The 144,179-nt window shown below is 40.4% G+C and overlaps 1 protein-coding gene across 2 annotated transcripts; it reads left to right on the top strand.

The window, feature by feature from the left end:
• The first annotated feature begins 39,634 nt into the window (after window positions 1-39,634).
• SEPTIN7 (septin 7) lies at window positions 39,635-99,669 on the top strand. 2 transcript variants are annotated; one of them, XM_053943348.1, is made up of 13 exons: window positions 39,635-39,737; window positions 72,970-73,076; window positions 78,951-79,051; window positions 79,657-79,791; window positions 82,598-82,715; window positions 84,410-84,502; window positions 85,727-85,823; window positions 87,864-87,915; window positions 88,799-88,924; window positions 93,036-93,056; window positions 95,289-95,424; window positions 97,973-98,112; window positions 98,651-99,669. In XM_053943348.1, exons 1-13 carry the CDS (start codon window positions 39,728-39,730, stop codon window positions 98,688-98,690), a joined length of 1,176 nt encoding a protein of 391 aa, XP_053799323.1. In that variant the 5' UTR covers window positions 39,635-39,727; the 3' UTR covers window positions 98,691-99,669. The 2 variants fall into 2 exon arrangements, with proteins under 2 accessions (XP_053799323.1, XP_053799331.1); XM_053943356.1 differs by lacking the exon at window positions 93,036-93,056.
• The last annotated feature ends 44,510 nt before the right edge of the window (window positions 99,670-144,179 follow it).

A 144,179-nucleotide genomic window follows, 5' to 3' on the forward strand; every position in this document is an offset into this window, starting at 1 on the left:
GGGAAAGACCAATGCTGAAGAGTACCAGTATGGAAGCTAGTTCATTAAAGTCAAGTCAAGGTCAAGCCAAAAAAGAGTCTTAAGGAGGTTCTTAAGTCTTTGTTATGTGGAATAAGAGATACAGGAAGGTCTGGGAAATGAACCTGAGTGATATCTGTCTATCCTCACCCCCACTGCTGTGCTCTGACCAAAAAAACTTGCCTCCAGTGACTGTTTCGTCTCTCTCCTACTGACCTTAAATCATATTAGTCACTTTTATAGCCTTGCTTCTCATCATCTTCCTTTCCAGCCATAAAATTGATGAATATCCTCCAGATACCACCATTGGCTCTGTCCCCTTACTAGCTTTACCAGTCCCTTATTTTTTCTGTGTCTCCCATTCTGGATATTACCATCATGTGCACTTAATTTGCAGAACATTTTGCTGCCAGTCACTCAAACCTGACCCACGCTACAGCCCAAGGGATTCTCCCACTAACACTTAAGGGTGCTTTGGGCTCTCTTTGGTGCTTTTCTTTTCAAAAAAGTAGAAGCCTGGTTCTTTTCCTTTCCCTGAAGGCCCTTCATGAAATACAAGTTTCCTTCTCTGAGACAGTGAGTTACTGCATCCTGTACACCTGCAGATCCTGTTCCATTAGTGGGTCTCAGTTCTCAAGTAAGAGTGCTTCTCATTAACTCGTATGAATTCCCTCATAATTGTCATGATTGTGGATGGCCACCACATAAAATAGTCTGCTTTACTAAAACAAGGGGGCCATTTTTTAGGGTTCTGCATGTTGTTTAAGAGGAAGATGTTGTAAACACGGCTTCTCTTACATCCAAGAATTATGTTGGCTCATCCTCAGCTGGACCATCTCTCCAATAGCTTTTGTGTTTTGAGAAATTACTAGATATAAGGTAGTTAAGAGACAAGGGAGATAAATTAGCCTGCTTCTATTGAAGGAAGGTTTAGAATAGAATACATAATATTTGATATAGAATATATAGAAGATAGAATAGAATAGTTCAGCTGGATGGAACCTAAAATGATCATCTTGTCCAACTGCCTAACCACTTCAGGGCTGACCAAGTTAAAGCATTGTATTAAGGGCTTAGTCCAAATAAATGCCTCTTGAGCACTGACAACTGTGGCACATCAACCATCTCTCTAGAAAGCCTATTCCAGTGTTTGACCACCTTGGTAAAGAACTGCTTTCCAATGTCCAGACTAAACCTTCCCTGGTGCAACTTTGAACCATTCCCATGCATCCTATCACTGCATCCCAAGGAGAAGAGATAAGCAACTCAAAGGATATGCCTTCCTAAGGATCTTCAGATTGTTTTTAAGTTTTGGGGCCTAGAAATACACAATATACTCAAAATTAGGTTGCAGCAGCTCTATATAGTAGGATAGTTGTCCCTCTTGGCTGGTAGTTTGATGCACTCCAGGATAAGGTTTGCCCTCCTGGCTGCCAGGGCACACACTGCTGACTCCTTTTGAGCCTCCAGTCAATTGGCACCCCCAGGCCCCTTTCCATGGGGCTGCTCTCCAGCCACTCCTCTTCTAGTTTACACTTAGAAGTATTCCCTCCCAGGTGCAGAATCTGGTACTTCAGGTGGCTAAATTTCATCCCATTAATCATAACCCAATGTTCTTGTCTATCCATATCTCTCTTCAAGGCCACTTGTCCTTCAAAACAGTCAACAACACTTCCCAGTTCAGTATCATCAGCAAAATTGCTAAGGGTGCATTCAACCCCTGCACCCAAATAATTGATAAATATATGGAACATAACTGTTCCTAGGATTAAGCCCTGAGGAGCACTGATCTCTATCCAGACGTAGTCTCGTTCCCTACAACACTCTCAGTTCCACCCTCCAGTCAGTTAAAGCTTGAGTAAAAAAATATGCACCTTGCCATCTTTTTTAAAATAGCAAGCAATGATCTGCAATTTTTTCCCAGATTAATTTCTGCAGTAAATGTGTGTTCCTCACACTAGTCCTCTCAACTGATCTGAGTTTCATTTCAGTCAAGACAATTACATCATCCCTTTTGAGCCAAGTATCCCTGGAGTGGTAAGGAGGGAAATACAGTCATTAATGGGGCTAAACACTATCCTGCAGAAAGCCAAAAAGAAAAAGATCATTGTTCTGGTTTAAAGCAGCGACTGAATGGGGAATCACTAAGCTGCGGGGAGATACGTTCTGAGCTGTATGTTTTTGCCTTTGCAGCTCAAGAGATGCATAGCTGCACAGTGGACTGGCTAATGCTTCTGAACAGCTTTCTGGACATTTCAAAAGATAGAGCGTTCCCATCTTCCCTTTTAGACAAAGATACAGGGATAAATGCCCCAGCCCCAAGAAGCAGGTTCGATTAAGATGGAAGGTGTGTAAGATGGCTTCATGGGTGTTCAAACCCTTATCAGAATTAAGTATTACCTGGGTGCTGGTATTCTTGATACTCTCTTATATATAATCTCTCCTTAGCAACTGATGGAAGAAGGGGAAAGTCGTGATTTCCTTGAAGTGCTGTACCATCTGTCAGCTCTACTCATCTTTTCTTCAAACTTATTTTGAGATAGCTTCTTTTTTCCTTCTGACATTCTCTATTTCCAGGCTTGGCTATAGCTGGGTGATTGTTATGTTCAGTTACAGATTATGAGATACATACAGCTGTTCACTTTAGAAATCTGAGGTATCTCATCAAGCAACATCCCATTGACACAAATGTTGACAACCAGTTTTCCATGAGGGGATGTGAAGCAAGAAGATAACCAATATGATTCTCTCAGATATTTCTGCAGGGAGTGCAGATATAGCATGACGCCATTGATCCCAGATAGCTTCTGTAGAAAAGCAGCCGGATCTGAAGTTCATTTGTGTTGGGAGCTGATGCTCCCAATATTCCGCGATGGCCATAAACCATGCTAAGAAAGGTTTGCATTCCTGTGAAAGCTGCGAATTACTGAACCTGGCTTTTTCATATTTTTCTTGAACTTAATACAGTGATTATGCAACACAATAATTAGACTCTTTTATATTTAAATGTGATGCTTTCATTGAGTAACATCTGGATCATGTATGAGGGAAGAAATTATACATATTTTAAAACTTTGTATGTGTTCTGATAATTTCAACCTTGCAAAGACTGGTTTTTTGCTTTTAAATTTTCTTCTTGCTGTTAGTAGAACTTTATTTTAGGGTTTTAATTATTTTTACTTGCCCTCTGCAGTCTCTCCAACAGAGCATTAAGGCAGAAGAGGTTAAAATGACAAAAAAAGACACATCCTTATACAATCAGGATGCTAAATCCAGCTGAGCAAAGCAAGCAGAGTGCAGATGCAAGTCAGAAATAAAATATGCGGCAAACTCAGAAGTGAAAGAATAAAGTCAGTATGGCAGACAGTGAGAAACTAAGCAAACACTAAAAACACATCCCATGAAAGAAGCAAACATGCACCATGTATAATGAGGAAGGAAAAGTCAGGCTCAGGCCATCCCCACTCATTGGCAACACATGAAGAGAGTCAGCAAATGCAATCTGTATGGGTTTCTCTGAAAACAAAGGCTTGATTTTCAGAAATGGAATTTTCTTCTTCCCATGAAGCGGCATATCACTTTGTGAAAGTCAGTCCCTCCAAAAAGTCAATGTGAATACCAGAATGTGGTTTAGGGTTTTGTCTTCTGGGCAAATGTTTATCCACACTAACTGGGGGTAATTGGAAAGGAATCATTATAAATTATCTGTGGAACTTTGAAATTTATCTCTTGCATTGTGTCATGTTCTGGCAGTAAAGTGAAAGTAAGTTAATGCTGGCGGTTCAGGAAAAAAGCTGGAACAGGAAATATCAGGAAAAGTGAAGGCAGTGAGTATAAAAAGCATAATGTACAATGTGTGGATGTTACACATATACCTGGAGCAAGATGTGCACATGTACACTTTTGCCATGCAGACACTGAGGCAAGAGGCCAAAAGACTGAAGCAGAAAACAGCTTAAGTACTCTGAGCCCGTGTTCACATGTGTTAGACCTCTGTCCCAAGCCCACCCACACCGAGCCCTTTTTGTTCACTTTGCTAGTCTTGAAAAATGTGATGAAGAGCCCTGGCATGTGGGAAAAAGCTAGTGGTTTGCTAAAGCTCTTATGGGTTGGTCTGCTTTTTAAATCCTTTGTTAAATGTGACTGCAGCTCAGAATTCATCCTTTCTTATGTTTTGCAAATTGAATTAAAAATAAATAAATAGCTAAAAGTAGCTTGCTGGAAAATTTATTTTATCTCTGTGTTGTTATAATTCAGCTAGCAAACACCAAGCTTTTCACAGGAAAACATCCAGGGCTCATGGCTTCAAAGATCAAAAAGCAGAAACAAGGGAGCAAGGAGCTACATCCTTTGCTACCATCCCAGCATCCATTACTAAGATTTTTATTATTAAGTTATACAAAGGCAGCAGTGACAAATTATGAGCTCAGGAAGATCTCATATATCACATTGATGGAACTAACGAAATACTAAAATATGTGTAGTTTTAAAGGGTAATGAATAAAGATACTCCATACTCCAGAAATTAGCAGCTATTCAGAATGGGGAACGGAATAAACCTATCGTTTCATGTCACTTTCAGTTCTTCTACCATAATTTTCACAGCCAGAATAACTTAATGGGAAAGTGACACAGGTCACGGATGTAATAAAAAGCTGAATGTCAGATAGTGAGAAAAATTCCTCAGTGGTTTTAACAGTATCAAGAGTATCAGAGGCTTGCCCTTCCTGAAGCGAGGGCTATCTGCAACCAGCTCTCACAGCATTTGCACTGGGGAACTGCTGTTGCAAACCAGGCAAAGCAAAATGAAGTTCAAGTGAAGACCTATTTTCTGAAAGGTGGAAAGGTCTAAGCACAACAGATGCCTCAGCTTGACAATGTAAATTCTGTAAGGATTCAAACAGAAAGGGGCAATTACTGCCTTATGCTCAAGGTCTAATCTTAAATTATAGGATAGTTTCCTAATGAGGGGGAACATTGCCAGAGACAGCTGTGGTGGATGGAAGGTAACACTGCTGTAATTACAGATCCTTGCACATCAGTGACACAAGTTACTAAACTCCAAGGGAAAACACCTTCATAATGTTTGTTTTTACAGAATCAAATATCATTCTAAGTTTGCAGTGGAATGGAAACATTCAAGTATGGGAGCCTTAAAACTGGATTTCAGCCCTACATGATGCATGTTAGGAGCAGGACTAGATTGGCAGAGGTGAGTTAGTGTGCTGGGGTCTTAACTTGGGCTTGGATACGATAACAATGATCAACTAGAGAAATGCAAGACTTGTCAGTGGCACTGGAGAGAGAGAAAAAAAGAAAACCAGCAGACAAGTCTTAGGCAGAACATCTGATATGGCATAATCAGAACAAACTTGTTCCCTACTTTCAAGATGACTGGTAGCAGCAAGGGCGTTGAATATTTCATACGCTTTCTTATGACACAGAGCATGTTACTGGACAGACTGAAAAAATGATTCTTGTTTTAACACTTTTTTTTTTGCCTTTGTGAGCTATACAGTCATAGACAGCAGTCTAAAACATGTGGTCTGCAGACTCCCAGGGTTCCACAGATGACTTCCAAGGGCTGCAGCAGAAATAACTAAAGAACAAGCTGTTGTTTAGTCACTATTCAAGGATCTGCATATCTCAAATAAAGTTACAGGGGTCTACAGGTGAAGAAAGCTTAAAATCTTTGCATTTACACTATTACTATTACATGAGAAGAAATGGATGATATTTTTCCAATTGGTACTTCCATGGATGGCTCAGCTCCTACTAGATGATACAAAACTATATTTTCAGAGTATCTTTGCTTCAGCTAGTACACAGAACAAGACCTGATTGTGGAATTAGCAGCTCTTTAATGATTTCTGTTCTACTGGTTGTTTAGTGGGGCTTCAGACTTTACTTTGCTGTATTCTTTTGTAATGAAGGAAGGATTTTTTTGTTTCCAAAGATGCTTGCTTATTGGCATTTAACAGTATAAAATCTAAGTATTTCACAAATATTTTTTAAGAAAACCTGTGATGTGAGTGGATAAAAAAACGGGGGGAAAACAAAATAATCTTGGCAACCAATGTGAGGTATTAAAACCTGATCCTTTTAAGCACTTAATGTTTGGGATTTTTTTTTTCCACATACAAAAAACACAGCCCCCATTGACTTTGGTCACAGCTCTGAACACAGAACTTTCTCACTTTAGGAGTCACATTGACCACCAGGGAAATTAGGAGCTTCCAGGTAACCATATACAAAGTGCCTGGAATGCAAGGAGTTCTGAGCAGTGGGACAGAGTCCAAGGCAGCATTTAAACCCCAGGGCCATTTATCCATACTATATCTTCTCTTTGCCCTCTGCTGTAAGTCCTGTACTTCTGATTGATCCAGTCCTTACCTCCACTCTCCAACCAGTCCTAATCTTCTTGCACAGCAAAACCTAGACCTTAGTAAATCCAAGATTAATGGACCACAGGCATCAGTCCCATGCACAGCTTGTTTATTAGACCAGCACTGTTCCCCCTCTCCTTGTCTCAGCATCAGTGTTCCCATTGCCTTTCTCCCTTTCTCCTGTGTCAACTCAGCCAGGTTCAACCACAAGTTCTCTTTGTGGGTATTCCCAAGCTCTGATGGTCCCTTCCAGCTTCTGCCTTCCACTTTACTTTATCACCAGTGTTCTCCCCCTTCTCTGATTCTGGTTTAAAACTTTCATCCTTCCTCCTGCCACCTCCAGGATCACTTTCCACTATTCTGAGGCTTCTGCTGTGCAGCAGCTTCCCCTTTCCTCCATAGTGCTAGCCAGGGGAAGCTGGCTGAAAACCAGGCTGTGCCCCTCTCTCAGTTTAGATCTCAGCATTAGGTGTGACCTGCCACAGAGCCAGCCTTGTAACAACTGTACTGGGGGAAAAGTTATCTTAAATTTGGATTGGAGTGTGCTCAGGGAAGACAAGTCATCTGGGAGGTAAGCTGCTAAAACCATGAAGGTTTCTGTTGAACATTTGTGAGTGACAAGCCTTCAAGGGCCTCCCTCTGACTGAGCGAACTGTAGCTGCGTTTGCTGAAGGGGTGTAAAAGAGAGAGCTCTTTCAGCAAGACCACTTCTCCCTCCTCCCCCCAGCCCTCCTGACAGCAAAGGCCAAATCTCCACTCCAAACGCCTTTGACCTGACCAAGCCTTTTAGGCTGTGCCTGAAAATTACAGCCACACGTACGTAGGTGTACCTAGTAGAGCCAGACGGCTCTGAACAGCTCAATTCTGGGAGCTGAATTCAGAAGAAATTATAACTGGCTGTAAACAGGGCTTTGTGAGGTGTGCAGACAATTTTAATAATACCTGGAGCCACCAGACTCACCTACAATAACTGATTTCATTTGGAGAAATCTATACAAAAACTGTTTTGGTACAGCCTACAGTAAACAAGCTTTTGTTTTATCTTCCTCCTCCCCATGTTAATTGTGACAGATACAGCCTGACATCATTGCAATCTGGGAAACAGATAGTTAGGAAAGGAATTGCAGCCACACCAGCACCTAGCTTTCATCTGACTTCTTTCTGCTCTTTGATCTCTTAGCTGGCTAATTAAGAAGCTTGAATCAGCATCCTGCCAAAATAGGTTGTGCCTTTTTTCCATACCTGTGACCCTCAGAAAGAACAACCAGTGTACTCACGTTCAGTGAAAGAGGCATTGCTTATGAATCTTTCAGCTCTGTTCATTTAGATGACCATATAAATGTGTGCTGTGCTCTACTGTGTACCCTCCTCTTTCTGCATTTCCTATTCAAAGATGAATTGAGGGGGCAAAAAATACAAGCCTTGACATCATATTTTGCAAAGGAAGCAAATGTGCTCCTCCCTAAATCTAAATGAATGGCCTTTTAAGGTGACTGCTGAATTAAATTCCTGTATGATGAAATCAACAGGCATGAGAAAGTTCTTATTTCCAAAAAAGAAAAATGCGGCAGGGGAGAAAAAAAAATCAGCCAGTATGTGATTGCAGCGCTGAGAGCTGAATAGAAGCTGTTTACACTAACTCAATAAAGATACTTTACTCAGCTTTGGTAGTAAGGCAGCTTCACAGGCTGAAGGGAAATGGGGATATACATATTCTGAGCCTACTAAGCTTCTCTAATGTAAGACGTGCATTTCGCTGAAGTCCTGAAATACCTCACTTAGAAGAAAGATGATTGAAACCCCAAGCCCATCTTTCTGTTTACCGTACATTACATATTTCTGACGTACTTTGAGCAGTACAGTATGCAACCAACACCAGTCTTTATATATATATATATATATATATATATATATATATATATATATGCCTGTAAGGTATGCAGCTAAAACTTGACTTCTGTGAAGACCTAAAATACCCTTAAGACAGAGTAAAAATAATCTCATTAGGGGAATGGGGCACTTCTGGACATTCTCAGGATAGAAGCTCTACCCAAGCACAGCCTGTCACTTTACCCTTGCAGGGGGAAATCACAGGGAACCAAACCACCATGAAATGCAAAAATTAAACAGTCTCCCTGCAGTCTTGAAAAAAAGAGCCAGAGACCTCCATGAAGGCCATAAATTTTATAGAGCTCAGGAGGTCACTAATGGTTAATTAACACTACTGAAGCACTTTTCTCTCATTTTTCACAGTGATACTGCAGAAATATGAGAATACAATGGACATGAAAATGTGGCTCCAGGTTTTTACCTCTCCTTATACCTGCTTCCCAATGTAACCCTAAAACTTGGGTCCTTCCTCCATGTCTTCCATTGTTGGGACTTCTCCTGTGGCTGCATTGTTGATAGAAATAATAGCTTTAGGGCAGGAGAGGTCCTTTAAGGTGTTGGTATTTTTATTATTATTCTATCATCAGACTTGCATTAAGTAAGGTTAGACCAAACAGTGATAAACCACCGATGTCTTATCTTAACTATTCTCAGTGTTGCTACAGGCAATGATGCTACAGTAGAGATAACTGAATGTTAGGGGAGGGTGGCTATTTTAGACAAGCTTACATGTGCAGGAAGGAAGGGAATGTGACACCTCGTTAGGGATTTAGTTTTAAGATAAATGAAGCAGAAAGCAATTATTTTCCTTTTTCGAATGCAATTCCTCCTCCTATCACAGATTTACAGGCAGTAAATTAATCACTTGGGCAGTACAAATAAGGAATGGAGAAGGAGCTAAATGATGGATTGAAGACCTTTCAGAGGTGAGTGACTTCTGTCACAAAGCTACTTTCTGTGTCATAATCTGGAGCTAACCCTGAACTGGATGTCTCAGCAGAGGACGTGACACATTCTAATTTCTCCTGTCTTCTTTGCTCTCTGTCTACTAAAAGAATGAATTCTGAGTTTTGGACCCTACATATATCTTATCCATAGCAACAACAACACTTCCCTCAGATTTACTAAAATGCAAATCTTGAATTTAAATGAAAGAAGATGGATCTTCCCCTGATACTCTAATTCTGAGCTTGACTGAAATTTAGAAGTAAACATCTTTGTCAGCATCAGGGCTTCCTGATGGCCCTTCCCATCTTACAGCCTCCAGACTCTGGCTTAGCAACCCATGACCTTTGCTAGCAATCAGTGGGAAAGCGCTGAAGAAAAATTGCTGAGTGATGACTCACTCTACCAGAGCTTGGTTGCTCTATCATTTTCTAATGCTGCTGATGGGAAGATATTTTCTATTGTGAGAGGCTTGTTTTCCTGCTCCATAGGAACAATGATCCATAAGGATTTCCTGAGGAGTGACTTCTCCTTAGAGTAAGTCTTCTTGTCTTTTAGTCTCTGGAAGACTAACTGAATTACCCATTACCCAGTTACTTATAATTTTCCTGTTCCCCCTTGTGTTTTCAAGACCTGCTTTAATGTAGAGGACTTCTCACTGGACATAGGCAGTGGGGAACAGAGAACTAATGAAAAACTTTCATAAATCAGCAGAGGAGGTAGAAACATGTAGGACCCACAAGAGGATTCAGGGAATCTATGTGGAATACAGCATGGGGGATTGCACTTACAGTTGAGCAACACAGTCCTGGCAATGCTGGAGTGTAAACTCCAGTTTGGAACAGTTGACCCTGATGAGGGTCATGGCGGCAGACTTCTTTCTTCTCTGGTCAGAAATAGCACTTGGGGCTTCTTAAGACAGCAAAGGCACAACAGCAGTCAAAGTTTATCTGTTTGGGCAGAAGTCCCAAAGCCACTACATTCTTCCCCTTTTATTTACAGCCTTTGGTGATGACTCCTCTCCTCTGATGGCTGCAGACTGTAATGTTTCACTGCAAGCACAGCTGGCTGTTTGGGGTGGCTGACATGCAGAACTGCACCTGCTAGAATAGATGCTAAGAAAAGAGATGTGTTCTGAGAGATACAAAGGCATTGTCAGACTCATTATGGATTGCATGGGCAAAAGAGTTTGTTAAGACCATCCTGTGTGACCTCCTGCATTGACCATTTGCTGGCTCCTGGTTGGGTGACAGAAAGCCTTTCAAGATGCTACCAAACCTATAGAAATTACTCTGATTTGATGGTGAGTATGGGTAAATATGTGTGTGTGTGTGTGTGCGCCTTTAGATTGGAAGAGATGTCAGTCACACTGCATAGCTCACTATTGTCCCTTTTTCTACTCCCAGGAGGCTGGGAGAAGCAGCTGTACTGCAGAGATGCCAACCATCAGCAAAATACAGCAATTGTTTTATGAGTTTAATGCTATTAATCTTCTAATTTATTTACCACAGATACATGTAATGCTCAATGAAAGCCAGTTTGCTGAGGCGAAAAGTCTTAAAAACACCCTTCCATTTGCTAATGTATTTTTCTTATTAAATAGATTTTTTGTTTGTTTTAGAATGTTTAAGTATCATTTAAAAAAAAGGAAACAAGCAAGTGAGGGTAGAGAGTTCAAGCTGAGAGGAGATGGGAGCAGGCCATGGAAAGGAAATGTGAGAAAGTTGCTGGCTTGGTATTTGCCAGCACAGGTACTGCAATCTCCTCTGTGTTTACTACAGGTATTTGTAATGGCTGGGACTGCACTGCCAACCTCTTCACCAAGTGGAATTAATTGCAGGATAGAGTCCCACTGCGGAACAGATAAGAGAGATCTAGAAAAATGACGGAGGCCAGACAGCATGAGATAAATGGTGGTGAGAAGGCTTGCATTAATAGCAGTAATGTAGCTGTGTTTCCTGAAAAGAGAGCAAGAAATTCCCTAGTGTGGACACACTTCTTGTTGGCCAAAACATTCAGAATTCCTCAATAATCAGGCAGGAAGTGGTAAAATCTATCAGACAAAATGAACAATATGTTATTTTTTCCAACATTAAAAATACATTTTAGGTCATAACTATTACAGAACAAAACATTTTATGGCCAATCAGATTTATTTTTTCTGACACAATTTTTCAGTGATGTACAGCAAGTGGAATTTCTGTACACAAAGATGTAGTTTAGGACCTTTGTTTCCATCCAGATCAGTACTTTACCTAATAAGTGCATTATTCAAAAGTATTCACTGCTATTTCAAAAATTTGCTCAAAAAGAAATTATATTTTAGTAGCTTCCCAGTCAAGTAGCCAAAGAGAAAAGCAGAGGTATAACAGCCATGAGTTTTGTGCTTTGTGTAAACAGCTGGAGTTAGGTAACTTCTGATTTATTTTTGTCACTTTGTGTGATTTTGTCTAGTTTGCACCATGACTAAAGTCAGTGTTCACTCTGTACCACAACAGGTCTGCAGCCTTGTATCTACCTTGCCTTGGTTGGGTGTTCTGAGAGCCTCCTACCAAGATTTCCTGTTGCCTCCATTTTAGAGCAGTTCTGTCTTTTCTCCAATGAGTGGAAGATAGTAAGACCCAGCAGATGCTGCTGCCTGAGTTCAGTCAGCAGAGTAACACTGTGATTCCTTCCAGCTTCTTTGCTTGTACATCAAGAGGAAGAAGGATGCTAACTTTATAACTTCTCCCCATTGTGCCCCAGAGGTTAGGCACCTTGCCATATACAGATGTTATCAAAAATGGAATCATTTTATAAATAAACCATGAAATAACAACGGTCTACATAAATGTATGGTTTGGTTCAAGACTGATGTATTCCATTCTTTGAAACATTCTCTAAATAAACAGAATGTTTTCATTTTATACTTCGTTATGATTTATCACACTGTGGTTTGTTTAAGGCTTTCAATGTTCTCTCTGCCATTTGCTGAACTATAGATATGGGATTAAAATACGCTTGACTGCACAGTCTTCCTTTATATTCAAAGAAGAAGCTATCACAATGGATTAAGACATCCTACTTTAAAACCCTGTCACTTTTGCAACTGCATTTATGCAAGAAGACAACAGTAGCTAATGGGTCTATCTAAGACATTGAGTTGAATGGACAATTTTTTCAGAGCTGTGGTAATTATGAATACGCTGAAAAAGGCTGCTTTGCCAGTTGTAGCTCAAGAAAATCGAATACTGTTCTCTGCAAAAATGCTCTGCAAGTATTCAGCCATTTATTCCATTACATGCCATTACGAAAAACAGTGACTTGTTTATTCATTGGAAGTTAATGCACATACACTACATCTTTTGACAGTCCATAAATACTGCTTTAGCCTGCTTTCTGTCAGAGGCATGGGCTCAAGCTAAGAACTTTTCCAAAGGATTACTTCTCCATTACTTCTCACAATGGACAGACCATAGCACTAAGAGATGCTTGACCCCAAAATTAAGTGATCAGAATTCTTTCATACAGATTCCAACAGCCAGCTGTGCTATCTGAACTCAGGCACAACAGAGTTATGGGGTGATCCAGCCATCTGTAGAGAAAGCTTTTCTTTTGGGGGACATCCCCTAAAACATCAGGACCAAACATTCAAGTCTGTCCAAACCAACTCTTTCAAGAAGTACGGGTTTCCAGGAAAAAATAGTAATGGTGTTGAGGTATCTTCACAATAAACTCTTTCGGCTGTTACCAAACTGATTGACTTCCATTTGGTATTTAGTTATGCCTTAAGCCATTTATTTACTGTCTTGTAATGATTCATATAACTATATAGTGCTGCCAAGTGAATTCCATTACCATGGGGACATTTGCAGACATTTTAAATAGTTGAGATAAATAAAATAAACTAGAAAAAACACCAAGAAATAAGTTGATATTAACTAGGTGATCACTGGCTAATGAACTAGAATGAAATACACTGCATTTTTGAACAAGCTAGGCAACTCAACAGTAAATGCACAAGCTGCTTAATAATACACTACAGGTAGAACAATACGACATTCTTTCTGCAATAAAGAGCCAAAATACTTTTTTAAAGAAAGGTAATGTGAGCAAGTATTTGCTTCCTACACAACTGAACCCTCTTTCAATAACATTCAATTTTCCAGCTAGGTATTTCAAGGAAATAAAGAACACACAGGAACTGGCATGTAAGCATCAGTCCAATAGACTATTTCTATCACAATATCTTTGGTGAAAGTGAGTAATATCTGAAGACAGGCATGGCCATTACAAATAGTACTAAATTCATAAAACATGAAGTCATACATCTAAGCATTTCCTGTTGGTCTGTCTGTCTGTCTATCTATCTATCTATCTATCTATCTATCTATCTATCTATCATTTAGTATATTATATAACAGAGGTGTTCCCATGCACTACATGAGCACAAGATTAACTATCAAAAGGTGCTATCAGTGTAAAACCAAACAGTATATGCTTCTCATGTATTTGACCACAGTTTTTTTACCATGGTTTTTACGGGACTTTCGGCATTATATTGGACTGTTAGGGAAAAAAAAAAAGTGTTGGCAAGGCGTTTAGAAACATCCTGTGTAGGAAGAGTTCATGCTGCCAGTTTATCCAAGAAGGACACTTAATGAGCTCATGACACAGAAGTTGTTTCAAAAAATATATTTATGATATTATGCAAATAAGCCCAACCCTTATTTTTCCACACTTCCATGCAGATTATGTGTTTTGCATTTAAGTTTACACACTGTAAGGAGTGTGTCTGAAGTCTAGCTCTGTAACAAGCACATAATTTCTTCAAAAACTCTCTAACACTCTAACTTTCTGTTATTACAACAACACAAGAACTTTCCTTATCTGGAAGACTAGGGATAAGTTTTGGATTATGCTAATGGATCTACTTTGAAACAAACTCTTGAAATATTCTTGGCTTATATAGTGTATTCACCATCAAAAAGACCATTATCTCCCATTATGAATTCCAAATGTCTATGTAACTGATTTTTTCAGAACTGTGCTCTATTTCTAGTATTGCTCAGTCATCATAGCAAAATCACTAAGTATTTTTCTCCTTATGTAAAACAGAAGTTCAGAATGTTGCAATTCAGAATATAAACACAAAGAAGTAATCTGAATTAAGTTGCAGCATTTGCCTTATTCTATATTTCTAGGGCTTTTTCCCACATTATGCACCAATAATTTAACTAAGTGGATTGAACCATAATGTATTTAGAGTATTTCTATAGTGAAATATTTTCTATGAAAGTTATATTCATACTTTAGTAGTTTGTGGTTTTCTTACAAGATATAGTTTTGAGATTTTTTTCTGTTAATAGTGAGCTTTGACTATTCAACATTGAATAACCCTTAAATTGCAAAATTCCCACTATCACCAATGGCAGTAGCATTCAGTCAGACCTATGTGTAATCAGATGCCAACTGTCACACATGGTTTAAGTAAAAAATAAAAAATAGTTTGCTTTTTACTTACTGCTAAGTATTCTATATCACCTTCTGTTGCAAAAGACAAGTGAGTAGCTTTACTGGATTAACTAAAGCTGTATGCATAGGTGTGTTCACCTTAATGACTGCCACTAAATAAACTATCAGCAAAGCCCAAAAGACAGGGATAAATAAGTCATCCTCTGACAAAAGCAGGAGACAAAACCAAGCAGTGAACTATAAAAGCTTCTATTCATTGATTCTAGCCCAGGGGTTCAATATTTGGGTTTAGGCTGGAACCTAGAGATCATGTGCATAAGGAGTACCTGAAATTTGCAACTGAGTGTCTAAAAAGTGACTTTCAGGAAGTTTTGTAGGGTTGATGCTCTGGTGCCGAGACACCAATAAATTTGTTCATACAGAGCAGCTACTCAGAAAAACCGGGAAGGATTGTCTGACTACCTTGGACAAATTACATGTGTTTTTGTGTGGCAGATTAGACAGGAGTGGTGGTACAAGTCCTGTTCTGTGTGAAACCCTTTGCTCCTAAAGGTCGTGCCAAGCAATTAATTTTGCTTAATCAATTCATTTAAGTGCCAGGTGCAGCCTCCAAGGGCAGATCTGGGAGCCAAGTCACGTGCTGAGTAAGCACAGTGGCACAAGGGTAAGTACACTGTGGACTCAGGACCTGCCTACTCAGAGGGAACAGAGTCCAGGCTGGTCCAACCTGAGGCACAAATTGAGAGACTTGTCATGTTGGAATGAATTTGGAGAGGATTCCAGATTGTAGGCATGCCAGTAACTATAACAGAAATTACAGTCACATTTTTACAGGTAAAGGAAACAGAATGACAAAATGATTAAAATGCCAGTAAGTGGCACAATCTGCAACACTTGGCTTCAGTGTTCAGCATTTCTACCCAAGGCCTTGATGTGCATACTGCTACCTCAAGTCTAATGTCAAGTACTAGATGTACTGCTGCTTTAGTATGTGCGAAGACAAAGCCCAATTCAATGCTCCTAGGCTGATATAGATGTCTTTTAATCAAAATGGGACAACTGCAAAACACAAAGCCGGACTGCTGGGGCCACAGTGGCACAGGATACACAGTACTTGTTTCCCATCAGAACCTGTCATTCACTTTACTTTTTATAGAAACAATGTCCTGATATGAGTAAAGAGAATAAAGAGCTGACTACTGTACATACAGAACTGATGTTTTTATTAGTTCTGTAATATTTGATTTATTGTCTAATATTTTCTTTCTGGAATTAAAAAATAACCCACTGTCTAGCACTTATGCAGGAAATTAATTTTTAGCTCATTAATTAATTTTAAGGAAAAACACTTTTCTTTGGGAAAGCATAACTCCTTTCCTGAAATTAAAAGAAAAAAAAGACAATAAAATGTCACATTGCATTGCATGTTTAAGGATTTTTTTCTCCCTAACCTAATATGCAAAGTATGACAGCAGTACCTTATTGTAGGCTAGGAAGCACTTGCTAATGTAAATAGGCAGTGAGCCCAGCTGCCCAAAGGCCTGGCTCTTGCAGCAGTGGCAGCCTGAGCAGCCCCTTCTTGCCCTGCTCAGACACAGCGGCCCATCAGCCACGCACAGCTGCAGCACTGCTCATGAACGATTACACATCTGGCTATAGGGAAAGCCTCACAAGGATCTACCCAGACCTGCCCAACCCCAGTGGGGTTTACTTATTAACAAATAATCAGACGGAGAACTGGAATTACAGGACACGTGGCCTTGCTCCTGGTCATACCAGCAGTTGCTGCTACTGCCTGCAAGTGGAGAGGTGGAAGGGTGAGAGGGGCCTTTGCTCAAGGCTCTGATTCCCTGGTGTAGGAAATGTATTTTTCAATCTGTCAGCTCACCAGCTTGCATCTGTGATTCTTGTACAAACATTGCATCAGATGGTGCATTTTTCAAATAGCTTAACACCACTTGAAACCTCCTATGTCTCCCAAGACATGAGTCTTTCACATGGATGAAGGAAACTGCCATGAAGGCTGTATCTCACCTCACTTAAGGAAGTAATAGTTGTTGGTGTGAGTGCCAGGCTAAGGGTTAGGCTGCCTTCCTGCTTCTACTGAGCTATATTCCCTGCTACACCAATATAACTACACAAAGCAACCATTTTCTACCTTAAACAATAAGTGCATGTGTGTGCCTCTCACAAAGATCACATCATTGGGTCGTAATCTATCAAAGCCTCTTTCTTTAGATAATTGAAGTAATGGATGTATACCAGGACGATACAGTAAACACACTACAAAACAAGAGATGCTGTATTTTTCCTGTAGCAATTGTTCAATAGAAGCCTGTGTTCATAACTTTTACAGTGTTCACTTGCTGGTGAATGTGGCTCTTTCTCATTGCTGCAGAGCAATTTTTAAAAAAAGCAAATGGAAAAATTCAAAAGGGGGGAAGAGGTGAACATTTTATCTTGCTTCATTTGCATATCTGCAGAATAATCTTGTAGGTGGCAGCCAGAGACGACAGTCATGATGCAACAGTAATGATAGATAGGGAAGAATAATAGAATGGCCTGGGTTAGAAGACGTTTTTGAAGATCATCTAGTTCTAAACTGCCTGCCATGAGCGTAGACTGGGTTCCACTAGACTGGGTTGCTCAGAACCCCATCCAATCTGGCTTTGAACACTTCCAGGGATGGGGTGGCCACAACTTCCCTGGGCAGCTTGTTCCAGTACAGTACCTCACCACCCTCACAGAAAATATTTTTTTCCATATTATCTAATTTAAACCTACTTTCAGTTTGAAGCCATTCCCCCTTGTCCTGTCACTACATGCTCCAGTGAAAAGTCCATCTTCTTCCTTGCAGGTTCTTTTCAGGTATTGAAGGCTACAAACAAGTCACCCTGAAGCCTTCTCTTCTCTAGGCTGAAAAATACCAATTCTCTCAGCCTTTCCTCACAGGAGAGGTGCTCCATCCCTCTAGCTGGTTACTGTGCTGCTTGTGAGTTTGCAAGGGTTGTTTCATGACAGCCCTCCTCCTTTTAGAGCAGAAAAGTGCCATAAATACAGGCCTGACTCTGGAAACATTTATTCAGGCAAATGACCATACTGACTTGGTATGTCCCCAAAGGACAAGGTCGACAGACAAGACAGATGTGACACCTGATGCCTCACATTACTGTTAGCATTTGTATTACTGCTGTTTCTTGTGCTAGAGAATCAAGTAAAATGGCAGCATTTACAAAGAGATCATCCAACAACAGGTGTCAAGGGGCAACAGGTGTCCAAGAGGCAACGCAGTACAAGGACAAGAGACACGTCTGGTCAACATGACAAGCAGGGGTCAAAGAGTGGTCAAGATGCTGGTAGGCATTATTACAAATCTGAAATTTAAGGATGGGTTTGAAGGAGGATGCTGTGCTCACTATTCCCCACTGAGTATCCTCAGCCTCCTATCTCAGCAAGAGGTAGACTGTAGATAGGAGCAGGAATTTGGGACTTCACCCAGTTGATGTAAAAAAACTGTTGTTTCGGCAAGACATTGCTTGGTACACAGAGATCTGTCACACTTGCACAACAGCTCCAAAGGATGCTGCAAGCATGATTCAGTCTGGAGATGCACCATGTGCCCTACAAACCCAGGAGGGACTGGAGTTGCCATGCAGGAGCAAGTCAGGAGACTACAAGAGCAGTTATTCCACCACATCTCATGCTGGAGCTAATGCTGTGTGCAAATTCACCTAGTGAGTCACCTCTGCTTGCATTAAGAGAAATACAAAAACAAAATAGTCTTCCTATGTCTCAGTGGCAAGGAGAAACTGAAACTGGCTAGGCTGGTTGGGAACCAACCTGGAGGCAAGCCTACTTAGTAGATTTTCTAAATAAGGTGAGTGGTTCTTGTTTCTGTATCTGAAGACAAGAGGGACAGAGATGGGGGTTGTGTTATGGCAGGTAGTGTCCTGCATTTAATTTGCAAAGCTTTTTATTAATTTCACAAAAAGCAGTCACAAAATTGTATTTTCTAAATTTGAATCAAATAAATACAATATACAGAATCCTGAAATTTACTTATTGAGTTCAGTTTCTTAAAGTTCAATGACATATTTAATAAAGCTTTTGCTTTTGAAGAGGAGCAGCAGATCGCTACAGGAATGAAAAAATTTGGATTTATTATATTGTACACAGAACACAGTATTTTTCAAACCTCAGGGACCCATTTGCATTTGCTTTATTTCTCAAAATGAACACAATTTTACAGAATCTTGCAGAATTGCTGTATGAATAGAGACACCCCCCACACTGCTATTCACAACCCAGAAAAATGGGACATTAACCTCACATAAAACCCATTGGCTTGCATCTTGTTTCCTCATTAACCCTGTGCCAGTTTTGCAGTAAGTTTCAAAGGTGCAAGCTCACTTTTGTTTTTCCAACAATCAATCCACAAAGTAATGTTTTACTTAAAAGAAATTCCCCAAAATCATTATTTTTACGTGAAGATATCCCCATCAGTTACATGCTATTTTCTTAACATTACATATCTGAAAACCAAGACAAATGTTTTTAAGCAATGTGAAGCCCTTACTACAAGAGAGAAAACAAGTATTATTCATATTGTTTGTTTTCCCACAAGGTATTTTTATGGGAGAGCTGTGGGGACCATATTTTGCATTCAGTGAACAACTTCTGTGGTATAAAATATCTCTCTTTGGTATTTGAATAACCACAAGAGCAATGTAGCTCTATCTCATTGCCATGGACATTACCACCTAAACCAACCAGAATGAAAAAAAGGTTATTTCTTACCTCATCCATTGTGAAAGACACGGATTTATGAGATAACATTTGGCAGTCCTGTGACCAACGATAACAAAAATCTCTTTCCCTTGGGCACCCAAGAACCACAGTATATTGTAACATTTCCAGTTCTTAAAGAGGGCTGAATCACATTGTGAAGGGCTGCATACCTTTCTGAAAAGATTATGCATTTTCCTTGTCAAATGTTTGTCAAATGCACAAAAAAAAAAAAAAAAAAAAAAAAAAAAAAAAAAAACCAAACCAAAACAAAACAAAAGAACACTAGGCAGGAAAGAATTGGATGGAACTCTGTGAGAAACAAAGGCAGACTTTGTCTTCATTGTTGCTCCTGCCTGCCTGTCTATGACTGCCTACAGAAATACTGTATTATGGAAAAATTTTCTTTGGCTGCTGAAATGAAAATTGCTATTTTCATCCTCCCAGTACCGGGGCATGATGTTAAGGTGCACTTTTAATAATGGCAGCAACGAATTATATAATAAACAGTAAATTAATGTATTTTTACCTTTTTGCTAAACACCTTTCCTGATTAGAGAAGTGCACTGTGTCTCATGTGAAAGAAAAGGCCAGGAATGGACCATACTTGAAAATCCCTCACACAAAAGAAAGTATGCTAAGTTTCAAATCACACATCATAAATACAGGTCTCCACTATTCCAGTTTGGGCATAAAATATCCCAGATTTTAAAAGGCTCTTGGAGCCTTTGGACAGATACCTGTCCAAAACGTAAAACAGAAATGCAACGTTGAGAGCTCTATTGGAATAGGAAAGGCAAAAGGCAAGTTTCTGCCTCTCTTGGAATCCATGTTTTCCCATGTCACTTCTGTACTGCAGTGGACGTTTATCTCGGCTGGCAGCAGCTTTTCCGAGGAGCCAATGCAGGGTCTCAGGGACCTACTAGAGCAGCCCAGGCGGCAGGGCACTGGGATTCCCAGGACAACCAAGCATCCATCCCCTCGGCCCCCTAGAAGGATTTTACCTAGTGCCTGCCAACAGCTGCATTCAAATGGTTTGGCTGTGTTTTGGTTGGTGTTTTCTCACTGAGTCCTCATTCATTACGGGGGACTTGGGCACCCAATCATGACTATGTGGGGGAGCAGCGAGTCGAGCGCCGCAGTGCCGCAGCCCGAGGCTCCCCGGCGCTAAGCACGGCTGAGGGCCTCGCTCGCTCTGCCCATCCCGGTGCCTGCGTGGGCAGCCGCAGGCGGCGCAGGGGCCCCGGCCCGCCAGGCGCGCACGGAGCGGCGCCGCTCCGAGCATGGCTCCGGCGCAAGGCGGGGGCGGCGCGACCGCCTCGCCCCGCGCGTCAAGCCCGGCGGACATCTTTGATGCGGGCAGAGCCCGGCCCGCCCGCCGCGCGGCCTTCGCGCTCCCGCAGCGTGCGCCCGGTTCCAAAATGGCCTCCCAGCGGTGCCTCTATTCTCCTGCACGGCGCGGGAGGAAATAACAGCGCGACCGACCTCGGGCTGGGAGGGGCGGGAGAGAGACGTGGGGACAGCGCCGGGCGGAGGGGCTGAGCCGGAAGCCGCTGTGTGCTCGTAGAGGCGGGCGGGGAGCGTGTGAGGAGCTGGGCGGAGGCGGCGAGGGAGAAGGAGGAGGAGCAGGCAGAGGCGGCGGCGGGAGCCGAGCCGCTAAGTCCGTCCGGCCGCGGGAGCGCGTAGGCGCTGTGTGCGGAAGGGCCGCGGCCCCTCGGCGGAATCGGCGTAGGGGGCGTTGGAGAATCGCCGCCGGGTTGGCTGGCGGGAGGCGCTCGGGGAGGAGGAGGCGGCCCGCTCGGTGCCGCCGCGGCTGAGGGAGGCAGAGCAGGAGGACGAGCAGCCAGCCGGAGCCCAGTGTCAGCAGCGGCAGCCGCACCGCCGCCGGCCAGCGCCATGGGTGAGTCTCCAGCCCGGGGCCGAGGCGCGGTGGGGGGGCCGTGACAGTGCGAGCCTGCGGCCCTGGGGTCTCCGCGATGGGTGGGCTGAGAGGCGGCGCGGGGGGGATACAGCGGGCACCGCCGAGGCTCCCATCCCGGTGGCCCCGCCGCGGGGCCCCCCGTCCCTTTGGCCGCCCCCCGCCTTCCTCGTCCTCCTCCTCAGATGCGGCTCCAGCCCCCCTCGCCGCCGCCTCTCCCCCCTACCCCCCCTCAGTCACTTCCTGCCTCGCCGAAATTGTATAATGCCTGCGCGGGGCTTGGGGAGCCGGGCGGCGAGAATGCCGGAGATATTTCTTCTCCCTCGTTTTTCTCCCCTTCCCCCTCCATCCCGGTCCCTCCTCCCCTTTTTCTCCTTTTGCGCCCAAATTTGGGAGGGAGGAATTTGCTGCTGCAGGAATTAAAGCAGCCTTTCAAATATGCGGGAGAGGAGCGGGTGGGACTGGGATCGCGGGAGGAGGGGGAAGGAAGGAAGGGGGCGCCCGTGCGCGGATGGGAGCGTGTGTGGCAGCGGGAGCCCGCCAGTCGCCTGCCTGCCTCGCTTGCTACCTTCTCCTGCCTTTTTTCCCCACCTTTTTTTTTTTCTTTTTTTTTTTTTTTCTTTTTTTTTTTCTTTTCCCTCCTCCTTAGGGTATTTTTGGAGGGCTGTATCTCGCTTGGGTCTGGCTTTTATTGGCCTACGCACGGGCGCCCGCCTGCGCTGCCCAGCCGGTGCCCCTGCAGCCCGAGGGGTCCTCGGCCGGTCGTTTGTAAAAAGGAGAAAGTAGAAATTACAGTTGTCGAACAGCTGCCCCGGGAGTCTGTATGAAACGCCTTTTTGAACAGTTTCTGTTTGATCCGCTCGCTTAGCGAAGTCTTGCAAAATAAATTGGAGGGGTGCTTAGTGTTTCAGGAGGGTGGCTGGGAAAAGGGGCGATTATGCACGAAGATTGTTTTAATGGGCGAGTTAAGGAAAAGCAGCTAAACTTATTTTAGCGTGAAGTTGTTGGCTTCACGCTGAACCAGTTATGTGCAAATGTAATTCCAAGAAAAGACAGCGTTCAGGAATTTTCTGCGTGCAGTTTGTGTGCCGCCTCCTGCAGATGAAATATCGCGGAACAGAAGACTGTCAGAACTACCCATTCACTGAATGTTTTTTCCTGGCCATTGTAATCTCCCTCTGATTGGCAGTGGCTTTAGGTTGTGCCCACTGAAAGAAATGCTTCTATATGCAGAAATACCTATGGTTTGTATTAATATCATGACCAAAAAAATGTCAGTTTGTGTAAAATATGCAGGTTTAGATCCCATGAAAGTTAGATGGGCCACTGCTATATATCTGGGCTTAAAAGACCATACCTTCTTATGGAAGTGAGATTTTTTTGTAGTAATAGCTGCTCAGTGCTAAATGATAATTTAACTTACGTCTAGAACTTTCACTGAGGTATCAAACTAATATTATTTCTTCTTTATGATTCTATATATATGTAATAAAGTTTTTACCTGCTGAAATGTTAGGAAATAAAGGGAGATGTATTTTTGTGTAGTGTTTAGCATCTCTCACTTGATACCTGCTTAGTTTGTGGGATTACTAGCATTTTTAGCTGTTGATTTGTGGACATAAGAGCAGTAATTCAATTTGACTTTGGATGACTGCGTTTTTTTTTTGAGATAACTCGCAAATAACAAAAACCAATAAATAGACATTTTTTACCTTAAAAGAGTGAGTTTCAAGAAGCCATTGCTTTAAAGGTTAATTACTACCTTGTCTGTGTTGAAATCTCAATTGGAATCCAAGAGTGTCACCTGTTCTGTGTTCGCTGCTATGGGAGAAAGGGTTGTTACTTAAGTCATTTTGAAATTGAAGCAGATGTAACAAGAGCTGTGCATATCATCCATGCACTGATAATAACTCGCAGCATTTCCTTCTGCTTACCCATAAGGACAAGTAGTTGGTCTCAGTTAAAACAGTGCTTCAGATACGTACTCAGTGCACGTGTGTTTCTGTGTATATGGCTAAAAACTTGATTGTTTATCTTGTGCAGAAATTAAAGGTCAGTTTGTCTGCTTTGTAAGCTGAAATTCAAGATGTTTTGATTTTTTTCTTGCATAGAAATGTCTAAATGTGCACAGCAGATTTTTTTTTTTCTTTAACTGGCTGTCAACTTAGTGGTATTTGATCTCTTTCATGGGGCAGGCTCATACTTTGTGTGCTTTATTTTCTTCAGTTCTAGTAACTCAGTGCTGCTGTGGTGGTTTTTTTATTACTACCTTAAAATACCCATTAAGACAACAAATAGTTGCAAAATACAATGGCTGCAGTTTCAAAACCTCATTTTAAGCATAAAGTCAGTGAAGGAAAATTTGCCTCGGAGAAGGTGTAGGAGAGAGGACTGTAGTATGAGACACATTTTTAGCTTCAGTTTATTGCCAGACTATTCACTTAACCTGTCTAGACCAGAGATGTGTATGTATGAGTGATGTTCTGTTTTCTCTTAAGTTGGTGCTCCAGCTCCTGAAATGAGCTAGTTAATTGCAAATGTGTGCTCTGTAATTAGAATGGCATTTAGTCACCATTTAAGTAGTTTAGTTAAGCCTCGTTTAAATTAGTAATTCAAATTTGGGGGACTGCTAAACTGTAGGCTGTCGCAAACTATTCCCTAGGAGGGTTTGAACATCTTGAGCTGATGTTTGTGGAGTAGATGTCTTGCAGAGGTGTGGATGGTGGCACAAGCAGGTGAAGGCATTTCTCAACTGTAAGGGCCAGGAACTCAGCTCACAGAAGCCAGTGATTTCCTGTTCACCTTGCCAGAGTGAGTTTCATGTATGTCAGGGATGAGTCAAAATTTTTTCAGCCCTGGTTTAATGGCTGCATATTGATAACTCTGTAATGTCATCAGGTAGTTCTTTTCTATTCTGCAGGGTTTTTAAATAGGAAACACTCAGGTCAGTATTTACTTTCATAACTTTAGTTTAATGCAGCAGCCCTGTAAAACCAGGTATTGGCTTTATTTTGTGGACATGGTTGTGAAACTCCTGTAAGCCATGGCATCCTTACTTTACATTAAAAATCAGAAAGTAGCGAGTAGGTTCATAAGCACTTCAGAAGCCGATCTGTATCCCCTTTCCTTTTGACAGAGTTTGAGTTAGAGCAATGTAAAACACACGCTAGACTTAAACCTGTTCTGATGTATATGATGGACTTCTTCCTCCAAAAGCCACTTAATCTTCTGCTTCTTGTGCATCAGTGCAATTCCATGCTTCAGATGTGCCTTACAGCAACCTGCTGGTCTCATGGGCTGGCAGGGCTGCTGCTCAGAGTCACTGCCCAGCAACCCTTCTTAAAGCTACTCATGGGGAACAGAATACTTCTGTATCTTATTTTCAAATGGCTCTTTGTGTGGCTGTTTTCACGCCACATTTCTGTCATTTAACACAGTGATAGCTCAGTACGCATTTGAAAATAATTTTGGAAGTAGTATTGCTGAACAATATCACTCTTGGTGCTACATTCAAAAGCACTTAAACTAAAATAGAACTGAATTATTTCTTAGTGGCACAGAAGATTTAGAAATTTTTTTTGGTAAACATTGAAAATAACATCTCCAGATACAGCTTTTCTTAATTTTTTTTTTTTTTTGCTTATTAGTATTACTGCTCTTCTTACTTAAAGCTATTAATAATTGTGTGCTTCTTATTTTTTAATCTGAATACTTAAGGTGTTGACTTACAACCAGGGGGGAGGATTGATTAAAATGTTAGGTGGATTGCTTCCTCCCATGACTCATTGTAATTCTAGGGGGATCAATATTAAGATACAGCACATAGTATTGGTCTGACACTTTAAAAATAGAGCTATAGAGCTTTTTAAATTGAAAGATTGCATCATACTCAAAAAAGATGTGAGACCTGAAGAAAAGAAAAATTACTTTACACTGCTCTTTTGTTTGATGAAAAAGATCAAAGGATGACAGTGGTCATTAGAAGTGTGCTCTTAAAGCAGAGAATGTCCCATATGAGGATTCTTTCCAGTGCTGTGGGGTAAATCCTGACAGGAGAATGACCAGAAAAATAGAAATACAAACTAGGTATATTAGGTGTGCTCTGCAACATCGTTGGTGAATGTTGAGCTACGAAGTAGTAGTTTATCAAATTCTAATCAAAGCAGTCTCAATATATGCAGAAATCAGCAATGTTATTACAAATAAACCTTTCAGAAAGGCAGCTGAAGTCCTTGATGGCAAAATTTCTGGAGTGACATTTGTCTGAAAAGGCATTGTAGGTCATTGGAGTTGATGCTGATAAAAATGTAAGATGGCATGAAGGTTGGTACTGCTACCAGTGATTGTCACTGAATCATGGGCAGATAGATTCTTAGAAGAAGAATGCATTAAATATTGCCTGGTTTTATATCTTGTACATTTAAAAGACCATTCATGTAATAATTCATACTGAACTTTAAATAAAATGAAACTTGACCTAGTGAGGTGGTCAAAATTGCCAAGAATACTTAAGTTAATATTAACATAACGCTTAAATCAAACATTTTCCAGTGTTGGCTGGTTGCAATGTTTCAATTTCATTTATGTGTAATTCTGTTACAGTGTGCAGGAAATTCTAGTGTGCCCAGCAGTGTCCTCTGCTTTCCTTTTTGTTCTTTCGTAAAAACCTTACCATATGATTTATAGCCTAGACTGATATGTAACTGCACTGCAGTTGAAAAATCCTGTCTTGATTTTATGTGTTTTCTGCACACAGTGTAGGAAAACTTGGAGTGTTCATATGGTAGTGTGATTAGATGAGCTTGCTGATGCAATGGAAAGTTAACCTTACAGTAGAGTAGTTTCCAACTGGGCGTGTGAGCTAATCTCACTTGTTCGATGTGCAGTTATCAGAACTGATAGGAGGGTGGCCTGAGCTTGCCCTGGTGGTGCAGTTCCTGGGTGAATCTTGGCCAGCTGCTTGAAAGGAGGCAGTTCTGCTGCTCTGCCCACCCTGGTGCCTCTCCACCCCAATAGTGAGTCAGTTCATGGAGCTCAGCTCACAGGGTCTGCCTGTTCTTTCTTCCTCAAAATAGTTTTTCTTTCTATTAGTTGAGCTTCCTGAACCTTTCATACTATGTGATCACAGAAGTGTTGGCATGGAAAAAGAAATGCAAGTGGGGTCGAAGTAAGAGCTGGAACTTCAGTCGACCACTTGGGTAGTAGAGAGCTACATGAAGCCTTGGTTTAGTGTGTGCTTTAGACTGGTGTAACACAGCACTGCTGCGAAGAGAAGAGAGCTTGATTTGTTGTTCCCACCCAAACACTGAGTCTTAACGTAGGCCAGCAGTTACTGTGTCAGTGTGCCCAAGGCAGCAGAGATACGTCGTAGTTGATCTAGTTGTACAGCTTGTTTAGTTCCACTCTGGCAGTGGTTGAGATAGGGAAGGAGGAAGACTGTATCTTGTTGTAGGAATTAGTGCTAGTGGTTGAGAGTATAGTACTCTCCACTTGGTGAGGGCTGTTAACTTACCTGAGAATAAACACAAGTGGGCAAAGTTTAATGGCTTTTGTTTCAGCTCCTGTCGCTCACTCCTTGATTACTGAATGGGTGAGGTGAGGCTTTTTATTACAGGCTGTTGAATCATTGCCTGTGACATTTATGGTAATATTGTATTAGCATTAAGGCTTTTCTAGAGTGATATGCAAAACTAAGGCACTCATTAATGGTGGCTGCAGAAATCTCACAGTTCAGAGGGTCTTGTAGTCATGACCAGATCCTGACTGTGGTGGTATCACAGTTTTCTGTTTTCTGTGGTATCACAGACTTCCTGTTACAAAAGAGGAGGGAAAAAAAAAAAAAAAAAAGGCAGTTCTGAGGCATTAAAAACTGTTGCTGGAGAAATGTAATTCTCTGGAAGCTTTCTGACAGCAGAGGCTTTTTTATATGTGTGATCTTACCAATATGCATTGTAGTAAAATTCCACATGCTGGCTTAAATGTAATTTAATGCTTTTACATTTTGGACAGTGAAAATTTCCGAAGTGGGCTGATGCCAAGAAACCCATCCTCTTGTTTCTTCCCATCCCTTGCTTCTGGGAACAAACACATCCTAATTGTAGTTAGTAAAGCTGTATTAACAAACCAAGATATTCAAGATTATTAGTTTCTTCTTGGGAGGCTTTGCCAGATGGTGTGAAATCAAGGTCTGAGTAATCCCTTGATGATGGGTAAAGGGAAGCCATCCTGTTGCTTTCTGTGTTCTGTATTTTTGTAGCACTTAGTTGAGGGAGAACTTAGAGGAGAATAGATTGCAAACTCCTGCAGTATGGTACTGAAATTCGCAGTCACCTCCTACTCTTCAGCCAAATATTGACCTTCAGCGCTCTTATTTGCAGTGCTGTGGGCATTTGCAAACCAGTAAGTTCTCAGAGCAGTGGAAAGAACCTGCAGTTTCTATCTGAGAGACTGAAACAATGAGGAACAAGACCTTAAAGTGACTGGGGCAAAAACCATAGTATATGGTTGTTTGTTGTACAGTTTAGGATTGTGAGAAAAATAATCTCCATTTCAATCAGTTAAAGAAAAAATGGCTAAATGTTACAAGTTTAAAACAATGCTGAAGACTAGATGCTAGAAGGGAGGAGAAGGTAGGGGTAATGAGGCCCCATCCCATAAACATTTGGCAAGGAAAGCTGGGAATTTCGGCAGGGAATTTTTCCTTACCAGCAGTTTCAAATTTAGCAGGTTAATTTTTGAGCTGGGTGGTGGTGTTCCATTTAATGTCTTTAATAACAGGGAATCTGTAAAAGGTTGTTTGAGGTTTGTTGTGTTCAGAATTCTTGAACAGTGGAAATTTTCTGCTGGGGAGTTTAGAATTTTATTAATACTCAGTATATTATACAGACTAAGTTATATGAATGTCAGTATGTTAGTAATGAAGGGTCACTGATGTGTTGTTCGTCCAAACACATGCAAGAGTTAATTTGAAGAAGACTTTGACAGTGATTAAGATACAGCTTCTGCAAAGAAGTATTAATGGATGGCCTCTAACCTGGTCGCGGAATGATTTTCATTTGCCCCTGGCCTTGCAATCGGCCTGCAAGGCTTCCAGTGTCCCCATAAGTAAACGTGACTGTTTTTTGGTATGTTCAATTCTTTGTGGCTGTGGGCATCAACAATGATCCTGGGTTTCCTGTTGCTGTGAATTGTGTTTCTGGCTGTGCATCTTGCCTGCTGAGTACTCTGGTGTGGCAGCAAGGTGTGGAGAGGATTTAACTCCCACTTGAAAATTTGGCAGGGCTAATCATGCAGGATATCTGTTCAGCTGGTGTACATGTCAGACCATGTAGTGCATACTCTTCACAGCCAGCTTCCTCACTAAAGCCAAAAACAAAAGGGTTTGGGAAGTTGAGAAACCAGCAGCTTTGGTGCTGTTAATCGCTGGGATGGTTTGCAATCCAGCTGTGGCTTCACTCCTCACAATCTTTAGTTTTGTCATACAAAGCAGTTTGACTGCTGGTGATTTGGTTGCTCTCATATGTGTTGCCTTCCTCTTTGAAAAACATACGCAGTAAACACCAAGTTAAAAATTAAATCTTTGACATAGAGTAAATTAAATAAAACTTCAGGATTTCAAAATGCTGACCTATTTTACAGATGAATGGTAGTTCTATCAACTATATATTGTAATAGTCTTAATATTAAACCTGGATGATAAATTTTACTGTAGATATAGACCATTCTTTATATCAGTTGCCATTGCAACTCACAAGGAAACAGTCTTAACTTTTACTTACTATCTTCTTTACACAGTAATTATAATGGGAGCTATCTTTCTGTGCTATCTTTCTAGCTTAAAAATAAAGATAATTAAAAACAATGCAGCCAGCCAGCTGTGTTTCATAACATCTAAATTTAACACATGAAGTGGTTTTTAATGCTTGGCTTGGCATAATTCTTTGAAATAACACCTGGGTCTTTTTTTAATCATCTTGGTCTCATTAGAATTCTTTATATTTTAAATAGAGAACTCAGTGTGGAAATAGTTAAAAGGTAAAATTCTCAGAAGTATTAGTAATGTAATAATATCCCTATGGACCCCTCTCAAGGTTTGATGAACCTTGTAGTAGAAATATTGAAACACAAAAATACGATTTCAGCATATCATGAAAATGAGAATTAAAAAGCCTAAATTCTGTGTTTTGGTATCATTAAAATATGCTCTTGTAGGGGGAACGGGGACATGTGCCTTAAAATTTTAGCTCAAAATATCTGTCATGGTGAAACCAGCAGGACTTCTGAAAGATTCTCTGTGGCAGAGGGTAAGGAGTTCAGCATAGAAACTAGTATAGGAAAATATGAATATACAGAAGACCAGGTGACTTCCATATTCTGTACAGTGCATCCACCGTACAGAAATGTATGGTAAAAGCCCTTCACCCTAGTTACTTCTCAAATGAGAATTGTCCACGTTGACAGAGGAATCAGGATGAAATACTCTAGTTTCTTTCTTTGAGGGGAGCACGCTTCATTTAGATGATGTTGAATGTATGAGTATTTTTGCATGAATGATTCATCTCTCATTAGCATTTCTGCACCTACATGTTCAAGAAATTTTACTAGATTTGATAGTAACCCTTTGGGCTAGAACTGTAATAATGCTATTTCTTGTCCTGCCATCCTTAGAGCTGCTTGATGAGGAGGGAGAATGGGATGTGTTGCTGGGGAGTTCACCTCTGTGGAGATTCCAGGCATTGAACAGAAGGAAGTGCAAAGTGCACGCCTGCAAAGGCCTTTTTCAGAGTCCCTTGACTGAAATACTGCCAGCTGGATTGCAGCAATCTACTCTTCCTGGGAAACTATCTTCTGTGCTTGGGCTTACATGAGATACTGTGCTGTTGCTGCTTCACCCAGAGATTTGGTGTGGGAATCAGTTAGTTTGGGTTTGTTCTTGGGGTTTTTTGGGGCTTTTTTTTTTTTTTTTTGGTTTTTTTTTGGTTTTTTTTTTGTTTTGTTTTGTTTTGTTTTGTTTTTTTTTTGATGATCCTCTGCTGAATCTTTCAGTTAACTGATCAATCTGTCTGCAGATTTTGTTATGGTTATGGTAAACCTGAAGGAACTGAAAAAGGATATGACAAAGGAACTATATGATACATTGGAGCATGACATGTTAGTTTGTTTCTTAGTACTTACAGTGCTTTTTTCCTTCTGTGTTTCCAGTGCTAAGTGAGACTTTCGAAGTGGTCTCCATGTAGAGGCACTGACCTACTTGGGGAAGAATTTCCATTTCCTTAAAAATGGCTCTTTTCAAAACCCTTGTTTAGTTGATGTCATAGGAGATGAAAGTAGTGGGACATAAAACTTTCTGAAAGATGCCACCATTTTGATATTGATTGGTAGGGTTTTTTGGCGTTTTTAAAAGTTATTTTAAAATCTTTTATTTAGATGTCTTTTGGGAAATATCTGCAAGCTAAATAGACATGAGACATGTTAAATAGGAAGTAGAATAATAGTTTGTTTTCATTCTTGTTGGAGTTGTTTGTTTGTGTTTAGTGTTTTTTTTTTTTTTTTTTTCCTTGGAGGATTTGTATCCAGGGTTCTCCCATACTTGGGTTTGGTTTTTTTTTTCTTTTGTATCTTTCATCTTCAGCCCTTGGTTCAGTGTTTGTATTGGAATAAACATTCAAGGACAGCAAAACTGAGGAAGAAGAGAGGTTAATGGTGGTGATCGGCACACCGAGTTATGTGTGGTTGATGCTGTTCTTAACAGAAAGTCCGCAGCTGCCATTTCATTTCGACCCCGACTTTATAGAGTGGAAGATAATCGGTCACTTCACTGTCAAATGTGATTTTGAGTTGGTCATTTCAGTTGGATGCAAGTTGCTGTCTGATGGTGGTTTGTGTGCTGCTCTCTGCAGGCAGACTAAGGGGTTTTTTAAAGCCAGAATAAAGGGGAAAATGTACAAATACTCGAGACACTTTAAAGTAGTATTCTAAATTTCATCTAAAGTGCAAAAAAGGTTTACTTGATTTTCAAGGAATTAATTGCCTAGCTAATTCTGGTGGAGGTTGAACTATTACAAAAAAAGTCAACATATGTGGCTGGCCTGAATTATTCTATAGAGTCATAATGGGTAGAACTTTTTAATATTGCATGTTTTAGTTGTACAGGCCTGCTTTTATAGTTTGACAATTTCCCTCCCTCCCTGCCCTTTCTTAACTATAATTAGTTACTACTTAACTGCCTTATTTTCCTGTAGTTGTCTGCTTTCTTGCACTTTGGCTGCTCAAAGAAGTGCAGCACTGGCTGTGTTGGCTGTAGCTGCTGTGCATATTTATTGTACACTGGCTCTGAAGTGTCTGGGATTTCTTTTTACTAGACAACTTAAGGTTTAGTAGTGTGCCTGCTACATCCTGTTTGTTTTTCTTTGGAGTTTTCTGCTTTCCTTCTGGACGTGCTGCCTGTAGCTCAACAGACAGCTTATGCTATCATCTACTATTTCTGGTCTTTACAGTGCAGAGTCCTTTAGCTCTTAGACATCACATGTATCTCAGCATAATTTTTAATAAGCCAGTTGATGGTGTTAGATATGGGAAAAAAAGAGGGATGCCTAAAGCTCATTCTTCACCTGCTCACTCACTATGCCTAGTGTGATTTTGAGGAACTAAAAAGCAGAATTAATGCATTCAGTGGATCAGTGCTTGGAATTAGTACTATTGACTTATTCAGCTTGCTACTAGAGACTGAAAGAGGTACTCCTTTCTTAATTGTGAATCCTTTCAGTTGTGCACTGAAAGGATTTTATTTTTTTCAATCCTTCATGAAATTTTTTTTTCCTAATGTAGGCCATACCCTCAGTTCATACTTGGAAATCAAGTTGTTGTCTTGCAAAGAAAGGCTGCAGCTGATGTCTGTTTGAGGGAATAGAAGTGCTCATTTCCTTTCCATTTCAGTGCTAGACTCCTGCCATGCAGATTACAGCAGATGTTACTGACCCAGCAAATATTTTTGCTTTACTTTGAATAGTGAAAGGACAAATGTGTTCACAGATGCTCAACTTAAGTTTAAATTTGCAAATAGATCTGATGAGTTTCCCTTTTATATTATTTCCATACTTTGTTCTTTTGTTCTTTGTATTTTTTTCTGTTGGTTGTTTTTTTTCTTAGTATGATTGTGTTTATCTTAAGGATTTTTGCAGAGAAAAAGTCAATGCTGAGATACTACATATTATCTTAACAAGTGCTCATGGATTGTAGAAGCATTATTACACTAAATACTGCTTCCCGAAGCCTCTATTTTAAGAATAGAGTAACAAAAACTCTGCAAGATATGCAGTTGTGTCTCTGAGATGTGGGAGGACAAGATGGGGAGATGTCTTACTTGTTTTCTTTATGTATTGCCTCTATATTGATAGGTTGAAAAAATGCAAAGTTAGATAAACTGTAGAAAATTTGAAGGGGTTTTGAAGATGTTGGTAAAGACTTACTGCGGTTTTGGAGGATTCTCTGTATTGATGTTGAGACTTCAAATAACTAGCAGTGCTGTAAAGAAGAAAATAACAAGTTACCATGTCAGGGATAGTGGAGGAAATAGAAGTAAACAGTGCTTATAGACCAGTTATTATGCATAGAACTAGAAACTGTCAAACTGGTCATACTCACAGCATGATGATAGGATATTGCATAGAAATACTGTGGCTAAAGGGTTTGCAGAAATTCAGCTAAAAGTTCTAAAAATATTATTTTAATTCTTGAAATCATTGTTAGAGCAGGTGCAAATTCTTGTGTTTTAGCAGCACTGAGTAAATTGTGTATAAAGAAAACTTGCCCTGCATCTAGTTACCTTCCCAAAATAAATTGACACCATAGCAAATGTAGATTGTAGAAAAAAATATGTGTTCATAGGGTGCTCCTGATTCCAGCTGTGTGAAATGCATGAAGAATGATCAGCTTTTCTTTTCTTTGTTGATGACAACAAACATTGCTATCATATGCCAAATGCAGAGGGTATCCGCTCTTTCTAATATCACTTTGTGTTGTGGTCAGATTTCAACGATTTTTTGGGTTTTCTGTGATATTCCTGGGTACTTTTAAAAGCAGTATTTCCTAGGAGGTGGCTTGAGGAAAAATAAGTATTTCTCTTAGAGTAAGTTTGAGAAGCGCTAAAGCCAACTTTGATTGGAAAGGACAGTGACTCCCCAATGTCACACTGCTTTTCAGTTTGGTCGTTTATTTTCTCTCCAGCTGTCTCCATTAATATTTGCTGCTAGTTTGGTTGTGTCATAAATCCTCAAAGAATTTTCATAACATCATATTACAGGCTGTTGGTTGTTATCAGTGCACAGAAGCTGCACTTACCTGTGTTGAGTATGAGCTGAACTCTCAGGTTGCACATCATAGAGGTAAAAAATGGCTTTAGCTCATCTTGGACTTTGATCTCCTTTTGATCAGAGGGATAAGGTGTGCTCTTTTGTCAGGCACTGGACCTTAGGCCAGAGACTCTCATCTTTTGGCCCGGATACTAATACCTGAAGAATGACTTTAAATTTATCATTCCTGAACACAGTCATCCCGAATATAGGAGAAATGTAAATTATAGTGTCTGGGCAATAACTAAGATGATAGACTTATTTAAAAAGAAACTACTTTTTTTCTTTTTTTTTAATCAGTAATCTCCTTTAGAGATGCTTGGGAAGCCACTGATGCCCTGTTTGTCTTTTCAGTCATTTGCATAGTTAGAGCAGTTTGCTGCTGGCTATTAATTCATTGATTCAGATGATGGATCCAAAAACACCAGCTCTGCAGCTGGTTTATGTGGGCTGTGACATTTTGCTTGAGGGAGATGTACATTAAAGCAACGTTGAGTACGCAGAGTAGATGCACTGAAAGTCATCTAAGGCCAAATTTATAATTGTATGGCTTGCCTTCATTTGTGCTAAGTTAGACTGGAGATGGCTGACAACTACAACAACATGAAAATATTAGAAGACTTGATATAAAGTAATACCTGGAATGCATCTTGGGTGAATGTAAAGTGATACACATGCTCTGCTGTGCTGTATGCTCAGTGACAAGCTGTGAGCATTTTTTAGGGCTCAGGAGTGAGGTCTTGTGTGCAGTTCACAGTGTCATCAGCTCAGTGCTTGGAAGGAGTCAAATAAGTTACATGTTGGGAATCAGTAAAAGGATCAGAGAGTAAGAGACAGTACGTGATCAGACATAGGATCTGTGTTTTGCCTCTTGGATACTGTGTGTAGCTCTTGCCCTGGTTTCTTCAGAAGAGTACAGAGCTACAGTAGAGTAACGTACGAGCAGCAGGAGCAATCAGAGACATGAAATGCTTCTTTTGAATGCAGTACGTTAGATGATAAGGGCTGTTTTCCAATGAAGATACTACTGTGCAGCAGTAAGCTAACAGGAAGTAATTTTGAAATTATAAAGTCATCCTTTTAACAATGTACAGAGGGAGTCCTTGCTACAGAGACTTCTGTGGATGCTGTTTCTGTGATAATAAGAAGAGTGTGCATGGAAGAGAAATTGGTCAAAAGCTATTTAAGTGAAGAAATACTCCATCCTAAATGCTTGTGAGGTAGATCTTTGGTGACTGTGGAGGTGTTAAGAGAAACACTGCTCTGTTTATTCTGCTGTATGTGCTACCTTAGATGTATGTTTCTGGCTACTGTTGAAGGCAGGAACTTTGGTGTGACCCATGTGGCTGTTCTTCCTGGATGACAGAATTTGAAATAGTACCGCTTTTGTTAGGGAAGGAGGCCCCTATGTGCACTTGGTGAACTAGTTAGTGCTTGATGATGTTACCTTGTTTCACAGTAGAAAGTAGTGATGTGCAATACGATACCTGATAGTAATGTAGTACTTAAGGTGGTTGATATTAAAATCTTGGAGTATTGGGACTGCTGCGGGAACTGTAGTATTAGTTATGTTCCAGCCTGTACAGTTTGCTCCAGTTCTGCTGCATATGCATCTCCCTTCCTCCCAAAACAAAGGGAGCTTCCTTCCAGAGCATCTTGTGCCACCTTTCTGTGAGGCACAGAGAAGGACTGGCATTGATCAGCAGTGCTTTGCTTATTTGTCCTCTCAGAAGAGTACAACAGCAGTGTACCCAGTGTGCTGAGCTGGTATGGTTCTTGATGCTGATAGAACATGAAGGGGGCTGTAGAATCAGAAAGCTTATATTGCATTAGGTAGAAAAGCAGAAGGGGACTTCAGTGCCACTTTGAACTGCAGTTTCCATCACAGTATAAAGTTTCTAAAAATAAATTCAGACTCTGGGACTATGGAATTGATTAAAAATTAGATATTAAGATGCAAAAGCATTTTAACTGCTGGCCTAGAATTTGCTATTAAGATTTTTTTTTACTTACTTTTTTGGTACCAATGTCTTGAAATACTCAAGCACGGGAAGATGTTTAGTGATAAACAGGATCTTTGTGATACAGCTTTTAGTTAAGGTATTTTAAGTGGTATGTTGGAGAACTGTTGTAGACCTCTTGTCATGCACAGAGTTAGATGCTGTTGAACAGACACTTAGCTTGTGCTCCCTGCTTTGTTCTTTATTTTCTTCTGGCTGTTGAACTGTGACAGTTATACCCAAGGTTGCAGCAGTGCTCTAATGCTCAGTGTTGCAAATGAAGTGAATTGACACTGTTCACTGAATGTGTAAAGTGACTTAGAAATACAGAATGCTGGGAGACATTTGCTGGGATGATGGCTTTGATCTTTGTACCTTTTCCACAATAAAGATGCTATGCGGTAGTGTGGTGAAATGAGATGGCATATTCTAATGAACACCTCAGAAGAAGAAACACTCCTGAACCCATTACAGGTTTAGGTAGCATATGGCAAACAAAAAACATGCTGAATAATTGAAGTAAAAAGAGCTATTGTACAGCTGCCTGTATTGATCATTAAATGGCTGGAGTTCATGTAGTATATTACCATGAAATTAGGTTGTCTCAAGTATAATCCAAACTAAATTAAGGCTACTAACAAAGTAAATTAATGAGGCCAGCAAGAAAGGTGAAGAGGGAATTTTAACAAGGGTATGAAGTGAGAGGACAAGGGGAAATGGCCTTCAACTGACAGGGGATAGGTTCAGATTAGCTGTTAGGAAAAAATTCTTTATTGTGAGGGTGGTGAGGCACTGGAACTGATTGTCCGGAGAAGTTGTGGATACCCCATCCCTGGAAGTGTTCAAGATGAGGTTTGATGGGGCTTAGAGCAAGTTGACCTAGTGGAAGGTGTCCATGCCCATGGCGGGGGGTTTAGAAGTAGATGTTCCTCAATACCCCTTCCATTCCAAAACCATTCTGTGATTCTCTTTAAAATGCTGCGTCTTGAGCATACTAGCTGGAAAATACTGTGGGTTACTTTGGTCAAATGTAAGTAACTTTTTCTTCTTTTCTTTTCTTTCTCACACTGCCCTGTTCCTCTCTCTGGATTGCGGCTGCACCTGTATGGACTCATTGCTGCAATTGTTCAAATTCATCATTTTATTGGACTACTTCTGGATGTATTCTCTTGATATCTTCAATTGTGAAAATGATGGAAACGTGTTGTTTACAAAGTAGCTGTAAGTATTACATTGATGCAGATGTTTTACAGCTAATACAGGAGTTGAAGCAGCATTTGGTTTTTAGTAGCTGAACTAAAATTGAGCTTAGGTAGCAGCTGGTTGAAAATCACAAAGGGATAAAAATTAAGGGGAAGGTATTGTAAGTATTAGAAACATGAGATCTCATTTGGCACCGTGTTCAAGACATTGGAAGCCAGTTCTTTTTCAAAAAAAGTACTAAGTTCTTTTAAAAGCTGTTGCAGGAATTAAAGAAACTAATTTCCTAATTTATTTTGGTCTCTTTAGAAGTGGCAAGTTATGAACAAAGGCAACCATTTAAAAACCAGTATGTTGAAATCTTCAGTTTTAATTGGTATACCAGAAATATGAATCTGGCATCCAGCTGCAGTTTTTTTAAAAGGCTCTTTCCTATTGACATCTAGTGCTCACATTAGACACAGCATAAATGCCCAGTGTAACATTTCATGCATCTTCATTTTTCTGGTTACTACGATTTATATTTCATTATCTAAAATTGTAATTGATGTAGACCCACTTAATAAAGCAAACAACCCAAAATTTGCCATCTATTCTTTTTTAGCATTTCATACTCAGTGATCTAAAAGTTCATAGGGGTAAAACTGTCTGAAGTGTGGAGCTCTTTATAAATGGGAAGAGAAATAACTTTAGTTTGAAAAAAGAATTATATGGAAACCCATTATTTTAAGCAAAACAATTAGCTAATGAGGGGGTGAGCTGTTTCTGATAAACATGACACACATTAAATGGTATGTAGATACTAAAAAATGCAGTTGGCTGACAAGTAGAACTATTAGGAGTATCTGACTGTGATTAAATATTTCATATCTGGTAGGATGAATAGGAGTTCCATGTCCTTAGTGGTTATTAGGGACCTGCACTGTTAAGGAACTCTTTAATATCTTAAACAGCACTGACCTGTATGTCATGCAATATCTCTGAAGCATTGGCTCCAGCTCAGAGTTTTAGATTGTGATAAATTCCATTCCTTACGTGTAGTAATAGATAGGAAAATTAGAACAAATATTTGGATTTTAAATTCCTGGTTGATTTTTAAAATAGTTTAAAGCCTTTCAGATGAGATTATAGCTGCACCAAAGGCTATATTGAAACAAAAAGCATCTTTAAAGAAGTTCCTTGATGACACAATGCAACGATTCCTACATTTAGGGAAGTAGTAACATTTGTTGCATCATGAGTATTTAAACTTGAGCCTCTAACTTAGTCTTTGCAATGGTGTACTTTTGTTTGAGATTAATAGTTTATTTTTCAAATGGAGAAATCAGTTGGGTGACTTAAAACAGAGTCCATTTATTGACTAGTGCTGTTGGTCTGCCAAGAGGTTAGTTCTTCTTGCATTCAATACTTTAAAGGTGATAGTGGTTTTATAGCCTTGTTTTAATTAAATAAATATTTTTAATTTCAAAATTCTGAGTTAATACTGCATTGAACTTACTCTGTCAGTTTTAGAAAGAAAAAATTTCAAAGTAAATGAGTCAACCACATACCAAACTTGAATTAACCATACCGTATCCCATACAGAGAAGTTTTGAGCCAAGAGTGCCTGCAGTAGAAAATCTTTTTACAAATTATTTTTTAGAATTCCTCTATGCTCATAAAGATAATTTTAGGGAGTAGAATTTGAATTTGTAGATAGCACTTGAGCTGTGTGGGTATGTACAGCTCTCAAACTCTGAAACTGAGTCAGTACCAACATCACATGACATCCTCTCAACTTTGCATGGACATAGCGCCTAAAGGCTGAAATCATTGCTCCATGACAAGCAGTGCCTTGTGTTGTTTTTAGTAGACAGTTGTCTCAAGAAAGTGTTTTCAGAATATTTGTAAACAATATATAAGACAATCCTCAGAGCTGCTGTATTAATAAACAAACAGTTGTAGGATTGTGCTGGAAGAGTGGTGTAAAGGTAGCACAATTAAGCTTTGAAAGATTGCTGGGTCTAGTACAGTGAAGAGGAGGCATTTTAAGCACCTCCAGCATTCTCATTAATGTGGTGAGAAGAAGTAATGTCTAGCATCCAGAATTCTTCTCTTGTTTCACAGTAGGCACTATTTTGGGTAAGCTTTTCAGAGTACAAGACAACTGAAGTTTTGCCTGTATGGAGGATGTGTTGCAAGGCATGCTGTATTACTGTAAGTCTGGCTTTAACATGAAGGCCTCCATTCGAGTGACACAGAAGCAGAGGTCTCAAGTTGGTTCCCATCATGTTGAGGCAGTACCACCATGACTTGGAAATATAGGAAAGGTGCATTTATACTGCTGGCCTGTGTTTCAAATGGGCATTGGTACCAAGTTGATGATGTTTTAATTTTGCACTGTTGTGTTTATACAAACAGTCATAATATGGCAATTGCATTTGCCTAAAATACTCCTAGTATACCTGAGTTTCTGCGCCAGTTTTTTGGCCATCCAGTAAAAAAAAAATTTTTTTTGTATTTTTTTGCTGCAGTTCATTATACTGTCTTGAATGTAGACAGCTTGGGTTGTTGAGAAGTTGGGTAGATACCACTTTTCTACAAATGTGAAAATGAAGTTAACATTTCAATAACTAAGAATACAAGCAGATTAAGAAATTACTTGCTTTCCTTTTAACTTTTTTTTTTTCTAAATATCCCTTGCTTTAGCAACAGAAGAACCTTGAAGGATATGTGGGGTTTGCAAATCTTCCAAATCAAGTTTACCGAAAGTCTGTGAAGAGAGGATTTGAGTTCACGCTCATGGTAGTTGGTAAGTTCCTTTCTTTGTTTTTAGTGTTGATAGTTAGAAGTATTTTGACGAAGTTCTTAAAATCTGTGATGGTGATATAAATATGTTTTGCATGATCTCAGGAGAAAACATGGATCTTCCCCTGCTAGACTGATAAATTTAGGTTGATTAAAAAGAACATTTCTGGTCTGCAAGTTAATGAGGAGACGAATAAATGATGAGAACTGTATCATTCATACAGTCTTAGGAAAACAGTTTGGTGTGGATCTGGTGTAAAATGCTACTTGCAAGTATGACTGAAGTAATTTGAACTTGATTTTCATTTGAATAAAAAAGAACCGTTTTTATGGTTGAGTGCTACACGGCAAACCTTGTTTATAACCAGGCGGTAGGATCCTGTCTATCCTGCACTTCTGTGACCACAAAACTATGCTACAAAATCAAAGCTTTAATTTGAACAAACCTTTCTAGTTTGTATGGTTGCAAAGAAAACCAAATGTAAACAGTTTGTTCCCTATGGACTACAGTAAATGGGGAATTATTGTTAGTTTGAATGAGTAATACCATTCAGAACAGTTCATTTAGGCTTCAGTGATGACCCAAATTTGTCATCTTTCCTGCTAGGGAATCTCATTTCTTTCTTTTTTCTTGTTCTTTTGAGTACTTTTATGATAATAGACTGTTAGTAAAGTTGGGTACATTTGTGTGTAACTGATGCTAGTGAATATGTGACCCTGTTTTGGCATGCTAATCATCATAATAATAATAGTTTAGAAAGTGTTTTATAATAGCCATCTGTCACTTTGTTATCTAGTTCTGTCTTTTGTAGTTTGGCTAGCTTGATAGTGCTTTGTCATTGACACAATGGATTTCTTGTGCAGACTTTATGAGCATGTAGGATGTATATAGTACTAGTGACAGAAATCAAGGGCAAATTGGTGCAAACTCATTGTATAGATCATATATATTTTTCTTTTGATTACAAAAGTGAGCTAGAATTTTAAAATTTGAGGGTTGCTTTTTTGTTTTGGAACTTGATGATAGGTTCCTTTATAGTCTAGCATCCAAGTACATAATTAATGATTTAGTACAAACTTGTTAAGTCTAGAGTAAAATTTGATTTTCTGCTATCTACAGGTAATAAAAAGGAGGAAGGGATGAAACTCATAAGTGGTAGATGTAGGGATGTGATAGAACTGGAGAATGTCTGCAAAATTACATCAGTGTTCTCTTGTTTCCCTGTAGTACAGTTTAAAGCGATTACATTTAGGAAAGCTGTAGAAGATGGAAGACCCTCAAGAATAAAAATTAGTCCAAAATTAGATTGAAAAGGAGATGTTGACTAGTTTTACTATATTTGTGCTTACTACTAAGACTTCATTTGTTTGCATGGAAATTTGTGCCACTCTCTGGAAGCTTACTGGGAAAGGTGGCAGTATTTTCCTAAATTAAAAATGCCACAAATTCTCTCCTTTTGACCCCCAAGTATAGAAATCAGATACTTGAAAGTGAGTGTTCAAACAAAATGATGGCTGATCTTTTAGTACTCTGGGAACTTGGGGAGGGGTGGGGTAGAGAAATTATTTTGTTTAAAAGTTAAGTGCCTGGTGCTAGTGTGCCCTGAAAAAATGTGTTTGTTTTTAAATATGAAGATGAAATAGTTTGTATATTATTGATCACTTGTGTTGGTAAACACTGTAATGTAATCTGCAAGTAGGTTGTTAGGATTGTAATTATTTGTTGCTGTATTCATCCTGTGAGGTAGTGTACTCTAACTTGGTTTGAGGTCTTTAGCTGACATAATGATACAAATCTAATAGTAAATTGAATTAATAGTAAATAGAATTAGAATAGTAATAGTAAATGGAATTATCTATAATCTTCTTGATAATGTTTAATTAGAATGTAGTGTTTATCTGTGTATGGTCAGTGCTGGAAAAATAAGAATACTGCATGTATTATATCCTGTAAATTATCTAAAATATTCTCTTGATCTCTCTACTACTAAGAGTCATGTGTGCATGGCTACCTTTTACTGCAGATTGCACAACTACTGATCTACTGGCTCTGCTTTATTTGGAGGTAGTCAGTGTGTTACCCATTTGTTCTGAAAGGCAAAAAGAGAAAAAAAATGCTTGTGGTTGCTAAACAGGTACAACAAAGAAAACAAATTGGGATCTGGGATCCGTGTCCAGCCATTTTCAGGTGTCCGTGAGGTTTGATATCACAGCTAATGCATTTGTATTGAAACTATTTTCCTGTTGTATATTTAGGCTGGAAATACCAGTTAAACTTAATAGATGTGCATAGTGTTATATCTGACTTTTTTGTCTTTGGAATGTATAGTATGAAAAGTCACTAGAGCAGTATTTGGGGAGAATTTGCCAATATGGTTGTACTATTGTGTGTGTTTCTACTGTTGTAGAATCAATTCTCTTTTCAGTTTAACAGTGTAAGATTTGTGTGTGTGAGCAAGTAGTAAGTGCAGCACCAAACAGATCTGATGTTTCCAGTAAGAATTTTTGAAGGGAAATAGTTTAGTTTTGCAGAATATTTCCTGTGCCTAAAGCGTGAATGTGAGTACATAAAATGCTTATTTCCCCAGTTATTGTCATTGCCCTGGAATGATGGAGCTGCCCATAGCAGTGTGTGGTGGCTTCCTGCTCATCTTTGTGCTAGTGAAGTTGCAGAGTGGGCTTTTAAATATGGGCATGCATAAGGCCGAGTAGTTGCTGAATCGCCTAGAGAATGGTTTCTGGGGCAGGTTTTCTCCTCCTGACCTAAGCTGATTTTTGGCGTTGCTTTGGACCCATGTGGACAGTTTTCTGTCTTGTAACTTGGTCTTTTGAGTCAGGACTTGGTAGGATTGATGTATTTGAGGCTTGTAATGTTAGCGAGCTCTTTTCTGTAAGTATAATTGATGATTTCCAGGTGTTTTGGTGTTTACATTAAATATAACTAATGGGTGAAGTGATTATGAACTACACAAATACAGGTATAAAAAGAGGATGTCAAAATACCTTTTTTATATCAAATGTTTTAAGAATCATTGAAAAGTAAGCCTTAATAGAAACTGGTGTTACTCTATAATATTTAGCCATAATAAACATTTTGACATTTCTATTTCTGTTTCTTCTCTCTAAATTGTATTGATTCTTTTGTAAGTGTTTATAAACTTTTCTTGAGAAATTGAAGACTGAGATAGCCCTTTGTTTTCCTTATTAATCAGTTTTCATTGATTTGTCTTTAATCTTCATGAGGCTGTTTCATATTAGTTATATTCTCAAAGGCTAAGCAGTAGTTTTCATCATGCTGTTTCTGCAACAAGTTGGTTTTGCAGAATAAAAACTCCAAAGAACCTCCTCTCAGGTTATGACATAAAGTGAGCAGAAATATACATTTAACTGGGCTCCATTCTTGTTGCTTTCAAAGTAAGACATTTAAGTAGGGGTTTAAAGCAACTGATTCTACATTTGAAGCATTAAAGCTCAGCAGTGGAAAAAATGTCAAGTTTACCTTAGTAGCCTGCTTCCTTCATAATCTTGTGTAATCTCTTCAAATATAAGATAGTTGTTGAAACACTTGAGAACCCGACATAAATATTTAGTCTGTATGAAATCCAAAGAGTATTCCCTGTATTTCTCTACTGTATGGGTTTTTTGGAGGAAAGTACATATTTAAGTCAGATGCTTAAGAAAAGAAAACTTCCAAAAGTAATACCACTGTGGTTAGTAACTCACAATTAAAGAAAGTCTTAATTGTGGAATTGTAGTTCTGTCTGTTTGTTAATATAATTACACTTGCTTAAATAGTGGGTGTGTGTTTTTGCTTTAGTGTGCATGAGGTGTGGCACAAATAGTTATTTTTCAGTGGGTCTTCCTTCTAAACACTGAGTCAGGAAATCCCTCTTTTGTTGTTCTTGCACTGAAACGACGCTGGTAATGGGATTTGAACCAACGCCCAAGTAGATGCAAAGTCATAATTCTTAAAAATTCCTTTCTCCTACAGACCTTATGTACTTAAGAACATGTATTTGTGGTAACTTTTCCTAGAGCTGTGTATTTCAAAGTGTTCAGGCTTCATGAGTCACATTAGAAGTCGGACTTTTAAGTTTGGGGTTTTTTTTAAGTCATCTGATTTCCAAAGTACAGAACACTTACAGTTGAGTGGCTGTCCACAGGACCTTTCTACGCAGTTCCTAGTTCTTGAGCAACTGTTTGGTAGCTTTGACTTTGAAAGCTGTTTTGAAACCTCTCCCATTGTAAATTGCCTGTTTTGTTTCCAAATCGTTCCTTTAGCCTTGTAGATCACCTGTAGATTGCAACTGGGAGGAAAATGCCATGCAATATTGTTGGAGTCCTTCATTTGTAATTATATGAATACTCAAGGGTTTTGGTTTAAACATGGTTTTTTGGCATGGATGCAAAGAAAAGGACTGTATTTTGCAAGACTTGAAGTTACATTAAAAAAGCAGCACACCCTGATTTTAAAATGCTTTTATTGTTCACTGAAGAAAGCTTGGATTGGTTTAATACTTGTATCTTCTGGTGATGGCTCATGTTCTGATGAGAATTACCCCCTTCACTTGTTCCCTTTCTGAAGCAATTTATTTATCAAACCAACCAGTGATACTAAGACACTTAGCTACTCACAGATACTTATTCTTTACTTGCTGTCAATTTTAATGCCAGGAACAAGATCATTTATCACAGGATAGGAACAATAATTAAATGAAAAGTAACCTGTGTGTGGGCAGTACAACTGAGTAGGAAGAGTTTTGGGATGTTGCCAATTCATGTTGCTCTGCTGTGATTTGAAATGCTCCTAGTTAAGGTTTCAGTTGTGTCTCTACCACAGCATCTGAGCGGGTGTTTGGCCTTTGGTGTGACCTTCATTACCTGGCTGGTGTGGATCCTGCACTGCCATTTCTGAGTGTGCAGTGCCTTGTGCATACAGTCAGGGGAGTACAGTCTCGTGTACAGGACTGGGGTAGAGTCTTCTTGTTTTTACAAAGAAGAAGCATGCGATGGAAAAGAATGAGCAAGATTTCTTGCAGGTATCTTCCCTGCATTCCCCCTGTAAGTTCCTTTCTTCAGAATACCTGAATTCCTGTAGTTCTCTCATCCTCTGAAAACTGCTCTTTGCTATTGGATATCTTTGGCTGCAGCCTGTTTTGGGCTGCTTGCATGGCAACTGCCTGGTACAGCTGGGGCTAGATTAGCAATTCTCCAGTTCTCAAGGTACTTCTTCTCCAAAGAAGTGTTGAAGTCTGGGTTCAACTATTGTCATATAATGGAAATAGATCTTTTAGAAAACTAGATAAAAAATAAAATTAAGTTACATGGATTCTGTTCATGAGGTTTCCATGAGGTACAGATATAGATAAGGTTGTTTTTAAGGTTACAGAGTTCTTTAAATAAGTAATTTATTGTATTCCATGGATGATGCCTACAAAGTGTAGAAATTGATGGCTGAATACTTTGACACATACCTGCTGGGGATGCTGAAGCAAAATAGGTTGAACGTAGGAGAATTGGCAGAGGTAAAACCAAAGGAAATTGGAAACTGGTGGAACTCAGAATGAAGTCAGTGGATGCCCACAGATGACATGCTCCTCTGGAGTAGTCTCTGTTTTGGAGTAATGCCTCATCAGTCACTCCTTTTTGTGGAAAGAGGTTGATAAAAAATTTTTGAGAGGGCAGAATAAATGAACTCTGAAAATCTTTAATGAAGAAATAAGTGTCTCTCCAAGATGTGAAAGATCAGCAGCTTAACAGTGAGTTTACTGGCTTGCGTGATTTTCCAGTGAGTTACTTTCAGATGGGACCTTGAAGTACATATTCATGTGAGTACTTGGCTTCAGTTTAGAAAATCTTCTCTCATACTTTTTTGTTGGCTTATGGTTGGATTTTTTTCTCATTTTTCCCCCTTCTCTTTGTTTTGTAATGCAGTGAACTACAGTTGGCAACATACTTGAGGCTGCTCCTGCCTCTTTTGTAGTATTTTGCTGTTTGTTTTTTCTGTTGCTGGGAAAAGAAACCTGCACAAAGTCTACAACCCGATGGAAAAGAGAAACTTTTTACAGTGGGTTATTGTTGAAACTTACTGTCAGGGAAATTCAGTTAATCTACCTCTTTGAGCTTATCTAGAAACCATAGCTTTTCAAATACTTTCACAAGTTGCTTATAGCAGAGTGGCTTTTAATCACTCTGTGGAAAAAGAAATGAATCTTAATTTTTGTTAAGCTCATTTTAAACATTTTCCTCTCTGTGCAGTAGCTTAAAGGTTCTAATGAACAGAACTAAAGTTGGCATTTAATAGGATTGATCTTCAATTCTCATTTTTTAATTGTTTGCAATTACAACATTAATTGGAATTGTAGTGCTTACTGGATAACTTGTAAAGAGCCTTTGGATTTTTGTTTTCTTATTAAGTGTTTGGATGCAAAGCTTCTTGAGTAGATTATATGAAAGCCAACTACAGTAAGGTACTTCTTATTGGATGCATGCTGTTACATGACTCAAGTTCTGACAACTAACCTTAAGTGCCAAGTATTAGTATATTAAAATATTACTTTGAAAAAATATATTTTTGTAAAGCTTTGGTGACAGTAAATGTAACTGATCTGTTTCTCATGTGGCAATATTTTGGTCAGATCCTAAATTATCTATTAAAATTCTTTGTTTACTGGCAAAGTTTTTTATGTGAAGAGACTTATATGTCCAAGTGTGTAGATGTGAACCCATAATTTGGCAAAAATCTGCCTGCAATCTAAATTACTTTTATTTTTTCTAAAAAGTGGTGATTTTGTTGCAGACAATTTTTTTTTCTATTTCATATATTGTTTTCTTGTCAGTGTCATAACAAATGCTGTGAATTATTTTACTGGATTTCTAATAAATTAATTCAGGAAATTTCATAAAACCATCTAACGAGAGACTGTGCTCTGCATTGTGTAGGTGTCATCTTCACTTCTGAAGCTTTGAGGATTTTTTTGGTGGTTCCCTGCTTAATCAATCTTATCATAGTACTAGCTGTCTTCAGTCCATCTTTGCTGTATTCCTAACCACATAAATTTTTTTTCCAGGTGTTTTTTTCTTCTCCTACCTTACCATTTTTTTTTTTGTTTTATTTCTAAATAAAAATGTGTTTGCTGATTTTACACATCCAAATATGTGCGCACCTGCACACAAATACAGTATTTTTTTGATAAGTTGATACTTATTTTTCTGTTGTAAGCTTGTTCATTGTGGTGAGAACAGCATTTGAACCTGGTCCTTGTTTCTGTTGATGACAGGTTTGTCAGTCACAATTTAGCTGAAATTAATGTGTCTGGTGTTTTGATTTTAGAATAAGGATAATTAGTAATGTGTGAACTTGAATACATCTTAGAGAAGGTACCAAACTAATGGATGTTTTATTTCTTAAATTGATTATCAGGTGGCAACACTTGTTTTGATAATACTCAACAGATATTCTGTCCTGAGCTGTCATGTGCATGAGCACAGTGTGAACTAAATGTTGCACATCTTGTAAGCAGTGACGTGTTAGAAATCACATTAATACTGTTTCCAGTTCCTTAGCCGTGGATAATCAGGTGAAGCCATACTGCAGCACTGGTTTTTGACACCATCATTGCTGCAAGCCCAGAGTGAGATTGAAAGTAGGAGCCAGTTTTTTGTATAGATAAATATGCAGGATGAATTTAAAACTGCTTCTCATTTCTTCTTGGCTGAAAACGTTAGTCTTGCCTGCTGTATCAAGAAATGCTGACAGCTTTTTAAAGGAATAGGGTCATATTGTAACCAAAGTGATATTTTTGGATGGAGTATTTGTGATCTAAATATCCAGTTATAGTAAAGCTCATGTGATCCATTAAATGTAATTCAATATGATTGTTTTCCCTCTGGCTGATTTTACAACAGTCAGTTCAGATCTTCCTTGTCAATCCATTTGAAACAGGTTTTCTTCCTTTTCCAGTATTTTTCTTTATGTAGTATGGGTCTTATATGCAACTGCTTCATTTTGGGTTTTGGATATTGTTCTGTTGAGGTTCTGAGCACATTTAGTGATAAATCAGAGCTTATACCATACTCTTGTCTTGAATTTTTCTTATTAAATAGAATGAGCATCTTCTAATAATATTTTTTCTTACTTCTTATGGTGTATCTGATGGTATTTTCCATTAATTTTTAACCATAATGCAATACTTAAGGCAGACTATTTAGATTTACCGGTGGCTCGAGGGAAGAAAGGCTCCTGAAGCTGTCTAATCAAATTATTTTTTTTCTGTTTGAGTTCTTGTCATCCTTTACTTTCATCCTGATTTTTCTCTGTAGGTAGTTTACCAAGAGCACAAATTTGAGAACTCTTACACTCTGCCTTGGTCTAGTGCTAATTTTCTGTCAGTGTTGATTTAAGCTATGTTAAGTTTGTAATGTCATTTGATATAGTTCCTTCCCTCTGTTAAACTTGAAGTGAAAGTTTTTTTAGAGGGTCCTGGTTTCCTAATTTCACAGTCACTTTTAGGTTTTTATCCGTGAAATTTTGGTTTTGGTCATAGATGGAACCTTAAGCCAGAATTGTGCTGATATCTTCAGACTGGCACCACGTGTCTGTCAAAGTTAATGCAAAGTGCATCATTCTGGTCCTTCTCATGAAACTTCTCCTGTGAAGGCTAAACAAATGTGTTTCATGGGGCAGGGGCTTCCTCAGAAGGGCAAAAAAGGTCTGCGATTTGAGGGGATTAAACTCAGCCTTCTGTGGAGTGAGAAGTAATGCAATGGTAGGACACAGATAAATGGATAAAAACATCAATCAAGTGTCAGTTCTAACAGCATCTGGCTATGCTGTTTTACTGCTTGGGATATGTGAAGTGATGTTGCTTTCTGTCTAAGATGACAGCTTGTGAAAAGAATCTGGAGCATTCCCAGGTGACATCTCAAACTGCAAGCAGCTGTGCATTTTAAAATAGTAGTCTGAGGTCGTTATATGTTGATTTTTGAATTCATGGGCAAAGCCAGAATCGTGGGTCCGTTTTCTGTTCCTCAGATAGTGAAAAAAAGTAGTAATTCAGTGGTCTGAAGTGGAAAGAAGTTGTTGGATGTCTGTGGAACACTTTTCAGTACAGGATCATGAGCATTGTGTTAAACTGAACAACTGTGAAACAAACCACTGCTGAAGTATATAATTATCAGATAAGCAGTTGCTGATGCTTGATCTGATCAAATGGCATGGAGTAACAAAGGGCATTCACTGCACACTTCCATCAGTTGTTCTTGCCTTCATGCACATTACCTGTCTGTCTTTCAAGATAGAAATATTATGTGTTATATTCACAAGTATGATAGGGAGGAATCTCCGGAATATTCCAAATTTGGCCATGAAAGATATGAGCGGTTCACCTGTGATGTAATAATCTGGTAAAGAGCTGGTTGATATTTCATCTATAACTATCTCCTTGGGCCCTATGATGTAAATCTGTAAAACATTTACTTTCTCTCTTTGTTAAACTGTGATCCATTAATTTGCCTTCACATCTACATGATTTTTCTGATGACAAGATATTTGTTGAAGTTTCTATCCCACGCCACACAGTTTAAAGGGAGCCGTAGGTTTTCTGAGAGGCAACTTCTTTTTCTCAAAAGTCAACAATTCTCTTTTACCATCTGTTCTTCCTTGATTTGATGGATGGAGACAATTTATTGTCAGTTTCCAGTTACTTTTTCTCTGCTGTTTTCCTTATTAGCTATTTTCATCTGACATTGATGAAGATTATTTGGTTTGTTTTCTTTGAGTCATCCAAGAAAATGCCTTACATGACGTTGGCACAGTCTGTCAAAGAAGCCTTTGAGCAATTAATGTAATACCCTGAAGTAAAAATCTCTGTTCACGTAGGACTGAATAACAAAAATAACACAAGGGGATTTTTATGGACCTGAAGATGAGTTTTCTTGGCTCTTGGATGAAGTGTGATGGTGCTTTCCTTGGTAGCTTAGCAACATAAAGTAATGTTCAAGTTTATTGTAATTATTTTTAAGGGGATGTGCCTTCTAAACGTTTTGGTCACCAGATTCTGACCTTGTAGCTCCAGACTTCTGACCAAAAACTTGGGGAATGTAAAAATCTTTTTGATGTTTGCACAGGTTTATGACTAAGCATTCTTCAGTGCTCTCAGCAATGGTAGTTATGAAAAGAAATCATATAATCTCTATATAAGTCCAGTGTATGACGTTCCCAGCTCTGAAAAAGCCAGAGGTAACCTTGTTAGTACAAATTTCTGATGCAGAAAAAAGTAGCTTTAAACAAAATCACAGCCACCTTGTTTCCATGTACTCTGAAGCCTATGAGGGAACTGGTGCAGAGGTTGGTTTGAGCAGGATAAAAGAAGCCACTTATCCCACACCCCACACCTATGTTTCATGGCAGCATTTGTGTGACATTGATTAACTTGAGTGAAACTCCAGCCAAGTCAAACCTTGAAGAGTGGGATCTTAGTTTCTCTGTCAAAACTCCTCCTATATGTAGGTTACTGTATCAATAAAAACAGCATTTTATATTTGCTTATTCTGTAAAGTTGTGCTGGAATTTTTCAATTTTTATTCTATTACTATCTCAGAGTAAGTAAAATTTTTATTTGAATTATTATTTCAAGGATATATCTTGTCTCCTATTTATCTCTGAGTAACTGAAACTAAAAAACTAAACCAATTACCATTGCAGTGATTTTACAATACCCACTTCTGCTTCAATACAGGTAGACCTTAATCCAATAACGCACGGTGTTTACTAATCCACTTAATAGTCTAACACTGTCTAGTGGTTAAAAAACTGAATCTGTGTTAAGAAGGAGAACATGCTGTGTTTCTGAAATACTGTTCTTGGTCTGTACAATTTGATCCTTTTAGCCCCTGTTGTTTATTAGTGAAGTCATTCTATGATCAGATATTTTTTTGTGACTGCAGAGAAATTAGTTGAGACCTGGATGATTGGGTCAGATTTTAGCTTTAAATATTTGTCAAATTGAAACAGTTTGGCTTGAATTGTCACAGCTATTTCAGTCTACAATAAGTAAAAGAATGTGATTTTTATATACTGTTTGGCTGTGGTTTGAACTGAGGACAGTGTCCAGATTTTTGACTGTGAATTTATCTGCTGTGGTTGATTGATGTTCAAATGGCAAGCATTCAGATAGCTGAATAAAGAAAAAGTGACTCAGAGGAAGTATTTTATGAGCTTTGCAGATACTTGGACGGTTTGAGGTTCTACTCAAAACCAGCTTCTGCTTTAAATGACAGTAAATGCATTTATTCTTCAACTAGTTGCATAACATTTTTATATACCTGTCTAATTAGAAAGGAGTTGAGACCTACCATTCAAGGCAGCAGCTGTGCTATGTAATCAACAGACAAACTTCTAGGCATTGTGTGTGTGTGTATTTATATATTCATTCTTGTTCCCTATTTTGGCCCTCATCTGGAATTTTCTATTTGGTCTTTTTTCTATAAATAAATTTCATTTATAAGAAGTAATTTGCTTTTAGGGCACAGTGTAGAGTGCTCTAATTGTATTTCTAGTGCCTATTAAATGGAGTTGAGTGGCTGACTAAGACCAGGCAAAGATACAGACAGCCGGGTAAGTAGGAAATCAGAAGGAGGATCATCATAATGACAGTAACTGAAATCATGTCACTAATTTGGAGAAAACCGCTCTCTGTAGAGATGGATGAAGAGGTCTCCAGTTTTGTGCCTCCTGCAGTTTCTTGACTCTTCATCTATAGAGCTCTTTTAAAAGGCTTCAAAATACCCCTCCTGCAAATAAATGTTAAGCAGCCATTTTGTGCTTGAAGTTTGTGCTTTGCTGAAGTCCGTGCCTTTGGTTTTTGAGGAACAAATGTTGAGTTTAATAGCATGTGGACCTGGCTGTTCATAGTTTCTTGTTTACTATTTATAACTTTTCAAAAACGCATGTTGTGAAGAGGTCAAAATAAAGATTACTGTCAACCACAGCACCATAAACTTTGGGAGGTAAGTGATATTTCACGGAAGCACCACTGTTTGCTTGCATGCCTTTTTACAGAATCATGGAATAGTTTGTTTGTATGGAATCTCTCAAAAGTCATCTGGTCCAACCACTGTTCAAGGTACTTTCATGTGGTTTCTCTTGAACATCTGCTTTTGTCTTCTCTCAGGAGGAGGATGTTGGACTGGATAAAACAAGCACAGTCCCATTTTGGAGTCACACTTGATGATAGTAGTCTGGTGTCAGTTGCCTTCTTGAACTTCTGGTGAAATGTAGGCTCTCGAGTCTGATTATTAAAATTACTTGACAAATGTTTCTGTCAAATCAGTTTAAGGACTCAGTAGTCCAAGCCTTTCCAAAGACAGCATTGTCATGTAGAGATTCATCATAAGGATGAGATGCTGCAAAGCTATCTTGGCCATTCAGCTTTGTCATTTTGCCATTGAGGTCGTTTGTTTTGGCTCAGAAAAGGCTGAACTGCAAAAATGCTTTTATACCATTTCAACCAGAAGCAGAGCTCAGGAAGATACAAGATGTTGATAGGACTCTGAAGTTTTTGTGAATCTAATACCTTTTAGAATTGGTCTGTGGTTACATTTGTGTCCTGACATGTTTCGTAGTTGCTAATCAGGTGAAGTTAGGCCACTCACAGTATCAGGTTAATGAGAAAGCGAAAATATTTTAGCCAAAGATGAAATTGAGTTGCCTCAAAATAGAAGAAAATGAATAGAAATTGGCATTTGATTAAATGGCATAAAATTACAGTTCTTATTTGAATTACACTAATTTGAATATGCAGATTGTGAAGATATTTCTTGGTATTTGTCTTTTTAATAAACTGCTACAGAAAAGATAATGCAATTAGTGAATAAATCTGTAGTTGATTATCTTATTCTTCTAGCATTTTCATCTAAACTGGCATATTATTGCATCTTCTCTTGGGTTTGTTTGGGTTTTTTTTGGTTTTTTTTTTTTTTTGTGTTGCTGAAAAGCAGGGATACAAAGGCTTCCCTGTTACTAGCAAGAGGAACTGCTGGCAGATACAGAGAACTTTTTCTGCTTACTCAAATAAGGCTGTGTTTGTCAATATGTGTACTTAACCAGTTTCCTTAAAACTTCTGCTGTCAGCTTAAAAAAATCAGTTTAATGCATGTTGAATGTGATTAATATTTAAATAAGTAAATTATTACAATGAAATAATAATATTTTAAAAAGCCCAGTAGCAATGCTTCACTACTTCACGAAACCTGTTGTGTTTTTTACTTATTTGCATATTTCTTAGTGGTTTGATGTAGATATATCACACTAAGGTCATCACTAAGGATACCCTCAACTTGCTAAATGCAAAAATAATTACTCGGGTTAGAGCTCTAGCCTCAGTAAAGATGGTTCTTTTCTTACTGCATTTGATGGTTTTGGGGAGACTTTTCATAATTTCTATGTGCTCTTCATATTTGTGCTTGACAGAACACTTATGGATTGTGCTCCTTCTTGAGAAAGTGCCCATATCCAAACATTAATAAAGTGATGGGATTTTTTTTTTTGCTTTGCTTTTTTCATGTTGTTATTTGTAGAGTTTTGATATGGAGCAGGATACTGCTTCCTAATTCTCCAGCTGCTGGGAACTACACCTTTGCAAGTGAAGTAGAAGAGTCACATCCTGGAGAAGTGTCACATCTTAAGCTGCTTGTTTTTGTTCATGCAAAAAACCCAAATGTACTGTTCTAATAAACCTGCACTTTAGATGAAGCTTGAGGCTGGCTCTTCTTGGGTAAGAGGAGAGAGTCTCTTAGCCCTTTTAACTCAACAGAAAGATAAAAGATCAACTTTGACACAGAAATACTGCAGATTGCGGTGTCTTTTAGAGAGGTGGGTGTATAAGCCCAATTTAGATTGGCAGTAATTGCTGTATATTTCCCCATAAAGTATCTATCATGTTAAAACACATGGGGTTTTTCATATCAGATATTGCTGTTGCATATATGAATAGTATTATCTGAGTGACATGGACAACTCAGTTAAGGTTACAAAGAAGCATAAATATGTAGTTTCTCTTACTTGTAATAATCTGCAGCCTCAATCTGCTTACGTGCCTTTTTTGGTCTTTGTATAAAGCCTCTTAGTAGATGAAGTTCTATGGTAAATTCTGCTACATGGAGGTGCAAAAAGATGTAAACTCAGCTGGGTTTTCTTCATATAGAGACAAGCTTTTGAATGATGTGTCATTAAAATAATTATTAAAAATAAACCTTAAAAACTGAGGAGTTTTTATTTTCCAGCTAAGACTTAAGATAACTAGAAAGACTGTTTTTGTTTCTGTAGGTATTCACATGTGACTTCTTGGTTAAATTGTATCTTGAATATCTTTATGCTTCTGAGAATGGAAGATCAAGGGCTATCTTTTGCATGCCTTTCTACCTGTTTAGTTCAAGCTGCTGTGTCATAAGAGTACTGTTGAATATATTTAGTATTCTTTCATGCCCAGTAAATTGTAGCTCTCCTGTTTCTGGTATTTCTGGCTGCAGCTTTTTTGTTGATGCACTTTGAACCTTTTCCGGAAGGCTTTTTATTACTTACTGTTCAAAAAGCATTTTTAGCTTTTTCCATGTATTCTGACAAAGTGACTGCATATGTCAAAACATATGTATAGCTTCAGAGTTATCTGCTTCTAGCAGCAAGCAAAAGCTGTGTTTCTTTGAGCTATTCTTGGAGAAAGTGCGGACTTTATATGCTGGGTGTGAAGGTGGGAAAGTACCGAAGGGGAAGGTGAAAACAGGAGACAAAGGAAACTTCTTGTATTGTCCTTAGTGTTGAGATGTAAATTTTGATTTGCAAAAATAATTAGTAATTGAATTTCCATGGATAAAAAGGTGAAAAAATGTGACTGGGACAGATATACCTGCTGTGTGCTGTTCCCTTGGTTTGAATCCTGTGATTCAGATTTAGCATTGGGTGCTGCTGAAGAACTGGAAACCATGTGACTGGCTGGTGATAAGGTAGGCAGGAACAGCAGAGAGCTGTGGCTCATGGAGAGCCTTCTTCTTTGGCTGAATCTGCTAATAGGTAAATTTCTGTTCAGCCTCTGGCAATATGCCAAAAGGGGTTGTCAGATGGTACCTCATGCCCCACAAGGATTTCTTATCTTGAATCTGCTAAACACCACAGCATTTTTTCATCAAACTTTGAGATGAGATCACTTCAGAATCTCAAAATTTCGTGAAGTAGAGGTGGTATGTTCTGTGTTTCCCTAAAAGATTAGGATGAATGAGTTGCCACTTAACAGGTTGTTACAAAGCAGATTTGTAAGGGGAGGCTCGGGGCCTGTCTTCAGTCAGGTGTGCCTGGGACACTGTGCATAGGCACTGTTCAGAATTAATGCAATTCCCTAAATTCTACTTAAGCTTTTTGGAAATGCTCTGAATATTGTATCATGGGGAATTTTTGAAAGCATGAATTCTCTCTACCTCTTTTATCAGAAGATTTTTTTTTTTTGCTGCTTTTGTTACTTGTGAGCTGGTGGGTGTTGCTGTTGAAGCCTTAGATGTGTTTTGGTCTTGCCCTTTCTGTCATCAAGTACCACTAAATCCATGCAATAATCCTCAAAGTGACTCTTCATCTGACTAGTGTGATTCATGTCTTACAAAGACAGGCACTGTTAAAAGAAGTGCAGAATTTTCTTGCACAGATGTAGTGATCCATTGGCTCCCGGTCATTCTATGGATGTGCTGGCTGCTGCCATTCTGAAGGGTTTTCTCACTTCTTGCCTTGTAACTCGCTGAGAAGTTGATTCAGTTTACTGCTTTCAAAGGGTGCTTGAATCTGAAGTCTGTCTAAAACTACATACAGATGGCTGAAAAGAATGCAAAAGAATATATGGAAGCTATTCTGAAGCTCTTTGCCCTCATTAGCTCTCTTGAGACATGTAATCCCAATCTCATTTAGCTGTAGAGACCTTGAGAGCAGGATCTGGATTTTGTAATTTTTTTAATAAACAAAATCTGGATATGCAAATTATGGTTGTGTGCTTCGGCTGTTTTTAAAGAGTCTAACAAAGCAAAGAAGATTTTGAATACTTTGTTGGTAACCTTTTTGATATAAAATGTAAGTTTGGCTAAAATGCAGTAAAACCTTCCCGTTTTTACTTGCTTATATAAGTTGTTGTGTAATGCTGTTTTTGAAAGGCTTTTGGGTAGTTTTTAGGATTTTTTTCAGCATGTCTCCATTTGCTCTTGGGCATATTTGAGTTTATGCGTAATGACTATGACTTGTACTATGTTGATAATTTATCTACTCAAGCTTGTTGAAACTACTCTAGCTTGCCTTTCAAAACAGGCTTTTTAATATCTCTGTTCTGATCCTGCTAATTAGTAGTCAGCATTGACCATAAATCAAAACTAAGTACTATTGTGTATGTTCTGAACAGGATAAATTAAAAAAGCTTTCTGCCTTGTCACAGGCATGTTTTCCTTGGCGCTTCTTGTTTCAGGATATATGAAATGTACTAGCTGTCTAATGTTGATCCTTCTCAGTTAAATGCACTGAAGTTGTAAAACAGTGTTTCTCCTATGCTCTAGGTCCAACAGTGATTATTGAAAGAAGCAAGTGAAAAAGATAGATTACTTAAAAGCTGCAATGTTGTGGGATTTTTTATTTTATTTTTTCAGTAATACTGATACATCTACTTTTATATAAAACTTGTATGCAAAAGGGTGCTCAAATGTGTTGTTTATTATGAAGTTTCATGAGATCTGTTATATAATGAAGCATTTAGTGTAGGAGTATGTTTGCTATATACTCTGTCATCCTTCTTTTTCAGAATTTTAAGATCCAGAAGTACTAAATTCAGTTTCTTTTAAGACATACATGTATACTTGCCAAAATACTACTCAAAATAGCCTAACCATATTCTGCAGCATATTGCTGCCTGGGTCAATGGACCAATGTTAGAATTGTAAATGAAATGTATTCAGTGGGTTACAAAATCTCTGAGGGTAGAAGAGTGGTTGCAAAAATTGCATAGTTTTACGTAGACTCTTTCAGGTTTATTTTCTTGAGTGGGATTCATTAATGAATAGAACTAATTTCTTATCCCTCCCTAATAGCAGAGTCAATGGGTTGCTCCCAGTAATTATATTCCAAGGCACTAATATTAGAGTTCTCAGCTTTGGCTCTGGAAAAGAGAGCATCTCTGCTATTTTGTGTGAATGCTGCTGCTTTGGTTGGCAGACCAGCACTGTGTTTTGATGGGGTCAGTAGAGTATCTTTTGACTCACTGGTGGCTGCTTTAGTCTGTCTGAAGGGTTGAAGACTAAAAAGTGCTGTTCTGCTGTAAATGAAACAATGCTTCTGCACCTGTTGGGGAAAAAGGTAAACACCAACAGCAAGGCTCTATGTAAGGAAGCTGGAGTCAAAAGCATTAATACAGACATATATGAAATAGAATATAAGGAAAAAACTGTTTGGGTGTGTTCCTGTTTGGTTGAATAAAGCTTACTTCCTCACTCCCAATTCTGGATGTGGGAAGACAGACCCTAAAGTTTTGAGGAAAACGGAAGAAGGGAGGTTTGTTTCCTTTCTGGATTGTATATAAATTATGCCCCTATAATTAGATACTTTATCTACGAAAAAAGCTTTTGAGATCACTAAGGCAAGCAACAGTGGTCATGCAAAACAGCTCCTTGAGACTGGGGAAGTATTCTGCGTTCACGTTTTAAAATTACTGCTTTGATTGCCTAATTCAGGATTATAGATGTTTGTAAGAAGTATTGGAGCTGTTTTCTCCCTATACTTTTTGTCTGGTACCAGAATACTTGTTATTCCTTTGGATGGAAGTCACAGTGGTCAAGCTCCCTGTTCTCACATCTGTTCTATTCTACTACCTCTCGATGACTTTCCAAGTATTTAAAAAGGTGCTGAAGACTGGAAACGGCAGGTAATTAGATAGACACTGTTACTGCACATTTTTTTGTAGAATTGTGTGACTTTGTCTCCCTGGGAGAGAATATAAATAAGATTTTTCTATTCTACTTTTGGTGTTAGTTGGACAATTAGCACAAGTGTTACTGGCTTGCAAGTCTTGCTTGTGTGCTAGATGGTTGCATGTGCAATTCAGTTTTAGCGGAGATGTAAATTCATCTTTTAAGTAGATCTCTCAGTTGTTCCCATTTACTGGGCTTTCATTCATATCATGAATGAAAAAATCATGCAGCCTGGCAGCATGTGACTCTTTCTTTCAGAACAAATATTAAATCAGAAGGTTCTGTCAAGGATTACAGGTAATAGGGTCAGTTTGCTGATTAGAGTTCAGTCCATCTGCCTTGAGGCTTTTATCCAGAAAGAGAAAGTCAAGAGGGCTAAAAGAGGAGCCTCTGCTAACTGCCTGGGAGGAAGGGATGGCCACTGGTGTCTAGAAAACCAAACTTGGTTTTGTCAGTTGTAGAATAACATGTGCAATAATAGAATTTATAAACCTTTTTATAAGTCTATATTTGCAGTTAAGCCCATAATAACTGCTTACAAATGAGGGCAATTTTTCTGGGCATAGCTATTTCCAGTAAAAGTATTTCCAGTAAAAGTAAAAGTGTGGCCTTAGGTGTAGTAGTAAAGTCTCAGTTCCTGTAGTACAACTTCTTATGCAAATTTTGCAGTGTTTGACTTTCTTGTATGTAAGAAGTAGTTTGTATTTTCTGTTAGGTGAGACTAATTTCTTAGAAAGAATATAAGGAAATAAGGTGTCTAATACAAGCTTTAGAAGTCTGGGGGATTTTTACATGTAAAAACTCTGAGAAACCATAAAAGCACATGACATGTTTAACATGCAGGTTGTAAGCTAGATTGAATTAGCCAAAGAAGTTCTGACTGCATCTTATTGATAGATAACTTTGTCAAGTGTTGCAAACTTTGCAGTGGTAAAAGCTTCAAGCTTGTTCATCTTAATGCAATAAATGTCAAGGTGCTTAGTGTAAAACAGGTTAACACTTCAAGGTTTGCTATGGGTTTGCTGCATTTGCTTTTCCTAGTGAGGAAATTAGCCGATAGTCTCCTCAGATGGATGGTGGGATTTTAATGATTCCGCCAGTCCCAGACTGTTCCCATTTGTGACGTTTCAAGACGCTTGAGTAAGCATGAAGACGGATGCAGGAACATAGGTGTGGTGTGTCTGCAGTAGACCTGCAGTAGACCTGGAGCTTACAAATATTTGTTGAGTGATATTTGTATAATTATAATGATATTTAAGATAAGGAAATTGATTCTGACAGAAAAAAAGCCAGTGAAAAGCTCTTAAAAATCTAGTTGGTATTAAAAATGTGATCAATTTATTTTGTGCTACTGTACAAATGCTGTGAAATGAATGTAGCATGGAGCAGATCTGACCTGATTTGAAATAACAAATTTAATGCTAAAAGAGTATCTTGTATCAGAGTCACTATAGCAGAAAATGGTTTTTCTATTTCTTCCTGTGATGCAGACATCACTGTTGTTTATCACATTAGAGATCTTAATATAGCTTTTTGTGGGCTATTTATACTTAAATAAGAAGTTTAAAAAAGACATATCTGGGGACTTGGAGATGCCATCCAGGTCACTTTGTGGTTTCCCCCAATCATGGTAATTATCTCTTTTAATCATTGAAATTAAGCTTTTCAAGTTAAAAAACACTGTGGGCCCCTCTCACCAAGAAAAAACAATCCCAAAATACCCAGCCTGGGAAAATATACTTTGTTGGAGTACCTTTAGTACAGTTGATACAAGGACTTCAGGGAGAGGTAGTTGAAGTACTTTATTTTTCAAGAACCATTTCCGTTTAAATCTTCATTGTTTATCTTTTAAATGGCCCCTTTCAGAATCAGAACTGGCTAAGTTTTAGGAAAAAATTTAACGCAGGAATATGCCAGGATTGCATCCAGTCCTACAGGATTGTTTCAAGCAGTAGAAAAGGCACAGCTGTGATCATGATGGGGAGGACAGGAATACACATCTCATGTTGTTTTTACAGGGAGCTAGGGACCCCCTGGATACTCCTTTTCCAGTAATTGGGCAGTCAACTAAGAGAGAATGATAATTTTTACTTCTTTTTGGATTAGCTGGTATGGTTGAAAGAAACAGTGCAGCATCGTGACAGAGGTTACAGCCCTGCATCTCCAATTGAGGGGGTAGAATGTCTTGTGAAACATAACTCTGGTGTACAAGTAGTAAGTTGGGTCCAATTACAAGTAAGTTCTGTTGGCCACTTCAGTACCTGAATTATTTCTGGAGCAATTGAGGCCTATAATTCAAATGAAGCATTATTACAGATGAGTGGGGAGGAAAAAATAAATCCTAATGGAAATTTGGAAGAAAAGATGATGTTTTGCAGGGGTGATAGTGCCAACCTTGGTCTTTATTTTACAGAATAAAAGAATTAAGATCAAACTGTAAAAACTAGTTAACCTGAAACACATTATAGAAAGAGGAGGTTTGTTGTGGTTTTTTATGGTGAGTTTATTTTTGGAAAGAATGCTATTGGGAGCAGAGGGCTTATTGATGTACACTGATGTACGCAGCTCAGTACAACATATTTTTGCTGAAGTTTGAATCTTGCCGAAAACCATTTTCCATAGCTTTTCAATTGATTTTTCTGCAGACTGTCTCACTGCAGCATATAACTGGATGCTGGGGTGACTGGTGCTGATTTCCCGGTATTATATTTGATTTGGGACTCTGTACATGTTTTTTTTCTGACCACTGTGCATGACTTGGGTGCTTCATTGTTGAGAAGTCTTGTTCAGAAGCAGATAGATTTGGGCTGCCTATGTGTAACTGCTGTTTTCAGATAAAGTTAGCAGTTTATTTTTCAGTTTTATTCAAACTGTCTTGTACTGTTTGAACACTTACCAACTTTCTGTTCTCCTCATTCCAGCCCCAGGTTTTCTGTTGATTCTGGTATTTGCCTGCATGCTGGTTTACCTTTGGATGGGTATTGATGTTTGAGACACCTTACAGTGCAACATAATGACTTTATCTGCTGGCTTCATCCTTTTAATTCCCTATCCTTTAAGGTGCTTAGTTACATTTTCATTTTTGTGATGCTGACTTGGCTGTTGTTTTGCCTGTACTTTTGAGAATGGAGTTCCCAATAACACTATAGTTATTCAAGTACAAAAAAACCACGCTGTTTTTTTCATCATAGTAAATTTGAACAATAGCTGATGTTACTGAAATGGTAAAAGCCTCCCTATTCCCCACTCTTTTTGTAAGGCTATTATACTACTAGTGGTAGCATTTGGAAATGGCTACGAAAACTCCAGAACTGGATCTTCCTTTTCAAAAGTATTAGATTCAGTGGAAAGTACTTGTCAGTCAGTGACTTCGATACAGCTCTGTTTTGGAGTTCTATATGTCATCTGGCTGCTTTTTTCATTTTAATATCAATACCTGTGGATTTCTTTGACATGGCTGTTTTTTCCACCAACTAATGGGATGGTGACAAACTATTTCTAGGCCTCCTTCAATCACTTCAATGTTGGTAGATCTGTAATGTGACCAGCATAAAGTTACCACTGGAAAATAACCAGAGCTGCTGTCTTTGGGACTGCTGGGTCCTTTGAGAGGTTTCCCATCAGAACATGGCAAGGATGATGAGCATCACAGATGATAATGTATAAAACACTGTGAAGAAAGAAAACTACTTTTTTATTGTGGCACTGGGCTCACTGTTAGACTTGTTTATTTCAGGGTCCGTGTTCTTCTCATTTTCTCCTAGCTTTTCAATAATTGCACATCTTTAAAAACTATTAAACCTGGATGCATATTTTCATTTAAGTATTGAGTGCTTGTCAGCTGCTTTTCCTAGACCAGGTTATGGTGGCTTTTAGGAGAATGAGACTTGAGTACTTTCCATTGCCAAAAGAACTACGAACCCAAAACACAAACACAAAAAAATACAAACATACACAAAACAGAAACAAACCAACCCACATAAAACCACTCCAAAACATAAAAGGTTTGCTTGTTTTATGAAAAACAGAACAAAGTGAAGGGGGAAAAATTATACTGTGCATTCCATATGTGGTTAGCCTACTTTTGACTAGTTTTTCTGTGGAGCTTTTTTTTTTTTTTTTTTTTTTTTTTAAGTCCCTGATTTTTGTTACAGATGCTGGAATTCTCTTTTCATGCTGTTTATTAATGTAGAGGACAACTCTTTAAAGATGCTTGGATGGGAAAATTTAGTTGATATAGAGGGTGTCAGTGGCACGAGTAAGAGAATGGAAATGATTCTTCATAATTTTTAAGTACTGGAAAAATCATAGTATCCTCAGTGGCATTTATAAAGTGTCCTTCTGGTTTAATTAGAAAAACTGTGATCCAGCAATAGCAGCTGTTCTTCTAGGCTGAAGTTCAGATTTTAACCTGGCCTAAGTCTGTGCTGCTCTTGAAAGAACTAATAGCGCTTGGCCCGAATTGGATTAGTGTGTAAATCCAGCTGGAGTGCTTCTGGGAGCTGCAAGGAAGTTTAGTCTTCAGTCTGCTTGCAGCACAGCTAAGGAAAATCTTATGTCAGCACAAAGGAGGAATGGGTTGGAGGCTGGGATTTAATTTTTTTTTCAGTGGCAGTACTGGTTGATATGACAGTCACGAGGCATTTGTTTCAGAAAATTGTCAAACTGAGCCTTGGTTGCACTGAACTAATGTTTTGACTAAAAATCTTCAGCATGATGTAATGTTGTGGTTGTAACGAAGGATCTGTGTTTATGCCCGAGATATTTTTCCCTGAAGAATTTTGACTTTTCTAATTGGAAGAGGACCTTATCCTATGGATAACTTCGTACTAAAAATACTAAATGAGGCTATGCAAAAGTCAGTCTTGTAGGGTCAAACTGAAAAATCTTACTAGATAAGTATTTAAAAACTCTATTTTGTGAACTCTTTATGCATCTGAAATTTTTGAGAGCTCAGGGGAAGATCACAACCTGTAGCACTGCTCAGCTTAAGTCACACATCAGGTCAGCTGATGTTAGTGGATGTAGGTAACTTTGGCAACATGCTTTTGAGTTGACACTTCTTTTAAGCACTGGTTTTGCGGCTGCTGCCCGGTGTGCTGTAGGATGAAGGCAAATATTTGTTCTTGGTTTTAAAAGTACAACTTAAATGTTTGTAAATGGCACATCCTTTAGCATAGTGCAGTCTTAGCTTTAAATTAGTTGTGTGTTTCCAAATGAAACATTTGTGGAATATAGAAATCTTAGTAGTATGCATTTTCAGATGGCTCCCAAAATGGGGATCTTTCACATACAAACTGTAAATAACTACATGTTAATCAGGTCTATCTCACTTGGACTTCCATGCCTCACTGAAATTTAATTTAATTTCTTTTTTTTTTTTTTTTAAGTCTCATTAATAAAATTACTATTTCAGGAGAAATGTGTATCTGATGTATCATTTTGGACAACAAACTTGAACAGGAATATGATAATTGTTCAAATGAATTTTTAAAGATGGCACATTAGATGTGGGAAGATTTTTGCTATGGGAGAGCAACATTAGACTTCTTCAATTCAGATTTTGAAGTTCAGATAAAACAAAAATGCATAGTACTGTAAGGGTGATATCATATTCTAATTTAAGGAATACAGAAATAATGAGATTGTTTCATGTCCTTCTAGCCCTATAGAGGCAAATAACTTTGAAATCCACAGTGCAACTCAGCCTTAGCATAGCATAAGTATTGAAATAAAAGATGAGGTGAAACTGATGTTTTGTATAAAAAGGTTATTTTAGAGGGATACCATTACATTGTGGTGGAGAAGAAATTGCAAGATTTCTTTATTTTTGAGGTCTTGGAGACATATACTGTTGGTAAAAATGTGGAATATATGTGAAGTTGCTAACTTAAAGGAAATTGACTATTGACAAGTATCTGTTCACCACTTTTCTGCTACGTCAGTGCCAGGCAGAGCAAAAAACACTAGCTGCAACTCAGCAGGCATTGAGACAGAAAAGATCATGTCAGATTTTCACTTTTTTTCACTTCTTTTGCATTGTATTTGACTGAATGATTTAAGAATGTATGTGCAAAAAATATTTTAAAAATTATTATTTGTATCTCTTAACTAAACTCATTCTCACCTTCTGTAAAGGACAAGTCTGTCCCTTACCAGATGCAGTGTCCTTGGCTCTGGGCTGTGTCCTCTGTAGCTGGCAGGAAGTCCACAAGAATTCCTGGTCCACCTCCCATGTCTGTCCTTCAGACTTATCCACTGCAAAATATAGCAAGCATTCTAGACAGGTCTTAGGATATGACCTTATCAGACCTGTCTGTTTTCCTTTCCACTTTGTAAACGGATGCTTCTGTTGGCTACAAAAGCAGCTCAGTTTTCTTCTAAGTCGTTATTAGAAAACTGAACAGTGGTGGCAGCAATTTGGAAACAAAGGCTTTGCACTTAAGCAGAACAGTTGTTGTCATATTAAAAAGGGTGTAGTCTTGACAACACAAACTTATTTCACACCCTTTTTTAGAGCTAAAATACCCATTTTTACAATTCCAGTGGAGGCTGTCTTAGGGAAACAAAAGCATGTTTTGCCAAGGTTGCCTAAAAGTGGCAGCAGTGTATCCAGGAGAGCATATCTCTGTGATCCTCTTGCTCCTTGGTTGGCTAACACCAGACCAAAGAAGCAGAATTATCATAATTTGCAAACAACATTGCCCTAATTTCTCATTCCTTATTGCCACAAGAATCATATCACTGGGGGTGTATTTTCAGAATTATGTCTATCTGTATCTTCCTCTTGTCACTTGTGCCTGTTAAGGGGTTTGTCATAACACAGTTTTCTGTTAAAAAATGTGCTTCCAAGGATATTAAAGAGAGAAGGCAGCAAGAGGGAAGGTATTGAAAGAAATTTTTCCTACCGCAAGAAATATTCTAAATTAAGTCTTCTGACAAAGTTTTGTGGATTTGCTTAATAGCAGAGTGTCCCATCTGGGATATTTTGAGAGCACTCAATATACTTCAGTAGCTTTTATTCTGTTATAGTGTAAATTTTCAAGGGAAGATATGATGAAGTATTGAGTAAGTCAATCAAAGTGCTCTTTGTACTCTTCTGTAGAGAGTCATTAGGTTCCATTTAAATAAAAATAATTTCGTTTTTTGTCCTTCTGAAATTTTCTGTGATACTCATGCCTTAGATGTATCAATTGGGTGGTGTTTTGAGGAAGATGTTGCTTAAAGTGCTTCACCCTTCTCTCCTTTTACTCAAGTTGATGTGTAGAGCTTCTTTTACTTGAGTTGCATGCATGCCATACTCCGATGTTGACCCTTTATCTGTACCAAGTGTTTTAATCTTAATGATTAAGTAAACCCCATCACTCTTTCTTATTTTTTCATTAGCATTTTGATAGCTGTGTCAGTTTTGTTTCTGTCCAAGTAATGAAAGAGCCTGCTGTGACTAATCTGCAATCTCTGTTCATTAATATACTTTTTATTCTTTAGTCAGCAAATGTTAGCAGTTCTACTGTACAATTAGTTGTCAGCAGTAACATAGAGATGACACATTTCATGTTCCTATAATCTTCCCCTCTTTTTTTTATAATTCATATAATCAGGGAATACAATTCTATTTATTCCTTATCCCCTTTATCTCTATTTATGCCTCCAGAGAGTAAGTCCAGCTCTGCATCAATGGTGGTCTCAGATGTTTGCTTTCTTGCCTTATACAGAGCACCCTACTTTATCATTTTTCACAACAGTTTCTGTTCCTCTTGATTTGATTTTTGAAGTAATAAGGTTTTTTTTCTTCTCTTGTGAAGGATCTTTATTTTTGCTTTGTCAAAGCCTGTGAAAATTGAAGGTGTATCCTGGTTATGAGGTTTCAGCATAGAAGATTTGTCCTGGAATTCTGCAGCTTCTGTCATTTCCAGTTGAATTCTTTAACCTAGTTATTTCATAGAGACCTTCTACATTGAGATTGCCCATGTAGGTCAGTTTTTACAGCTTCTTGTTGCTTGTAATGTCTCTGAAGCTGCATTGCAGTATGACTACAGCTTAATCAGATATAGGAGTTTTATTTCACCTAACAAAGAAAACAAAGCAAGGTAAGCTTTGGTGAGCCTGGAATGCAGCTGCTAATGGTGGGCTTGTAACTCTGAAGCTCAGACTGTTGCATTTCAGCTGTTCTTGGTACCAGATATGAGTGGACCAATGCCATGCAGTGTTTTTGTCATCTGCAGTAATGTTGAAGAACTAAAAGTGAAGAGAAACTTGTGGGTTTGGTTCCATGGTTTTACTGGGCTGCAAGTTTTTGTCCAAAATGCTGAAAGATTGCTTTCCATGCCTCATGTTAAGATGTCCTGTTTTAAATATCAGGAGCAAAGCCTGTATATGCAATTAGAGGAAATAAGACTTTCTTCAGAAAGTGCCACAAATTCTTTGACTTGTGAATTGTTGATGATTCTTTTGTGACAGAGAAGGGGTCTAGTTTTAAATGCAGATTTTTACACTTATCCTTGTTTCCAATAAGAGAGGAGAGTATTTGACTTAGCTAATCTATCTGATGTCATCTCCCCCTCATTTTCCCATCCTGAAGCCCTATGTGCCCTAGTTATCGCTTCTTGCTTCACATACTGCATTGTGAATTCTAGTGCAAGAGTTGGATTGGGAGTAGGAGACCATTTGTCTTGGCAGTAGCCAAAATTTCACCTGTGAAGTTAAACCATTGTTTCATGGCAGCTTTAATCTGTCAGTTGTAGAAAGCTAGACCTGCTTCTGCTTTGAAGAAAAACAATAGTACTTGGAAAATGCTGTGTAGAATCTTCTGCAGTATTCTTCTGAGATATTTTCCATCCGTGCTAATGGCTTTTCTGAATTATTTAAACATGTCATCTCTGACAAGAATGATATACCAAGAGTCTGCCCTCAGTTATTGCACTTTAAATTCTGCTCTAAGAAAATAGATTAAATTGTCTTGCTGTATCCTAAATGCAGAAATTATGCTGCTGTTGATGCTGTTGCTGACAGGCAGAAATGGATTTATTGCTGCTAGACTTCCCTGTTCTTCTGTTTTGCTAGGAGCATCTTTGTGGCTCTAACATATGTTGCTTCCATAATTTATGCTTCACATTCAAGTTGTGAAATGGTGGAGCTTTGACTTTCTTCCCCTTATAAATGCCTATAAAAGACAGAGTTGATAATTTGCAAGATTTCACATGACACCATCCTACATGGAAAAGTAGATATGTGGTAGCAGCATGGTCCTGCTCCCATCCTCCTCCTGACGGGTTTCATCTGGATGTTCTTACATGTTTATTGGACTGTTGGTTTGTATTTTGTAGAGCACTGAAGGCAGGAACTAGCCTTTACGAAAGCTTCTAAAATCAGACTTGAAATTAAAAGCATCTTGTAGTCTCCATTTTTGTGGTTGTCTATAATGACATGGCAGAGTGTCATTTCCCCTCGGCAAGAGGACGGTTCTTTCATACCATTCGCCATAGTTCAGGCTCTCTGATTATTCCTGTAGCTTCTCTTCTGCATGAAAGCAAAAGCCTGCATGTTACAGTGCCATCAAAGCCATTGCACATTTGCATAAAGCTGCAGGTGCTGTCGTGCACATAAACTGTGAATTGTACAAGGATGAAAGAAGATGAAATACAATTTTTTTATACCTTCTGATAAGCTTTTTACCCTTCTTTGAGTCACCAGCATCAAACCAATGGGATTGTATTTTAAGCAAAAACTGTCACAATAATTAGAATTTATAAAATTGAAAAATTCCATGAAAAAACTTGCTCAACAGCTAAAAATAAAATATGCTTTGATGTAAACATTCTGTATAAGTAGGTTGCGGAGAAGTACAGCATTTTTCTGTTGAATTTGATCCCCTTGCAATAACTCTTTGTGGATATCAAATGTGCTATCAATTGCCCTTCATCACAGAAGAAATGTGTTGTTGGATAGCTTCATTCTGAAAAAGCAGTGAAGCAACTGCAGCTTATGCTTGACTGTATCAAGGAACTTGAAATAAAGATGTCTACTTAAAATGCCATGGAAGCTTCCAAAAACCCTGTGCAATTTGTAGAAACCTGGTTACCATGGGACTTACTGGCAGCTTTTCTCTGATGAGCTACAAGTCCCACTGGGATGAGTTACCTTCTCTCAGCCGTCAGAATTGGCCGTTAATGCTTCTTTTCTATCTGCAGTTCTCGCTGTGTCTGGTTAACAGAGACCATAACAGAGAGACTGGGCCGTCTTCTTGGTGATGATGCATGAAGCAAATCACTTTGAGCAGTTTAACTGAAGTCTTGGCTTCCAGTGCTGCAAAACATTTTTCTTGCTGGTGGCTGGTTCCTTGGCAGTCTTGTAGTCCCACCTGGAGCTTGGGAAAGCAACTTGAAATTCCGAAATACACGTAGCACTTGTGGTCATGTTCCCAGTGGTGCAGTTGACTGTCACAGGGCATAAGCATGAAATACCGTTTCTCTGGTAGACAGCCAAGTAATTGTTAGTGACGAGTAGAAAACTTCTGGTCATTTCTACAAGAGTAACTTATAATGAAGAGGTAGGAAATCATGCAGAGAGCATGCTGAGAATGTTCAAGATTGGTTACTCACCTTGATCACTTGATATGTTTAATGAGCTCTCACGTGAGGTCATAAATCTAAGAATGCAAGTCATGCTTTCTTTGGGGCTTGAGTTTTAGAAAACAAGATCCTAAAAATATAGAAGAAAACCGATCCTGGATTTTTAGAATGATGTGGTATCTGGAAGATGTAGTGTGATGTATTATTGAGAGGGGCAATACATGAATGAGGAAACTGTGGTCTCCACCAGAAGTTACAAATAAAGCTGGTTGGACTGGACTTCTTGTCCATTTTTCTCATAGATATGAGTGTGATTGGCAGAGGCTGGAAAGTTGGAGGAGGTTGGAAATATGCCACATTCTTAATGTGCCACAGCAGTGAACGGTGAAAAAAAGCATCATTAAGGGTATCAATTCACTTCTGTTATCACAGGGAGCAGATGCTGGCCATTTGAGACTTTTTGTAGTAATAAAGTCATAGCAAGAACTGATAGAAAAAAGTTAGCTGTGAGTAGATTTTCTAGCTGATTATCACAGATTAGGATTTCTGGTTCATTTATGAGGAGGGATTTGGAAATGAAGGTGAAAGATTTATGTAGCTCAGTCGACCTAGTTACTTATGTTTTTACCTGAGCACTGCTTTCCCCCATTCACATGGATTGCACACCATTGTTCCAGTTTTTCAGTTGTTCACTTCCTTTACTAACGTGCTTTAGTGCTATTCTGGAGACTATTTACATGGTTTGCAAACCATCTCAATGGTCTCCTCTGATCCCCAGAAATATATTTGAGATCTATATGCTTTATATATTAAAGAGGAGACTGAATATATTGGTTTTTGGGGTTTTTTTCTTGGTTTTTCTTCTCATGTTAACAGCTAGTCTTATATGTGTAGGAAAAAAGGAAGGAAGATCAGTGTTTTGTTCACAGGTATCCAAGGTTAATTTAAAGTGATGTGCTGTGAGCCATCTTCATAAATATGCTAATGGTCAAGATGTGATCATTAACCCAAGTGTAAAAGAAGAGTTCCACTCTATTTGTACAGCTGTTTAGAAATTCATGGACTTGAGAAGAGTTAGAACTTTGCTAGTCTTGTGAGGGCTCACAAAAGGTATTCCTTCACAAAAGTATGTTAGTAAAAGTATGTGCTTATTTCTACCAACAAGGGTGGCCAGCTCCATGTGTTTGAATGTGACTATAAAAACAGCTTACTAAAATGTTAGCATTTGGAAACACTAAGTTACATACAAAATAATGAAGAAAAAGAACAATATTCAGAAGAATTTGAAGCCTATGTGAAATATGTAGTGGGAGAGAGAGGGCAAGGTAAAAGGCAGTACCTGGATACCAGAAATAATTAACACAGTGGATTCAAGATTACTCTACAAAATAAATGTTTTCCTTGTTTTCTTCTTTTAAAAACATATTTCTAAAAATTGCTCACTCTAAATTAGGCACCTAGGTCTAACTGCAACATAATTCATTATGTGATTGGGAGTTATTGCTGTTGAAAAGTTTCTATTACATTGCATCCTTTTGCCAGTTCATGCAGTGGTCAAAGGGCAAAATATCATCAGAAGTACTTGCTGAAAATGGGAAGATGCATTTTATTTGAGATGTATCATTTTGTTTCTGTAAGGGCAAATTAAATTTTACTTGTTTTCCCTTCTCCCTTGTGGTTTTGTTAGTTGTATTCATAGCCTGTTGCATCTGTGGAAGCTAATTTCCTAGCCTTTCCAGTAGGCAATCCTTTTAGGTAGTTTTGGGAAGGACAGAGGATTTTGTTTGGCTGTGGAGTTAAGGGTGTTTTGTGTGTGTTTGTTCAGGGGGTTGTTTTGGTTGGGATTTGAATTTTTTTAAACTACTTACCATATTTCTAATGAAAATTAGAATATTTTCATGTGTCCAGATAGGGTGCTAGAGTGTTCACTTACAGCTGATCTCTCAAATTCTTCTTTCACAGAGAAACTCTTGTTTTATTACAATGGAAGCAGCATGATTTCCTACAGTACAATATTAAATGTTCCAGTTAAGAGGTTTTTTGCCTACAGTTTCAGTGCAATTGTTTTATCTGATGTTATAGCCTCTTACTGCTGTTGCAGATGTTGACCCTTACATGATATAAGGCACAATTGCATCCAGGATTGGTGCATTGAATTGAGGTATCACTCTTACATGTGATTGCTGCTAGCAGTTAAGCAGTTTAAACTGTTATAATCTGCACTGGTTGATTAAAGTTAGCATGATGGGTAAGGCTATCCAGGATGCTGGGCACCTTTGGGAACAAGATTGAGCATAAATATCCTTAGCATAGTTTCTTTTCACTAATTTCAGCTCAAAATTTCTTCACTTCCTTGCAGCTGTGAGGGCGGTGAAGGGTGAGGAGGGGAGCAAACCTCAGATCTCTCAGGGTGTAATGCTTCAGCAGTTCAGGGACTGCTTGGTATGGAGTTCCACAGGTGCCCAAGCCATCTAGGGCAAACTGCTGGTTTTCCATTACACTCTTTTGAAGCGGAAAATCTTATTTCCATATGTTGAATTTCAGCAGCTTGACAGGCACTCATTTTCAGGAGAAGTGGTTGTTTACAGTGTTTTTCACCTGAAATTCTTCAGCATATTAAGACTGGCAGTAACCCTAATAGAAGGGTGAAAGAAGGGGCAACCCTTTTTGTATACTTAAGTAGAATCTGATGCTAAAATCTTCCTTTGATACTGTAGTAGGGTGCCTTTTACAAGATTATGGTCAAGTTAAAAAATGAAGCTATCTGAAAGGATATGAATTGTCCATTTCAAAACCAGAGCCACCCTCTTGAGAGCTTCAGTAGAGTGGAATAAAAACCTTCAGTTTAACTGGAATTATGTCTATCTCTTGAGCAGGATTGTGACATGGAGGTTAAGCTTTAACGAAGATGCATCTATGAGAATGGAAAGTTGCGCATTTCAGAAGCTTCTTTTTGTTGCAGAATTGGTGGGGAGGCCTCTCGGCTGCAGCTGACCCCTGCCCTTTAAATCTTGCAAATGCAGAGTAGAAAACCTGTGTCCAAACCAGTAGAAATTCTGTGTCCTTTGTAACCAGACTCGGCGGCACTGTGTTTACTGCATAGTTTGTAGGTGTCTCATGCATCTGACCACGGAAAAAGGCAAAATCTGCAGGGCAGTGATGAAATCTTGTCAGCAGTCATGTCCCTGCTGGCTTGCATAAACCTGTCCCGGTGGGGTTGGTGTTCATTGCTATCTTGACACCCTACTTTGAGTATCTATCTCCCTTTCCATCAGCCTGGCTGTGGGCAGCCGCTGCTCGCAGCGCGGGTTAGCTCATCTGTCTGAAAGGGTGGGGTTTGAAGAGCAAGCACTACTGAGAGCGCAGACAGCCGGCAGGAGCTCTGGTTGCAGTGTTTCATCAGCTGCTAATCCGTTTACCGTGTAGCTAATGAGATTGCTCTGCTCGGTGCTGCAGACACTCTGTGCTACACCACTGTAATCGAGATGGCAGCTCGTGTAGGAAACCCAGATACCTATTACAGGGGAGACAGTTCCTAACTACTTTCTGTTACATAACTCTCTTGCATTAACCCAGGACATTTACCTCAAGACAGGGTTGGAAGTTTTCTCAGTTCAGTCTCTAAATCAATGCAATGTTTGTTGGGGCTGGACTGATCAGTGCTTTAGTTAAGTATTGCCTTTCAATTATGGGCCCAGTTCAGCTCATTTTCCTCCCTCAGTGAAAGTACATGGTTTGCCCTCAAATTTGTTGGTTTGAAAGCAAATTTCTGTCTGTTTCTGTTTAGGTCAATGTACTGACAGACTGCATATGAAACCTAAACAGAAAAAAAACATTTTTTTAATACCTTTTTCCTTACTCTCATGCCAGAGTGAATTGTTGTGTTGAAGTTGTTTCTTAACAACAACAAAAAAAAAAGCTAAGCAAAAGACTTTTATTTTAAATAATAAATAGCTGATCTGAAATTCTTGCCCTTGTCTCTGTACAGCTGTGAATGGAGGGTAATCTTTGCTGTGGTGTGTTTAGCTGTATTTGCTTGGATTGTCATGGCAGTCGTGTCTCCAGATTGTTCCGCAAAGCTGATTTACTGTTGCTTGTGAAAAAATTATTTAAAAACTGCCCAATAAAATCCAGCCCCCTTCTGTACCCCAGCAACAACAAAATTCCCAGGCAAGCCATGTAGTTTGAAACTTCATTTTATCTCTTGTGGCTTTAATAGTTATAGAAATCTAGTCTCAGTCTTTCTCCCTCCCCCGCCCCCTCCCACCCCCACTTCTTTTTCCCCTCCCTGGTAATAAAGACTCTCAAATAATATTTGAAATAAAGGAGAGAACTTAATCTGCTTTGGCATTATGGTGAGTTATACCAGGAAGATAGCTTGTATACGTATAAAATCCAATGTAATATCATCTTTGTATGTTGTAATGGGAGAAATGGACAAAAGTGCTGAATGCACTCAATACTTAATATGATCAGAAAAATTAATGTCTATAGAGCCCAACAGTGACAGTTGGATTTGAAAGGTTTTCCTTGAAATTGGAAAAGATTATAGATTCTCAAAGTCTTAGAGTGTAGTGCATGTTTTCAGGTACTATGTTTAAAGAGTGTTTGAAATGTGGATCTAAATGTTTATAGTTGACGTGATACTCCTGGTTTTACCGAAACTGTTCTGTTTTCTTCTAGGTGAATCTGGACTGGGAAAATCAACATTAATCAACTCATTATTCTTAACTGAATTGTATTCCCCAGAGTATCCAGGTCCTTCACACAGAATTAAAAAGACTGTACAGGTATGTCTGGGGAAAAAAAGGTACAGCCTGAATATTGTAACATGCAATTTAGTAATGTATGGTGATGTACAGTTGTCACATAAGCACCTGAGTTTCAAGATACATTTAGTCATGATATGAACCACTAAGAAATATTCAGTGTGTCTTTCAGTGTATCTGAACAGCAAAACTTCCAGGTTCTCAAACCTGTAGCCTGTAGAAATGTGGGAGCCATGAAGTGTTTTGGGTTTTGCCTGTAGATTAAAAAGCACATATATGTGCAGAACTTTTTGAAAATGTAGTGTTTATTATAAATTAAAATAGTGAGTAAATCTGTAGAAATACATACATGTGCAAATCTATCTAAGACAGGCTTTTAGAGACCTAATATTAAATTATTTGACAGAAGGGCAGGGACCTGGGTATGAAAGTATCTGTGAATCTTCTGCAGCCTGTATCCTTAGTGGTACCTTGTTGACCTGTTACAAGTTGTTATTCTGAGACGTCAGGGACTAGGGTGAGCCTGCCTGACTTTAAGCACTAGATGTAGGCAAAGAGGATGTTCCTGGAAGTGCATGATGCAACTGAAATATTAAGTCAAAGACTGGAAAACTGAAGCTGATCCATTTGTTTTGTGTAATAACTTGCTACTGATCAATTATATTTTCTCATAAAAAAAAAAAAAACACAAACATGTTTTCTGTGTTATAAAAAGATTACTAAAAATAAGTTACCTAATGCTAAGAAATAATAATGCTATAGGTTGTTTAGGAAATCACTGTGTTTGTGAGGTACTTTCTGCCTTCACAGCTGAATAAGGATGCATGAGCTCTGCTTACCTCTCTTGATGTGCATTTGCTTAAGACTTTTGTGAAGATAGCTTGTGATAATCTAACTTTGTACACGTGAGGACCAAGGGTGCTCACCATTGCTTCTACTGTCCAAAAGAGTTCCTCCAGCTGCAAAATTCAACTGTGGCTGAAAGGACTGGGCAACTGCAGAGTTGTGATAAAGTGATTAATCCCTGTGTTGAGTTAGGAGGGTGTGCAATGTGCTAAACAGAAGCTGTAAAATAGAGTGCTTTTTTACTCATTGGAATCAAGTAATTAAGCTGCAGTGCCATGAACCACTGTCCTTACTGCTTTGTGGGACCTTTGAGTTTTTTTGTTTGGGGTTTTGGATAAGATATTTTTAATCCAATGTCAGAACACAGAATAATTACCACAGTAGAAGGGAAAAGTTAGTTATTTTGTCCATATTGAGAAGTTTAAATTGCATTGCTTATGTTAGCTCAACATTAAAACTTGAATACTATTACAAAAGAAATTAATTGCAAAATATCAATTTTTCTTATTTGAGAAAAGCTTTTGAACAACCAGAGTTTGATTAACAATATATTAATAGCTTCTGAGCTTTGTTCATGTTTGTTCATGCTTTATCAGTTTAATGTAAAACCATAGTGGCTGACAAAACGGACTTGAAAACTTGTTATTAGGGGCATCAGACCATTATTTGAATAAGATCTTGAAACAGCTTGCTTATTTCAAAGAGATGTTAACTGGGATGGAAGAGGTGGGCAGAGAGTTAAACTCTCATACAGTATACTTATTACTGAGCCAATCAGTGACTGTTGGAAAACCAAATAGACAGGTGACTTTTTTACTGGAAGAGAGATGTAGCATGATTTCATTACTGATGATTACATTTTAGTTTAGCAGAAGCTAAACCAATTCAGGGTTATGTTCATTGAATTTTAGTTTAAATAACTGTGGGATGGATTCCCTGTCATTGGAAGATTTTTAGTTTTTTCAGTTGGGAAAAATCTTTGGAAGAATTTGTACACAAGCTAACAAAAAATCCAAACTGCAACATCTTTCAGCGAACACACTCCCCTCCTAGTTAAAGATGCATCAGTGTAAGAAAAAATATGAAGATCTGTGTGGAATTTCTGGAATTTGAGTTAAGTACTTTCATCTGTTAAGGGGCAAGATTAGATGATCTGCTGTTCATTCTGACCATCGAGGTGGTTTGATTTGTATTGATTTACTGGTTTAAGAAAAAGACATACTTTCCAGGAAGCCTCACTTAATGATTTTTTTTTTCCTATGTAAAGCTGGAGAGGGGAAGAAAAGGGCTTGAACAGAGCTCAGGCTGAAAAGTCATTGCATTTTCTTCTTACTTCTACTGTGTGGGCTAAAGCTTGAGGCCAAGAGCTTGCCAAAGCTATTTTCAATAGTGAATTGGAGTTTGACATGACGTAGAGAATAATATGGTGGGAATGAAATAGATTTAAAGATAGTCTTCCCCTCTAGAAACTAAATCTGACTTTATCTAATAAGTACTTTTTAAAAATATACTTACAATGCAGTTTTGCTTTCAGTTCCTTGGGATTAATGAAAAGTCAGTGTAGCATTTTAAGAAAGAAACTGAAACTATCTTATTTCATTGTCAGTGTAAGTGAGGATAAAATTGTTTCCCCCTACAAGTTTGAAAATCATGTGTGGTAGCAATGTGTATGATGTGGAGGTGTTTCCTGTCAAATATTAAAGAATAAGCAGTAGGAGTTGCTATTTGGATCCACTGAATTTGTACTCTTTGCCAGTGAAAACCTTTTTAAGTTGACGATTGATGAAAGGGTTTTGTAGGGTAGGGATGAGAGAAACCACCTCGCTTGAGCATCTTCAAATCTTGGCTGTAATAATCACCTGTTCTTATACGTTGGGAACAATTTACTGATCAGGAATTGTGTAAGAGGCTCTCACATAGATAAACACAAACTGTGGTTTGGGCTTGAAAACCATTGCAGTTTGGAGTTGTTTTGTGAGGCAGCTCTTTGCATTAATCTCATAGAAAATGCAGAAAAACAGTTGAGAGTAAGTGATTTGGTGTCAGAAGAATTCAAAGGAAACATACTCAGAAATGACAGGGTATTAAATGTGTTTTCTCTGATCATTATCTGACTGCCTTAAATGCAGGATGGCAAAGGCATGTTTCATCCAATAAAAAGCAGTCAAGCTGTAACAAGCATCAAGTGATGAACACTGTGTAATAACTGCCAAGGAGACCTGTGTGACCCAGCTGACTGGAGTGCATGGGAAAATGGCTGTTTGGAGGAGACTTTTCTTAAAAAGTCTTAAATTCCAAGACTTGAACTAATGTTTTCGATGAATCCCTTGGGAATACTTGTAAATCAGATGATGGGATGTACTTGGATGCTTAACTGTGAATGACACTAGTTTACAGTGATTTTCTGGATCTTTTCCAGATGTTGCTGCTTTCTGTGCCTTTGACCATGTATGGACACATCCATTTAGGTTAGAAAAATGTAACTTTGCAGAGGCTTTGTGGCAGGGTCTTCATCTACTGTTTCCTATCAGTAGGTTTATGAAAACCCTGCTCTGATAGCAAGATACCTACATGAATTTATGAAAAGTAAGAAAAAATGTAAATCCTCACAACCCAGTAATGTATTAGCACTGTCTGCAGAGATTCAGTTGCTGCAGACAGTTTATCAGAAGGTGGCTTCACAAATTCAGCCACACTTAGATTTTACAAGCATGCAGAATCAGGGGGAATGCTTGGTGTGACATTTCTGAGGTCTCCTGACCTTTCTTTTCCTTTGTTATAAACATATGTTCAAGATAATGTTTTATTAATTGCTTCTTTTGTGAAAGCATTCCACTCTGAGCCCATAATAATTGTTTTTGCTGGGAATTTTTTTGCTGGAGAATAAAGCTGATACCTTGCAGCTCTTGGCAAGAGTACATCTCTCAACATTATCATCTCTAGTATTTTGCTAGTGCTGTGGGTTTCGTATACTTGCAGACAGCGTGGTAATAGGAGGGCTGTGTGGTTACTATATGCAAGATAGCCAAAAGAATGCAAGGAATCAGAAGTTAATCTCTTGTGTGCTAAAGCTTGTGAGTAGTCAACTCTTGGCTGAGTTGACTATGGCAAGGGATTACTGTCTTGAGTTCTGGTATCAATTGTTTACAATAAAATTTCTTGATAGAACTCCAGAGGATGGGGGGAAGTACACTCACCATAATTAAAACGTACGTTTCTAAAGCAGTGCATATGTTCCTAGGTTCTCATGGCTTTCAGCTGCACACTTTTGGAAGGATGAGAGTTGTGTAGTTTGTGAAAGAGTAACTTGGTGGTGGCTTAGGCTGGTGTGTGTGTACAGTCTTGTTTGTTTGGTTTTAATTCCTGTTTTTTTACACCTTCCTAGCCTTGCAGTAAGGCGTCTTCATGTTGGAGTTTGAATTGGGTGGTCTTGAAGTCCAGCCCAACCTGGATACTTCTGTGACCAGTATCCTGGTAGCCATTAACTGTTTGAGAACTAGCAGCAAAAGGGACTGATATGACTTGGGTAGGATCCCTACTGATGAATAGATAAAAACAGCATCCTGCATACTCAGAGGTTAAATATGAAGCTTTCTTTATAGGTAGTTACTGTTTTCTGTGATTCTGGATATTCTCTTCTGAATTGAAATCAGTTGTGCAAGAGGGATTTAGTTCGACTTTCTGCAGTGTTAGTTTATCTTGTGGGTTTACACTGCATCACATAAGCAGTGATTGCAGAGCGTTTGCAACAATGTTCAGGTGTGGTTGAGAGAGTACTTCACTTACACAACAATTAGAGATGTGCAAGAGCTTAAGAAGCATTAATATGATATTTCTCAAATCTTGAACTGGTCAAGAGACCATCCAGATAGGGTTTATTATAAATAGAACTTTCTTTTCTCTCCCCAGTTAGGGTTTATGGTGCTTCAGGAATGTTAAGCAACAAGGTGGCATCACCTTGAGTCTTCCGGCTCTCGTGTGGTTCTGGATAAATGGCTTACATGGCTGATTTCTTGAATCCACATCTAGAAAACAGTGTCACTCGTGATTTAATACAAATTGGTTTAATATCAGGGGAAAAAAAGGATGATTAAATGTCTAAGCAATTGGAAAGAAGCCAACATGTGTTTGTCATTTCATACTGCTGTGCATCTCACTGATATATCGTACAGTGGTGTACAGCACTTTTCCAGGCAGATGGACCTGACATTGGTGATATCAATAATTACTGAAATACCAGTAGGAAGAAGGGGGTGTGCTGGGGGTGTTCCTATTAGTAGGAAGCAGTCCATGTGCTGCTTAGCCTAGTTCTTCTCTGTCATGACATGCCTAATCTGTTGCGTGAGATGTTCACTGCAAGCTGCCTGAGCTGTGCTATGGATGGGTGGTCACAATAGGAGGCATGAACTCCCACACCTCGATCTTGCTTCATTCCTTGTGCTGATGCAGTTGCCTTCTGAGACGGGTTTCCATCAGTGACTTGAGCTAACTCAATCCATTACAGTCACACAGGTCTAGCTCAGCAGATTGCAACCAGATTGTATCACTTTCCAATATAATTCTGTTTGTAATAGGAAACCATCACTTTCAGATTCCATTCCCAACCATTATGCTATCTGAAGAATAAATATATTCTTAAAAATGCATTAACAGGACTAGAGGACTAGAAGTGTCTAAGGTGCTTGTGGGGAGGATTACTTTTGAGAAGTGTAATTTTCTTTGAAGTGACCAAGTTTGCAACTTTATCAAGTTTAATGCCTGGTTAAGGTTTTTTCTGTTTATCAGGAATTTAAATATTAAGATATCCCATATACTTAAAGGGTTCTTTTATCACTGACTTTATTTAAATAATGACCTTTTTCTTTTAAAAAATATTCATTATTGTGAAATTACTGGAATTTTATAAGCAGAACACAGACACAGTGTACCTCTGAAGCAGAAAAGTTAGCAATTCTTTGTCAGGCTTCTTATTCATTGAATGCTTTTCCCAGTGTTTAAGATAGGTGACTAAGCTGCTGAAAATTTGATCTTACTGTATTAATTTTACAGGTTGAGCAGTCAAAAGTTTTAATCAAAGAGGGTGGTGTTCAGTTACTACTTACAATAGTTGACACACCAGGATTTGGAGATGCTGTGGATAATAGTAATTGGTAAGACATTCTTTGTATGTTCTCCCATGATAATTCTGCCTTGCATTTTGTGTGTGTGAGAGATGTAATACCTTGTGACATATTTTAAAATGCAGGCTTCAATATTCAGTTAAAATATTAACACTTCTAAACTTTTCATTTAGCTGAAAACTTCTAATTACTGTAATTCCAAGTACCTTTATAACTTGACTGAAGTGGTGTCAGCCTTTCCCCCTTAAACTAAATGGTGCATTTGGCTCTTTCTCCACACATGCAGTGTGCAGAACCATCTTCTGTGCTGTCACGAGATGTGATCAGTGAAGCATATTACTCTAGCTACAGTTCTTAAGTGTTCTGTTTAATGCTTTTACAATGAAGGTGATTGTGTTTGAAAGTTTTTTTCAGTGGACTCACACATTGTATCTTCAGAACTATATAACTCAGTTTTAGCTTGAGGAGTTGGTCAGTTGCAGTGTTGAAGTACCTTAATTAAAGAAAAGCAAATGAAAAGCAAAAAAACCCACCCCAAGCTGTGGAGGATTTGTGAACATCTATTTCTTAGCAAAACCAGGTTTCTTTCTGTAAATAATGTAACTTACAATTTTTTATTCATGTAATCTCTGCAGCTGGCAGCCAGTTATTGACTACATTGACAGTAAATTTGAGGACTACCTGAATGCAGAATCTCGAGTGAACAGACGCCAGATGCCGGATAATAGAGTGCAGTGTTGTTTATACTTCATTGCTCCTTCAGGACATGGGTTTGTATTAGTGTATTTTATGTTTTCAATCTCTTATCTCAGATAAATATCCAAATTCGTCAATCTGAGTTCCAAATTGGATTTTCTCAATGTCCTGCAGATCATGCTTAATTTCAAATACGAGTTTACTTTGGCTTGTCAAACATTAGCAAGCCAAACCCAGAAAATACAATTGCACATTAATTGCATAACAAGAGAAATAGAATTCTAGCAATGAAAAATACAAAGACATTTACAGGTGCCAGGTCTGTTTGTGATCTATATGTCTTTAGATCACATTAGGAGAAAGTGGTTCACATGTCAAGCAAAATAAATTTTCCTTTCCATTCTTCCTCCCTCCCATTAATGTAAATTGAAGATGGGAAGTTTCATGCATCCTTGTAAACATACCATAATTCACTTGGTATGTAGTATTTTGTCTCGTGGCAATTCCAGTACAGGCATTGCAGATTTTTCTTCAGTTATTATGTTATCTTCCACCTCTGTATAGTTTTTACTTGATCAGACTTCTATCTAGTGGTAGACAGGGAGAACTGCATTTCCAGGGTGTATTAGGTACAGATTAACTATCTGAAACTGGTTGTGTATCTTTTTATCATGGTATCATGACTAAATTCGTCAAACTCTTGAGTTATACCCTCAAAACCAGAAGGAAACGAAGAAAGGTGTAAGCCTGTTGTGTTGGTCAAAAGTAGTGAAACTTGTTGAAGGGAGTGATGAAGGAATTTAAAGAGTATTCCTCAGGCACTAAAAAATGACAGCTATTATACTTAGCTTCTGTAGCTCGTACTGGAATGAGTCTAATAATTTTGAGCTGTACAGATACTTCCAAATATGGAAAGAAATGTCAGAGGGTGGAGATTTTTTTATGTAGACTTGCGTCTATTAAGTATTTTGCTGTTGTTTAATAGGCACATTTGTAATGCCAGTTTTGCTCAACATGCACGTCAGTTTTAAATGCAAACACTTGAATTCTTGACATACTGTGTTACTAGTGTGCAAAATCCAAAATGTAATTTAAATAAAGGGAAGATGATTCCTTGTGTTAGTCAATTGTTTCTGAGCTAATTTTCAGATTCTTCAAAAAAAATGTCTTCCCTGCACACCCCCACGTCTGTTAGAACTTCCTAAATCAATGGGAGGTACAAATTGTTCGTAAGGAAAAAGAAAAGTAACGTTTCTAATGGATTAAGATTTGGTTGCTAAATGTGCGATGCTAAAAACTGTAAAAGTATATTCCTTGAACAGGTATTTAATGTTATTTTTAGGAGAGAAAAAGGTGTAAAATTATGCTGGGTTTTCATACTGTTTTTCAATTCCTGGAGTAAATGCTTAAAATTGTCATCTCACTAAGGAAGTTAATGAAGAAAATTGGAGCTGCTTTTAGCATTCATTTCCTCTTTTAAGATGCTGCCTTCTCTGAAAGGATAGAGCTCACTTCCTACCTGGTTTTTGTGGTGATGCAGTCTTTACTCCTGTTTCCTGTGCAGACAGCAGCACATCTAACCCACCAAGTAGTGTCTTCTTTACTCTTAATGCATGATTATATTTATGTTGAATTAAAGCATTTGTAGGTGAACTTACTCATACTTGTTGTTTTAATACATTTGTAAAAGCCTGCTTTAGAAATTTAGAAATTAATAACAAAACAGTTAAAGTCCTTCCATTTAATGCATCCCACCATTTTTAGCTAGTATTCCCTAAACACCTGAAATTGATTGAATTGGTTTCTGTGGAAGCAGGGGGAGAGAGTGGAGAGGCAGGAGGAGCCTTCCAGGTAAGTGAATGGGGTGATGATGGAATTCACACTCCTGCAATTTTGCAATTTTCATGTAAAGCTTTCCTGCTTCAGTCTTCACTGTAAAAATTCAGGTCCTTAGGTGAGCAGACCTTTTGAACAACTCTGCTTTGGCAGCTGCCCTTCAACCCAGTGTTGCTGCCCTAGGTAGCTTTTTGAAGCATTGAGAACTGGTGAAATTAGTGACAGGTAGAAAATGTTAAAATGAACTTAATTATTTTATGTATGGTTTTCAGAAATATCAGTACAAAATGAATCTGGTTTTAATGTTCCTAATACTAACTTGTTTTAGATGAAGAATAATCTTGTTAAATCTCTAAGTGAATCCTTTAAGCCTGACTAAGCTTGCTATCATTAATGAATCTAAACCTCTCTAGTTTTACTTCAGGAAATACTGACGACTTCAATCCAGACAGACAGTGAATATACTACCACACAGCCACCCTATACCCATGTGATGCTTTAGTTTTTGTTACTGTCATCCATGTTCATAACTGTGTTTTTGTTTTACATACAAATTTAGAGATATTTCTAATTCATTTGTACATAGGCCACAGAGGTTACCATCTTCAGCAGTCTTAAAAGTCTCCTAGCCCATTCTCAAGAGGAAGCATACTGAGACTTGACTTTCAGAACCCGCAACTGTATGTGTGAACAGACCATAATTCACAACTGTGCTCTTATCAGTCAGGCTTTAAGTGGGATTGTCTTCCAGCTAATAACACAAACGTTACTACCTTCATAGGAAAATTCTTACCTCTTGCTTAAATGAGTGTGCTTTCAGCTAGCAGAAGACTCATGACTGCTAGCAATTTTAACTTACCACTTATTCCTCTTGTATTATACAATTTAGGGGATTTGCTATAATAATTGCAGGTAACCTTTTCATTTTCAGTCATCTGTCACTCATAAATCAGTGTCTTAAGAGTAGTTGTCTGGACAAATCTGATCATTTGTACAATCTTGTTTAATTAATATAAATTGCAAAGCTCTAATGCTGTATTTCAGACTTAAGCCTTTGGATATAGAGTTTATGAAGCGCCTGCATGAAAAAGTGAATATCATTCCACTTATTGCCAAAGCAGACACACTTACACCCGAGGAATGCCAACAATTTAAAAAACAGGTGAGTTGTAAAAATTAATATTTACAGCATAGGATAATTTAGTAAGTTGGTTCCTATGGAAGTTGTGAGATTTAACTTACATGCAAAGTTTAAACCCTGAAGCAATAACTTGAGACAGCAAAGCTAAGTAATTTATATCTCTAGATTTAATTATAATTCTTGGTGAAATAATCTTGTTTCTGTCCTCAGGGGAAGTGGTTTCAAGTATAGTATGTTTCTTGGCAAGTAAAATAATTCACTGCTAAGATAAAAGTCAGTAAGGAAGGAAAGAACCTTTCTGGATTTAGGTGCCTAACAGAAGTGTGTTAAAAAAAAAAGGCATTCAACAATATCACAGTTTTACTGATGGCATTGAGGTATTCACTTCCATGTTGATGCACTGTAATTATTAAAGATACCTCAGGTATTACATAAGAATCAGTAAACCTATTCACTCTTGGGTGTGGTAATGCATTTTAAAGATGGTGAGGTAATTCTAACATTGATACAACTGATATAATGTCTTTGTATTTGTAGAATGTATTTGCTGTGAATGTCTACAAGTGGTTTATGTTTTCTTTTCAGCTACATTATATTATCAGAGTAGAACAGTTAAGCTTTGTAGTATTGTATGTAGAAGACAAGGAGGACACAGAACAAGACAAGACATAAAGTTTGTTTTATTGAACTCCAGTCCTAGTTTAGAAGAACACAGAGTTCTGAAAAGAAGGTGGCATTAAGAGGTGTTGTGTGTAAAACTCTTGATTTAATTAGATAAGATTAAAAATTAGATGACAGGAAAAAATGGTAGGACACATAATATTTCTAAATATATAAGCAGCTTTATCAATGAGTGGATGTTAAATAGGGGAGACTTTCCCAAACCAAACTTTGAAAATTAAGTCCTTGCATGATTTGGAAACTTAACTTCTCCTAAGACTGCAAACCTGAGAGCCAGAAATATTCCCCAGGGCTCTGCAGTGCAGCTGTCAGCTAAATGTCTATTATTTTTTCATCCTAAAATTCTGCAAAACTAATCAGCTTGTTTTTAAAAATACCCTTCAGACAAATATAGCATCGAAACAGGACAGTCACTTTATTTTCATTATTGCTTGCAAATGTTTTTTAACAGTACTAACTGCTAGAGTTAGTCCATCAATCACAAGCTTTATTAAAATAAGCAGGTGATCCTGCTTCAAGCAAGTGATGCTCAGGTATGATGGAAACAGAAAAGAATAGGAGTGACAGCAGTAGCTGTTGTGAGAACTCAAAGGGATAAAATGTGCCTGTAATTATCTATTCAAGTATCTGTTTTTTAAGGAACCGAATTGCAAAACTGGTCTGACTGTTGTATTAGGTTTTGCTCCTAATTATAATTAATATGCAGGCAGAATTCCCATTAGAGTAAACCTCTTGTTTGTCTTGTTGTAGCAAACTGTATTAATTTTTGCTGTCTTGTATTCGTTAACAATATTCTGGTAGCTGGGAGGCTCTAGCTCTCATTGTGTCTTCTCTTGGCTAAGGAGAGATGGTCACACTGTTAACACTTTGGGGGTCACCCGAGGGTGTTAAACATGCAAGTTATGTTGTAATTTAAGTCAGGGTAATCTAAAGGATTTTACGTATCTAACAAAAGGAAGAAAATGAGACTGCAGCAAAAAATCAGGCTGTTATAAAGTATGAAATCCTCAAACAAATAATAATTTTGTTTCTAGATAATGAAAGAAATTCAAGAACACAAAATTAAAATATATGAATTTCCAGAAACAGATGATGAAGAAGAAAATAAGATTGTTAAAAAGATAAAGGTAAACAAATTTTCTTTTGAAAACGTGCTTATGGAGGGGCAAGGGGGCAGGTCAAGTTTGAAAAGCATTCTGTCATTAATGAAGAGCCCACAAAGTGTTTTGAATATAGAAATCAGATGTAAAGTTGTCCTAAGGGTCAGTGTTCCTTATTAGAAGCAGTGAATGACATTATTAAGTCAACTAAGCCCTTCAATGGCTAAAATTCAGAATGAGAGCACTAGATCACCTGATCGTTAATGAACTCTTAAAGATAATTTTTTAAAATTCATCCTTATTTGACTTCTATCCACCCTCCACAGCCTACCTTTTTTTTTTTTTTTTTGTTCTGAGCTTTGAAGGAGGCAAGGGTTTTCTTTCAAACAGAGGTATGCAGTGGCATAAAGTGTGTGCATTACAGCTAATAGCTCTCTGGCTGATTGATACACTGAAACCCTAATGGAGACAAATGACTAAAGAAAATCAAAAGGACTGTCAGGCTGTTGAAAGGCTTTTTCTTAGTTTACTCATGTTTTCAGTTTGTTCTTTCATGTTGGAGTCCATGTTGTGTATGTTTCTTGAGCCTGGCTTCTGTTTGTTCAGTAGCTGTAACAGCTTGTAAGAGCTTTTAAATTTTTTTGTTACTGGGGAAATCTCCTAGGATAGATAAACACAAATAGGACAAAAATGGAAGATCCTCTGGCATAGGAGGAGAGCAGAATAAAAGTGAAGACAAAAGTGCAAAATACTGAGCTTAGTAGTCTGTCCCTTTCTGCCCCTTGAAGCTGCTCTTGGCTTCTTTCTTGCTTGTTACACTGGAGGCATTCTCAGTTCAGCTGAAAACAAGAACTTGCCGTAATTCTTCGCCAAACCATTGAAAACTGGGTACAAGATCCAGTCAAAGTAACAGCCCTTGTAGCCAGTGGGTATATGACTTGGTAAATAATGGTGCAGTTGAATAAATAGGAAATGGTTTGCCTCTTGCATAGCTTACTAAGTAACAGTAGTGTCTGTTCCTTAACTAGATTTACAGAATGCAGCAGCATAAGGAATTCAGGAGGAGTGTGTGTATACATAAGTCATTAAACTGGGCAGAGGTCAATAAACACCACTATTCTTGCACTTTTGGGTTAGCTGCATTGCAGTGTTGCAGCACTGACCTAACTTATGTCAAGTTGATAGATGGGCATGCTTTCAGTATCTTTTGGCAGCAGATTTTGATTTTTAAAGTCATACTTTATCTTGTAGGACCGTTTACCTCTTGCTGTGGTAGGTAGTAATACGATCATTGAAGTCAATGGCAAGAGAGTTAGAGGAAGGCAGTACCCATGGGGTGTTGCAGAAGGTAAGGCTTTCTTGTGATTTTTTTAATCCATTTAAAACTTACTAGACATGAGTCTGTATTTGAAATGTTTGAAATGCTTAATTTCAATGATCTTTGGTCTGGAAATTAATTGAATATACCATTTTGTTATTCTGACAATATTGGAACGAGGTAAAGGTTTCGGCAACACGTAACTTTGTAAGTAGATTTCTCTGGATGCTTCAGTGAGAAATTGTAAAACCTGTAGTAATTTATTGCAGGTAATGATGTGACTTAAATTCCAGTTGTTTTCTAGCTTTTTTACTTTAATTATCTTCATTTAAAACCTGTATATTAAATTCTTCTTTCTAGAGCATTCACATTATAAATATTATTTTGATCAGTTCAGTTGTCATAAATAAATTTTTTCCCAAAACATCTGAGTCTTAAGTGCCGGGGTGTAGCACAGAAAGGTACCTGGTAATGAATAGAGTACTTCTAAATTTTTTAAAAATTTGTTTAAAACTTACTTTCTATTGCTCTAGAGACTTGAAGATGACTGCATGTTCTTCTGGCAGCCATTTCTTGTGCTTTAATGCCATTCATGTATTTCAAATGCCACATGGCATGACTTGCACCAAGCTCTGTAGTAAAGCAGTCACTATTAGACCGTTTTTCCATGATCATTGAGTTTTTTCCTTTGCTGTGCATGTATTGAATAAAGGGAAATTTTTTTCCCTCACTATTTCTACCTTCCAAGGGCAATGGACTATAAATTGGATGCAGTGTAAAACAGACAAAAAACCCCAGCCAACAAGCAGTGTATGGACCAATACTTTAAAAAGGAATGCTGTAACACTTTGAAGTGCATGTCTGGCAGGAAATGAGGTTTGGCAGAAAGTAAAAACCAGCTGCATCATAGAAGATCAAGCTTTATTTCAGGCTCTTCTGTTGGCATTTGGAGACGTGCAAACTCGTGCTGCTTTTCTTTATTTTAAAACAAATTTCTGAAAGGTTTCATGTTCGCGATTATATGACTTTTGGAAGGGAAGAGCTAGCCTAACTAAAAGGAGCCTCTTGGAGTGGCTTTCAGTCTGTCAGCTAAGGACAGAGATGATGCTTTTTTGAGAGTCTTACTTCATGTACCATCTGAGCGGAATTTACCAATCTGTGTAAAACCGTGGAATAAAATAATGCAGGAGTGCAGGTACAAGAATGAACACACAAAGTGGCAATGTTCTGCATTTTTCTGTAGGATTCACTGAATTTACTTGGGCTATTTTAATTCCTTCATCTTGTTTTTTTCCCTCCTTGCCATGACAGTGTCTGTCTTTAGTTCAGAGGCACATTGGAACCTGCCCTATGCCCTTCTTCTGTGTGTGCTGAGAGCTTTGTGTGTTGCCTTCTCTGTCTGCACATCAGAGAGTTCTGGAGTGTGCATTTTTCTCCAGTGTCATTTCATGATCTCTTAGGGAAATGCCACTCACAGCATCAGCCTCTTCTACTTTAGTGGGGTGATAGGCACAGTGGAATAAGTGGCATCTAATGACAGCTGCCAGCTCTTTCTTGATCTGTAGGTCGGTGCATGAAATTCAGTACACAACCTTCCTTTGCTTCATTAATGAAGAACTAAATCCATATTAAAATTAAAATGAAGACTTCTGCAACTTATTGGGTAGGGACAAACAGGTTGAGTCTGTCTTTTAAAGGTTTTTGGATATAGCTGGATTTAGACTGAAATCTTCACTTAGTGTCTGATCCTTACACTACTGTGGTATCAGGCAGCCAAAGGATCAAACAGTTAAACTGGCAAAACTGTGCTTCTGTTGTGGTAGCTTATGCTGCTGCACTGACTCAGAGTACAGTTTGCCAGTATGGCTTAGGGGAGCATAGGAACTCTGCTAGTAAGACACATTATTATAGTTATGTTAATGCTTTCCTTCTGTTAACACACATGTTGTTTGAGTAAAACAAGGCTGTGGGAGTAATTTGTTGTTGGAATGAATGTAGATGGGTGACATCTTACCTCTGTGTAAAGCACAGATTTTGGTTGACATCTCAACAAAAGCTTACTTCTTGCAGTTGAAAATGGTGAACACTGTGACTTCACAATTCTGAGGAACATGTTGATAAGGTAAGTAACTGACAGGTAACATTAAGTTTTCTGGTATATCTGAGAGATTGGGAAGTCATATATTGGAGAAAAAGGAATTTGAGATAGTGAGTTCATATGAATGCCTATATTTTTGTTATCTTACATTTTATGATAACTTGTTTAACCACATACTTAGCAAGCAGTGGTGTTGGTAGTGAATTTTTTGTGATTACTTGTTCTGTTACTTGTTACTAGTCCATAGGAACCTGAGTTATCTCTTAGTGCTGATGTGTACTTAGTTGCAGGCATTTTCTAAAAACTTTACACTGAAAAAAGCAAGACTGTCTGCCTTGTTGTGTTATGTGCTGAGTTCTGTGCTCCCAGCAGTCCACTAGGTGACATCTGCTGTAAAAACTGTTAGTTTGATTCCTAAGCTTTGCTTTTCTCCAGGCTGACAATGGAAAATTGCGAAAAGATGTGAATGCTTTTAGCTTAGTCTTGAACTTGATGTTCAGCTTTTGTAGAACTAAAAGATAGAAACTAGGAAGTTTTGGCTTGTTGTTTCTTGCCTGACCTGCTTTTTCTCACCTACTACAGTAGTAATATACAGTTTTCTTATCTGCCTATCAAATACCTGCAAGTTTATCCACAGAACTCAAACTTTCCAAAGACTGGTCCTGTAAGTTAGTGTTTGGAATATTACAGGCTTTAGATAGTTTGGTGCAAAATAACCTACTATTTCTATGCCTTTGCTGTCTTGAGAGCTGAGATTTAAATGGTAGAGTAAAAACATTGTGGGTAATGGGACATTAATGGAGGGATATAATTTAATTCAAGCCAATCTGCAAAATGAACAGGGACTGATTTTTCAGATAGTATTTTGTATTTGTGCACTAAGCTGATAAATTACACTTATTGACAGAACTCATATGCAGGACCTGAAGGATGTTACTAACAATGTACATTATGAGAACTACAGAAGCAGAAAACTGGCAGCTGTTACATACAACGGTGTTGACAACAACAAAAATAAAGGGCAGCTAACAAAGTAAGTTCCTGTTAAGGCTGTATTGCACTTTAATCTTTTTACTCTCCTTTTTTTTTGGTTGACTGGTTTTGGAAATGTGTGGTGGTATTTTTGGTTTTGAGTTTCTTGGGGAGGGATGCTGGTGGGTTTGTAAGTATGTAGCCTTCAGTCAGTTGTCTCTTTGCTGTATCTGAAACTATATGCCTCTTGTTTACTTGTAATTTGGGTTTTTTTCCTCTTCCACTAAGGTTTACACTAGTTTCACTGAATGTATTAAATTATAGATTCCGTTTTGAAGATAATTGTTACATTTACTCAGTTCTATTTCACTGGTACTGCAAAGTTTTTGTGCATTAGTTTCTATTTTGTTTTATATGTTACTTGTGGAATTTTTGGTTCTTCTGTGTGAATAATCAATACTATTGTGTCAGGGATGTTTTTGAGAGGAATGGGTTAATATTTATTTAGAAACTCTGAAAAAGCAGACCTACTGTCATCTTTGAAATGCTGCTCTAGCAACTCATATGGCTGCTTATCATGGCAGGGGAATTATTGCAACATCATTATCTTTTGTGAGAAGGGAGTTGCAATGCAGTCTTTGGGGGCTTTTGTAGCTTTTTTTCCAAACTCTGATATGCCATTTTTATTACCTCTGACAAGAAGTTATTTGCCAACATGATGAAGTTACTGAAAGATTTAAAAATAGGCTCTACTGTATTCTGAATTGTATAATGCTATTTGAGAATAGCTACATTCACATATCCTGCTCTGCATGTAGTAACTGCATCAACACTAATTAGTGATTAAATAATTATTAATTAATGGTGCTCTTATTTTGTATTATATTTAAGTACAAATTTCTCAATCAAAATATAGAGTACTATTCTTTTCAGCTAATGGTATGCAAAGTTACAGCTGTTCTTCCTGAAAAAGATCCCTGAAATTAGTTGCAAATTCCTGCTATTTGCATCCATTTGACAGCTACAAAGCCATTTTTCACTAAAGAAATGTCTATTCTACACTCTCAGTGCTTTGAAAGTTGTGAGAGAATGATTTAAGTGGACGTCATTTAGTTTCATCTGGTGTGAGTCTATGTGAGACTTCCCTGCTCGGCACTGACAAAAAATGTAGTAGTTTATGTCGGTTATAGCAGCTCTTCAGAAGTGTACTTGCACTTACATAGAGTTTATAATGAGATCAAGTCTTAAAAATACTCATTTTCAAATATATGTGTCCATAACACTGTGGTTACTTCTCACTGTCGTGTTTCTTGCCATCATGTTATCCCTGACTCGTAACTCAAGGCTTCTGAGTGCACACAGCAAGTATGTCAGGTGAAAATGTAGTAATAGGAGTGCAGAAGAGAAAATTCTGTATTTTCCCCAGGACTTCTAACTTGCTATTACTGTGCTTTTTACTGTATTATTATTTGCTATTACTGTACTGAAAAGTGAAACTTTTTTTCCCCATTGTTATTTGGAATATCAAAGGAAGTTGTTAACATTTTTCTGTGTGTGTTGTTAAATACTGGGGTTTCTTATATACCTTTCAAACTCTTAGTATGTTTTCCTTAGATTTTGGAAAATCTGAGTTTTGGTGACAACACTTTCACCATTTTTGTTGTGTGCCTGCTTAGATTTGTGTTAGTCTGCACCTACAAACTCAGTCTGTTACCTCATCCGTGTAAGAGGACTGGTTATTCTGCATTCTTAAAAATAACAGAGTGGCTATTTAAAATTATTTTTATTCCCATATTGCAGACACAATAAGATGTTATTTTGTACAAAAATACATCTGTGAGTAGGTTTCAAAACTCTTTGTGACCTTCATTCACCCCTCCACCCCACTCAGTTTCTGATAGCATTCCTGATACTTCTTTTTGAGTCAGAACCTCCACTATGAGGGTCTGGAATTACTTTGCTTTCTGAAGCATGCTTACTTTGCATCTCCTGTCACTTCAGATCACTGTGCTGTCCCACCTGAATATTTCCAGGTGAATGTGCCTTCTGGAACTATTTTCTCCTTTAGAAATCTGTTGCTTGGAGCACTGCAGTACTGCAGCTCAGAGATGAATAAATACAATTGGTGCTCTTTGCAATCAGGCTTTTTTTTTTTTGTTCAAGAGAATAAGGAAATAATTGCAGTTTGATTCAGCCATCTGAAAAATGGCAAAATCTATTACAAACTTACAAAGACTATTTTGAACATTTTGTAAGAGTTGATTCCCCAGAACACAGAGTGACTTAATAAGTAAATACATTAAATTCTTGAGTGTGTGTGCTGGTTATGAAGCAGCTGATGCTATTTTTCTGTTTTTATCTTAACCATATGTTGAGTTGCAGCTTTTTTTTTTTTCAAGTTTTTTGACTTCAGTGTGTTTTTGTAGCTTTTGGGTTTTTAATCTAGTGTAGTTGAAACAGCATAGAAGGAATCTTCCTAATAACTATGTACCTCCTGGAAACTTAGGGGGAGGAACAGATATTAACAGTTTATCTGTGCCTCCCCTTAGGAATTTTATGCTTGCCTACTGGCCTTTTGAAAGAACTGTCTGTGTCTCAAATTGGGGCAATATTGATTCTTGCATGGGAGACAGAATCTGTATCTCTGTGTGAGAATGGAGACGTGCTCCGATGCTGTCTGGTGGTATTACAAACATATGGTTAAACACAGATACACCCCCTGGCTCTGGAAACTCCTAAGCTGCTGGTTTTGGAGAGACTGGGAGAGCAGACATACCAGGAGACATGCAGTGGTGCTTGTACTTTTCCAAAAGTATCTCCTGCTGGCAGCTGTTGGAGCTGTTGGACTGACCTTTTGTAGCTTTAAAACAGCTGTATTTTTATGATCCTAGCAGATCTCAGTTTTTCATGCAGCTGTTAACATATTTCTTTAGACAAAAATGCTAATGTGAAAACAAATAGAAGTATGTGCTACAAGTTTTAATAATACTGTGCAGATGAATTGAAGCATTTTTCTGTCCAGTTAATAATCTTAACTCTGATTTGCCTCCTTTGATTTGGTGAAACATGACTGTTCTGTAAGTAACTTGTTAACTTAGGAGCAATCCAATGCATGTGTTTTCCAAGGTTATGGAGGGTTTTTTGTATTTTAGGTTTAGTCTGATCTTTCAAATTTTCAATATCATCCTAACCATTAAAAAAATAAAATATCAAGGTAGTCTTCACATATGTAGATAACTTGTCTCTTTAAATCATGTGGTAATTGTTTCACATGAAACAATGTAGTGTCACATGTGTACTATGTGACCTGAGAAAATTGGCATTTGCTCTGAAATTCAGATGTTGTAATTTAAGACTTTGCTTTGCTATACGAAGATGCTATCTTCAGTGAATTTAAAAGTAAAATCTTATTTTTATTGAAATTTATATTGCACATCTTAAAGATGGGTCTTATCCATCAGTGATCCAGGGTAACAAAATACACTGTGCTCGAGTCCCTCTGACTGCTAAGCCTGGAGCACTTCCAGCTCCTTTTGCCTGTATTCTTGGCGACTTCTGTGAAACGGCCCTAATGCCCTGAAGCCCATGTGAGAGGATGGTGAGATGAGAGCTTGTTTTCAGCCCGTTTTCTGCTGAGCCGAGGCACGCTGGGTGCAGCATCCCGGTGCCCGGGGGAGGTGACGCTGCAGCCGAGCCGGCGCTGAGACCTCTGGTGGCCGTGGGAGCCAAGTGCTCTTCCTGCAGCGGCAGAACTTTCCCGGGCGTTCCATACATGGGCCTCTGCTAGCTGACAAATTCTAAACGAGGAGATAAGCCTCCTGGTGGCACTGGTTTCCAAAACCTTGTATAGAGCAAGCAGTGGTTCATGTTACTAAAATATTTAAAATCTTTTTTAAAAGCATAGATGTTGTAGGAAAATTATTTGATCTGCACATCAAATCTGTGTTAATATTGACATGTTGTAGTGATCAACTAACTGAATTTGAAATAAATATAACAAGCTTTAACTAACAATTTTTCCTTTTAGTATGAAAAAATTTGCTTTTGGGGGAGCACATAATTAGCTTTAGGCATCTAATAATATTGAATTTACTTTTTTAAATTATTGCTTTTTGGTTTTGTGGTTTTATTTAAGCATGCTAAGCTAAGCTTCTGTATTTTTTGTTTTTTAGATTTGACACAGTTGAAGGCATGTAAGTGGTGATTTAAATTTTTCCAAAAAACTTAAGACAAAAATTCTATAAAGACAAAAAGGATTTCACTGTTTGATGTTTCAAATTTAAAACAATTTCCTGGTGTCCTGCTCTTGGCATTGTTTTTTCCACTAGCATCTGGTTTGGTTTTTTTTTTTTTTTCCTAAAGCTGTGCTACTGTAAATTTTAGGCATTTATAAATGCTTACAGTGACAAATACCTCTGTAAAAACCCATTCTCTTTAGAAACCTTTTGGCTAAGATTCAAGTCAAATTTGGTCAAATTTCAAAAATCAGTAGAAGTGCATAAATTATGGAATTCCCCCAGTTTCTATCCATAGGTCAGTCATCTTTATACAGATGCTTATAAAGAATTTGTGGAATTTTTATCCATACCTGTGAATTCTTCATTGAATTGGGGATTTAGTAACTTTAATAATTTCTGACCATGATTTTATCTTATTACCTGCTTGCAGAGATTCTACTTTGCACATATCTATTTTTGCAGAATAACTTAGAGGACTACTATTAGAGCACATGTCCTCTGAAATTAGTTAAATGTTTTACATCTTTATTTAGTAGTTTGTGGTATTTTTTCCCTTCAGCTCCTTTTTTTTTTTTTTTTTTGTGTGTGTGTGTGTGTCTGGTTGTTTGTTCATTTTTGTTTAAATCCCTCATATAATTTTGTCCTGAACTACAGTGTGATGTGCTTTTACCTGTGTCACATACTTAGGACCTAATAAAACTAATTGTGACCTATGTTGTAAAGCTCTCAGCTGTAAATGCTCACTTGTCAGTTAATCAGATTTTCTGTGCAGACTGATTTTTACTACTTTCTCAAATACAGCTTGCATGACATCCCCATTGGATTTACTAAGTTTTCAATCGAAGGACAGTTCTGCACCCCTTTCAAGTTAAAACTGCAGCGATGATTCCTCAATATTTATTCTACTTTGTAGATGAATTTTTGAAGAGCAGATGCATTTGAGAACTTTACATCTCTGAAGAAAATAGTATTGTTTTGACAGCTGCTTAGCTTTCACAAGTACTGCTACTCACCTCTTCTTTCACTTCCTTAGTATTATTGTACCTCACCTGTGTTTAACCATTAATTTTTTCCTTGTAAAAGATTGCTAGCAGTTGGCCTTTTGAAGGACTAAAGTAAAAATTAAACTGAAGATTAATTTCAGTTCTGTATATTATACAGCATTTTGCTCACAAGTCCAAGCATGCATCTGTTAATTCAGATTCAGTTTAATATATACATTAGATATCCTCTGCTGATTGATTGTAACAATTCCAAATATAATCAGTTCTTCATTTTCACCAACACAGTAGTTAAAACTTTGTCCTTTTAAGCTGTAGATACTCAAAACTGAAATAAGAGACCAGTGATTTGGTTTGGTTGCTCTTCGTGGAACAGCAGAGTCTTAACAAAACTCTGTAGCAATCATCACTAGATTTCAATCATCCTGTTTTATTAGATGTTTACAGTGAAAGCTACTATTTAAAGTCCATATCACCATAACATGGATAGCAGGCTTATACAGCTTTAAAAATTCAGTACAGTCCAGGAAAGTATACCATAAAGTATATGGAAAAAATTAAAAATAATGTACATTATACATTACATTTATTAATAGCTTTCTAAAGGAAAACCTTCCAACTAACACTTTGAAATACTGATGTTCAGTTGCCCAGACCTTTTTTTCAAAACTATGATCAGAGCATTCAACACAGTTGCAATGTTAAGTGTCTCTTGGGCTCACTTGGGAACAACAAAGATTTAGAGAGAAAATAAAACTTTAGTTTGCAGTGCTCCTAATTTTCTTATTATGTACATTAATTTTTTAATATATTTGGATTATGGGGAAGAAAAAGATGCCTGAAGATCACTTGGAAAACGCTAATTTTCTTTTTCTTGTTTTAACATTGATTTCCTCTCTTCCCGTGACCAGGTGGTTCTACATATAGAAAGTCAAGAGTTTCTGTTAACCTAAATGTAGTATAAATCAATTGTGGGGGAGGAAAAGACATTGTATGAAATATCTTTTTGAGTAAAGCTTATTTAAACAGTTAATATAATAATGTAAATTGAAATTAAGCTAGCAGTGCCTACAGCAATGTGTTTCTGTTACTGCTTCAGCATTTTTATCTTGCTTTTTCCAGATGTCCTAATGTAACAGGGAAAAAAGTTCTTACTAGCTAACTGCTTCTTCTGGATTTATGGCAGGAGCCCGTTGGCACAGATGGAGGAGGAAAGGAGGGAGCATGTAGCCAAAATGAAAAAAATGGAAATGGAAATGGAACAGGTGTTTGAGATGAAAGTCAAAGAAAAAGTTCAGAAACTGAAGGACTCTGAAGCTGAGGTAATCAAAATGTTTTAAACACCAATATAACTTGAGGCTGAACAAGTGTAGAGATGGGACTTCTTGCCAAGACTTTGCAACATAATTGATTCCATAGTTGGTTTATATGTGTAAAGAACACGGTTCTTCTTCCTCAGCTTGTTGCCTTTGCTGAAATGGTATAAGTCTGAACTTAAAATATAATTTAATGTTCACATGTATTCTATTTTTATTTTAAGTCATAGCATGTTAAAATACTCCTTAACTTCCTTACCCTCTTCTTCTCCTTTTTCTTTCGAATATTTTGTGCTTATTCTTCCATGTGATTTTAAAAGTTCTTGAGACTTCTTTGGCTTACATAAGCTTACGCAATAATGATAATTTGTTGTGTATATTGAAAAAACATTTCAGGAACTGGACACAATTCCTATAGGGCATCACCAAAATGAGAATTACTAGGCTAAGGAAGAGTCAGGGATTTGTTTTTGTCAGTGTTCTATGGACATTTAACTCTAATTTCTGTCATCTTCAGGTGAAGTCCTCACAGTGAAACCAGTTTTTTACAGGCCTTCGAGGGGCTCTGAAAATTATATTTTTAAGGGACTATTATAATTAGAAGTTTAAGTAAAACTTCTGAAGTAAAAGTAAAAAAATGAAGTAATTTTTTAAGTTTTGGGAAAACAGTTTCTCACAAGAAGCCTAATAGAGAAGTTCAGAACTGTCAAAGATCCTTAAGAAAGTTTGTCTCCAAATCTGAGGAAAAATGAGGAAACTTGGAAGGGTAGTTAAACTGCTTGGCAGCCTAGGCACTGTAAAGTGCCAAGGCATACTGGATGAAAGGAAAAAAATCCTGACTTTTTTTTTTTTGAGAACTGAATAGATAGGGATATGAATAGTATGATATGCCAGTCAGCAATTTGAGGATTTTAAAGCTATATGTTTTATCTGGATCATGGTTTTTGTAGTCACTTGATTTATCCTTTCTTTGATTTCTGTCTTGAATCTTTTTGAACCCTTTAATACTTCTGGCGTCCACATTCTCCTTGTTATGTGAAATACAAAAATACTTCTGGTTTTCATGTACTATCTTATGACTTTTTGACTGAGTGTATCCTGTGATACCAATTTATGTTCATGTAATTCATTCTTCTTTTTTCTTCACAATTCATGGTTTTGTAAACTTCTGTTGTATTTATCTAAATGTAGAAAAGTAGGCAACAGACAGTGCCATATAAAAATGTGTAAAAGGAAATAGGCTTTCAAGGGCTGTGTAAACCAGGGTCATGCAAGAGAGTAAGGAAAGATGAAGTTTTATATCACTTTCTCTGAAGTGTGGACATGAGGTCGAGGGAGGGGATTCTGCCCTGCTACTCTGCTCTGGTGAGACCCCACCTGCAGTACTGCATCCAGCTCTGGGGTCCCAGCACAGGAAGGAAGTGGGACTGTTGGAGTGAGTCCAGAGGAGGCCACCAAGACAATTAGAGGGATGGAGCTGCTCTTGTATGAGTGAAGGCTCATACAGAGTGCGGAGAATTGGAATTGCTTAGCCTGGAAAAGAGGAGGCTTCGTGGTGGCCTAATTGTGGCCTTCCAGTATTGAAGGGACCCAACAAGAAAGATGGAGAGGGACTATTTACAGAGGTATGAAGTGACAGGACAAGGGGAATGGCTCTGAACTGAAAGAAAGTAGGTTTAGATCAGATATTAGGAGAAAGTTCTTTATTATGAGAGTGGTGAGGCACTGGAACAGATTGTCCAGAGAAGTTGTGGGTACTCCAATCCTGGACATGTTCAAGACCAGGCTGGATGGGACTTTGACCATCCAGGTCCCTGCCCTTGGCAGGAGGGATAGGATTAAATTATCTTTAAGGTCCCTTCCAATCCAAACCATTCTATGATTTTAACTCAATTCAAAAAAACATTACACCACAGGAAAGGAATCACTTCTCCTGACAAGTGTTTCCACCCTCACATACAACACATTTGATTATCAGTCTGTCCCATCAACTTGCAGGAGAGAATTCTTGTTCTGTTTTGGAATGTAGACAATTCACTTCCTCAATAATACTAATTCATTTAATTAGTGAATAAATTAATTTACTTTTTTTCTTTTCAAATAGATCCACAATATAGTTAATACTATAGCATGAAATCAGTATTTTGGGGTTCCCCCCACCCCCCCATAAAGTCAAAGATGCTGCTCTTTTATGCATTAGTGACACTCAAATGCTCTGCAATTTGCTGCTTAATGTTTATGTCAAATACCAAAGTATTTTTTAATTTTCTTTTCTTTGCTAAACATAGCTGTTTACAAATTCTGTTTGTAAACTGGGTAGCATTTGGGGTATTTTCTTTTTACTGTAAAATGAAGCTATGAGGTTAATAATCTTTTGGTTTCTGTTACTGGCAATACCTATGACCTCAGACAGTTTTTAGTCTGAGCTACTGTCTCTGAAAAAAAATAGAATACATAATTTTGTTGCATTAGTAAGTTTAGTTGCTGATGTTTGTTCAGTTCCAAAAGTTGCTGTGTTTCTGCACCTACTGATTCTGTTTGTAATCTTCTACAGCTGCAGCGACGCCATGAGCAAATGAAAAAGAATTTGGAGGCACAACACAAAGAATTGGAGGAAAAGCGTCGTCAGTTTGAGGATGAGAAAGCTAACTGGGAGGCTCAACAACGTATTTTGGAACAACAGAATTCTTCCAGGTAAATTGGAGTCTTGTCCTGCAGTTCACAGTAAAAGTTCTGTGGCTTTCTGCCCAAAGATGATTTCTGAGACAGTAATGGTCCATCCATGGTAGTTGACCACTATGGAGGTGTCACTTAAAAACCAAGAAAAATCTTGAACTGCTTGTAGTTACAAATTACGATATTTCAGCAATCGTGGGAAGATTATTGGCCTCTAAAGTGGGTTTTAGCCTGCAAAAACATGATACCCACACATAAATATATCTATGTAAATAAATAAATGTTTATATTGATAGATTGCATCAGACTTCTGGGAGATGAGGAATTAAAGTTCTGAGAATTAAAATGTTTAATTCCCTCAGTCCTTGGGAGGGAAAATCTGGTGATAACTGCATTGCTTGATTCACACATTACAAGTACTGTGTACTCATTAAGTTTCATCCATTGCGTAACCAGTAAAGCCTTATTAAAATGCCTGTTTTAAAAGGTGTATATAATTTTTCAAAAAAATCTGAACATGTATGCATTATTTAACAAACTTTTAATGTCATTTTAGAACCTTGGAAAAGAATAAGAAGAAAGGGAAGATATTTTAAATTCATCATTTTGACCACCAGTTATGTATTAGTTGCCAATATGCCAGCCTGGACATCAGTGTTTGTTGGATCCGTTTGACCAATTTTGCACCAGTCGTATCCATAGTAATGGATTTAACAGCATGACAAATTTTTGTTAATTTTGATGGAGAATGAGATGCCTTGAATTGTCTAGGGTGTTGTGTACTTGGAAAAATAACAGCTCTAAGTACCTTTTTTCATTCTTTTTTTTTTAAACAGGTGTCATTTTAATGCAAAAGAAAACATTTTACTGTTGTACAATCATGTTCTGGTGGTTTGACGGTTTACAGGATATCAAAAATGCAGGACTCTAGACGGTTTTTAGTGAGGATAAATTGCCATAATATGATGCAAACAATGCTTCTCTATTATTATAATAAAAATTCCATTCAGTGCAGCATATACAATAATGTAATTTAGTCTAACACAGTTGACCCTATTTTTGACACTTCCATTGTTTAAAAGGACACATGGAAAAACAAAAGTTGTAAGCTTACAGTGCACCTAAGCTTTTTATAACAACCCTTTTATGTTTTGGATTCTTTAAATATATGCTATTCTCATTTAGTAACTTCTTTAGTCAGAAGGATCTCATTACTGCTTCATTTTTTGTAATAATGTTTAATTTAGATATTTTTCCATATATTGGCCCTCCTAAATAGAATATAGCTTCTTTCATATGGTAGGAATCAGTGAGTAAATCTTTCCTTTAACTCCCTTTTTACATTTTATGGTAAGTAGCAGGAAAACGCATTTATAGGTCATTTCTAGGCAAAATTGTGGAGTTAACTACCCACCTGTTTCTACCTGTGTGCAGTCTTTCTTTATTTTACTAGAAATGGGAATATGGCCTCGAGAAAAACATCACCATTTTGCATTTAGCTGTATTCATATACTGCATTTCTGTATTTTTGTTTGTATTGTAAAAAGTTACATAATAAACAATGTTGTGATGTAACACGCTGCTGTGTCAGGAATTGTAATGGAGTTGAACAGCTGAGTACTTCTCTGGAAATGTGTGAACTTTCTCTCTGATTGACCTGTGTCTTTGATTTCATCTGAGGAATCAGTTTAGGGTGTAGAAGACCCCATTTCCATGGCCATGCTCTGAATTGGCTAAACAAGGATCTTTGTGTCATGCCCAGGAGAGGGCACCAAGTGCTTGCACACCCTGTGCTGTGTCCCACCAGCTCCCCTTCTGGCAGTCCTGCTTTTTCCCACTGTTCTTACTGCCTTCTGCAAGCTTTTAGGAGGATCTGGTGGATGGGTGGGAAACAACACAATTGTAAGTTGTTAAAAATTGATGGGGATTTTTTATGTCTCTTTGCCTATGGAAAAATGAAGAATATCTCAATTTTTTGCAGATGTTCCCTGTATTATCCCTATTATTACTCTGTTTCTGTTCATTTTTCTTTTACATGAGTTATGATTACAGAAATATGATTTATTCCACTAGCTTCTCAAAGAAATTGCATTTTCAGTAGCCTGCATAAAGGTCTCCTTGTAATTCATTTCAGATATTCTGCCTATCTCTTTTTCAGAGAAGACACTGAGTATCAGTAAGGGGACATTTCTTTCCCTTGCAAGTAAATAGAATTGCAAAATTTGGTCTGTGATACATTTCAGATGATGTACATTGCCTGCATCTACCCCTCAAGTTTCAGTTTAATTCAATAAATTGAATAATTTAATAACCATGTAACAGTTACCATCTAGGACAGAATTCTGAACTGCTTTTTGGACTCAACAAAACTGAAGATGCACTCTATGTGAGTATATGCTGGTACTTTAGAATCCATTTGCTCCGAAATAGAGATGTCATTTATCAGGAAGCTTGGTTTCACTATGTTTGTGTTCATTCTCCTCCTTCCTCTTACAGTCTAGCCTCTCGCACACACTCAGGGTGATCAGAAACTTGTATAAGCTCGTTAGATCTTCTGTATTAGTCATAGAATCATGGAATGGTTTGGGTTGGAAGGGTTCTGTAAGTTTAGTTTCAGCTCCCACATCATGGATAGGAACACCTTCCACTATACCAGGTTGCCCATCCAGCCTGGCCTTGAACACTGCTGGGGATGGAGCATCCACAGCTTCTCCAGACAATATAATCTATTACACAGCATTTGTATATGAATGAAAATGCAGAGCATGTGTTTGGAGTTCTCTTCTGAAACAGCATTGCCCTTTTGGGGAAGGCTTCTGTCACCTCAACTTTTTTTTTTAAATGCTTTGGCTTTTCATGGTGAGTTTGGGCTGCACTAGGTCTTTTGTATTAAAAAAGTAAAATTGAGAATGATGTGTGAACCTCTGCAATAGTAGCTGTATAGCCAGTACAAAATTTGTAAGCTAAAGAAGCACTATGAGACAGCCCAGGTTTGAATTTTTTTTTCTTCCATTGAATAAAACATAATTTAAATGTGTTATTTCTGCAAAGCCAAAACTCATTTTACTTGCTAATATTTGGGTAGTAAAATTTCCCTGAATTAGTGTCAGAACTCTGAGCACATGCAGCAGAGGTTTTGGGTGTGTATATGGATCAGCCAGAAACCTGTTGCATCCACGTGTCACTGGATAGTATCGGATTTGTCTCCTGTTTCTTTTAAAGTGTGCAGGAAACACCACCTGCTCTGCAGAGGCACAGAATGAGAGCTGTTAAGGAGCAGTTCTGTGCATCTGTTGGGGCATTTCTGTATCGGGAATTGTTCCAATAACATAGTCCCAGGTACTTGTGGGGCTGGAAATTTTGCTACTTTCATATGAGAATGAAGATCTCCATTCAGCTTAGTGTATGTTCTGTGAAAGAGGTAGTGAGGGAGATAAAATAATCCTGCTCCTGGCAAGCATGGCACTGCAAACAGCCCCGTTGAATGTGCAATTGCACGTAAATATGGGGGGTAGGTATATTTCATTTTAGATAGATACAGGTATGAAAATGCATTTATATTTTTACATAGGAAGAAGTGAGTAAAGACTACAAACTTAGGATTTTCTTCTGGTGTAAAATACATTCCCACAGTGGGTAGCTTATCTGGCTGACCACAATGGAGGTTCAGCATCCTGATACTCAAGATGCTGAAATTGCTGCTTCCAGCACGAAATACAAAGTTTTGAGGGAGTGATGTAGTTCTTTTGGCTTTTACTGCAGTTTTCCCATTTGATAGGCAGTGAGCCTAGTGAGCTGCTGATGCCCTGACTCCTTGAAAGGCCATATGTTGGACCTCTTTGGGTCAGGTGACACTTTCACCAGAGTGCTCTTGTGGTCAGGCTGCCAAAAACCCCTCAATCTAATTTAAATATAAATGTCTTAAAATAATGCTTTTAGGGGTTTCAATACAGATAAATCAATATAGAAGTCAAGAACTGGGCTGGATCATTGGTTCATGCTTTGAGTAATAAGCAGAAAGTGTAGCTGAATTTGTGGAGCAAGCCAATACATGAAGGGTTTATTTTCCTGTCTGTGTGGCATTGTCAGGCCAGTTTGTCTGTGGGTAGTGAGGGCAGGCTGTGTTAGTGCCCAAGGGAAAGATGTACTTCTCCCTGCAGATTACCTGATGAGGTTGTTTTTGCACACAATTCTTGGGTTTCCAATCCTTGGTGTTTACAAGCCTCTCAATGCTTCTCCACTGCCAACATCTCTGTTTCATGACGTTATGCCAATTAAGGCTCAGCAAAGGCAGTTGCTCCCTTCTCCACAACCCATATCTGCCTCAATCCCACATTCTGGTGGGTATCCTGTTCTTCTCGGTGGCTGGTGGGTTTGGTGGCCACCATCAGGATAGCCTTCTCCTCACAGCAGGTTCTGCTGTGCTAGTCTTCCTGCAAATGGGCTGCCCCTGCCAGCACCTTCAGGAATGAAGCATTTCTGGAGCTTTGCTCTATGCTATGGGTTTTCCCACCCTGCCTTCCTGTTACCATATAGTTAACTTCTCCCAGGAACTACTCAGTTTGTTCCTCTTGGCAGCTTCCCTTGCTTCTAACTAGTCACAAGTGTTCATCGTTAGAAGTGTGTGTTATATCCCAGTAAAAATGGCACAGGTCACCTTCAGGGGGTGCCAATGGGATTCCTCCCCCACACCCGGATCTAATGCCTGCTGGTGCTGGAAAAAAGCACTGTTCCCATCTTATTGGGTTGATGGAGATTATTGGCTGTTCTTTGGCTCTGGGCAACAGAGAGGAAGCCCAGTGAACAGAAGGCCTTCCCTTGCTGTGGTCCCAGCTGTGAGCCTGGAGAGTTTGATCCATTCATTGGGTATCCACAGCTGCCTGGGGTGTCTCTGTGTGAGCAGGAAGGCACCTGAGACCACAGGTGGGGACCCCGCAGCAGCACTGGGGGACCTGCAAGTGGCCTGGGGTGCCAGGCAGTGCTGCTGTGGTGGCTGCAGCTGCAAATAATTTCTGCATGCTGCACCCTATTCTCTTCCCTTGCACTATTAAAAGGGGATGACCAGTGGAACAGATTTTTGAGCAGTATCATAAGGAACTGCTGGCTGACAGAAAAACAAGTCAAAATTTTTATCCATTCCCATCCTGGTTGAGAAAGGTCTGGTTCTGTAACATATCACTTCTGCACTGTCATCTGGAGAGGTTTCTGAGGCAGCCAAGATGTTTGCTTTGTGCAGACAAGGCAGGTTTTTAATGAAGGCGATCATATTTCAGCTTGCCCTGGGACAGCTCGACCACATAGATTGAGATAAAACTCATGCTTTTGCTTGACTAAGGGAATATAATTCCTCTTGCTTCTCAGATACCCCCTGCCCCAGTCTGCCTTTCACAATGAAAGGAAATAGAAAAAGCAGTCATGTCACAGTGACCAGATTTTTGTAGTGCAGCAAGATTACAGAGGAGCAAGAGGAATCCCTTGTCTGCTCTCAAGACTTTCTCATTTGGAAACCTTAAGAATTTCTTTCTCTCCTTGGGGAGCTGGGGAATTATTTCTCCCCAGACTTGACTCATCTGAAGTCCTGCAAGTGTTGGGGCAGCCCCAAGCAAAATACAGGCTGGGCAGAGGAGCAGCCCTAAGGAGAAGGATTAGGAAACAAACGTTTCCTGGGCTGCATCCAAAGCAGTGTGGCCAGCAGGGAGAGGGAGAGGATTCTGACCCTTTGCTCTGGTGAGATTCCACCTGCAGTGCTGCATCCAGCTCTGGGATGCCAGCACAGGAAGGAAATGGACCTGTTGGAGAAAGTCCAGAGGATGCCACAAAGATGGAGCACCTCTCCTGTGAAGACAGGCTGAGGGAGTTGGGGATTCTCAGCCTGGAGAAGAGAAGGTTGCAGGGAGACCTTAGAGCACCTTCCAGTACCCATAAGAGAGCTGGAGAGGGCTTTTAACAAGGGCATGGAGTGATAGGACAAGGGGGAGTGATGGTTTTTAACTGATTTCGTTTAGATTAGGTATTAGGAAGAAATTCTTTGCTGTGAGGGTGGCGAGGCACTGGCACAGGTTGCTCAGAGAAGTAGTGGGTACCCTGTCTCTGGAAGTGTTCAAGGCCGGGCTGGATGGGGCTCTGAGCAACCTGGCTTAGTGGAAGGTGGTCCTTCCTGTGAAAGGGGGGTGGAGCTAAATGGGCTTTAGGTTTCCTTCCAACCCAAACCATTCTATGGTTCCTGGTGAAGAGGAAAGCTTACTTTGTATGTGCCATGCCTGAGAACTGTGTTGACAGCATTCAGGCCTTCACATGACTAGTAAAGGCCTCTGAGAACTTTGGAAAGTCACCTAAAATTGTAATTTTCCTCAGTTTCCCCTCTGGAAATAGAGATTTGTGCCTCTCTGCAAAAGCAAAATTTTCTTTACTTGCAGGAGACTTAGGCAGGGCAAACGGGTCTTGGCAAAGTAGATGAAGCTAACTTGGCCAGCTCCAGTGAACGACTGTCAGGTCACCTGGCATGGCATGGGCTCCCTTCCCTTTCTGCTGCTGTGTTGGTGATTTTAGACCCTGCATGGAACTGGTTGAGCCCCCAGAAAACAAACATTGCAGAGTAATTTCATCATGTCTGGAAACCTTACAGAAATTAAATTCAGATTAATCAGCATAATTCCCAAGGCTTTGCATCTCCATTCCTGTGCACTGGACCCTGGTGGGGTTTCACCCCACAGATGGTGTAGCATAGTCCCTGCTGTTCCTTCCTGGCCACAACCACTGGTCTGGCTGCTCAGCCCTGTCCCCAGTATCCCAACTGCATCTGCAGCTGAGGCTCCCTTCCAGATGGTTGTGATTAATAGATTTTTCCCCCAGAGGCATTTTACCAGGGGGAATAGAAACTCAGTGCTGCTCTTTCATCAGCTCTGACTGCAGCGCAACCCGGGCTCATTTTATTTCACTTCTCATAGTCTGCCAAGCTACTGTCTCACAGAAATATCAGCATTTTTATTTAATCCTGCACAAAGAATGTATGTTCTAATTCCCAATGTTACAGCCTAATTCTTTGAATTGCAAATAAGGGCAGTGGTTTCACTCCTATTCCTAGTGTGTGTAGGCCATACACTTTTTAACAGCTCTTTGAAAATAATGTTAAAAGTCACTTCTGTCTTTAATTTGCTTTTGAGTGCTCAAAATTTGGCTCTCTCCAAAGGTTTGCAACTCATGCTTGGTTGACAGCAGGGAAAAAGTGGCAACTAAGTACACAGCTGGGCTCATCTGAAGGCGTTTCAGGTGATATTTGCTTGATGTGGTAGCCCACCTGATATGCAAACCTGATTACAGTGAAGAGTGCAGAGAAAGGAATGTTTTGTGGTCTGTTGTGTTTGCCAACAGTACAGTGAGCACCTAAGTTATAAGCAGAAAAAAAAAATAACCCATTAGTCCCTGCACAAAAATTCATATCCCAGGAATTACCCAAACCATAGGGAACTGATGTCTGCCCTTATTTAAGCAGCAGGTGGCAACATCCTCTGCCTGATGATATCCATCTTAGGTTTTTATGAAGGGTTTATTCCCTTTTTTGGAACAAGAGAAACCTCAGGCTCTGTTTGCAGCCTCTGCCTTTCTTGGGAGCACCTTGCCAGTACCTCCAAAGGAAAGTCTGCAGAAGCATAATAGGAAAGTATCTTGACTTTTGTGTTGTAGTTCCTGTTTAGAGAAGATGTTTCTTCCCCTGTGGGTTGAATGGCCTTCACTGAGCGTAACTTGAAGTCAGTTAGTAATTGGAGAAATCATGCAAAGGCACACAGGAATGCCTCCATGTGTACTGACAAATGCTTTCCCTACATGGTGGCTTTAGTAGGTTTCGGAAAAATGCAGAAAAAAAGATTTCCCTAAATACAAGGATGTGAGCAGGTGTATGTTGTAGTGGCTTCTCAAATCAGCAACTGAGAAAAACATCTCTGCTTTCCTATTCCCAGCATTTCCCTGCAGAACAGCTTTATGAGCCCCAGGACTTTCCTCATCCTGCCCTTGTTTCCCCAGCCTCCTGCTGCCTTCCCTGTGGTCATGCCCTGATTCTCCTGCCCCAGCCTCTTCTTCTCCTGCTCCTACAGTGACTAATGTGTCTGTGGAAAAAGACCCCACTGAGCTGCCTCCTCCCCACACATCCTGCTCTTCTCCACCATCTCCCCACTGTCCTCTCCTGCTATTACCTCATCTTTCCTCATTGTGCCTGCAAGAGCTCCTTGTACTGAGGGTTCTGTTGCTCGAGTGAGCAAGGGGATAATGAGGGAAAGCCACCTGGGAGTGGACTGCAGTGCTGGGCAAGCAGTGCTCAGCCCTCATGTACTCCTGTTCATGGCTCCTCATGCCATGAACATGAGAGCTCCATCAGCTCTCCACCTTCTTTTTCCAGCTGTTGGGCACAGGGACTGCTCAGCTCTCTCAAGGCTGGCTCTGGCCTGCAGGGAGAGGTCCTGAAGCTGAGAAGGGAGGTAGCAGAGCTGTAGTCCCATGTGTTTGGGATGCATCTGATTACAAGCTGGGCACCTATCCTGAATGATGTTTTAACACATGACTCTGTGTGTCTTGTTCATACTGCCTTTAATGAAGCATCGTGTCTCTTGTTTAAAGGGTGTTTCTGCTGCTTTCATTCTGCTCCCACTGCTAAATCTCAGTACGCTTCTGAAGTCTTTTGTGGGCCACTAACAAAACACTTGTAAATATGAATTCAAGCCCTAACTTGAAATATCCTGGCACAACTCTGATATCACAGTGATTAGACCTGAGATATGGTGGCTTTATTGCAGTCCTTGGAACCACAAACTCATAAGAGCGCAGCCCAACTCAGGCATCTTTGAACCTCAGCTTCTCAAAAAAGGTTCTGTAGACCCACTGACCCAATTCACTGTTTGTTTCTGTGTGCGTCATTCACCACCTTGCTCAGTCTCAGTCTGGTGGGATGGGGACAGACATTTGGGATTTATCTCTAAGTGGGGAAGGCTAAAGCTAATTTTTAAATGAAAGCTGCTTGAAGAAGCCTAAAATTATGATATTCCTGGCATAGGAGGGCCCTGAGTCCAGACCAAGTGGTTTAATTGTATGATTTCTAAAGAATCAAAGAGAACCCCAGTAATTTCTTCTATGTGCTGTCTTCATCTTACATCTGTGCTCTTATGAAGCATACTCAGTCTCTGCTCTCAAACTCTTCTTATTGACAGAGAATCTTGAGGGCCAGAGGTAAGGTTATATATTGTTTTAAACACAGAGGAACAAACAAATGAAGTGAGTCTATTATGGAGAAAGAAGCAGCCAGAGAATTATGTCAGATCACAAGACTGTGGTACAACAAAGATTATGTCTGTAACTGTGCAGACAGTAAAGGCAGCCCAGAAATTCCTGGAAATTGCAGAAGAGACACACATGACACTGATTTAAGAGATACTAAAATATTTCTGTCTGTAAAGACAGATGATCAACAATAAATGCCTGGAAGCTCAGGGGATTTCATTTGATCTGGGTGAGGAGGCCAACTTATGATTGTAAGCAGTGAGGATTGCTATGGGCATTGGCAATAGACCTGCTTCCACTTTCTATTTCACCTTCTGCTCTTGTTGTGGTTGTATTTCTGGTGTGTGATTCATACTGCTCTTTTCCATTTGCCTTAAACTTTTCCTTTTTGAAACCTCCTCTAACCATTGTTCTTCCTAAATTCCAGGTTTTTATATATAGTCTCCCTGTCTTTCCATTTACAGGGACAATCCCTAGCCACATGAAGCTAGAGAAATACAGTTGCATTGAGAAAGCATGCAAAAAAAAGTGGTCTTGTGTACTTAGAAATTTAATTTTCACATTCAGAGAAGGCAGGACCAGGTGTTAAACCTGCTCCTTCCTACTTATTGCAAGGACAGCACACCTGGGGCAGGACTGGCCAGGGAGCAGTGCTGTGGAAAGTCCTGGGGGTGGGACAGGAGCTGAGTGTGTGCTCCCAGCGTGCCCTGGCAGCAATGGAGAGCAGCACCTCCCAGCCCTGTGGGCAGAAGCACGACGGCCAGTAGGTTGAGGGAAGGAGTTCTCTGCCTCTACTTGGCACTTTGTTAGACCACACGTGGATACCACATTCCACATTTCACTGATACCGATGGATGTCAATGAACTGCAGCGAGTTCAGGGAGGCCTCACGGTGGCTGTGCAGGTGCCCAGGAGGTTGAGAGGGCTGTGAGGGCACCATCCCTGGAGGTTTTACAGCCCAGCTGGATAAAGCATACTGAGTACCCTACTCTGAGCAGGGGGTTGAAATAAAATCATGATCCTATCTGCCTTACTCTGTGCCCCTCAGGTTGCTCCAATGGAAGTGGCAAAGACAAAACCCTGAACTAAACTGGCCTGAAATCCACAGCCACACAGAGCAGCCCAAGCTGACAAGAGCATTGCAGAATGTCAAGAAGGGACCACCTGACAGTGTTGCTTGCTGCTGCTGTGCAGTCAAAAAAAAAAAAAAAACCAAAAAACCAAACCACCAAAACCACACAGAAAGCCTAATTGCCTTCTCATGACTGAGAAACAAGGAAATTTGATTCTGCTTAAAATGCTAATCAAGAGCAATGTCCTGTATGTCTTTATTTATGTAAGTTTATATAGAGACACTGTGTTTATACATGAGATGTAAAAAGTTGGCCCTGGTTTTGCATGGTGAATGCAAATGTCCCTCAGCAGCTGGTGTCCCCCCTGCCCATGGCCTTGTCCCGTGACTAAGTCAGTTTTTCTGAGTTCCTGTCTAGCTCTTTCGGACAATGCCTCCTTTCTGGCAGTTTCTCCCAATTTCCTGGGAATGTTTGCTCACGTTTGCAACTCCTCCCATGGTGCTGCAATGGTGACTGACCCAGCGGCTGTCCCGGGGCAGGGCAGTGCCCTCCAAGCGGTCGTGGCTGGCACAGGACCATGGGACAGGTGAACGCAGTCTCTCTCCTGGGAGGGAGCCCCCAAGCCCCTCGGCCACAGGGAGAGCACAGATGTCCAGGCCCCCAAAGCTGCATCCCGGCGTATTTATGTTGCAGTGCCTGAGTGGTGCCTGTGCTTAATCCCGGCAGAGAGGCAGCTACGGGGCCAAATGTTACAACTCCACTGACCTCATTCGAGATCTGGGCGCTGACACCTGCCCTTCCTGCCACATCTCCCAGTGTCCCAGAGCAGCAGCTGCCAGAGCAGGAGCAATCACCGCAAGTTCAGGCCGCTGCAGGGCACCTTGTCCCGGGGCACCGCTGTTGCGCCCTTGGATGTGCCGCCAGCAGCATCTCGGCTGCGCTGCCAGCTGTGCCCAGCCCCGGAGGAGAGCCGGAGGACTGGCACACACCTTGGTTTTCAGCGCCCTGAGCCGATTTGCTGCGCGCCATGAAAGGATGGATGGTGTGCTGTGTTTTCATTGAAGGCTGATTTCCCAGAGGAAGGATTTCTGTCAGGGATATTAACTCCCTGCTGGTTCAGGCTGAGTGCTTCGAGTGGCTCTAGCTGATGTCTTAAAAATAGAGATATCCTTATTAATATATCCCAAAGACGGAAAAGGCTCTTGTTCTCTAGCAATGTATGTAGTCACCCTTGCATCAAACATCATCCTTCCTGCCACAGTCTTGCTGGCCTTTGGCTTTGTCCAAATGAGAGTCAGGAGGCTGCATCTTTTTCGTCAGGATTATTGTTTTGTCAAAGAAGGGTTTCGGCTGACTGAAACCCCAGGGGTTTTCACAGACCTTGGCTTTATTTTGATGCCTCTCAAGAAAGCCAATTCTGTTTCCCCACATACCAGTCTGAAAGAACTAGCATCCAGCATGGGCTAGGCAGTGCCTACTAAGGAATAGGTGTGCAGAGAGACTCTTACAGAATCACAGAATAATAGCCAAGGTTGGAAGAAACATTTAGGATCATCCAGTCCATGTGCCCACCCAGCACTGCCACTGTAACACCTAATCCACATCACCCACAGCCAGATCCAGGTGCCTTCTAAACACCTCAGGGATGGTGACTTCACCATCTCCCCGGGCAGCCTATTTCAATGCCTGACCACCCAACAGTGAATTTTTTTTCTAATCTGAATTTCCCCTGTCTCATCCTCAGGCCATTCCCTCTTGCCCTCTCACTGCAGGCCCAGTAGAAGAGACCGGCCCCCACCTGGCCACAGCCTCCTTTCAGGTGCTTGGAGAGAGCGATGAGGTGCCCCCAGAGCCTCCTCCTCTTGAGACTAAAAAAGCCTAGCTCCCTCAGCTATTCCTCACAGACATGATTTCTAAACCTTTCAGAGCCTTGATGCCCTCCCTGGACACGCTCCAGCCCCTCGATGTCCTTTTTAAAGTGCAAGGCCCAGAAATGGACACAGTACTCAAGGTGTGGCCTCACCAGAGCTGAGCACAGGCAGCAATCACTGCCCTGGTCCTGCTGGCCTCACTATTCCGATTTTTCTGTGAGGAATTAGCCTTGCAAGGACCCTTGCAATGCATGGCTTTCTCTGTCACAGCAAGGACAGCAGCATGGGGACAGGGAGGCTGGATTTGGAGGATTTGAGGCTCTGAGTGCTGGCTGAGGTCTGACCCCCTGCCTCTCATTTGCTGTTTTATTGGCCAGCTCTGCATCTGGAGGGGTCCATAAGAGCCCAGCTCTGGGCATAGGAGCTCGGGCATGTATGGAAAAGACTCTGCACAGCAGGAGAGCTGTAGCCAGCCTTCACATACTGTATCTGAATAAAACCCCACAGAATTTTGCAGTTTTTGTCCTTAATTAAAATTTGCTGTTCCTAATCTTCTCTGATGTTGTTTACAGAAGCACTGGGGGAGGATTTCAAGCACACTGCCGTGCCTCTGACCCCAAAGACAAAACCCCATGGGGAAATGGAGTGGTTGGTTCAGCTGCAGGGTCCCAGGCTGGAAGTTTGCAATCCTGGCAGCAGGCCCAGCTGCTGGTCCTGGCTCACAGCAGCCACCAGTGAGTGGCTCACACTGCAGAGGCACCAGCTGTCCTGCCTGGAATGCTGAGGGAGGAAGGTAAAAATACTTCCTCAGTCACACGCTTGCGAGATTCTTGGATGGAAGATGCTAAAAACAGCACAATGGTTTTGGGCATGTTGGGGTTCTTGACAATGCTCTCAATAATTAGTCTTTCTCCTGGCTTTGCACTGAAATGGAGGTGTGGGGGATTAGGGCTGGAAGAAAGCAGTGCTGCCTGGGGTTACATGCTGGAGGATGCATGGGTGGAGCAGCCTTTTCCCAACTTTCTTTCTGCCTTAATACATCCTGGCAGAAGGCCTTCATGGCCAAAAGGAGGATGCCCTGAAATCATAAGGCTAGCTGGAGCAGAACAGAGGCAGCGCTGGACCATCCCATACTGGTTTAGAACATCACAGGGGAAAAGGCATTGTAATGGTCAGACATGGGCTGAACGGATTTGCTCCATGCATGTAGCAAAGGGAAATCCTCAAGGACATAACATAATGGGGGGAAAGCTGGGGTTGTTCTCCACAGCCCTGCAAACCCTGACTGTGGCTTCTCAGAGCCCTGCAGCTGGGCTTCCCCACAGTATAAATGCAAGCAGATTTGGTAGGTGTGCAGCCAAATAAACCCTGAAGAAGCTGGGTTGTGCTGAGACCCCAGTGGCTGAGGCATGGGCAAGAGGTGCCTCTTGACAGTGCTGCCCCACACCAGTGATTGCTGTTGAACCCCTGCTGTGGTCACTTCCCAGGCTTGACAGGGAGCACAGAGCAGTGAGAAGTATTGGAAGGTTGAGCTATTAGTAGGCAGCTTCTCATCAGCTCCTGGAAGAGGAGTGTGTCCCTCTCCCTAGCCAGCAGGGCTGCAGCCAAGGGAATAATGTGGTGAATGCCATTTTCTTGGCAACTCTGAATGCTGAGTTACTACCTCAGGGAGGAAACAGCCTGTGAAAAATGTCTTTGAAAACCAATTACTAGATAATCATTGGGTGAAGCAAGATGCAGCTTGAGTCACCAGCCTTTGGGCTGAGTACCAGAGCTGCCTTCCACTGCTCATCCTCACCCAGCAAGTGCACAGCTCCCCTTCCAATGAGCTGGGGACATAGCTGGCACTGCTGTGGCATGTCCAGCTCCCAGCAGTGCTGCTTCTGCTCTCCATCACCTCCTCAGGAGCCCAGCTTCCTGCTCCTCATGCAGGGAAATGGTCTCTTTGCCCAGTGGAGACAGCTGAGATACCCATCATGGATGAGAACACCACAATCTTGCTCTGTGCTTAGATATGGGGGTTCTCAGCAGTGCTGGCCCTGGTTATCTTAACTAGCATGCATGGACAGGGGAAGCCAAATAGCTTCAAAAACACATCTACAGGCTGTGCAACGTCAGCTGGCTGCTGTCTTGGAATAGCTGCTACGGAAAGTTGCCCATCCCAGCTCTCACAGTGCAGGGATGAGCCTGGTGGATGGAAGTCACAGGAAGGAGTAGTAAATTAGGAACCAGCACCCTTCCCATCTATTTTTAACAGCAGTATCCAGTGGTGTTTACAGGAATTTCCTCCTCTTCTTCTGTGTTCCTGTTGACTTCCTTCTCACTGGTGTTACAGCTTCAGTCAGCGTAACCTACAAGCGGATGCAAAGTACTGAACAAGCCCCTGCCTGGCCAGGGGAGGTGTGGGATGAGAGGTCCTGCCATGGTTACTGGTGTGGGATGCTTCCATCTTTTATATGCCCATGCTTAGCCTGAATGGCTTAATCCTTGGTGATGCTTTCCTTAAGTCAGACATTGCTGAGAGTTCAAATCATCCCTCTGGAACTGTAAATGTTCCCAAATCTCTGTCTCCACCTGCCTGTAAGAGGGAGTGGGCCAAAGCAGTGCTGGTGGCAGGAGCTGCTCATGCGCTGGCCCTCAGTCACTGGTGGCAGGTGCTACAGGGGATGCTCCATGAAGATGTTCTCTCCAGGCAGAAGTGGAAAAGCAATTGCAATTTTACGATGTGTTGGGCCCCGCTGGGCATCTGTCAGGCTGATCCAAATCATGCAACTTCAATGTGCTCCTACCATTTAGCAGCACATTTAGCAGCCTGTTTGATTAGCCCACCTGCTCAGCAGTGGGAAAGAGATGGCATTCACAAGCCTCGTACATCACCTTTTCTGGGCTCAACAAAGCCTTTGCACCCAAGAGCTGGCAGGGAGCACACCAAGCAGCAGGATGATGTTCCTGCTTTCCCTACACTGGCAGGCAATAGCTAGCCTTGCCTTCCCCCTCTACCAGCCCTTTCTGCTTCCCCTCTCCCTTTCTGGCAGGGCTGAGAAAACCCACATACACCCATCCCTGGCACAACAGGACACTCAAAATCCGTCCTCAACTCATGAGGGCAGCAGTAGGGCAGCCAGGCTCCCAGCCTAGCACACAGATCAGATCTTTCAGAGTATCACAATGTCAGTCATGATTTGCCATTTTACCATCTATCTGGTTTTACTGATCAGGTAGCACAGGCTGACCTTGCCTCCTGATGGGCTTTGCTCTAGGGGCTACAGAGGGACTAAGCAGACTTAGGGCACAGAGAAACCCAGCCCCATTCCATCCTGGTGGGGTCAGGGTGTTCTCCTGCTGCTTTCTGGCTCAGTGCATCCATCCTCTCCTGGCACAGAGACTCCAGCACCTTCCTGGAGTGGTAATAGTGAGTTACTGCTGATTTCCTTCAGCTGGGGCTTAATCCCCAGCAGCTGCCAGTTGTGGGGCCAAGTAATATAGGGCCCTTTGCCAGGTAAGGAGTTTGAGGTTGTTTTGTTGCTGTGGATGTGTTTCTGGTTTGTTCCATATTGTACCAGGGACCTCAGAAGACATTCAGTATCTGAGAGCAGGGATGGCAGGTAAATCATGCTCCAGAGAAGAAAGAAAAGTAAGGTTTTAAACAAAGCATGCTGTTTCCCATTTTTGTTTCCTGTAGATTAAACCCTAAAATTTTAGGTGCTCATGTTCTTATTGTAAGTGCTTATTTGTGAAAGATTTGGGCTGTAAGCTGTTGTGTTAGATATCCTCTCACAGCATGCTTACCTTCTAAATACACCTGTGGGTTGTTATCACTGCAGTGGAAACCAAAAAAGAAGAAGATTATGAAGTCTGGTGGTAAATTGAAGTGGTGAGGGTTAAGGTTTTAAATCTCTCCTGCTGTGGGTTAGCTGGCACATGGCTTAGAAAGGTTTGTCTAGGCAGGTATTGGGAGGGAGGGCAGGATGGTGTGGTGAGATGTTTTGTGGCCCACCTGGAAACCATTTCACAAGGATGTAAAGGGTGACAATTTTCTGCATGCAAAATGGGCTGAAAATAATTTTTCAGAGAACAGCCTTGGGAGATGTATGGAACCCTAGGAATGCAGTTTGACTGGAGGAGCACTTGAAGAGTGCAGCACTCCTGAGTGAGGGGTGTGCAAGAGCTGTGTACCTGGGTGCTTAATTCTGTGCAGCTGAACTCCGGAAGCCAGTACTTCACCTGAACCTGGCCCAGCTGATTCATGCAGCTGTGCAAACTCTTGGTGGCCTTCTGGCCTCTGGAGGCTTCATTATTCCCTTCTTTATTTCTTTCCTCACATTAAACGAGTAAAAGAACAGCTTCCAGCATAGTACTTTGAATGGTGAAGGATGGGTGAGATTTTGGAGTGAAATTCTCTTACTGGTTTGAGCCTTTGAACACAAGCAGTTGTGCTGGAGTTGATGGCTGTGACTCTTTGACTAGCAAAGTTTTCAATTACTAGGCTTGTGCACAGCACAGCTTCTAGTCTCTGGCTTGGGGTGATATTTTTAAGCTGCTTTTGGAACAGCAACAGCTACCAGCTGCTTAGGTGTTGTGCAGAGGGGGAAAAAAAGAATGCCTCTTTCCAGTCTTCATGGAAAGAAAAAGGAGCAGCAGTCTCTCTATTCAAACATTGCAATGGCAAAGCTTGGTGCTGCAGTAGGTGAAGCTCACGTGCCTGTCCACAGGGAACAAGAGCACATACAGGTTGTTTCATACAGCTTGGAGATGCTGGCCAGGTTACTGGCCCTTTCCTTCAAGAGGTTTGGGATCACTGTATGGAAAGTTGCTACTGATTTGAGGACAAGGGACTTTGAAATACCCCATGCTGAGGGGAGTAACTTCCTGGCTTGAGAGGGTGATGAAATGAGCTGCCCTCAAATCTGCTCAGGGAGACTCTGATTGAACATTACCTCACCTGTTGTGCCCATGGGATTTCTGCTGCCCTGCTCCTTACAAACACGTCATGTGCAGGGCTACAGGGGACCTTGTACCTGTTCTTAGGAGCAATAACACAAAATCAGTCCCTGCTCCAAAAGGTATTGTCTGAGCAAGAACCAGAGTCCTTCCACATCTGCCCTGCTCACTGGCTCCTGGCATCTTGTTGCTTCTCTCACAAGCGAGCTGCACAGCCTTGCTTTTCAGAAAACACTGGTGTTTTGTAATTTTTTTGGCAACTGGGACAAGTTCTTTGCAACTATCTGAACTTTGCATTTGTTTAAGCAATTTACTGTTGTGCCGCTCAGAGGGGTCATTTGTTCAAAGCTGAATAGCTGTGGGGTTAGAGAATAAACATCAGTCTCCCCACTTTTGCCTCCACAGGGTATTGGCCAGCTGTGGGTGATGCAAGATGAGCTTAGCTTCACCCTGTTTAATGAGTCAGTGAACCCTGTATCTCTCCTGACATATGGGGTGACTTCTAAAAAGAAAGCTCGTCTCCCTGGCCTGTCCATTTCCCAGGCATCAGGAGCTGTGCCTCCATGCCTGCCCTGCAGCAATGGGGCAGAGAATTCGGCCTTGGGGTGCCAGGGAAGGACAAGGTTTTGTGGTCGTGACCTGTCTCCAAAGGCTCTGTAACAGTTGGGTGTTTTTATCCTAAACAAAGCTGCTTTAGAGATGGTGACAAGCAGCACCATTGGGCATTTGCAGGCAGGAGAGGCTTGTGCCAGAACCATGACTGGAGGATCTCTCTCCTTGTTCCCTAGCTGAGACTGATTCCTTCTGGGTCTTGTGGCTCTCCGTGTCTCACTCAGCAGCCTTTAAAATCTGGAGGAAATCTCTTTTATCCCATCTTCCAGGACAGAAATAAAACCTCTGCCAGGTATGTAGGGATACTCAGGTCAGGGCTTTTTCTGAGACACAGGGTGAGAGACCAAATGAAACATCTTTATCCATGCAATGGAAATGTCCAACAGGTGGGTGTTTACTCTTTATAGATGTATAATTTTGCTGAGAGCTCTTGCTACTTCTTAGAGGTCAGGCAGCTTTAGGACTGGTGAGGTGTTGTCCTGCCGTCCTTCTGTTTCACCCCAAAAAGGGCACAACAGCATCTCTCAGACCACACAGTCAAGGCTTCTGTTTGCTTCCAGTTTATAACTAGCAGAGCCCTGATGATGATGACTTCTGGGCTTAAAATAAAAGGTATCCATCTGAAACTGGCAGGCTCTGCTGGGCAGCCATCCACACAGCTTTGCTGGTGCAGTATAACTTGTTGGCTGACAAGAGGTGTTTGACAGGTTGGCAGCCCCTGTGCACCCCAGCCGCACTGCAGAGCCCAAATTGGGAGTTATGCTCCATGGCTGAAAAGTGAGAGACTACCTGCCCTGAGCACTGCCAGGCTGCTTAACTGATTTGCATGACAAGAGGATGTTTGGCTTCCCAAAATTATCTTCAGTGCATCTCTAGGGTTTCGTTTCCTTGTGGTGGCTGCTTTCTCAGACGCCTACACTTCCACATGCATACGAACACATCTCCTGCTGCAGCAGCGAGCACCCCAGCAGCCTGGGCTCTTGAGGCCTGGGGACAGACCTCTGGCTTTTGTTGGAGCAAGCCAAAATTTCTGCTTTGCACTGTGCCAAGTAGCACTGCTCCCCTGTCCTGCTCAGGGACCCAAAACATGCCATGCACAGTAGGGGAGAAACAAACCCTAAGCCTGTACAGCCCTCCTGGCTGGCCAACACTCTTTGCTCACAGCTTCCTTTTGGGTTCATGAAGAAGTGGAATGGCAGCATCTTTGCAGGCACCTCTTTGTACCATCTGCAGTGTTATGGCCTATGTGTTTTTAGGTTTTCCACATGGTGCAACACAAAAGCAGGGGCAAAACTTCCTTAAGGAAGTGTCAAAACAGGGCAGAAGCTGCACAGGCCCCTTTGCTCCCTGGAAGCGCCTGTGAGGTGCCTGTGACGGGCAAAGAATAATTTGGAAGATGTTGCTGGCTCCTGTGGGATGGCCTTGACAGACCTGGAGTATGCACAGATCTCCCCATGCCACCAGTGGCAGGATCAGAGCCTTCACCACGACCTGGGGCTGTGGAAAGAGTCCAAACCATTGGCTGGATGGGAGCTCAGGCTGTGCTGAGTCTTGCTGGAGCAAGAAGGAAGCGACGTGAACACTCACCTCATTGAAAGCCCCAGAAAAAGTCCTGGATTTTTTTCTAGCAAGACTGAAACCCTAACATGCACAGCACAGCCCCAGCCTGGCTCATTGACCAGCACTGAACTGGCAGGGGAGCCTCTATCCCCCAGAGCATCCCTCCATGCAGTGAGGGTCCTGCAAGTGAGTCCAGCCAGATTTCCTGCTGTGTCCAAAGCATATGCATGTACCTACATGCATTTAACATTTAGCTCCATTTAGCATTTAACTCCAGACCTTCAGCCACCACATGCCAAGAACAGGACCACAGATGAGGTACCCTTGGCTTTGCCAAAGACAGGATGTTCTGCTCTTGCATGTGGTAGGTTGGGCTTTCTGTTCCAGCCTTGACAGGGCTGGTTACTCATGATCCTGCTTTGAAAACTATGACTGGATTAGCAACAATAGGCTAGTTGTTGTTGTCCCCTGTCCTTTGTGCCTCATTTACCAATTTATTGCCTGATCTGAGGCTTTCTCTTTATTCTCACCAAGCCCTTTGTTCCTGTCTTCCTGGCTTGTCTTTTCCTTGACAAATCTCATTTACTTGTTTCACTCATGTTGACTCACATCATACCCTCAATCATTCCAGACAAAATTGAATTTGGGGGCTTCTAAAAACCTTTCTAGGAAAGGAGAGAGGGAGCTGGAGTACACCTGTCTACCTCCAGCCCCATGCAGGGACACGCACACACCCCCAGGTAGTCCTGGCAGGGAGCGTGGGGGGCTGTATGGGGCAATGCACTGGAAGGGCTGTCAGCAAGGCTGCTTTGGTTGTGTGGGGTTTAGTAGCAGCCATCACCAGGCTTGCTGTGCTGAGGAAAACTTGCTATTTTTGCTTCCACCTGCTGCCCGTGTCACCTCCTCTGTGGCCGTGGTGGTGAAGTGAATTGTCATTTCATCCTTCGACTTTTCCTGTGTGTAAGGATATGGCAAACCCAAGCTATGGTGTGATTTGGGAAGAGGAACAAGGCATTTCTCAAGGGAGTATTGCAACCCTTCTTCATGAGCAGAGCTGCTCGTGTCCTGCCAGCATCATGGTGTGGTTTACTACTTCTGCAGAGTAGGAAAGGGAACAGCATCCCAAAGTGCTGCTTCAGAGAGGAAAAGCTTGAATGATTTTAAGAGAATAATAAAAGAAGTGAAGTGCAATGATTCAGCTGGGGGGGTCTGGTTCCTGCAGAGACAGCAGCAAAAGCCAGCCTATGCTGTCCCCTCTCTCCAGGACCGAAGACTCCAGGTGTTGGGCCTTGTTCCCCATCAGTAGCTGAGGCAGGGAGCATGGAGGTGGTTGGTCAGGCTATCATTAGCGCCCCAGGGCTTGCCAGGGATGTGCTTCCCACCTCCCACATAACCACACTTGAGGTACCCTACAGTGAATAGATAACTGGTGCTCTTGCAGTACCTCTTGCAGGGAGGTTGTTGTCCTTGGTCTGGAGCATTGCCAGTGCTCAGCTGCAGCTGATGAATGAGCTGTTAGGGAGATAAATGTGCCACTTGGTGACTGGCCAGAGCATTATTTACCATTTATGCAGGGAAAGCTCAGCCCTGCACAAGGTGGTGCATGACTGGCATAACCAAAAGTGCAGGGACAGCCAGACCCAAAAGGCAGAGCTGCTGGCTTTGCCTTAGGAGGTTTCTTTCTGAGCACAGCTGGCAGAGCTGGGACAGCTTGTGCTTCCCAACAGACTGGATCAGAAGCAGTGAGATACTGGATTTGCAAACATGATGCAGGGAAGCAAAGGCCCTTCTGAGCTGACTTAAAGCTATGGGAGAAGCCAGATGCCTGTGGCAAGGTTTAGTGAGATTGTGTTTCAGGAGTCTTTATTTCAAAAAATGTATGCTGTCTGAGAAATAAGCTAGGAACTCACCAGACTTACCTGCATTGTCGCTGCTACTATGGTGATCCTCCAGAGTTACTAGCTGTGTGTTGCTCTGCAGCAGCAGAGCTCAGAGGTGCTGCAGCACAGAGGAGTATCTCACAGATGGGAAAGCTGAAGCAGGCAGCAGTGCTGGTGCTCAAGGGCCACTAAACTTGTCCCTCCTGTGTCTCTCTACTCCGCTGGGTGGGCTCCTCTGCTGGGTGCTGCTCTAGAGCCAGAGCAGCTGTTGCCTGTCATGGGAGCAAGAGAGTGGAGTTGGGTATTGATGTTTCTTAATTAACAGGATTGTCTGAGTTTCTTTGCTGGCATCAAAATGTATTCCTCACATAGCTGTGCTCTCTGTATTGCAAAATGGACACTGCTGCTATTTTTATGTGTGTTTTCCCAACTGTTTTTCATTTTTCTGTGCATCTGTTCCTTGCATGATCTTGCCGGGTAGCCAGGAGTGAAGATGAAGTAAGAAAAGAGAAAACACTGCAGTTTCTCATTTGGGCAGCCATCTGGAGGCTTTCTCAAAACACTAAGAACCCCCTGAAACTTTGATCTTTTTGCAGTGTTTATGCTGGGCATCCCCCAAAATGGCATCTTCTTAAATCACAGCTTTGAAACATGAGGGCCAAGCTGTGATGGTTGGCAGAGACAGCAGGCACAGTAACCAGTACCAGCCTCCCTCCAGAGCCCCTCTGCTTCTCCCACTTTCTCCTTGCTCTTCTCCACTAACTTGTGCAGGGTGGGATGGAGGCAGGCAGAATTTGATGGGATCCATTTAATATTTTGTCCTTGCGCACAGTGACTCTCTGAAGTGACAATTTGCTCCTGGCAAAAGGAAGAGCTTGCAAGGTGAGGCCTTTCTGTCCATGGACCAGGTCCCTGTCCCACACCCCTGCATGGATAGAACTGGGCTTTTGCTGGGCACAAGGTGCAAAGCTCTTAAGTTGCTGCTTGTGGGGAAAAGCAGCCCCAGCAAGGCTGTGCTTCCTCTTTCTGGACAAAATGGCAAAACACAGAGGCTTCTCCCTCTCTCTCTGTTATTTTTCCCTTGTGAGGCATTTAGATAACAAACAGTATATATGGTATTCCTTCAGTGTGGTGGTGTTTTGTGGCTGGCAGATCTTGACCTCTTAGATGTGTGAGTGAATTGAGCTGTTCCTCGTTCTGTGCAAGATTTGCCAGACAAATGTTTTTGTCTCAGGCTGCCTTCAGCTACAGGGCATACCGGGGTGACCTCAGTAGCTGATGGAGAAATGTTCCTACTGAATATGATTCCTGCTCAAAATCACATTCTGGTCTATTTTCTCTTCAGAAATAATAATCTTTAATAAATACAATAATTAAAACCAATCTCTAACAAGAATGATTAAATAATTTTCTTAGAATAAAACTGCATGGCAAGAAAGGCTGAAGAAGCTGTAGGTGGAGATACAGGTTGTATGACAGTAAACTCCGAAAACTGTAGAGTGCAGGGAAGTTTTGTTTTTAGGCACCAGTGATGACAGCTGGAGAGAAAGTGCTGGACTTTCTCTGCAATTCTGTCACCCTCTGACATCTGGTGGGGAAGCTATTTCTTCATTCTGTGTTGTTATCCAGGCTTGGACTTCCAACTTAATTCAGAGTGAGTAGGAAACCTAGACAAAATGCTGAGAGGTGCCTTAGCATAACCCCCATCTCGGGTGAGCTCAGAGATGGACTTTCTCTCCCTGCTCTGCTTGCTGGGGGTTTTTTTGAACTCCCTGTGTGCAGAATACTGTTATGAAGCATGCTCAGATTGCTTTCTCCCCTTGTGCCTTCAGAGCTGTGCACTAAGTCTGGCTTGTTCCCTTAAGACAAAAGGACAAAGGCACTAAAGTTCCTCAGCCACAGACCATGTATACTGTCTGTCAAACTCAGCTTTTCCCTCGCTGGTATTTCTGGTGCTGGGTTTGGGCTGGTTCACAAACCAAAGCTTCAATCTAGGCTTTGGTCCCAGAGGAATTCAGCAGTTTAACTTCTCCCTGCCTTGGAGGAAGGGAATAAATCCCATCCTCTGAGTGCCATGCTGTGCAGAGTTCCCCATATTTGGGGTGTTGAGGCAGGAGGATAGCATGTTTTTAACCTCAAGGACGGCGTTTGGAAAGCACAAACCATTGGCAGGTTCCACTGGAGTCAGGTGTGTAACTCCAGCTGACCTTTCTGGAGACAGTATTGGGCCAGTGCCCAGCAGTTTTGAAAAATCCCACTCCTTTAAAACTATCTAGTTGTGGGCATCTCTGTTCATCATGGAAAATCCTCCAAGCCTTCCCAGTCTAAGAGTAGTGAGGAACCTGTGGTCCCCATGGTACAGAAATGCTGGAGGCTGGTGGGTTATGTGCTTCTCTCCATGAAGCATGGCAAGAGCTCAGCCCTGGATGATGCAAGGCTGGTGTGGCTGAATGGGCTCTGCCCAACACTGCTGTTGAGGCTCCCTGTGTCCAAAACAGCATGGAAGGCTCACTGTTTGGCTGAAATATTTTCAATTAACATCAGGCTCTCATGGGTTGCCCTATAAAGTTGTTGAACATGCCCACCTTCATGTGGGCTGGGGAGGGTTTGAAGGTGTCCTTGAGCATGGCACTTCTATTGGTAGGAAAGCAACCCAACTGTACAATGTTTAAAGCAGGAAGGAGAAAAGGGGAAACCCTGCTGCTTTGCAAGGAAGTCAGGATTTCATTGGGCTTTATTTAATTGGAAATGATTAATATTCCCTTGTTGCTATAGCTCCTCTGGGGCGCTTCCTCCCTGTCAGGATTTCCCTTTAGCATGTTTTTAATGCACTCTTTGCGTATCTGCTATCACATCTGAAAGTCACCTCTGCAATATATAACAGGCAGGGAGGAACAAGCACGGATGCCTTTTCAGCATGCACTGAGTGCTGTCTCTGGAGAAGACCTGCTGGCCGGTAGTGCTGGGAAGCTGGTAAGGCTGTGCCATAAGCCAGCAGGCAGGGAGTTGGGAGGATGGCAGGCATTTCAGCATGTAGCAGTTGACATCTGGTGCAGGGAATGAGTGGGAGGGGAGGAGGGGAAAAGGCAGCTGATTTCTCAGAGTTAGCTGCCAGCTTCTTCACCCTCGCCACCTTGCCAGCTCCCGGAGTTCAAAGTCGTGAGGCAGCCCATCCTTTGCCTGAAACTATGAGTTGTTGTTACACCATAAAAACATCCTAATCTCCTGAGCAAGAAAACAATACTAAATGCCTGGCTCTTTTTGGGGTGGGGGTAAGAGCATGTTTTCAAGCGCTGCTCTGCAAGCAGGTGGGACAGAAATGCAGAGCTGATGAGTGAGAACTGATGCCCTCCCCCAGTGGACATGGGGACTGAGCTGCCACTGCTGGGATGCTGCCTGTCAGCTGTGGAGGCAGCAGAAATTTCAGGCAGTATGTGTTCCATCAGTGTCCAGATCCCTCACACTTTGTATGGATGTTTTGGGTTTGGATGACCCCAACCCAAAAGTCTGGCATGGTAAAACACCTGTCATGTATAGATGTACTCCGAGCAGGGATTGAGTGGGAGAAATGTGGCCTCACTTCTGTGCTAGTAACACCAACACAAGTTCTGACTGGGTTGTGGGTCTGTTTTTACATTAAAATTTGCCTTCGTTCTCAATGAAAGTTAAAGAGGATTGGGGTTTTCAAGTGTTTAGGCCTACCTACCCTATTGTATTTTGTTTCTAAGCAGTAAACACTTCTTGATCAACTGTTCCTGACTGCTGCCACCTCCTCATCTTACAGCTAACACCTGTCAGCTCAACCAAAATCTGTCAGCAGAAGTCCAAGTGCACTTCCTGACTTGCCAGCCCACCCAAAACACCCTAGTGATCCCAGCTGGCTTTCCTCGACTTTCACACAGCACTTACTGGATCAGATAAGTCTTTTTCTATTGATGACAAGGTGTCTATGTCTATATGGGTCATCTGTGCACACCTTAAAATTATTAGGAAAAACCCCTAAACCCATGTTGGCCACTGGGAGAAAAGGGGTTTCTTGGTAATTCCAGGAACAGTCTAGCATTGCAGCACTCCCCATTTGGAAGAGACACGGATGGTCAAAATTGTGACCCCAGCACAGGGTTGTTAACAGTGTCTGTCATCACACCTTCCAGCAATACATCACCCCCTGCCAGCAGAGACAAGTCAGGAGGGCTCTCAACCCCCAAATGGTATGTGTCCCACTTGCACCTAAAACTTTTTTGATGTTATAACTATTTCTGTGTGAATCTTTTCCCCTTCTTCAATGTCTGCTGTATTCTAGCAGGTGCATTTGCATGTTACAAACCACTTTTGCATATGGAACCAAGCAGCAGACAATAAAACAGATCTGTTAAGTAGACACTTGTACCACTAGAGTCCAAGGCAGCTTTAGAGAGAGACCAAGGATATCTCAGTGAATAAATCTCTTGTCAAAGGATTTGCAGCCACCTGTAAGAAAATAAGACTTAATTTGTCATCGATTTCTGGGCTGAAATACAGAGAGTAAAGACTTAGTTCAAGGGACCATGATGATTTACAGCTGTTGGCTACATACTGAAAAACAAGCCAATTTGGTCAGTCATTAACCAGAAAGAAGAAAACAGAAGATGGTTCGTTCAAGAGGCAGTTTGTGCTCACTGAGTTGAAACAAATGCCTTTATATAATTTTGTGAAGTAATTTTCTAAGTAATTAGTTTCATCCTTACCCCTTGTAGTTGTGATATGCTGACAAATATTTTTCCACAGCCAAGGAAATTGCAAATGACTTTTCCATAAAAACTCAGCTGGTCTTCTGGGAATTTTGTTTTGAGAAGAGATGGCAGTTGAGTGAAATGGGTTTCCCCAAACCCTTTTTCCAGCTTTAGCTTGGTTGGACACCTCTGCTGGAGACCAGAAGTTTGGTCATTGTGGTTTTAAGAATCTCTGCAGACTTGAGCTTTTGGGATAATGAGTCAGTTTAACATGGTTGCACTCATCAGAACTACCTACTGCTATTCTTGTCAGAACTTTGAGATGTAGGAAAAGATTTGGGGTTTTTCAACCTGAGTGTAACTCCTGCACTGAATAAGGTCTTGGAGTATTGAAGTAGTTGAGCATACTCACAGACACAAGTCTTATTAGTCAAAATATGTAAGATTGTGTTCAGAGTCAAGGCTCCAAGAAATATTTATTTCTAAGAAACCTGATTATGGAGCTTTGGAAACCCAGAGTCCTTGTCACAGGGCGGCCACTTAGAGTCCTCTTAGTTACAGTCTCCCAATCAGAAGCATTCTTAAAGGTAGCCTTGTGTTGAACTGTAGTCTTGGATCAGGGCTCAGAAAAACACAAAGAAAAGAACATTTTTATTGCTGAAGACCATTGCCGGAGCTATTGTGGGGAAGCTGCTTTCACTGAGAAATGTGTGTTCTATGAAAATCATTGTTATGGCAAGGAAAATGTTAGTTCTTGCAGGCCAAGCACTGGTGCCACCTAAGAGATAGTGGCCTTGTCACAGGCAGTCTGTTGAATATTGATTGTCTGTTAGCTGAGGCTTCCTGTTGATCTCACATATCTGTTTTTTAAAGACTATTAGATGTGAGCAACTTTCAATGGAGGAGAGAGCAGAAAAGAAAGGCTGGGTCCAGCACTAGCAGCATTTCTCTGTGCAGATTTCAATGTCCATGATTCTAGGAAACTATTTGTGCTTTAACTTTGCCTCGCCTAGAGGCTGGCAAAGACACGACCTGTGAGGGGTTTGCAGGATTCCTGTCTTACTTTTTTCTTTTTTTAAAGGAAAAAAATTTACAAACAAGACAGTCTCTATTTCTTAAGTTTGTACCAATGTGAAAAACAGTCAACGACAAACATCTTGATCTCTTCCTGACATTTGTGGTGGGAAGTTCAAGGAACAAATCCAGCCCCATGTCAGCTAACCCTGCAGGGGTGGGCAACTGCTAGTAGCCAGCCAGGATAGATTTATTCCGATGGCATGATGAGAGCAAGTAACATGGACAATGAGGTTTAGGCTCATTGCTGAGGACCCCCTCCTGCACAACTTGGCTATGGAAGTGTCCCCCACCTCATTCCCCAGCCTTTCCCTCTGGTCACACTAACTACAACCACCAAGTTACCCATCCCCATGTTCTTCCATGCCTGGGGATCTGTAATTAGACAATGATGGCTCTGTAAAGGTGATGAAGATCTATTTTGGGGAAGCAGGTCAGATTTGAGTGTGAGTGCGTTGGATCTCTGTGCGCGTCTGCCGCAGCAGAGCCCACGGATGGGCTGACATTTCAGTGCATCCTGTTTACACTGAAGCCCAGACAGCAGGAGAAGTATTTTTAAACAAAAATGCAGATTGCATTGTAATCACCCCATGTTAAGGAAACAAACATTTTTGCCACAATGCAAAACCAAACATTTGCTCAGGATTTAGGATTCCTTTCCCTTAAGCTATCTGTAAAACATAAACTCTTTTTCTCTTTTCTTCCATTGATTTCGTCACCACTGTCCTGTGATACATTAAATGGAGAAATGTTTGCCATAGGTAACAGTTTCACATTTTTGCATTTCATAGCATGCCAGGAATTTGGTTGCTGAGCATTTTGTGTTTTGAAATGTCAGGCGTGTCTGTCTGAATCAACTGACTGCAGTTTGCACTGCGAGCAATGCCTGTATTTTGACAACATCTTTACACTGAAAGGCTGGGGGGGGGGGAGGGAACCAACAGAAAAGCACAGGCTAAAAATTACCCTGGTTGCTAAAAATACTGAGGACAGGAATAGAGAATTCACCACGCTGTTTTTCAGACTCACGTGTGCTTTGAGTTTATTACAGGATTAGAGCTGCTAAACTATGCCAAAGGCTGCCGTTGAGCTTCTATTATAAGTCTGCTTTCTGGCTTCTCCCCCAGACTGTGATTGACTTCATATAAGGATGCAAAATCCATAGGTAGGAAGCCTTTAAGATGAAGGGGTAGCTAGAAGGGAGTTGCTTTACTTTCTCCAGCAAATTTTGAAGTAGGGTATCTGGAGCAGCCTGGGTATTGGGAGCATCACTCCCTGGTGTGTGCTCTCCTGGTGGCCACTGGAATGGGGAGCAGCTGCTGTTGGCCACCTTGGCTTGGAAAGAGTTTATTGTCACTGCAATGAATGGTGGGTTTTACCTGTCCCACATTACACCCCTTGCTGTGCAGAACCATGATGGCAGAAACACTTGTCTGAAAACTGGGCTGTCCTAGCAAACCTTTTTGTCCTACCTTTGTCCTCCTAAAGCTGGTGAAGAGGATTGAGAGGCAGGTGGGACAAAAGAGCCTTTGTAGAAGATACTTAATGGGGAATAGAAGTTAAAGATAACATTAGCATTTAACCAAAATTATATAGCAAAAAAATCCACCCAATCCATTGCTGCCTTTTTTATGTGATAGGAATTTGAAAAAAATAAAAGCTTCAAGATGGGTTCCAAGCAGGGATCCCCTTGAGGTACTGCATTGGGCTGATGCTGCCTCATCATCTATTCCTGCTTTCCCTTCTATTTTAATTGTTTTATGTGGTTTTATTCTTCAACATGCAGAATACATTATTTTGAAGAGCTCAATCTATAAAAAGCAACAAGTATGTTGGAGCCTTGACTTAGCTGGGAGCAGCTCTGCCACTCTGAGTTATCAAGCTCCGTTTGCAGAGTCTGTGCCGGGAAGGAGCAATACCTGAGGGGACTAACCCAGATAATTTGAACAGCACCATCTCTTTTGCTTCTAGCAACAAGGAATGGCTGCTGCAGGTCATTACTGTAAAGAATCAAGCAGGCAGACAGGTCCCAAAGCAGCACACAGAGGCCAGCTAGCCACCTGTTCTGGCACCATCATGTCTCCTGCTCAGGCCACATCTGCAATGCGTGACAGAGTTGAAACACCTTGCAGATGGCAGTAATGATAACAAGGCTAATAAATAGACTGGTTGCTTGTGAAATGATAATTTGTTCCAAAACAGTCCTTATTAATAGCCCATGGATGGCAGTGGCCATCTGGGGCCTCAGCTATGCAAACTGCTACAGGAATTTGCTCTGCAGCTGATGGGGAGCCACAACTGCTGCTGGTTTAGTCCTAGGTGAAATGTGTGTGAAAATGAGGAAATGTTTCTTTGGGGAAATCTATTTCCAGTCAAAACATCTATTTGTTGCCTTGAATATTTCATAACACTGTTGCAAAATATGCAGGAAGAATATTGACCCCTAGAGTACAATATAGCTGACTTCATGAGACTTACTCCCTTCACAAACTTGGCCTGCTTTATTTCTTAATGACATTTTTGAGCTAATTAAAACCCTCCCATGCAGATAGCTTGCTTCCCAAGCAAGAAGGGAAAAAAAAAAAAAAAAGAAAGAAAATTCCTTGAAGCCTCCCCCAAAGGTCAAGCAATGCCACAAGCTGTGATGAATGTGTCCATTTATCACCTCGGGTGTGAGGCTATCCAGAGCTGTGACATTTCCCTGGTAGAAGTCAATAGCAAGTCCTCAGTTTGTAGCATGGTGTGAAATCAGCTTGATTTTCCTTTTTCCTTCTCCCATTTCTGTTTAAATGATGTGATGGTCTGTAGCAATCCCCATCTTTGTACTAGTGATACCAGTTGGTCTCAGGCATGCAAGGAGCTGCAGAACCATCCCAACAAGACCTGCTGTAGCTGGGAGATGATGGGACTGAGAGACCAGCTCCTAGGAGAGGGCAGATCCAAGTCTGCAGGAACCATTATCCGCCCAAGCTGCATATTAGCAAGAGTACAGAGCCAGGCCTGCTGTCCTTGTACTCGACCCTCCTTCTCCTCCAGCACAGAGATGCAAGTCTGAGAGTCTGAGTCTGTGCCTGCTCGCCTCCCACTCACCCAGAAGAGTTGTGTGTTGGGATGTGAGGGCTGGATGCACCTGCAGGGTACTTTGGCTTATTTGACCCAGGTGCCTGGGAAGGAAGCCAAACCAGAAGCTGCCTTCATGTGCACATCAAAACTGGTCTGGCTCCATCTGGGGTGGCCCAGACCAATTCTAGGTCCTTGTGACAGAGACACTGTTGGGGGACCAGACCTCCTCTGAAATAAAACCTTTGAACTGCTTATAGTGCAAGGGCACCAGCTGCTTTGGTCCACTGATCCATTCCTAGCATGCTGAATGATTCTAATTATAGCCAGGAGGCAGACCTTTCCCCCTGAGCAGCCCTGCTGAGCTGTGCTGGCCTCCCAGCAAGCTGCGGGGAAGTTTTACCCCTATCTGTTACCATCAAGGCCAGGACTTCATCCTAGCACACAGCTGGCTCTGGCTGCTCTCTGCCAGCAAGGGCCTATTGCATTTAAAATTTTAGTTGCCAAGTTTTAGTTTTAGAAGCAAAGGCTGAAGCTGTGGTGTCCTCCTACACACCCTGCTTCTTCCTGGCTTGTGGCTTTTGGGGTGTCTGAAGAGGAACACAGGGAAGTGATGGCAGAAGGGGAGACCATGTATCCCCACCAGCATTCGTGCAGGACTGGTGGCGGGGGGGGAGGAATTCAGTGGCAAGTGAGTCATATGGAAGCTAATCCAGAGCTGTTTAACTGCCCTTCCCCCTTCTCTGTACTCTCAGTGACTTTTCTGGGAGATGTTAAAAGATACAAGCTTTTCTATAACTGAAGTCAAACTGTCTGCCAATAATAGACATGTTCTTTCCCTTTACTTCACCCACGCAGGTTGATCTGTGTTTTTTATTAAAATTTTATGGAAGGCACTTCAAACTTATAATGATTGAAAAAAAATAATAAAACTATTCCTTATGTTGTTGTTGTTATATTTGGGAGTTTATTTGGCTCAACTGTATTTTTGGCTTGGCTTAGAAATTTCATGCTTGCTAGGTCTGCTTTTGTTGGCCTTTCTGTGAATGCATGCTTTGTAGATAGGGAGAAAAAATAACAAAATGTAGTTTTCCCTAAGGGTTTTGAACCAGGTGGAAGAGCCTGTGTTTTGTTCCTAGCAGTGAGAAGTGGGTTAGCTGCTGCAGCAAGCTGGCAGGAGGCAATATCTTTATTTTCCCTTTCTTCTGTGGCTGCTGCCTGTGCCACAGGTGTAGAGAGCTGCTTTGGGACACACAGCACCCCTGGGAGTTGTATTCAGAGGGGTATGAGAGGTGCCTAGGCAGGGAGGACAGGAACGAGAGAAACTGGGGAATGAGGATAGGCAGGTGAAGCAAAAGGGAAGGAGATGTGGGTAGGAGGATAAACAAAGAAAAAAAAATGGGGAAGTTGGAGCTGAATACCATGCTTCTAAGGTGAGGCTAGTGGAGGTGCCAAGTAGACAAATACATGCAGAGAACTATATATAGACACACCTGCAGATGCACACAGATAAAAATGTCTCTTAGGAGTTTATAAATTATTTGAGCAAAATGTAGCTATGTGTGTGCACATCATCTAAGAACAATTGGCTTCTGAATTTGGTACTCTTCACTGCTCATATCAGTACTGATCTATAAACCCAGCACAACAGATCCATTGTTCTCTAAATAGAATCTTATTTTGAGTCTGCATAAGGTCTGCAAAAATCAGGAGGTAAAATGAATTGTATAGAAAGAGAGATAAATGGTGTCCTCCAGGGCATGTGCTGGAGGAAACTTGACACTTGCAACTCTTTTTAACTCTGGACATTCTGAGGATGAGGTTTCTAATTGCAATAAACACTTTGAGGAAAGGACTTGTTGAGACATTAGCTGGGCACTTTAGTCTTCCCTGCTGAAGTCTGTTCTCTAGCAGCACACCTTGTTCACCTGAGCATCCCTAGTACCCTTGAAATCAAGAAATTAAAATCACTGGGGAGGAAAAATAGGAAAAAAGGAAGAGCTAGCCAAGCTGAGCACACTTTTCAGATATTCTCTGGTGTTTGCTGACAAGGAGTTATGTTAGAAAAAGGTGAAACAAGGAGCCCCAACACTAGTGTAGGGCACAGACTTTGCAGAGGGCTCTAGAGTAGAGGCAAAGGCATCCCTCATGTGATGGGTATGCTACACTGCAGCTGACATCCATTCATAATCAAACAACTGCCAATTCAGTAGGATTTGAGTCCTTTACATAGGATCTGAGGAAACTCCCAAGCCAGTACTAAATTACCCCCTTAAATATTCAAAGGTTTACTATTTATTGCATGTGTCACATTAGGATGTCGGAACTGTGCCAGGGCCCTCAGCAAGCAGAAAAAACAATGGCTTGTACCTTATATCAGGATCTTATCTGGGGTAAAAATTTATTGGTATATGCAATGTCACCTGCAGAGAGCTATGAACGCCCTGAGAAGTTCAATCCCAATAACTGCAGAGTAAATGCTATAAGAAATGGAAATTTTTTCCATGAGTTTTCTTCAAGTACTGCTTTCTAGAGTATAGAAATTATGTGTCTTGGGGACTTGGTGGATTCTTGGTTCTGGCCAAATGGTTTCACAGCAGTGCCTGAAGCAAGGACTGGGGCTCGGGGCATGCCTCACATCAAGATCCTCTACAGAGAGGGAAGTTAGTATGGAGGTAGAGGTATCATCTGCAGTGGGGTTTGCACAAAAAATTGCATTGTTTTTGCTTTGTCAGCTTTCTTTCTTTGCAAAGAAACACTCAGATTGAAGACATTTTGTTTTATTACAAACCTGAGTTTGTTTTATTACAGACCTGAGTTCTGAGTCAATACCCACTTCTGTAGAGAAGGAACCCAGTGCTTGGCTGATGCCTTTATTTCTTTACCAGCTGAAGGCAGCAGTAAAACACTGAAATTAGACTGGAAATCATAGGGCACTCCTGACCCAGCTGCTGTCTGTTTATCACAAGAAAATATATAAGAGTTTCAAATAAATATGAAAGGCCACAGTCTCTGTAATCCTGTGCTTTAAGACTTTGAATGTCTTTTTTAAAAAATGTTTTTAATGCCTGTCCAACTCAATCTGTCCCCCTGTTTTTCTTTTTTGGCCGTGGGTCAGCATTTCCCTTCTGGGTTGAAAGACTGCTGTCAAAAGCTGGGCTGCAGCCAGGTAATCAGGTCAGCAAGGCAAAATTCAATCAAGTGTTTTTGTGGTCAGTGTCACTGTGGCCCGGACAGACCCTGGAGGCACAGCTGCCTGGCAGCCCTTGTCCCCTGATAAGCTCAGAGCTGATCTGCACACCGTTTTCAGCATGTGTTTAAGTCTTTACATCTTGCTGTGTTCATTTTGGGGATGGGCTTGCCTTGCTCTCCTTGTGCCCACACCAGTGGCTGGCTACCGGCATGGTCCCCATTTTTGTGCCACCCTACCCTGGTGTGAGTGCCTGTCAACAGGTGTAAGGATGGGGTACTCACTGGTGTTTTCTGGGTACTTCCTGGCTCTCAGGTGCTCTGTCTTATGGGCTATCTCGCCATCGTGGCAGTCCTTGTGAACCGATGGGGTTGGTACCATGAGGCGACACAGCTTGATGAGGCTTTGCATGAAGGGCTGCTTCTTTTTCTTCATTTTAAACCTGCCACCTTCACTTAAAATCCAGAAAAAAAAAAAGGTAGCAAAGGGGTTGCAAGGGTCCTGTGGCTCAACAGGTTTCAAAGCAATGCTTTCTTCTGCTGTCAGTGACCAAGTTTTGCTCTCCAGGCTGGCCCTGTTGGGAAAATTAGCTTCTCCTGGTAGGTCTAATCCAAAGCCAAAGCTGAAAGATGAGACAAGTCGATTTTCCACTGGGTGCGTCTTAATATTTCATTGCCAGCACTGCACAAGCAGCACTTCCCCTCCATTATAAAATGGCATAAGAAGGATGCAGAATCTCAGAAACAGGCACTGTTAATTTACATCTTACAAGTGTTGTTTGTCAAATACAACCATTGTAATTGCTTGCTTTCCATTTCTAAAATGTGCTAGCAATAAACCGGAAAAAATAATGGGATACACATATTTGGCAAGCTCTTTTCAGGGTTTTATATTAGTCCACTGCTGGATTCAATTACAGGCGATTTGAATTGTTCATGTAATGTATTTCTTAAAAATGTCTCAAATGAAAACCCTCAAAATAATTTGTGAAAATGCTCAAGTTGTTTTAAGTTTTCTTCCAAAATTTTTCCTGTAATATGAAATTGGATTTTTGTACTTTGTGGGAAATGTTGTTGTTCTTGAAATAAAACTTCTCCAGCATTTCTGTGTAAATGGGTATGTACTGAGACAGAGCAAAACAGAATTAATTTTTTTTAACATCCTTCTCCTCTGATGCACTGGGATAAAATTGCCAGTCTGTATCCAGCTGCCATGCTCTTTGCAGCTTGAGCACTGTCCAGGCACATAATTCCCCAAATTAATTCCTATGGCACCCAATGGTGACAACAGAAAATCAGGAACCTGTGATTGTAGGACAGCTTCTCTAAGGTTTGAGGATCTTTCACTTACCAAAAAACCCCAGTGGCTGCTGGCATTCTCAAAAGTACTATAAGTTCTTTTACTGAAATAAACGATACCACTGGAATTGTGCACTGGGCCATGTGGCTGTTTATCCCAATCCCCTGAGTGTGGCTTGGAGGACATCAGAAGCATTGCAATCTGCTTATCCTTCTGTTTTCCTCCTTGGGCAGACTTTGAGTTAAGTTCTTTTCCTAAAAACTGTGTTTCAAGTGAACAAAGTGCTTGCTGCTCATCCTAATTGATTTTAGCTGAAGTTAACAGTGTTAATTATCTCTTACACCTCCTTCCTATTTTTATCCTCTGCTGCTGAAAACAGAGGAGAAGCCATTGGATGAAAATCCTGCAACATGGTGGATTTCAGTCCCGTGCAACCAGGGGATTAATAGTATATGGTGTTATTAACTGTAAATCTCGGTCCCCGGGCTGGCTCCACTTCAGTACGTGATTGAATGTTCACTCTTCCCGCTCAGTAATTTCTGTCCAGTGCCACCCCACCCATTGCTGAGCCTCTTTTGTACCGGGGCCGTCAGTCACGGCAGATCTGGCCAGTGAGCTGCACGGTGGGGAATGCAGTGAGGGAGCTTCACTCTGCAGGCACAGGGCTGTGCCAGGTGTCTCTGCAGCTCGGGCACACAGCACAACTGCTCTTTTACCACTTGCCTTGGTAGCCCCTCCATGCATGTGTGCCCCACAAGGCTGTACTGCTGTGAAAACCTGTGCTTCAAGCTGAACACATTCCTGCTTTACCTTTTTCGTATCACTGGCAGGTTATATTTTTAAAGGTCACAGAGTGAAATATGAACATGCTGCTGTTGCTGCTCTGGGCAGGAGACATGTAATTTCTCCCTGGGGAAGGGGAGGAGAGGGGAGAGTTGCAAACTTCCCTTGTAGAAGTGGAACCGCCTGGGAGAGAAAATGCAGGGAAAAGAGAAGAAAAATAACATAGCAGGATTGCAAAATATAGCAGTCCTGCAGAGACCGTCAGTTCTTGTCCAGCCTTCATTTGCTGATTGATATCACTAGCGCTTTCCGATGGGATATTTCGGTTTCCTACAGCTCTCCCTGCTCATATGCCATGTGTTTCTTCACAATTTATCTTCACAGATGTGGACACAGAGGCAGTAAAAGGTGAAATGCCTTTGCTAAGGTCATGGAGCAGATGTAGGAATTGGGAACAGGTGTGTTCCTTGACACTTTCTCCTTTTAAGCAGGACAAGGCAATGAATTTTGACCAGGGTCTTCTAGATGGTTTTAGTGAAGCCAACAAAGCATCTACAGCTCTGTTACATTCTTGCTTCTGTTGTGCAGGTTTCTGAGACATTGAAAGAAAGGGAAAGAATAAGGACAGTCCCACAGGCACAAAAAGGACTATCACCTGCATCTGGAAAACACAACCTTGGGCCAAATGTTGCAGGGCTTACTGCTCCCTTCTGAGCCTCATGCCAGGTAGGACAGAGGATCCCATGCAGTACATGGAGGTTCTGGGCATGGGACACATCCAGCGTACACCAAAATATTCCAATGAACAGATTTGGAGGAAAATCTTTGAGTTTTCAGCCTCACAACGGCAGCAGTTTGCCATGTCACAGGTTTGGTCCTTTAACTTAGTCTCCAGTAATTTAGGAAGAGTGTTTCAAGGAGTAAAACGTCTGGGGAGAAGGATCACTCCATCAGCTCAAAGGGGATAGCCCATAAACCATGAAACACATAAAATAAGTGTTCTTTCACAGTAATATGAGTAAAATGTCTATCATTAAAATTAAGCATATTTAATAGAAGTTGCAAAACTTACTCAGAGAGATGAGCCCTTGGTGTAATTCTTCCCTGAGGCTGCCCCTCAGTTTTGTTTGTGGTGTGTGTGCTTTTTTTTTTGGTGGTGTTTTCTTTTTAATTCAAAGTTGACAAATGTTTTGGGCCACCAGCAAAACGATGATGAAAAGGACAACATGGAAAAACCCTGTTATCAAACTGAACTTTCTTGGCAGAGATTTGGAGTGACAGAAGCTGTAAGAACTGACCCCGTGACTTTGACCAGCTAACCTAAATGGCTTGAAACTAGACTTTGTGCACCAGTTAGGGAAGTAAACTTCAGCGCAGCAAAGCCAGCAGGTACTTTTCAGTTCTACTGTCAAAGCAGCATTCAGGCACCTCATTAAGCGCTGGAATATTTTTTTGTGTAGTTTCTGTCAGATGTAAGGGAATTTAAACAATCTAGTTCAAAGATACATGGGGAAATACTCAGGACATTAAAAATAAAAAAAAAATTAGAGCAGCTTCCTTGTCCTGTATCCTTTGTGACTACAAAAATGTGCATGGGAGAGCAGGAAGAGAGTTGAAATAGGCACCCAGGGCTGTGAGGTTGGTCCCACAGTATCTATTCCACGGTGTTGACATCAATGACCAAATTACTTTCTCCTTTCTTGTCTGGCTGCTAGTAGTACAAAGGGACCAATACCTGCCTTGAGAGGTCACTTGATGTGGCTTCATAGAAAAAAGGGCTGTAAGGACATCAGCAGTGTAAAGGTTTCCACCTTTTGGCACATTTCTGAGTCTGGTTCTTGGAGTTGCAGGAGGGAGAAATGCATGGTTGGAAATCTTGACCAACGCATTTCTCTGGGCTGTCTTTCATCCCCTCATGCTGCACCCTGAGATTAAGGTCTGTGATTCCACAGTTTGTTGATCAGGTTCTCTTTAAAACAGTGTAAGCTGTAAAGAGTTTTAAAAAGGAGAGAATCTGCCAAGTTGGGCAACACCTGCAAAGATTTATTTCCTTTTGTCCCTATGTTAAATGTTTTCCCTTTCAGCCACTTTCCCTGGACTACCAGTGCCAAACAAAAAGAATAGGAGCACTGCAGGGAAATAACTGGTGGTAGTTTGAGTCTTCCTTTACCTTGCACGTGCTGAACTTAACAAGTGGTGACTTTCCATCATGGACTTGCTGGCTCTTTCAGTTGGGTTCAGAAACTCATGTAAAGCTCAAAGAAGAATGCATGTCTGGAAGATATAAAACATGCTGTGGAAAAATGGGAGTGAGGTGGAAGATACCCAGCTCTCTATATTTAGAAGTCAGAGTATATGTACTCGCCCAGCAGCTGTGAGAAATAATATTACATGGGAAAAAAACCTGGCCTAATGGGTTCCAGCCTGCCTGTGGTGGCACCATGCTTTTGAACAGCTATGGTATGAATTACAGCAGCTCCAAAATTTCATCTATAACCCAGGGACCAGCTGGAAATTAGCAGGACGTACTGAAAATGTGCAGCCATACATTACCAAACCCTAGTTACAGAGGAATGGCTCTGGGGTGGGGGGAGGTTAGGGAATTAAAAAATCCCACTGAGCAGATCACTGATGGCAAAAAGGCACCAAATTTTATAACTCTCTGTAAAGGAGAATCTTTAATAACATGATAAATTATATTTGACTAGGATCCTTGGGGCTAAAGAAGCATCAGGAGCCCTTGGGCATGCATAAGGATATGGGTTTCTGCAGGCTTTAGCCATCAGAGCACTGTGGATCATTAGAAAAGCCACTGTAGGTCTTTAAATATAGTGGAGCACAAATGTTGTGTGGCTTAAAATTAAAAGGTATGCTTTTATCTAGGAAGGTGTAAGCCATGGGGAAATGAACTGTGTGATAAGGGAGGAATTTAAGACAGTCAGTGCTGGGAAAAGGCCTGGAGAGGAGAATTTCATACCTGCCTAAATGAAACTTTACACACTGCCATCTGCCCAGGTAGACCCATATTTCTGGCAAGTGTTAGAGCACAGATCTCCCTTTTAACTTCAGTTTCTTTCATCAGAAACACAAGGCTCTAACAAAATATATTTTGGAGAAAAAGATCTCTAGCATGGAAGATCTGAAGAAAAATTACTTCAATCTTTTATGCCCTCTGTTTCTAAAATATTGACTAATTGAAATAATAAAATATTCACATAGTCAGGAATCCATGTTTACAATTAATGCTGAATTACATCCAAAGACATTTTAAAATGGGAATTTAAAGGATGTCTTTGAACAGAATGAGAGGTTTTTTTTTTTTTTTTTCTCAGTTCACTCCTCAAAGGAATAACTTTGGGAAATCTCTTTGGAAAGCCCATCATTGGCAGCTTTGCCAAAAGCCACCAGTCCTGGGCAGCACATCCCTCTGTGTCTGCAGAGAACTTCCCCTGACAGGAGCTGGCTGCCTCTTGGGATGGTGCTGTACCATACCAGTGATTTTGGCAGCATGCTCATTTCCTGCTATCCAGGAACATAAAATAGCATTTTTCGTTTTTTTGGTAGATGAGAAGGGTTTTGTGCCAGGGACTCACCAGAGGAGAGATTGGGAGAATGAAGCAGGTCAGAGATGCCTCTCCATCCTCTGTGGCCCTAGGATTGGTGTGAGATGGGAAGGGCTGTGCTGCTGCAGGGTCCCAAGCAGAGGAATGAGTACAGCTGGTTCTCCTGAAGCAAGTTCCATTTCAGAGCAGAAAACACTGACCTGATCTTGAAAAGCCTGGGATTTGACATTCACTTCTGTCCCTGACTAGCTGAATATCCTTAAGCAAGATATTTCAGTTCCCCACAACACAGTTTTTCACCTGAAAAACCTACCTGTCTGAGTTTTGCACTCCCTTCTCGGGGTGAAAACCTGCCCAGAAAGTACGTGTGACTTTAGAGCAGATAGGCAGGCAGCACTGCCATGGGTCAGCACACCTTGAGGAAGCAAGCTGGTTTAGGACTGCAGATATTGGTAAGTAATAGTCTCAGGAGGACTCTAAAAAATGACATTAATAAAAGGAAAAAAAGGAGTGAGTGAAAGCATGGTGTCATTTGCTGCGGTTTCCCAAAATTCTGGTACCAAAAGTAGATATTGAGGAACACAGAGCTTTACAGACTGCTCAGTATGCTTTTTGAAGAGGTTTGCAAATCTACTCACCTTTCAAAATGTTACATTAGGGTTTCTAGGGTGGTCCATTAATCTAGATTGAAAGTGTGCTCTAGCTAGGGAGCAGATGATGATCCAAGGATAAAGTAATCTTCCCTCTCCCTTCTGAGAGCCAATATATTTTCTACAAGGCACAGCCTGCTAGGGACTTACTAAACTTTCTCTTTCCCATCTCAGCTTCTAATTTCATAATAATTTTTATATTGTTGGCTTCATAGGCTGACTAGCATTCCCTCCCTGCATTATTTTCATCCCGATTACCTTTTTTTTATTCCACCCCTAGAAAAGCATGAATCTAAGACAAACTTTCCAATCCATAATACCTGAGGAGATCTGAAATGAGGTCAGAGAAATTCACCCATCCCTACAGGATAATGCTGCTGCTCTACAGCATTGCTGGATGTACTGCAAATGCTACAGACATACTTGCAGGACTGATAAGAGAGCTGGAGGTGTATTAAATGGAGACAGTACATGCACAGGAAAATCAGCAGGAGTCCTGCTTGGCCATCCCCTCTCCGGGAAGAATGTGGTGTTGGACTTCTCTGATTTCCTTGCAGTAAACCTGGAAATGACATCGCTGTAGCATACCAGTCAGCTGGGTTGTCACACTGCTGCATGCCAAGGTCATTTAGAAAGTCACCAGTGACTTTCTGGGAAAAGCAGCTCTCACCACTTCAGAGGCTCAGGCTGCTGCCTCCAGACCTAGTTTCTCTTCTTCACACAGGGCCTTGGTGCTTGCTGCCAAGCATGAAGGAAAATCTGCAAAGTAAGTCAGTGTTTGCAGTTTCAGAACATGAAGAATAATTTCCTTCACTGTTGCCAAGGCAGGACTGAAGGCAAGGAGCTGAACAGACTCCCCCCCGCCCCCGTCCCGCCCCAAGGGCAGCAGCAGGCATCCATCCCTCTTCTTCCTTTGCAAGATAAGCCATTCCCATTCCTGATGCTGGGTGTTAAAACCTTCTGGAAACATGATGATAAAGGACATTTATTAGTATGCTAACATGGTCCTGTGCGTCCCTTAAGGGAAAACATGACACTGAGAAAAACTTCACATTGCACCCAAAGATGTGCACTAGCTGAAACAGACCTTGATGTTGGATTCAGACACGGAGTTAGGCCTGAGCCTGTCTCAGAGGATCCTGGTAGTTTCAAAAAACTTTCTGGAGGAAACATTTCCATCCGCTTTCGGTCTTCTCTCCTGGTGACTCAGCCTGACTTAAGCTCAACAGAATCCACCACCCCCTCTTCCTCTTCTGGGTTATGCTTCCCCCATACCCTCTTGCTGGGGCAGGTTGCAAGGACATGGGTTATCCAGTTGTAACTATGGTGGGACTCAAAAATAATCCCCCAGAAAAGCCTCTGGGGAGAGGGAGGCTAATGGAAGATTTGGCTTTGAGAACAGTTGTTATAAACCAGTTCTTAATCACTCTTGGGAGCTGGAGAGTTCTCCCAGGCTTATTTTTGGAAATTTAAAAAATCTTTTTCTTCATTTTTTTCTTCTTCCTCCATCCAATTGGATCTGGAGTGTTCACAAGAGGTAAGGTAGTAGCCATTTGGCCGACCAAAAACCCTGATGGGCTATCCAAATGCAGGTTGTTCCTATCCAAGAGACATCAGTGGGATCAGGTAGGAAGTTCCCCCTTTTAATGCAGGTCCCAAAACATCCTGGCTTCCCTGAGAAGGACCATGTTTATGGACAAGATAAATACACACACATTACATGCAGCTCATCTGGGTGAAACCAGAGCTATTTTTCCCCATTTTGGAGCTGATCTGTGGAGCTTCATCTGCTCTCGTACATGGACCTTCACAGGTCCAATCTCAGGTCCAACCTGGCTGTTGTGGTGGGATCAGGCACTCACAGATGTCACTGGAGCTTGCCAAACCTAAGTGACACAGACTTGAATGCCAAACAGAGCTTGTGGCTGCCATTTGGTTTAGAAAGCAGGATTCTGGTGCAGCAGCTCCTCGCAGTTGCTCTGATGAGCTATGTGGGTGTGTGTGTGTCAGGAGGAGGAATATACCACTCTTCCCCAAGTAAGGAAAGCTCTTAAGCTCTGAAATGCAGTTCTATGTCAAGCAGTGGAAGGATTAATCATTTTTGCTTTACAGCTGGGCTCAAGATACAATTCTAAACCAGTCTGGTCCAACACAGACTGACTGAGGAAATTACATCAACCAAGCCTGAGGCTTGCTTTTTTAAAAAGGAGGAGCTGTATTTAAACACCACATCCCACCCCCCTGTCTAGTAGCAGGTTAGAGTCACTTTTTTTCAACTCAAATCTATTCTTGGATCTATCAGCAAAAGAAGACCCCTTAGCAAATGAACTGGGTGACAGTCTTTGGATATAATCCAACTTGCGTGTGAAGTTGAATGGAGAACAAATGAAACCCTCTTGAGACAGGGAATGCTGTGGGTGACAGAAAAACACCCTGTGGTAGATGACAACTGTGTTTTCATAACCAAGCCATAGCCTTGGGGTTACAGGAGAGGGAAGATGAGACACTGCAGTGAAACCACAGGGAGGAAGAGCTCTGTGCCCTCGCCTTCGCAGGTGCCACTGTGGTTGCACCTCTGGTCACAACAAACCCATGAAGATGACAAGTGATGCTCAGCCTAAAACACTGCACCCCCACAAAGCAGCCCAGCTTGACAGGTAATTTTTGCCCCAGGCAGAAGGAAGCTGGTCCCATCTAGAAACTCCAGCATTACCTGACTATTTTGCACCATTCATACTTCTGGTAGGAAGAGTTCCATACACGGGACCTGTGTTTGTGCCCCTACTCCCATTGCTACAGCAAAGAGCTTCAAAAGCTGGTTTATACTTCAAAACATTTGCTCTGACACTGTCTTGAGTCATCACAGATTTGGGTATCAAAGCATCATAGTTTCCAGTAATAGGTCACAACATATTTGGCAATTTTATTAACTTGGGCAAAATGAGATAAAACTTATTTAGCTTTCAGAGTGTATGCACCACGCAAATGCCAACCAATCTGGGTTTTAAAACAATCTAAAGCTACAAAAAGAAAAAAAAAAGAAAGGAAGATAATTATTTTTAGCTCTGATTCAATGCACAGCAGCAAGCACCCTGTATATCATAACGAGGAGCGTGGAATGATGCAGAGGCAGAGAAAAACAGCTTTAGAGAACAAAGCAAAAAAGGAAAAAAAAAAGATAAGAGGAAACTTCTTAAGCTATTATTGCCTTTGCAGTCTTCTTATCTGGAACTGAGTACAAGAAATAATTGAATTACAGTGCAATAATTACTGAGTAAATGAGGGCAGACAGGCAACTGCAATATTCTTAGTTCTTCCTTCCCTTTCCTGAAAATACTTACAATAATTGGTAAACAAAGTGGGTTATTTATAAATAAAGACAGACTATACATCCCAAACCAGTACAGCTCAGCAGGGAGAATGGAAGAAATTGTTTGCCTTGGATTTGGAGACATTTAAAGGAAAAGCTTCCCTTAAGGAAACAGCCAGTTGCATACTTTCAGAGCTAACTTCACAGCTGGCTGTTAAACACCCAAGCTGCTTTAAAACTTGACTTGGAGATGCTGAATACACAGTTTTAACTCCTAATGAGGTGTTAAGTGCCTCAGTAATTTATTTCCTTCCCAGGGGCTAATGATCATGTCAGAAGGGAAAGGGCAGCTATCAGCCTTGACATTTCGGTGATCCCCATCAGGACTGGTAGAATTATTATCGCCTCGCTCGCCACAAGGCAGTGAGCTCTCCCGGTGTCAGCAGCACAGTGGGATTTTTTTTTTCCTTATTCACGTTATAGCAGCCTGTGTTATTCCTGGCCAGGGCTAAACACCGCAGGAAGGATGACAAAGAAGTAGCCTGTGCCTGGGGAGGTTTGTCAGGCAATCTCAGGAAGAAGAGGAGCTCCCACTGAAAGCCAAAGCTGTGCCAGCTCATTAGCGCTCTATGGGGAAAACATCTCCTAATGACATGGGATGCAGCTACTTGCTGCCTTTTTAAAGTATCAGGTTTTCTAACTCAGCACAGGTCAGCTCTAATCAATGTAGGTTTTAAGCCTCAGCTGCCGGCTGCTTTTGAGCAGAGCCTCTCAGAGCAAAGCTGGGAATGGTTTGCAAAGGTTTCCTTTTCTGCTTTTCAGACCAGGCTGAAATCATGAGGAAGTAAATATTTCATTTCATTCTGGTTACTTTATGCCCCTATAAGTGCAGCTTTGCTGAGGTACAGTCTATTGTGCCAAGCAGCAGTGTTTGTGGCCTTGTGTAGCTGCAGTACTCTCACTTAATTTCTCTGCTAGAATTGCTCATTGAGTGAAATGAGGCTAAATCTTAACAATTTCCATGATGAGGCCAATACAAGAAGTCAGTCTGTCTGTAAGTTGGGAAGCACTGTGAAGAAGTTACCATTTAAGCATACTAATAATGATGAAGTCCAGATAAATTCTTGCTCTTTTGGGGTATTGGTTGGCTCAGTAAAGATGAGCTGTGTGGGCTAACATAGAATCAGAGAAGGGTTTGGGTTGGAAGGGACCTAAAAGATCATCTAATTCCAGTCCCCTGCTAAGGGCAGGGACACTTTTCACTAGACCAGGTTGCTCAAAAATTCCATCCAACCCTGCCTTGAACAGGGTTGGGGCATCCACAACTTCTCTGGCCAACTTCATACATGTGGTAAGGTAAAGGAATGAAGGAATCCTATTGGGCTGACGTGACATGTGCTCTGAAGATCTGTGGCTGTGTATGGTCAGGTCTGCAGGTGGACTTTGAAGGTGAATGTGGAAACAAAAGCCAGTTGCCTGGTTCAAGAGCTTGCAGAAAGGTGAATATTTAGACAAAAAATATATTGTATTAGTCTTTTCTCTTCTTTTTTTTCTTCTCCTCGTTCTTCTGCCCTATTGCTCATGTCTTGTGTTTACAACTGGTTTTCAGGGAATGTCCAGTATGAAACATCACTACAGTTCTTGTCTTACAATAAAGGAGCTCTGGTGGGACTGGTGTTAGCTTCAGAGAAAGAAAAATGTGGCCCCCTGATTTCTATGGATGAGGTAGGTAGGCATCCTTTGTGCTGGGCTGTTTGTCAGAGCCCTGTGTTTCAGCCTCTCCTACAACAAAATCTCTGCTCGGTCAAGATAAGATCACAGTAAAGGCTTGTCATACCTGTTGTCCGGTTATGTCAGTCTATAAAAGCAGCTCCAAGTGAATAAAAATAGCTTTGACAGTGTAAATTACAGTGCTCTGTTGTGTGACTAATTTCAGTGCCTTGGTGTGGTAACTTAGTTGCTGTAACAAGACTGTACAACGCCTTGGTAACATGTGAAACTCGGAGTTAGGCCCATCTTAACTCTTTGTCTTAGCGTGTTTTTGAAATGAACTTTGCCAAATGTCTTTTCCACTCTCCAGCCTTATCTAGAAGGAGGAATAACATTTTTCCTGCTCTATTATCACAGCCATTTAAAAGTTTTTATTTAAGTTTTAATTTATATATTTCAATCCACCTGTCCTCCTGCTCCCGCTGACTTTTGTAGCTGCAGCATAGAGCATATTTTTCAGAGGACGGGACCAACTGCTGAGTGCATTGCTAGGCTTAAAGGACACTGCTCCAGCAGCTCCTGTAAGTCTGTAGGTCATGTTCCTGAGGTTAAGTAGCCTCTTAGAAGCCAGGCAAATGGGACATGTGAAGGGGCCCTCTTCCAGCCAAAGAAACGCAAGCAAGCACGCAGGAGCATTAGGCCACTAAAGCCAGTGGGGTTATGCACACACTGCAAGATGAGCAGCTGCTTGGAAACTTTATTGCACAGAGAGGGAGGTCTCAGCACAAGCAAGGTCTTCCAACTTATTCAGCTATATTGCATGATTTTGAATGACTTCATAAATAATGGCACAAGAAGGGAAGGGTGGTGTAAAGGGTGACCCTTTTTCTTCTACAGAAAAATAACCACTACCAGAGAACCAGAGAACTACCAGAGAACAACGTTCTCCTTGTTTGGACTTCTTCCCCTCAAGTTCTGCTGTATGGTTAGATGTGAGCACAAACATTGCTGAAGACTCAGCTTGGTTACTTAATCATGGGTTTGCAGCATGCCAGCTTCCAGGAGTATATTCCATTTTTAATTGCCTCTGCACTACTTCTTTGTACTCTGTAATTTGTCACACTGCAGGAGACTGTTTTGCAGTGTCTGTGCTCCATTCTGTTGCATGTCACCTCATCTAAAGTTAAACTCCAAAACAAAATAAATGTTATCCTATCTGTTGAGCATTAAGTATTGAATAGGGAGTTTAGCTGAAGTTAGATGCTACAATTCATTCTGACACAGCAAAGGATAAAAGGGATAATAAGAAGCCCTTGCATGGCTAAGCTTGTTATCTAAGAAGCCTTCTGGTATATAATTTTATCTTGTTAATATATTAATCTAAGAGTCAGGTGGCCAAGATTTCAGAGTCCAGAAATAAAACCATCATGAGCAAGGATTCAAATGCAATATATGTCCCTGCCACAAGCCATTACAGTACAGTGACACTTAATTTTCACGTGCTTACAGAAATACCTTTCTATGGAT

The sequence above is a fragment of the Vidua chalybeata genome, chromosome 1 (genome assembly GCF_026979565.1).
Source record: "Vidua chalybeata isolate OUT-0048 chromosome 1, bVidCha1 merged haplotype, whole genome shotgun sequence".
NCBI classification, from domain to species: Eukaryota; Metazoa; Chordata; class Aves; order Passeriformes; family Viduidae; genus Vidua; species Vidua chalybeata.

Bases quoted from the DNA above. Each gene is read 5' to 3' on its own strand.
- SEPTIN7 (XM_053943348.1), top strand. The intron at 73,077-78,950 runs GTATGTCTGGGG...TTAATTTTACAG, and splicing joins GAATTAAAAAGACTGTACAG to GTTGAGCAGTCAAAAGTTTT. The intron at 93,057-95,288 runs GTAAGTGGTGAT...GATTTATGGCAG, and splicing joins TTTGACACAGTTGAAGGCAT to GAGCCCGTTGGCACAGATGG.